The sequence below is a fragment of the Phyllostomus discolor genome, chromosome 6, assembly GCF_004126475.2.
Source record: "Phyllostomus discolor isolate MPI-MPIP mPhyDis1 chromosome 6, mPhyDis1.pri.v3, whole genome shotgun sequence".
In the NCBI taxonomy this organism is placed as follows: domain Eukaryota; kingdom Metazoa; phylum Chordata; class Mammalia; order Chiroptera; family Phyllostomidae; genus Phyllostomus; species Phyllostomus discolor.
The window spans coordinates 162,814,789-162,918,849 of record NC_040908.2 but is presented as its reverse complement, the minus strand read 5'-3'; the positions used below and the strand labels follow the sequence as shown (position 1 = coordinate 162,918,849).

The 104,061-nt window shown below is 57.8% G+C and overlaps 4 protein-coding genes and 1 pseudogene across 11 annotated transcripts; 3 read left to right on the top strand and 2 right to left on the bottom strand.

Moving 5' to 3' along the window:
* Positions 1 to 4,170: 4,170 nt before the first annotated feature.
* On the top strand, positions 4,171 to 5,654 carry LOC114499125 (annotated as a pseudogene).
* A 34,404-nt stretch (positions 5,655 to 40,058) lies between these two features.
* FADS1 (fatty acid desaturase 1) lies at positions 40,059 to 55,629 on the top strand. 3 transcript variants are annotated; one of them, XM_036029558.1, is made up of 12 exons: positions 40,059 to 40,106; positions 45,614 to 45,724; positions 46,239 to 46,436; positions 46,980 to 47,081; positions 47,173 to 47,301; positions 49,623 to 49,683; positions 51,098 to 51,174; positions 52,117 to 52,214; positions 52,415 to 52,511; positions 52,792 to 52,871; positions 52,978 to 53,103; positions 53,441 to 55,629. In XM_036029558.1, exons 1-12 carry the CDS (start codon positions 40,074 to 40,076, stop codon positions 53,694 to 53,696), a joined length of 1,368 nt encoding a protein of 455 aa, XP_035885451.1. In that variant the 5' UTR covers positions 40,059 to 40,073; the 3' UTR covers positions 53,697 to 55,629. The 3 variants fall into 3 exon arrangements, with proteins under 3 accessions (XP_035885451.1, XP_028371444.1, XP_035885452.1); XM_028515643.2 differs by lacking the exon at positions 40,059 to 40,106 and adding an exon at positions 43,239 to 43,605; XM_036029559.1 differs by lacking the exon at positions 40,059 to 40,106 and adding an exon at positions 43,795 to 43,816.
* A 1,805-nt stretch (positions 55,630 to 57,434) lies between these two features.
* FEN1 (flap structure-specific endonuclease 1) lies at positions 57,435 to 59,425 on the bottom strand. Its single transcript, XM_028515076.2, is given in 11 exon segments — positions 57,435 to 58,385; positions 58,388 to 58,430; positions 58,432 to 58,479; positions 58,482 to 58,832; positions 58,834 to 58,992; positions 58,994 to 59,085; positions 59,088 to 59,115; positions 59,117 to 59,175; positions 59,178 to 59,262; positions 59,264 to 59,320; positions 59,417 to 59,425. Coding segments are annotated over 11 exon segments (1,149 nt in total). The 3' UTR covers positions 57,435 to 58,167.
* Positions 59,426 to 62,244: 2,819 nt separating this feature from the next.
* Positions 62,245 to 65,348, top strand: TMEM258 (transmembrane protein 258). The gene is made up of 4 exons (XM_028517308.2): positions 62,245 to 62,370; positions 63,802 to 63,911; positions 64,480 to 64,616; positions 65,228 to 65,348. Exons 1-3 carry the CDS (start codon positions 62,260 to 62,262, stop codon positions 64,604 to 64,606), a joined length of 348 nt encoding a protein of 115 aa, XP_028373109.2. The 5' UTR covers positions 62,245 to 62,259; the 3' UTR covers positions 64,607 to 64,616; positions 65,228 to 65,348.
* A 563-nt stretch (positions 65,349 to 65,911) lies between these two features.
* On the bottom strand, positions 65,912 to 99,098 carry MYRF (myelin regulatory factor). Of its 6 annotated transcripts, none has more exons than XM_028515652.2 (27): positions 98,937 to 99,098; positions 86,637 to 86,724; positions 86,169 to 86,432; positions 83,863 to 83,924; positions 82,722 to 83,001; positions 81,491 to 81,741; positions 81,263 to 81,386; positions 79,375 to 79,570; positions 78,133 to 78,209; positions 77,844 to 77,954; positions 77,345 to 77,435; positions 76,744 to 76,944; positions 76,421 to 76,532; positions 75,818 to 75,927; positions 74,990 to 75,150; positions 74,843 to 74,915; positions 74,462 to 74,550; positions 74,119 to 74,187; positions 73,610 to 73,690; positions 73,323 to 73,411; positions 73,022 to 73,213; positions 72,516 to 72,758; positions 70,912 to 70,999; positions 70,605 to 70,679; positions 70,155 to 70,257; positions 68,525 to 68,599; positions 65,912 to 68,376 (listed from the first exon to the last, which is right to left on the bottom strand). In XM_028515652.2, exons 1-27 carry the CDS (start codon positions 98,980 to 98,982, stop codon positions 68,296 to 68,298), a joined length of 3,432 nt encoding a protein of 1,143 aa, XP_028371453.1. In that variant the 5' UTR covers positions 98,983 to 99,098; the 3' UTR covers positions 65,912 to 68,295. The 6 variants fall into 6 exon arrangements, with proteins under 6 accessions (XP_028371453.1, XP_035885446.1, XP_035885449.1 ...); XM_036029553.1 differs by having other exon boundaries at positions 73,323 to 73,408; XM_036029556.1 differs by lacking the exon at positions 72,516 to 72,758.
* Positions 99,099 to 104,061: the final 4,963 nt, after the last annotated feature.

Below are 104,061 nucleotides of genomic sequence, written 5' to 3'. Positions count from 1 at the left end.
ACCGTCAAGTCCGTGGGGCCCCGTTTGTGCATGACCAACCTTGCGAGGCTGGCGGGGAGGGTGCAGGAAGCACTGCCAGGAAAGGGGGCTGCCAGGGGTCAGAGGGGCAGAGCCGAACACACAGGAGGAATGTGGCCACCGGCCTGGAGCCAGAGCCCGGTTGACCTGCACCCCGGTTGACTCTGTGCCCTGTTGCACCCCGGGGTGCAGCCAAGGTGCAACAGGGCACAGAGGTGCTGTAAGCAGCGGTGGAGGAGGGCCTGCTGACTAACTGGCCTCACCTCCTTGAAGACAGGGAAACTGAGGCCCAGAGATTGGCTTGTCCAGAAATCACTCCGAGTTAGGAACCTGAGATTAACTAAACATCCTGCATAAAATACAGAAAGGATCCCTCCAAGGCAGCAGCCACCAATCGTGTCAGCTGTGCAAAGGCTGTTCAGACCTCGGATGACCTCGGGGCATCATCATCCCTCATCCCTCGCCTCTGGGTGCTGCCCCCCGGGGATGGTGACACCCTGCCCTGACATTGCCATTTAGTGTCCTCAGCCACCTCTGTCTGGAAGCTGTGCAAAGCAGGGGACAACCAGATAACCAGTGTGATGTAAGGACACCACACGGGGGTAAAGAGGCCCAAGTTCATTGTCCGAGCTTCGCACCTCTCTCCTTTCTTTCCTTTTTTTTTAACCTCACCCAAGAACTTTTCCCCACTGCTTTTAGAGAGAGAGAAAGGTGGCGGGGCAGGGAGGGGGGCGAGAGAGATGTGAGAGAGAATCACACCTGGACCCCAGGTACGCGCCCTGCCTGTGGATCAGACCTACAGCCTTTCCGTTCATGGCATGACACTCCAACCAACTGACCCACCCTGAGCTCTCCTTTCTTAGAGAGAAAATGGTTTTACATTCCGTTCTAACCTGTGATTCTGCTTTCTCCAAGAGCGACAGGTTACCTCCAGTGGAGGCAGCGCCTCCCCTGTTTGTAGGCGGCAGAGCGGAGGGGGCTGTCAGGGCCCTGGGAGCAGGGGCCAGCCCCTCCCAGGTGCTGGCAGCTGGCAATAATCACCCACCAGGTTTCAGCGTCACCTGGGTGCCCTGTCTGGACTGGAATCAGCAGACTGGCAACCACTCAGGGCCTCATTTGTGCCCATAGGAGAGGTCCGCCCTGAAGCAAAAGAGGCTTCCAGTCTGGCCTTACCTCCTCACGTCCTGCCTGTCCTTGGCCCTGACACCAGGCCTGACTCAGGAAGAAGCTTTTTCATCCTTGTCTGCCATTGCTCTGAGCCCCAGGTTCAAACCTAAACCCTCTCATGCCTGTGAAGAAGTCCCGTGGGTCTTCTAGCTGAGCCCTGCCTCTAACTGTCCCCAAAGTGTATTTCCTGCCCCTTCTCCGCCTCCTCCACAGGGCACTTACCGAGTCCAGCAGCTTTGTCTTTCTGCCAGGGCTCTAGCGTGTGAGATCCTGTGTGATCTGACACCGACCTGACTTTCCTGGCCCATTTCTCCCCTCCGGTTGGTCGTCCCACCCACAGCCATTGGGAAGTGCCCAGTGTTCCCCAGCATGGCCATGACACCCCAATCCTCCTGGCTTTTTAAAAAAAGATTTTATTTATTTATTTTTAGAGAGGGAAGGGAGGGGGATAGAGAGAGAGAGAAACATCAATGTGCGGTTGCTGGGGTCATGGTCTGCAACCCAGGCATGTGCCCTGACTGGGAATCGAACCTGGGACACTTTCGTTCGCAGCCCGAGCTCAATCCACTGAGCTACGCCAGCCAGGGCCCTCCTGGCTTTTGATCCAAGCTCATCTCCTGGCCAGAGGGCCCTTCCCCATCCTGTCTGCCTGCAACTCCTGCTCAACGTTAAGGTCTCATTTTGAAGTTGCTGCCACTGCAGCAAAGTCAGGCGTTCCCTGCTCCCTGCTCCCCAAGGACTTCACATGCATGAATACCTACACGGCATCAAGGTGCTTTAAACACCTGCCTCCATCACCAGACCTGTGGGCTTCTGTGGAAAGCGCCTGACTCAGAGTGATGTCCTCTGCGTGGGGCACACACAGGCCGTGTGCCCATTAGACACTGGTGAAAACCTCAGGGAGAGCTTTGAGGACAAGATTGGTCAGAGCAGGGGGCTCACCCCTGACCAGGGGGCCGTTCCTGCCTCGTGGCCCCACTGCTGAGCCGAGCAGCCGGTCTTCTCCAGAAGTGAGTGCAGGATAGTGGGAAGCAATGCCCTGGGGCTGGAAGACCTTCCAGGAGCCAGGCTTTGATGACTTTGAGGCTGTGTCCGTCCAGGCTAAGAGACCTTTGAGCTCCATCCACCTGTCCTCGCAACCAAACAACCGCGTTAGTGTTCTTTCTTTAATCCTGAGGTCACAGACCTTCTCTGCTGTGTGTGCAAGGGCACACAGCTTCCATATTGTGCTTCTCAAATATCAGTGACAAAGGACCAGCTTATAAACAAGAAACCCGACCCATCACAGATCAACACCTTTGTAAAATACAATGAAAATGAATCAGAAAACTGAAAGCCAAAAAAATCAAAAAATTAAAAAAAAAAACAGTATCCAAGACCAGAGTTTTTATTATTAGAGTGAGTAGGCATACAATTTCTCTATCAGTGTGTTATAAGCACTTCTAAAGGCTCACTCTCGATTCCTGTACTTACGTTAGTGTGGACAGGCACCAGACAATTCGTGTCCGGGTGCTGCTGTGAGGCCCGCACTTTGAGTAGGACCGGGCTGTGCTGCAGAGACCAGGGTGCGGTCCCACCTCCCGGAGGGGCAGGCCCTGCTGGGGAGGCTCCGGAGAAAACAAGCCATGGAACCCCTCACTCTGTGATCTGCTTCACTCCCGAACCTCTCGGCCCCAGGAGGTTGAGAACCGCCCTGCTTGGGATCAGAAGCTATAACCCCCGCCAAGGCTAAGGCTGAGGGAATGACCTTGAACCGTAAGCCACCAAGGAGACAGGCTTATCTCCCTGGCAGGAGCACCGCTTCTGCTCCTTTTACTTCATCTATAACCGACCCCCAATGCTTGGTCAGTTAGCCAATGACGGGTAAGATTCCCCAAGGGAGGAACGACCTAAGACAGGCATGATCACGTGAGAGGCCCCTAAGGAAGGACTTTGGGGGCTACAGAAAAAGGGGGTGATGGGCCCTCGCTCCTCGGCTTTGACAAAGCCTGAGTCCTCATTATGCCTGCAAGAAATCTCCTAATCTCTTGGCTGCCTTACTTCCCTTGCTCCACCTAAGCCTGAAACAATGACAGGGTGGTGTCACCCTGTGCTGGAAAGGGTGGGTTCCCCCCGTGATCAGACCTAAGAAAGAATATGTAAATTCCTGTGAAACCTGCTTTGTTTAGTTGAATGACAAGGGTCCAAGGAAGAAGTAAGTTTGTTCCTCAAAGTTATACAGCTCTTTGACCCTGACTCAAAATAGGCCCTCAAACTTCCTTGTTACCTATTGTTTGATCCTTACTTCCTCGCAATGAGTAATGAGCTTTACCTGAATTCTTATGCAAACGCCTCTGTGGGGGAATGGGACACTCTCTCCCCACCAGAGAGAGTGGCCATCTCGTTCCTACTTCCCCACAGAAATTGCTTGTCTCTGTGTATGTCTTTCTTGAGTTTTGACGAACCATCCGCCGCAGCGTTCCGTGCTCACTGCCGGCCAGTGAGCATGCATCCCCAGGACTCTCATCTGTGAAATGGACCATTATTAGAGCAATAAAGTGGCTTTACATCGGCCAGTGTAGACCAGCTGAGCCCGAGCTGGGATTCAGCTGTGGCTGTGATCTATGGTTGCTGAAAGGGCTCTTCAAGGCTCAGTGGATTAAGAACCAGTCTGCAAACCAAAAGGTCACTGGTTCAATTCCCAGCCAGGCCAGGTGCACAGTTGGGGGCGTACAAGAGGCCACTGATTGACATCTCTCACACCAACATTTCCCTCTCTCTCTTCCTCCCTCCCTCCCCTTCTCTCTAAAATGAATAAATAAAATCTTGAATTAAAAAATCTTTCTCAGTCTCAAAACACGGATGCACATAGAGTACATAAACAGCTATCTGGGGTATGAAAATTCTAAGCGGGGTTTCGACGGGGGGAAGAAATGTCCAAAATGGCTTCTTAGGGGTAGGGTAAAAAAAGAGAGGTTTGGGGGTCGGCCCCTGACCGAAGAAAAGATGTGGAGTGGGCTGCTACCTCCCGGCTCACGTGAAAGTGACGTGGAGTTGAATTCTGAGGAGGAAGACACAGAGAACTCTGGACTTAACTTACAGGAAGATTAAGAAGAGGGAACCATTACAAAAACTGAATTTCCCTACTGATGGACCAGAAACAGGAGCAAAGGCCAATGTAAATGCATAGTAAGAGTGCCCTGCTGGAGTTAAATTTCAAGAATTGCATAAAAAACACTCAACTTCAAGACTCAAAAGGAAAAGGAAAAAACACTCCAAAAACGATGAATTGAAAAATGAAGAAGAATGTCATAGTGGGCAGTCCTCCGATAAAGCCCAGTGGAAGGAACGTAGTATTTTGGAGTCAATGACAGCTTTGAACCCCCTGTTAAAAAGAGGGGGAAAAACCAACAACCTTGAGAAGTCCAGCTTTGAAAAGAGCATAGACCAAGCTGTGGAAAGAGTGGACTACAGTGCCCTGGCTGGTGTGGCTCAGCCTAGCCTATGAATCGAGTAGCCACCAGTTCGATTCCCAGTCTAGGGCCTGGGTTGCAGGCCAGATTCCCGGTGGGGTTCATGTGAGAGGCAACTACACATTGATGTTTCTCTTTCTCCTTCCCTTCCTCTCTTCTAGAAATGAACAAATAAACTCTTTTTTTTTTTTAAGAAAGAGTGGAATAAGGAGAAAGCTGAGGAACTCGGCAACCAGCTAGCTACCCCAGAGTGTAGTGTAATAATCGAATGCTTGCCATGACTTTGTAAAAGCTGAAAGGGAACAGCTTCCCTTTCACAGGTTGCTCAAAAAAAAAAAAAAAGAAGAGACTTGCATGGGGATCCAAGCCAAGAAGAGATGGGAAACCAAACGCAACATGGAATATACATGTATGTGCCAGAGTTCTTCAAGACATAGTGTCTTCTCTTGAGTTTTTACTGGAGTCTTCAATTGCTCTAGTGACTGAAAAGATATTCCTGTTTATGTTAAATATGTCAGGAAATTGATAGAAGTAGAAAAAAATAAGCATGAAATTTGGGTGTCGATTATCAAAACTTTAAAAAAAAAAAGATTGTATTTATTTATTTTTAGAGAGAGAAGAAGGGAAGGAGAAGGAGGGAAACGTCGATGTGAGAAACATCGATCAGTTGCCTCTCGCCCACCCCCAATCAGGGACCAGGCCCCACAAGCCAAAAGGTCACTGGTTTGATTCCTGGTCAGGGCACACGGCTGCATTGTGGGCTTTTACCCTGAATGATGATGAGGTGACGGCGACGGAGGATAAGATCGATGTTCTCATTAAAGCAGCTGGAATAAATGGTGAACCTTTCTGGCCGGGCTTGTTTGCAAAGGCTCTGGCCACGGTCAACATGGAGAGCCTCATCTGCCACGCAGGGGCTGGTGCACCCTGCCCGGGAGCTGGTGCTTCCCCCCCTCCACCAGTGCTGCCCTGGTGGAGGAGGGGGAAGTGGAAGGGATAGGGGAACTCCAGGGTTAAAGAGTTTAGCCTTAGCTGATGGGCATACGTGACTAATGCAGGTGGAGAGTTGTTATTCTAGGAACTGGAATGCATGAATACGTGACTCCAGGAGGTGGAATCAACCTTTGTGGTCCAGGGGGTCTGCAAGCCTTGGAGACAGTATTGGAGCCATTGTGCTGCAGGGAGGGAACGTCTGTGATGCAGGTAAAGAACTGTTGATCCGCACGTAAAGAAGTACTAGAAAAATTGCCCCGACTGCAACTCTTATACCCAACTAGCCTTTCCTTCTAAACCCCTTACCCACCCTTTCTTCTCCTTATATAAAAGGTCGGCTTGAGATGAGATGTTAAGGCAGTTTTTAGGGTACACAACCTTCCCTCCTCTCAAACCACCGGCCATCTGAATAAAGCGCCCGCCCGTAAAGATTTGATCCTTGTCTCTACTCATTGGTTCTGGTGGTGACAGGCAGCACGAATGCTGCCTTTTCTGGTGTCGGAAGAATCTGAGGAGCCTGGTGATGACATAGGCTTTGGTCTTTTGAACGACACCTGTTTTGTAACACATTCGATAAAAAGCTGAACTAAACAAACAATAGATAAAATAAATTAGGTGATGATTCCTACAAGAGAAAAATGGTATAATCATAGTAGATTGTTAAAACTCAAGACAATATAACTTTGAAATGTCTTTTTAAAAAAAAGCCTGGGCATGCTAACCCAGAGGGCCTAAAGCCCTCCCATTATGTGCATGGGAGGGATGTGATCCCCACATCCAGGTTGCATTACTAGTGACGGCAAACCCCAAACTTCTGAGCTCTGCCCACCCCACAGAGGCCTTCAGTCCCTCCCACACCCACCCAGGCCAGTCTTTCCGAAGTCCTGATCTGTCCACATGTTACTCCTTGGCTCACTGTCACCTTGAACCTATCTTCTTTTTCAAATATCTGAGTCACTTTTTTTTAGATTTTATTTATTTATTTATTTTTTAGAGAGGGAAGGGAGAGAGAAAGAGAGAGAGAGAGAGAGAGAGAGAAACATCAATGTGCAGTTGCTAGGGGCCGTGGCCTGCAACCCAGGTATGTGCCCCGACTGGGAATCGAACCTGCAACTCTTTGAACCTATCTTAAGAAGCTACCAGCTCACCCCAGGCACTGCAACAAGAGTTTATGAAGAGGTAACTGGTACAGGCTGTGGTTTGTCCCTGCCCTTGTACCAGCTCCCAGAATGTTGCTGCAACCCAGAGGCTGCTCTGACTGTTGGGGAATTCCTGAGCTGAGCGGGGAACTCCTCCTTTCTCACCCGGGATCCAGCCTCCCAGTGGGCCTGTCTGAAACAGCCGCAGCAGCATGCCCAAACTTCTTGTCCCTCCCCACAGGGGCCTCCGGCCTGTCTGGGCTCCCGTCTTGCCCAGCTGCCCTCAGCTTAAGTAGTCGAAACACAGACGTGGCATCCTGTCACTCCCTGCTGAAACTCTTTCCCACAGTCCAAACTTGAAGATTGCTTTCTGGTTTTGCAAAGTCAAGTCCTTTCCTGCTCCGTGGCCTTGGCCCAAACTGCTTGCTGGCTTTGCCGAAAACCTTCCTGCTCTCCCCCTGCCCAGGTCTGGCTCATAAGCCATAGCTCAGAGTTTTCCCTGACCTCCCTCCACCACCATGACCGCCCCTCATTCTCTGCCACTATTTCGCCTCCTTATCTCCTTCACAGCAGTTGTCACACTCTGTTTACCGGCTTATTGTCTTCCTCCCCACTAGACTCAAAACTTCCTCACGGCCGGGACCAGATCCATTTGCCCACTACTCTACCCCTAGCCGCGTGTGGGCAGTTATTTGTCCAGGGAGTGAATAATGTACATGTGCATGATCAGAACTGGTGACTGCCTCCCACGGGGCCTCCCACCCCACATTCAAGGCCCAGCACTGCTATTAAGGGTCCACATGGGCAGGTGACAAGGGGGGGCTGAAGCCACGGAGGGTGGTGCCCAATATCCTCCAGGGTATAGGCTCCGAGTGACCCTGGGGGACTTCCCATTCTTCATCTTCCATGAAATTATTGGTAATTAACCAGGAAGGTAAGTTTCAAATTCATCCCTCCCCCCTGGGAGACCTGCTCAGTGAGCTAGTAGGAAGGATGGCTCCTCTGCCTGCCCCCTGTGACTAGGTCCTGGCTGGGCGGGACGGAAGAGAAGGCTTGGTCAGCACTGCTACAGTCCCCGCAGCGTTCTTGACACCCACACGCTGCGAGTGACCTCTACGTGTCAAGATACTGTGCTGACTTCCACCCAGCTTCCATGAAAACAATCCCCCGACCTGACTCAGCCACGCTATATAGCTTTCTGTTATTAGCAACATCAGTGGTTTCCTGTTTTCAAGGAATTTTTTTATGTCTTTGATCTCCCTGATTCCGCCAACCTAATGCTATAATCAGCCCACCTACTCATCTCTGCTCTGCTCTGGGGGGAAGAAATAGAAAGCACATCAAATAGCTAGCCTTTAGGGTGATGCTGGGTGCTTTCCACATATTACCTCACGGATGAGACACTACCTGTGCGGGAGGTTCTGTCGTTTCCATTTGACAGCAGAGACAACAAGCAACGTGCCCCCCCCCCCCCAACCACAAAGGTGGGAACTTTGTGAAAGGTGAAAAGCATTGAGAGCTCTTTGTCAGGGCAGATTGCGTTCTTAAGTCCTAAGGGTATGTGATGAGAGATTTGTATCCTGTGTAATCTACGATCAGGTCAGATTCCGCTGGAGAGGACGCAATGTTAACAAAGCCAAACAAGGTCTGTCTGTCAGCCAGCAGATGCGCGTTGGGAGGTCCTGGCCAGGGGGAAGTGCGATCAGAGGAATGTCCGTGGCCTGGAACGAGAGCCGTGCTGGATGAAATGCCAGGTGGCTTGAGTTCAGGCCAGCCCCTTCACCTCTCTGGGCCTCAGTTTCCCCGATAATAAAACTAAGAGGTAGAATTAGGCATCACTTACAAAGTCCCTTCTAGCTCGGATGTCCTGCGACCGACGGGTATTACCAGACTTCCTGGCTCCAGGTCACAAAAACTGCAGGTCCCCATTGCCCCAGATTTCATTGCTCCCACCCACCCCCATTGCCCCTCCAGGTTACAGGTGCTCTCCAGCTGGTCTCTCCTCCCGTCTCCGCTAGACCTGGCTCAGCCTGTGGCTGCTACCAGACCGGTGTGAAGAGGCCATGAAGCTGGTCTCTCGGGTAGGGACCCCACCCAAAGCTTCAACCCCACCCTCCAAGCCTTCCAGGGGCTGGTGGCAACCCAGCCTCTTGCCTCACCCCGGCCCCCCGGTAGGAGTTGTTGGCTGAATATTTATTTATTTATCATTTTAAAAATATTTTCTTGTTTATGCTATTACAGTTGTCCCAATTTTCCCCCTTGGCCCCCTCCTACCCAGCCATACCCCTAGCCTCTTTGCTTTTTAACTAATCCCGCACACGTGTAACTTTTTGTGGCCTCTTTCCTGGACTAGAAAATGCAGAGGGTGGAGAAGGTCCTGCTGAGGACGCCCTAACTTTGGGACGGCCAGACCGATTTGTCTGCGGCCTCTGGTGTGCTGCAGCCCCCCGCTGCCTGCTCTCTGCTCTGCCCAGACGTCTCAGGAGCCGCTGAAGGTCTGGCGGGTGGAGAGAGTGGGAGGGTCCATGGCCGAGACCTGTCCCATCTCTGTGACACTGGGAATAGTGTCTCACTCCCTCAGGTCTTCACCTGCAAAAAAAAAAGGGAAAGTCCTTCTGTCCTGCCTCCATTACAGGTTTGTTGAGCAAATCGAGTGAAGGGATTCCTCTGAAAGGATCCCCCTCCCTCTGTCTCTCCCTTCCTTCCTTCCTTCCTCCCTCTCTTCCTTCCTCCCTCCCTCTCTCCATCCTTTCCTCCTTCCTTCCTTCCTTCCTTCCTTCCTTCCTCCTTCCTTCCTTCCTTCCTTCCTTCCTCTCTTCCTTCCTTCCTTCCTCTCTTCCTTCCTCCCTCCCCCTTTCCCTCCTTTCCTTCTTCCTTCCCCCCTTCCTCCCTCCCTTCCTTCCTAAAATAACAATCCTGTGTGCCAGGCGCTTTCCTGGGCATTGGCTGTATTGTAGTGAGTCAGGCAGATTTGGTTCTTGCCCTCAAGGAAGCTCTTACTTACAGTGTGGACCAACGCTAACCAAGTGTACTTTCTGGGATGACGGAAACATCGTAGCCGCCGATCACGCGTGGCTACTGAGCACTTGACACGTATGTGGAAGATAAAAAGGCTGCTGTCATAGATCGTCAATTCCTAGGTGGACAGGTCATGATGGGTAGTCACACCCCAGACCTATAACTTCTTCTTCTTTTTAAAACATTTTTATTTATTCCTTTTTAAAGAGAAAGGGAGAAAGAGGGAGGGAGAGAGAGAGAGAGACATCGATTTGTTGTTCCACTTACTTATGCATTCATTGGTTGATCCTTGTATGTGCCCTGACCCGGGATCGAGCCTGTGCTCTAACCAACCGAGCTACCCAGCCAGGGCTATAACTTCTTCAGTGGAGGGTTGTGAAGCCAGCTCTGTCCACTGTTCTTACGCATTCAGGTTCACACACCTCTGAAACTCCAGGAGTAATACCCCAGGAAGGCCTGCCCACCTTCACGAGAGCACAGACTCTTAACTGTCCTATAACTTGATCCCTGCCTCGTTCCTCCCACCTTCACGTGATCTTCCTCGAGTTCCCTCCATAATTTCAAGTGCGTAGAAGAAGCTGCAAAACTGTCTTTCTCCAGAGCATCTGAGATCTTACTTCCCAGCAATTGCCATCAGTTTGCTTCAGATCAAGGTTTTTAAAAATGTTTTTATTGATTGATCTGAGGGGGCGGGGAGAGAAACATGGATCTGTTCTACTCACTCATGCATTCGCCCATTGGTTCTGTGTGTGTCCTGCCCAGGGGTCGAGCCCACAGCCTTGGTGTATTGGGAGGAGGCACGGACCAACTGAGCCACCTGGCCGGGCCGGCTCGGGTAAACTCTTGTAAAAATTCTCTGCAGGTTTGGGTGCTTCTTATGTCAGCACATAACCCGTGTGACTGAGGCTCTGGGTCTTTAATTTTATTAGATTTTAACAAATTTAAATTCTTTTAAGATTTTATTAATTTATTTTTAGAGAGGGAAGGGAGGGAGAAAGAGAGACAGGGAGACATCAATGTGCGGCTGCTGGGGGCCGTGGCCTGCAACCCAGGCATGTGCCCTGACTGGGAATCAAACCTGCGATGCTTTGGTTCGTAGCCCGCTCTCAATCCACTGAGCTATGCCAGCCAGGGAACAAATTTAAATTTTAAAAAACCCCATGGAGGCTGTGGCTACTGTGTTAAATAGTGTAGGTCTAGACATCTAGGGATTAGGAAGACACGGAAAATAAATAAATGTATGAGTCCTCAAAAGGTTAGACATAGAACTACCACATAACTCAGCAGCTCACTCTAGGTATATGCCCCAAAGCAGTGGAGATAGGGATTCGAACAAACTCGAGGACATAAATGTTCATAGCGGCACAAGGTGCTACAACCCAGATGTCCATGCAGGGATAAGACAGTGCGGGATGCCTACCACGGGGCATTATTTGGCAAGGAAGGCCTGGTCGCTGGGGTGCCTTCCCCTGGTCGCACTTCAGCCTGGGGACTGCTCTGAAAACCAGCGACGCCCTGCTCAGCTCACTTCCCGCTGGCCCCGTGGAGGGGGAAGTAAGCCACGGTCTTGGAATCGGCTCCAGTGGATGTCCTGGCTGCTAGTCGTGTGGCTGCCTCGAGGGAGAGGCTGCTCCCAGGCAGAGGAGCCTCGAGAAGCAGCAGAGCTGGGGGAGAGCACCAGCTCAGTGTGACACGTTAGCATCGAGGGCCCTGTGCGCCCTCCCGACGACTGCAGCGTTGCCCCGAGCTCCGTGCGGATGGTCAGCAGGAGCTACGGCCCAGGAGGGGGGCGGAGGTGCCAGGCGGCGGTGACTGGCACCACGCCAGAGGTGGCAAGTGGTGACCCTGCCGTTTGGACGGTACGTCACACTTTGCAACACACTTTCACCAACTTCCCATTTCATTTTCACAACCGCCTGTGGTCAGCCAGGCCAGCTGGCTCCCTCCTCCTTTCACAAGATGAGCCCTAGAGATTGACTTGCTTCAAGGTCATCCAGCGAGAGTTAGGGCCCAGGTCTCCAGACCCCCTGGCTCTGAGATCTTTGTCCTGTGGCCTGGGGGCCTGTTTTCTCATTCATCCAGGAGACACCCCCCCCTCCCCCCGCCCCGGTCACCCCTGCCAAAGGATTCTCTCTCAAAGACGGTTTTCTGCTCGTGCTGGGGTGGTGATAGAGGGGCAGGGGGAAGGATCATCTTTAGTCACGGAGTTTCCTAGATGAACAAGGCTGTCCTTGGCCTTGGAAAGTCACGATGTCAAAGTCATCTGGGCACAGATGCTTCCTGAACTGCCCTTTCTGGGCCGACAGCCCGGACGCAGCCAGGCTTGCCCCCAGGTGACACGCATCCGCCACCAAGGGGCCCACCAAGGGCCCTGACACGGCCAGTAGCACTCGACCCTGCCAGGAGGCTGCAGGGCTGCCGCAGACATCTGGGCCGTGTCCTGCGGTTCCCAGCGCAGGGCTGCAGACAGAGCGAGCAGGTGGGTCTCCGAGGCGGCCGGGGTCCATGAGGGCAATGCAGGGGGCAGCAAAATGACCCCAGTCAAACTGACACAACCTTTGACCTGAGCTAGCCCAGGCTTACCCTGAGTCTTTCAGAGCAGACCCCACAACAGCCAGGCCTTTTGTCCCTGTCCTTACCGGCACAGAAAATGCCAGCCCAGAAAGAGCATCGCCCGCGGCCCCCCATCTCCACTGTTTGGCTCTCTGAATGCTCCCGAAATCTACCTTTGCGAAAGGGACCAGAGATGAGAGGCTGTAGGCTCACTTGGTGAGAGTCTACAGATGCTCAGATGCGGGCCCACCTCTCCCCGGCTGGGGCCCGTGGCCCCCAGGAAAGCATGTCTACCCTCTCCCCAACCGGGACTGTGCTGACCGTCAGCCACACAGGAGTTCAGTGAGGGGGAGGTTTCCCGCTGCCACAGGCTCTGACACCAGTTTGCCCAGTGGCCTCAGGTAGGAGCCCTTCCCTCTGCAAACCTCCAGGTCCTTATCAGGGCAACCAGGCTCCTAAGACCCTCTCTGCCTCTGGAATCCTCCGGCCCAGCGGCTCAGAACAGTCAGCCCCGGGGCATCCACCCTGCAGGAACACCGCACCCACTCCCAGGCCTTCACGCCTCTGCCTTTTTCTGGGCAGGGAGCACCGTGGTAGGGGAGCAGACATACTACCAGTGGCCTGGGGCACCCAAACCAGTCGGACTTTGTCACCGTCACCTGAGAGGGTGAGGTCATCTGGGCTCAAGGCCTGGGCCCCCACCCCACCTCCCACCCCACCTGCTCCCTACGAATCACAAAACACACAGATCTCCTCCTGAAGCTTAATGATTAGCACAGGCTGGTGGTGCAGAGCCCCTGGGTCCACGTGGCAGGGGTAGCGGGCCAACCACCACCTCCACCCACATGGCCTCCTTCAGTTGCCCAGCAGGGCTCCGTGGAGGGGCTGCTGTTTCTATTTTGACCACATGAAGGAGAGGCGAAGATCAGTGTGAACTAGGCGGTGCACACTCACTCATCCAACACTCGATTGGCCGGGGTCCACAGCTCAGCTCTCTCCCATCAGGGCTCCTGTCTGCACCCAAGGTGGACGGCACCTGTCCCTGGACTCAGGCCAGGCTGGCTGCACTGGGGGACCAAGGGCCTGCCTCCCGAGGGGCGGAGTCAAGAGCACCGGCGTCTGTGGCTTCCTCCACTCCTCTCATCCGGTGACTTGGATCCAGGATTCTAATACCCTCCTCAGCCCCAACATTGGCCATTATCAGTGGGAACCTGGTGCCTAGGCTGAAGTCCATCTCACGTGGTAGCAGCTTACATTGGTCCCTGCTGCCCCCCTGGACCGCACACCCCTGGTCTCTGGAATTGCCCGGGTCAGGGCCCTCCTCCCTGCACACACTGTCAGTCCTCACTGCTGGCCTTTGCCCGTACGGCCCGTGTTCTTCCCACGCCGAGCTCAGCAGGACCTCAGGCAGGTCGCTGAACCCTATTAATCAGGTTGGGTTTTTTAAAAAATATGACTCTCCATCTCTATTTTATCTATGGCTCTACAGAAGGAAAGGATGCAATCTCGTAACAAACACCACAAACTGAAAGCTCCCCGGTGGCTGGAGGCCTAGGTGGGTTTAGGAAACTGCTCCCGTCTGCCGTGCTCCACCGGCCTCCCTCTCCCGGCACCGCTCACTTATACTTACCACTTACCCACTTCCTCCCGGGTGTCTGTCCCCCCGCTCCAGGCCTCTCTGCTTCCTCCACTCCTGAAGCCTGGGACTCCTCCGGGGCAGGCAGCTTCATGCTCTCTGCTTTCTCACATGTCTGTTTGCACAGCACGGTCGTTCAGGCTGCAGTCCTGGGCTCCCCGGGCCCCGGGAGGAAGGAGGAGCCTGCACTGGGACTAAGGGCTCTTGAATGAGGGCCTTGATCCCTGTGTTAGCCCCTACGCGCCGTTCCACAGAGCTCCACCGGCAGCCCGGCTTCCTCTCAGCTCCTGGACCTGGCTGGCTGCCCCAGCCATCCACCCTGTGCATCCAGCAAGAGCAGCTGGATGCAGCAACCACATCCATGGGGCACAGCTGAGAAGGGGCTGCCGGAGGGCGATGGCCTTACCAGGAGACTAAGCCGAGGGGCCGTGGGGAGGTGGAGTTAATGCCACCCACTGCTACAGACACGGGGCCTGGTCTCTGTGTGGCCACACTGTGAGACCCGGCGTGACCAGAAGGGAAGGGAAGCAGACATCTGGACGGCCCATGGACACGAGGCTGCCTGGTGCCCAGCCCCACCGACTCCACTTCCTCCTGCCCACAGCTGGCAAGTGCACTGGAGTGTCGGCGACCAGGAGAAGGAGTTGACCGTGCCCCTCAGGAGTCCACAGTCTAGGGAAGAAGATAGCGTGCTGTTGGTTCTGGTACCGCGTGGTCCAGCCAGAGTGGGGGAGCACAGGGGCGGCGAGGAGGCGAGGAGCAGGAGGAGGGTCAGCTAGAGAGGTGGGGGGCACAGGCAGAGGTCATGGCATGAGCGAGGCACAGGAACGACCGTGGGGCCCCACAGCTACCCACCCAAGAATTACCTCCTGAGGACTCACTACACGGAAAGCTGAAGAGTGGGCTCGGGGCTGGTGACCAAAGAGTAAATTGCAGCAGTCCCCCCACCCACGGTTCCCCTGTTGGGGTTTCAGTTACTGGAGGTCAACTGTGGTTTGAGAATATTAGATGGAAAATTCCAGAAACAAACAATCCCTACGTTTGAATTGCACGTTGTTCTGATTAATGTGGTTAACCTTGTGCTGCCCCCCTCCGTCCCATCCAGGCCGTGAATCATCCCTCTCTCCAGTGTATCCACGCCGCAGACGCTCCCCGGCCGTTAACCACTTGTAGCACTTTGGGCTCTCAGATCGACTGTCCCAGTATCACCACGCCTGTGTTCAGGGAACCCTTATGTATTTATTTTTGTAGATTTTATGTATTTATTTTTAGAGAGAGGGGAAGGGAAGGAGAAAGAGAAGGAGAGAACTATTAATGTGTGGTTGCCTCTCACGTGCCCCCTACCGGGGACCTGGCCCACAACCCAGGCATGTCCCCTGACTGGGAATCGAACTGGCGACCCTTTGGTTCAGAGTCTGTGCTCAATCCACTGAGCTACACTAGCCAGGGCCCCTTTTTTTTTTAAAAAACATTGTTTCTCTTTTCTTTTCTTTTTTTAAGATGTAACCTTTATTGTATATTTTTTCCATTACTAATTAAACCCCTTATATCACTTCCCCCCCCTCAAGCAGTCACCACACTGTTGTCCATGTCAAGTCCTTTTTCCCTTTTGCCCAGCCCCTCCACCCCTAACCCCCCTCCCCCGCTAGCTGTCATCTGCTCTCCACCTATGAGTCTGTCTCTGTTTTGCTTGTTAGTTCAGTTTGTTCATTAGATTCCACATACGAGTGAAATCATATGGCATTTGTCTTTCTCTGACTGGCTTGTTTCACTCAGCATAATATTCTCCAGGTCCATCCATGCTGTTGCAAAGGGCAAAACTTTCTTCTCTTTTACGGCCAAGTAGAATTCCACGGTGCAAAGGTCCCATAGCTGTTTTATCCACTCATGTACTGATAGACACTTGGGCTGCTTCCATATCTTGGCGACTGTAAATAACACAACGATGAGCACAGAGGTGCTCGTGTTCTTTCGAATTAGTGTTTTGGGTTGCTTCGGATGTATTCCCAGAAGTCTGATCACTGCATAACCCTTATTTTACGTTATAATGTCCCCAAAGCCATTTACATAACTTTTTTTTTTACTATACTGTAACAATAGTGTATTATTACAATTGTTCTACTTTATTATTATTATTACTGGGCCTGGTTTATGAATTCGAGTTTATCAGAGGCACTGATGTGTAGGAAAAAGCACAGTGTACACAGGGCTCAGTGCCATCCGTGGCCTCGGGCATGCATTGGGGCCTCGGCACGTCGCAGTCTGGCAGGGAGACGAGGAGGGGAATACAAGTAACTGGGGATGACGGAGCTTTAGTCACAGATGGAAAGTTTCAGGTGCCCTGGCCCAATGTCCTTTCTCTAAACATGGAGAAAGAACAGGTGGAATGACTCTCCCCAGATAAAAAGCCAGAGTTGGTGAGAGAGGCTGGATCCAACTCAGACCTTCGGGTTTCTGTCCGCGCTCTTCCCCTACTCCGGGCACGACAGACAGCGCCACAGGACGCTGGAATGGGACGTGGGAACTGGGGGGAAATGGGAAGCCTTCTGGCTGGGAGCAGGGTGTGTGAGCGAGGCACCAGGGGCTGGGCCCTGAAAGCAAAGGAGGGTGCATGCGTGCTCAGGAAATGGGGAGTCCAGTGGCCCTGGCTGGGGGGAGGGGTGACCCTGAGGCCCAAGCAAAGGACTTGTCCCGGCTAGAAAGCCCTCGGTCACCGCCACTTTGCCGATCATCCCCTCCAACTGTGAGCGATGGCTGCAGATTTACAGAGCCATATTTACTCCTCTGGTACACAGCGAGCAAGGGATTCCAGAATACCTGTGGGTGCACACCGGAACCGGTACCATTAGGCCCTTGTGCCCGTGAGCAGACAGTGGTTCCGGGGGGAAAGTGACTTGGGGGCACCAAGAAGTCGCTGGCAGGTCTGGGGCTGGGGCTCCATGTCCTCTTCCTTCCGTATGACCGCAGGGGGGGCTGTGCTGGAGGCCCGGAGGAGGCAGCGCTGGGAGCCATCGGGCTGACGGCAACAAGTAGAAAGGTCCCTTAAACTGCTTCCGGTAGACTCCCACGATGCTACGTCTGCTTGTCAGACGTGCTCACTAGGTTTCAGGTTTTCTGTGGAGGTGTCCAGCAGGCCGGACCGAGCCCAGGCGCTGCGAGGTTTCCAGGGGACGACTGCCCTCTGCTTCCATGCTCTGGCTTGCTGACCCTGGTGCTGCCACCAGGGGAGCCCTGTGGGAGCCCCGGCCCTGCTGGGGACGGGGCTGCTCACTCATTCCCGGGCTCCCTGCTCATCCAAGTCCTCTTTCAGCTCAGCGTGGACGCTGGCCTGAGCGGAGCAAGCCCGGCTGCGGCTCTGAGGACATGAACTCACTCCCCATATCACTCACCGATCTGCAAGGCTGAGTCACAAAGCACAGATAAACAGCCAGGGAGGTCGTGACATTTGGGCCTTGGCTCCAGGCTGTGGAGATTGGGCACGATAACCGCCCCGCAGCCGGAGCACTGAAGTCAGGCTCTGGCGGCTGCCCCTTCCCCAGCGGGAGGACCTCGTCAGGCACAGGTGCTTCCATTACACAGCTGCCCGTGCAGCTCCTTCTGCGGCCTTGGCATTCAAGACCAGGGCAAATCCCTGCCCGTCCTTCTGGAGGTTTCCTTTAGAAACAAATCGGGAGCCAATAATTCCATCCCTAGGTAGCTTACAAGAGAAATGAGTGTGTGTACCCAACAAAACAAAACAAAACAAAACAAAACAAGACAGGGACAAGAAGGATCAGGGCAGCTTTATTCTTAATTGCCCCTGCCCTGGCTGGTGTGGCTCAGTGGATTGAGTACCAGCCAGTGAACCAAAAGGTCGCTAGTTCGATTCCCAGTCAGGGCACATGCCTGGGTTGTGGGCCAGGTTCCCAGCTGGAGGCATGCAAGAGGCAACTGGTTGATGTTTCTCTGTCACATGGATGTTTCTCTGCCTCTCTTCTTACCTCCCTTCTTCTGCCTCTAAAAATAGATAAAATCTTTTTTTGTAAAAAGTCCCTAACTGGAAGCATGCCCCGTGTCCAGCCACAGTAGAAAAATAAACAAATTGTGATAGTTTTACAACCAAATACCACTCAGCAATACGTAAGAGTGAGCTCCTGCCACATGCCACAGCCCGGAGGAATCTCACAGACGTAATGATGAGCAAAAGACGGCAAACCTGAGTACTAACTACCCGCTATGCGATTCCATTCCGGTGAAGGTCAAGACCAGACAAAACTAACAGATGGTGGTGGAGGGACTGCTTGGAAAGGGCAGAGGGAAATTCTGGGGTGTTGGAAAAGCTCCCTGTCTGGGTGTGTGTGTGTGTCAAATTGTTCAAGGTGTACGCTTAAGATATGTGTGCTTTACTATAGGTATGTTATGCCTTGCTCTTAAAAAAATAAATACAAATATTAAATGACTAAGCACATTCAAAACATGACCTTTACGGTGGCAGTCCCCAACCTTTTTGGCACCCGAGATCGGTTTCATGGAAGATACTTTTCCCATGGACCGGAGTTGGGGGATGGTTCCGGGATGATTCAAGTGCATTACATTCAAGCTCACCTCCTGCTGTGTGGCCCTGCTCTTTTTTTTTTTAAGATTTTATTTATTTATTTTTAGAGAGGGAAGGGAGGGAGATAGAGAGAGAGAAACATCAATGTGCAGTTGCTGGAGGTCATGGCCCGCAACCCAGGCATGTACCCTGACTGGGAATCGAACCTGCAACACTTTGGTTCACAGCCCGAGCTCAATCCACTGAGCTACGCCAGCCAGGGCGTGGCCCTGCTCCTAATGGGCCCAGACTGGTCCCGGTCCACGTCCCAGAGGCTGGGGACCCCTGCTTTATGGTATACTTGGCGACTCCCTTCTCCCACCAGTGGGAGCCTCCCAGCCGTCCCTGCTGGCTTTGCCCACTGGACGCTGGCTTGGACATGAGCGGCTCTTCGGGGGTTTCCTGCTCTGACGTGTGTGATGCTCTGTGCTGCTTCCCCCACGACCTGCTCCCAGAAGTGGCTCCTTCTCTCTGCCATCAGTCCCCTTAACCACTGTCATCCCATAGAACATGCCAGGGAAACAAGTAGGAGGGAAGGATGGGACCTGGGGCAGGAGGAGGCTTCACGAAAGGATAAGGAGAGGAGCAGGGCCATGGCCAAAAAAGCTCTGGGGAGGTCTCTGTTACCCTGGCAACTGTGGTTAACCCTGCAGAGAGAATGGCGTTCATATTTCACCCCAGGTATTTCTGCAACAGAGTTTTTAAATGAACGTGAATTACCTCTACATTCACAAATGATGGCAGTTGCACACACTCACAAGACTCATACAGTCCAGCCTTTTTGGTCAGCTGGGAACACGCGTGGGGGCCGAGAACAAAGTGCTTCCGCTGAGATCACGTGACTGCCCCGAGGCAGGGCACTCATCAGGCCCTTTGGCCACCTGAGTCTCCCTCTTTGGAATTTGTCTTGTACTTTGTGGGTCCCTAACTCCCGGGCTGGGGACTGGAACCAGGCCACAAGGAAAGCTTGCCTGAGCTCTGCCTCCTGACACCCACCCACATCTGAGCTCCGCCTTCTCTCCCCACCCCCTACCCACTATCCATGGAAAAAATCGGTCCCTAATGCCAAAAAGGTTGGGAACTGCTGTCATACTGGACCTGTCATACTGGACCATTGAATGCTCTTGGTTACTGATAATTTTGTTTTTCCAAGAGAGATTTCTTGGAGGAAGGCCAGTGCACCTTTCAGGATACATAACGTATTAGTTAGCTCAGGCTGCAAGGACAAAATGCCGTGACTGGGTGACTTCAACGGCAGAGATTCATTTTCTCCCAGTTCCGGAGGCTGGAAGTCCAAGATCAGGGTGTCGACCTGAGGGAATTCTGGTGAGGGCTCCCTTCCTGGCTTGCAGGCGGGGCTGCCTTCTCACCATGCGTTCACGGGGTGTTTCCTCCGGGCCTGCGCACAGAGAGTGGTATCGAGGAGCTCTCCCGTGTCTCATAAGAAGGGCACTAATCCCGTCAGACCAGGGCCCCATCCTCAGGACTTCATTACCACCCAAAGGCCCTATTCTTAGTACCATAACATAACTTTGGGGGTCAGCGTTTCAACAAGTGAACTGGGAGGATGTGGACACAAACATTCAGTCTATAACCAAATCCCTTTCCCGACTTGGGCTTTTTGTCCCCAGAACTTGATTTAACTTAATCAACAAATATTTATTAGCGCTTCTTACGGGCTAAGCTCTTGGGATACATCGGGGAGCAGAAACGACAGCAACCCCTACCCTTGTGGGTTCTCTCTTCACGCTGCGGGGGCTCCGGGGCTCAGCCCGTGGCTCTTCCTCTCCGGTTTCAATCTGCTTTCAGTCTCTCGATGATCTCATCCCGTCTCCCGGCTTTAGATAACATTTTTATAAGAGGCTTCCACTTTCTGCTTCCAGCCCTGGGCATCTCTGCCGGCTCCAGGCTCGCTGAATCACCTGCCTACTCAACACCTCCGTGTGGTTGACTGACACGTGCAGTGGGCGCGGTGGGACGCGGCCTAGATTTCCCCCTGCGTGCGTGTGTGCGGCACTCCTCCCCCCAGCTGTCAGTAGTGTTGGCTGCTCACAGCTGAGACCTTCCCCAGGAACTGCCCTTGGCTCAAGGGGGCTGCCCCTCCCAAAGGTTAGGACAAAATGCACCTTCCACCGCTACGAAGGAAGCATAATGGCCAGTAGGACCCTTCCGGTCCTGGAAGCTGCATATTCTCCACTTGGGAATATGGCTCTACCATTTCCTGTGGGACCTAGAGGGATGGCTGCTTTTGAGTGGGCTTCAGGAGAGGGAGGGTTTTCTGCAGCAGACTCAGGCTGAAGTGCAAGTGCAAGGAGTCCCTGTTGCTCGGGTCAGTCACAGGATCCGGCGGAGCTGCCGCTACCACGATATTAGAGGCACCTGGGCTGGGAAAAGATGTGTGGAGGCTGCATCACATCCCACGGAGTGGGGGTGGGGAGCGGAGGGACCACATCACAAACCCCCAGAGCCCCGGAACAAGGCTACGCCATCGGCAGCAAAGGATCTGGAAGCCGCATCCTGGCATGCTTTAGTTCCCGGTAGGGGTGGAGCGACTGACCAAGGGGACATCAGAGAGGCATGTGGCTAGAACTGCCCATCACGAGCCAGCTCCTGTCACAGCCACTGGGTCACGAAGTCACGTCGGGCCAGCAGCAAAGGCTCACAGGACAGGACCAGAGGGCACCAGTAAGCTGAATGAGCCAGTTAGCCGGGTTCCCATGTGACCCGGGACCGTGATGCTGGTATCTCCCCTCAGAGCACACTGTGGCTCCACGCTGAGTCCTTGATGGCCAGCGGGTGGCCTTTTGGGTGCTTTTAACACCGTTGCTCACCTTCTCCCTTTGCATGCTCACCCTTGCCCTGGCTGCCGTGACTCTGTGTCCCCTGGTTTTCAGGAGGAAAACCTCCTTCCGTCTGACTGTCTCTTCTCAGTCCCCCTCACGGGGTCCCCTTGCTCGGCCCCGCACCTCACTGCGGCCTTTCCTCGGCACTGTGTCCCAGGGTGTGCTTCTCACTCCCCAGCGCCCCAAAGGCGGCCCAGCTACTCCTCTTCTTGGTTGACCATCCAAGGGCCAAGGGTCTCCGACCAGAGTTCTCTCTGCTGCTTCTGACCGGACAGCCTGGCCTGGGTACCACACATTTCTCGGGTTCAGAATATCCAAACCTAAATGCATCATGCCCCCTGAGGTCCTACACCACCTCTTCCTTCTCTCAGCCAGCGGCGCCGCTGTTTGCCCTAGACAAAAAGTCACCGGTTTCTCTCTGCCTCGCTGGGTCCTGTCACCACGAAGGCCTGTCCATCCATTTCATTGTATTCCACCGCCATTACCCCACCCCGACACCATCCTGCAGCCAGAGGGCTCGCTCCTGCGGGGCCAGTCTGGTCGTGCCCCTTTGCTATTTAAAACTGTTCCAGGTTTCTCATTTCCATCAGAAAAAAAAGTCCAGATCCCTGACCAGGTGTTACTGACCTGGGCCCGCTGTACAATCAGCTTCTTTGTTATCACTGCCCGTCTCACCCGCAGCCCTCCCTCCTGGCCGCCCTGTCCCAGAGTGGGCAGGCATCCCTTCTCCCGCCCCCACAGTGCCCCGCTTTCCAGAAGACGGGGCTCATCACACACACCCGCAGGGGAAGTTACCAGAACAAACGCCAGGGCCAACGCACGGGTGGATGAACAAAAAAGCCCCATGTTTCTCTAGAAGTTCATTGACACGGAGAGAGAGAGAGAGAGAGAGAGAGAGAGAGAGAGAGAGGGAACGTCCTCCTCATTGTAGAAGCTGTAGGGCCATTTCCCCACACGGGTGGCACACTGAGGCCCACTGGTCACCAGGGCTCCTGGCTCCCCTTCCTCCTGATCTCCAGAGACCGGCCCAGGGCTTGGAGCCGGTCTCCTCAGTCGCTGAAGGCCTCCTCCCCACCCCGCCCCAGAGGCCCGCATTCATTCTGTAATGCAGAGAGCCACTGCCCCTCAGGAAGACGGATGAGTCATTCGTGGCCCGTGGCGTACCTGTCAGAAAAGAGTTAAGGGACTTCCGGCAAGATGGAGGAATAGGTGGACGCACCGTATCTCCTCGTACAACCAAGATTAGAAAACCAATAATTTACAACAATAATTTACTATCAGAATAACGCCCAGATCCGGCAGAGGATTTATCTGAATGGAAGTCGGGCAGCCAAGAAGTTGAAGTAGACGCGTTCATCCGGACTGGTAAGAGAAGACGAGCCGGCGGGCGCGGGGCTGGCTCGGGTCGGCGGCGCGCGGAGGTCGGGGGAAGGTTTGGCGAGAAATCGGCGCAAAAGCCATCCGGCGCGCAAGAAGGCAGCGGGGATCCCTGAGTACGCAAGCTGCGGCTGGCAGACCCAGAGGGGCAGCGATTGTGGACCAGGGCAGAGCTCGCGGCCCAGAAGCCCAGACAAGGGTCTGAGTCCAGGGGAACGGAACTACCGCCATTGTTTTCTCCGGTCCCGCTCCCACTCCCGCCCCACCCCCACATATAACATCACAATCTAGTGACCGGGGTGCCCAGCCCCAGTTAGCACCTAAGGCTCCGCCCCCCACCGTAACAAGAGCAACCAGACCGGAAAAAAAAAAAAGGAGGAGGGGAAAAAAAATATGTTTTCAACAGAGCAGATCAGTCCCCCAGGACTCATCCTTTTGAGCGACCAAGAATTAGCCAATCTATCAGATGTGCAGTTCAAAACACTGGTGATCAGAAAGCTCACGGAGTTGGTTGATTTTGGACGAAATTTAGATGAAAGAATGCAGATTACCATAAAACAGATGCAGGAAGACACGCGGAGGAGAGCCAATAGTGAAAGGAAGGACTATGAGTCTCAAAACAATACAGTGGACCAGAAGGAAGATAGAATCAACCAAGCAGGAAAGCATGATGAAATAAGAATTCAAAAAATTGAGGAAAAGATTAAGAGCATCCAAGACACCTTTAAACGTTCCAATATCCGAATTATAGGGGTACCAGAATCGGAAGGGGAAAAGCAACAGATTGAGCACGTATTTGAACAAATAATAAAGGAGAACTTCCCCAATCTGGCAAAGGGAACAGTCTTCCAAGAAATCCAAGAAGCTCAGAGAGCCCCAAAGAAGCTGGACCCAAGAAGAAACACACCAAGGCACATCATAATTACATTAGCCAAGGTAAAAACGAAGGAGAGAATCCTAGAAGCAGCAAGAGGTAAGGGGACAGTAACCTACAAAGGAGTTCCCATCAGACTGTCAGCTGATTTCTCCAAAGAGACCTTACAGGCAAGAAGGGGCTGGAAAGAAATATTCCAAGTCATGAAAGACAAGGACCTACATCCCAGATTGCTCTATCCAGCAAAGCTCTCATTTAGAATGGAAGAGAAGATAAAGTGCTTCTCAGATAAGGTCAAGTTCAAGGAGTTCATCATCACCAAGCCCTTATTTTATGAAATGCTAAAGGGGCTTATCTAAGAAAAGAAGATAAAGAAAAGACATGTATAGTAAAAGGACAGCAAACTCACAAATATTAACAACCACACCTAAAGCAAAACCAAAAGAAACTAAGTAAACAATTAGAACAGGAACAGAACCACAGAAATGGAGGGCACATGGAGGGTTAGCAGCAGGGGGTTGGGAGGAGGAGAGAGGGGGAAAAGGTATAGAGAATAAGTAGCATAGAATGTAGGTTGAAAATAGATAGGGGGAGGGCAAGAATAGTACGGGAAATGTAGAAACTAAAGAACTCATAAGTATGACACATGGACATGAACTAAAGGGGGAAATGTGGGTGGGAGGGGGGTACAGGGTGGAGGGGAGAGAAGGGGGGAAATGGGACAACTGTAATAGCATAATCAATAAAATATATTTAAAAAAAAAAGAAGATGGAATAAAAAAAAAAAAGAAAAAAAGAAAAGAGTTAAGGAGGGTATTGAATTTTGACAAGATTTGGGTGGGACTCTAATAGAAGGATAATGCTAAAACTCATGCTGAAAATGCCCTGGCCCTGGATCTGGCCAAGTTTGCCACCCTCCCTCCTCCCCCAGCCCTCAGAAACCCGGGCCTACTCTCCCAGAACTTCCCAAGTCCAGCAAACCATGTCTCCTGAAAAGGTCACAGCACTGCTGACCCCTGAGGCTTCCCCTCGCCCCAGAACTACGCTTTTGGGACTTCACCAACGTTACAAAACAGGCTCCCACTCTTCCTGATTCTTGGAACCTGTCCTCCCGTCAGAACTTGCTTCAGCAGGCTGCGCTGTGTCTGACCACTGCGGCCAGACACGATCGCCCTGACTGGCTGCAAGGGGTCAGATGCAGTTACCACTGGGCGTCCAGGAGACCCGGCCCCTTCACTTGAGTTGGCTGTGCCCAGAAAGGCCTAAAGCATGGGCCAGCTCCGCGTTCACCCCAGGACTCCAGAGCTTGCAAGACTAAGTTGTTCGGCCTCCTCCCAAGCTGCTTCCTTGTTCAAGACCCCCAAACCCCCCATCAGTCTGCGCCTCCAGCCACGGACACCAGATCAGATGGTTGCCGCCCTTCAGAATCCACTGATGGAACCCACGGACGACCACCCAGGAAGGCACGGGACCCACAGGGACGTGGGAACTTCACCAACATCACAGAAACAGGCTCCATGCATCCGGACCCCTGGAACTTCTCCTCTCATTTGGGCCTGCTTAGGCAGGTTGGGCTATGTCTGACCACTGGGGCTGGAAACAAGGATAACAATTGTGAGCCCTGGCTGGCGTAGCTCAGTGGATTGAGCTCGGGCTGCGAACCAAAGTGTTGCAGGTTCGATTCTCAGCCAGGGCACATGCCAGGGTTGCAGGCCATAACCCCCAGCAACCGCACATTGATGTTTCTCTCTCTCTGTCTTTCTCCCTCCCTTCCCTCTCTAAAAAGAAATAAATAAATCTTTAAAAAAAATATATATATATATATATAACAATTGTTGTGATTGACAAATGCCCAGCGGAGCGCCCTGAGAACACGGGAGGGAGCTTTCCTGGGCACCAGGGAAGGGTGGGGAACCCAGCGACTGTCCCCTGCGCCCGCTACACTGGGGAACCAGGACCTTCGACGCACACCAGGTCACAGGACACATCTGGCCCATGCCCAGGGCTCCCTCTGCCATCGGGATACTCCAGTGGAGGAGGACAAAAGGCAGAGAACTCCAGAGGGGTGATAGGGCTTGCTGACCCTAAAAAGGTCTTTTCACCTGCCCTTTTAGGGGGCTGTGGATCCCACAGAACTACAGTGATGACCCAGACTCAAGTAACACCCAGACTCAGCTCCCAGCACCGCTCCAGAATGGCCCGAGTAGGGGAAGGACGGCCCCTTGTATCCATTCACTGCTGAGTACTGACGAGCCAAACATGGCATGACGTATTCGAAGTAGAGGCTGATGTCCTGAAATAGTCTTTTTCTTAAAAAAGATTTTCTTTATTTATCTCTAGAGAGAGGAAGGGAGGGAGAGACAAAAGGAGAGAAATATCAATATGCGGTTGCCTCTCGTGTGTGTGCCTCCTACCCGGGACCTGGCCAGCAACCCAGGCCTGTGGCCTGACTGGGAATCGAACTGGCGATCCTCTGGTTCACAGGCCGGCACTCCATCCACTGAGCCACGCCAGCCAGGGCAAAACATTCTTGAACACAAGTCCCTAAGGCTTCCCTGCTGCTAGAGGCTAATAGGAAGACATCAGGACCAGGTTTAAGCTCCCTGGAGCCCTCCACGCGGGCCCTGGAGAGTGGGTTGGCTGCCCTTGCACATTCGCCCGAGAACTCCAAGCCATGACACCTGAGACTCAATTCTGACAAGCGACCTCCCCCCAGATATTTCAACACTAGATGCGATGCACATTTTACACCAAATTTGAGGTTTAGAGAGATTATGCAACTAGTTGAGGGCCAGAGAGATAAGTCTCAAAGCTGGTACAGAACTTGTCCCCGAGTGACCCCGAAAACCCGTGCATGCTCCTTCCTCCTCTGCGTCAAAGCCCTTGAGAGAGAAAAAAAAAAAAAAACCAAAAAACTCTTAGCGCCAACCCTGGCACTCAGAAAGCCCGAGCATGAAAGGGCTCCTGGCAGGCAGGGGCTCAGGGCGGGCAGAGAGTGCTCGCTGGGCATGGGGTTTCCTTTCCGGCTGACGGAAGTGTTTTGGAACTAGATACAGGAGATGGTGGCACAATGTTGTGATGTACTAAATGCTACCAAATCGACACTTTAAAGTGGTTAATTGTATGTTACGTCAATCTCACGCCAATTGAAAAAAAAAAAAGATATGAGGACAATCCAGGGGCTTCTCCTTTAAGAGACTGGGCACGCAGCTCCCGCCCCCAATCCAGCCCCACCTTCATTCAGTCCCTGGCATCCTTGCTAAGAAGGCTAGGAACTGAGCTTTCCTCAATTGGCTGTCTCTAGAAGTTTCCCCGCACATCAACCTGAAACCTGGGGCTCTAAGTCCCGGTGTCCCAGAGTGGCGGGGGTGGCCCCAGTCTGACCTCACTGGCCCTGTCATGGCTACAGGGAAAAAAAAAAGAAAACACGATTCCCCTGGAGAGGTCTGTTTTAAAATATGTGCATGTGTGTGCTCCCATGACCGGAGTCCAGGGAGCGTAGCTGGGACAGGGCAGAAGGGCAGAAGCCCATGTGTTATCACGGCCGCCCAGACCACAGCAGCTAATGGGTTTCAGCTCAGGAAACACCTCCAGGGCGGAACTCAGACAGGAGGGACTTCAAAGGCCATTTTCTGCTGTTTCACCCAAGCCAGCAATTTTCAACCTTTTTCATGGCATGGCACACATACACTAAAAGTACTAAAATTCTGTGGCGCACCCAAAAATATCTTTTTTGTCATTCTAACAACAACAACAAAAATAGGTACAATTTGCATTCATTCACATCAGACGGCTACTGCTGTGTTGACTGTTGTCATTTTTAAATCTGACAGTCTGAGGGGAAAGAGGTCGGTGCCCCTGACGACACAGCCAGGCATTGCATGTATTAAATATTCTTGCTGCATGCCGGGTGAAACCACTGGCCCAAGCAATACCATTCCAAGTAAAACTTTTCCATAAGCCACAGCCTCATCCCTGGAAACCTGCACCTTCTTGCTGAAAGGAGAAAGAAAGGGAGCAGAGGACCGTGAACAGCAAGAGCCATGTGCCAGGGCTCCAGGCCAAGGCCCCTGAGCAGGAAAGGGGAATCGCTACCGGCGTTTCCATCCTGAACTTGTCTTGATCGCGTCACTGTCTGTGCCCATCAGGAGGAGCTGCAAGGAGAATTGCAGCAGAATCCCCTCCAGCCTTTGGCTCTGTGGTGACTACCAGAACATGCATGAGGAGAAACCGCTTGAGTCCAGGGAAAGAACGTCCAGAAAGCTGTAAGGCAAAAAAATACCTGCAGAAGCATACCCAAGGCTGGGAATGGTTCCAGCAGCCAGAGCGACAAGACCTCACAGCACACAGGGCAGCCCCTTAGCGGTGGGAATGAATGAGCCCTAGATTAAAGGCTGCTGTGGACCCACCCTCACGAAGCTTAAAAGCAAGTCTCGAAAGGATCAGACTGATTCCGAGGGACTGACTGCATGCCGGAACAAAAGCCAACACTATTCAATGAATACAACACAATCTCCCATCCATCAGTATAAACTTGACAGTGTCTGGCAGCCCATCAGATAGTACCCTGCTTGCAAAGAAGCAGCTAATACGGCCCATATTCTGGAGGAAAACTGATGACTAGACACAGACCCAGTACTGACAGAGATAATGGAACTAGAAGTCAGAGACATAAGTAAGCGATCATAAACACGCCCCCAGATGTTCAAGGAGCCAGGGGAAGACAGAAACAAGATGAGAAGAGACACGAACACGCTAACAGAAAGACTCAGGTGGAACTTCTCGAGATGAGAACTGCAGCCTCTAAGATGAAAACTACCCTGGATGGGACCAACAGCCGAACAGACACTGTGGAAGAAAAGATCAGTGAATGTGAAGATGTAGCAATAGAATCTGGTCCAACAATTAAGAATGGAGAGAAAAAAAATGACAATGAACGAGCAGAGTGTCAGTGACCTCTAGAAGTACTGAGCTCTCACGTATGTGTCACTGGAGTTGCAGAAGGAGGGGAGAGGAGGGGGGAAGGGAAAAAAAAGTAGCTGAAGACTCATCAGACCACAGAACATGATTCCATAGTTTTTCATGTGCCTTAAAAAAGTGTCCATGCTCCTTATGTTGAACTGCAAGATCCTACCCACCTCACCTGCTTACCTCTCCAATTTCAACTCCGTCACTGTCTCCATCCCCCACTGCGGCCATGCTGGACTGCTCAGCTCTGCACACTTCCGAGCCTGGGCTGTTCCCCATGCTGTTCCCTCTACCTGGAAGGCTCTCCCCACGCCTCCCCTTCCAACTCCCACTTCCCCTTGGGATCTTAGCGGAATATCACTTCCTCAGAGAAACCTTCCCTGACCTCCCAACCAGGCATGGCCTTCTCCACACACTGAAGCCCCGGCACTTCTTCTCGGCAGTGTATGGCACGTTTGCGATCCATCAGTGACAGCTTTAAGGTCTTCCTCCTTGGAGTCTGGCTCATCACCACCCTCCCAGTGCTCAGCCTCGTCAGTGCCCGAGCCCCACAGCGGGACAGTGGAAGAGATGAGACTTCAGTGCTTGCAATCATTCGGCTTTCCAACCATGTCTGTTGTGACAAACAATTCCCCGGCTTGATTTCTGCCACCTCAGCTTAGAGTGACTCTCTCGACCCCATCCACCATTGCTTGTCCAATACTATTGGCAGACACCCTTCTTCCCCGTGAGTGCCCTTGGAGAGGACTAGAGGTGCCCATCCGTATTAGGCAGGGCTCTGCAGAGAAGCAGAATAGGAAGCATGTGTATGTGTGTGTGTACTTAGAGAGAGGGAGAGGGAGATTATTTTAAGGACTCGTCTCACATGACTATGAAGGCTGGCAACCCCGCAGTCTGCAAGGTGGGCCGGCGGGAGATCCACGGTCCCCCTCTGAAGGCCACCCTCCGGTGGAATTCCCTCCTGCCCTGGGAAGTCAGTCTGCTCTACTAAGGCCTTCAGCTGAATGGACGAGGCCCACCCACAGGAGGGAGGGCAGTCTGCTTTCCTGCCCTCAAAGTCCGCTAAGTTAAAGGTTAATGCATCCAGTGACACCCTCACAGAACCACCCAAGAATACCGCTTGACCAAGTATCTGGGCGGCACGGCACAGCCACGCTGACACTTGAAATTAAGCATCGAGTCAGCTAAGAACCCCCCAGACACACCCTCTCTGGGAAGTCCTCCCCTGGATATCAGTGAGGGGTCGATCGTACGCATTTCTGTGCCCCCCACCCCCCAGAGCCGATGTTCATGTTTAATAAATGTTTCCTCTTCCCGTGTTGAAGGTCTTCCTTCCTAAGAAGTCCGGCCTGGGTTTGAGTGAATGCCCAGTTTCGGGTCCCTGCGCGAGAGTGCTCTGTTCTCCTCTGTGCTGTTGGTCTCCGTCCTTGCCTGACATCGCACACTCACAAATGAGGGCAAGGTCGGTTATTCTAGCAACCAGTGGGCACTTCCTCTTTCCCCACAATGCTTCTCTCGTGACTGGTTTGCCTGTGTTGCTTTAGAGTAAACGGACAAGGAGCCTTCGGGTTGTGGGAAACCTTGAAGGGCAGAACGGAGAGGGTGCTCCTCTGGGGTGCCGGCACACACTTGAGCTGCAGTTCACTCAGTGTCTTTGGAAAATAATCCTTCGGGACTATTGCCTAGCGCTCCATGGCGGGCTCCCTGCTGGCACAGGCCTGGGGTGAAGGGGAGGGTACGGGAGTGTGAGCAGCCCATTAGTGTGGTTGTTCGACAGACGGACTGTCACTCATCTCTGACGCAGCCTTCCCGCCCGCCCCACCCTCTGTCAGAGGCACCCTCCTCTCCGGGTTTCTGCTCAGCAGGGTGACTGGGTCCTCCGGGGCTTATTCTTGCCTGCGGCCTCCTCCACCCCATTTCTTCCATCGTGACATTTTTATCTACTTGACATCTTCTGGAGAGTCACTGAAGCCTCTCATCTGTTTTTTTTTTTTATCCTCACTGAAGGATATGTTTTTATTGATTGTAGGGAGTGGGGAGAGAGAGAGAGAGAAGCATCGATGTGAGAGAGACATTGATTGGTTGCCTCCTGCACACGCCGTGACCGGGGATTGAACCCATAAAACCTTTTGTACTTTGGGACGATGCTCCAACCAACTGAGCCCCCCAGCCAGGGCAAAATCCCTCATCTTCTGATGGCCCATCTTCTTGTCTTCAGTGCTATGAGTTTAGTTGTTGGAGGCCGTCCAACAACCGACCCTTGACACAGTCGGGTCGGATGAGACGCATCTGCACAGCAGAAGCAGCTGTGGCCGGGTCTCCTGTCTATCTCTTCCCATATGCTTGTCCCTATTAGCATCAGGTGGTGGGATATTTGGACACCTGTGCTTTATAACAAAAAACTCTGCATGATGCCTCTGATTCTGCATGAAATGACTTACTGACCACAGAATAGAGACCCCTAGCAACCCTAGTGCTGCCTGCTTCCCTTACCTGGGAAGTTAACGACAAAAATTAAACTATGGGCAGACCAACTGCCAGAGCGCTGGAGGAAGCTGTTGCTAGGAATGGTCCTTAAGGAGTCACCACTTGAGAGCTTAAGATTTATTAGAGCCACTGCCCCTCCCATACCCAGGACAGGAGTGTATAGAAACAAGGAGTTTTAATTGAGAATAATAATCTCAATACATGGAAACGAACACAAAATATGCCCCCCCAAGATGTATAAATCAAAAAACCTAGGCAAAAATCCAGTTGTTTAATTGAGATAGATTTAATCTCAATGGATAATAGTTGATTTTTATATACCTACAAATCACCCTTTGCACCTTTTTAATTTAGGCCAATTCCTAGAATCTTAATAGACACCTAGTTACTAATTGGCACCTGAAAGTTTGTGCCTGTATAGCTTCATTGGCTAACTGATTAATGACCCTCTTGGTCAAAATAACCTTTGTTTAATACGGTTGATCTGTGGGACTTCCTGTACTTTTTGGTTATTTCTTTGTTTAATATGATTAATCTGTAAAATCTTCTTTGTTTTTAGAAATTATTTCTGTGGTAACCGTTTCTGTTTTAATAATCACACTATGCATTGAATGTTGTATAACCTCCCCTATAAAAATAAAGATTCATTCTTCTCGGTGAGTCAGTCAGGTCTAGAGAGCCTGGCTGTCCTCCGGCCCCCCACCGGGTGTCTTGTTTCGCCTGAGCCGTTCCTCCTTCGGGAACCCGGAGACCTGCGGAGGCTGGACCCTGGCATTTAGTTTTCTGTTTCTTTTTCTAATTTTAATTGAGACCAGGAGGCCAGGAAGACAAATGTATGTGTTCCATTTGCTATACTGCAAGGGAAGTCTAGAGTAACCTTAGAAAAAGCCGACTTTGTACTTTTCACAAGGTTTTGATCCACACCAGAGTTCAAGCGTCCCAAGAGAGGTGCTCCCTGGTTTAGGAGCATTTGTGCCCCGCTGTAAGTGAAGGCTGCAAGCACATCCGGTTGACAGAACACCACATGAGGTGCCGTGCTTACATAACTCACCGACTCAGCACGGGGACCTCATGAAGGAGGCACTAACAACTTCCGTCTTAAAGATGCAGCAATCGGGGCTCAGAAAGGCAATGTGTGGGAAGAGTCACTACTTTCACTTACTCAGCCAATGTCTAGTAAAGGCCTTCTCCCAGAACTGCACATAGGGGGGTGATAAACAAATAAACAAACAGATAAGTATACAGTGTGCCAGGTGGCCAGGGTGCCCCCAGAAGAGAACAAAGCGGGAAAGGGGGGAGAGGAAGGCCAGGAGTCCAAGCGGGGGACTCTCTACAACGAGGTGGGAAGGCCTTCCAGAAAAGGTGACATCTGAGACCCAAAGGAGGACGACACAAGCCTCCTCTTGGATAAGAGACGACTGAAAAATGAGTCTTCTTTCAGGAAGGGCATCGGCTCCAATTAAACGGAGACTAGGAAGGAAACCCTTGGTCCGAAGAGTCCTTTGATTATTTGCATGTTGCGTGGGTGCTTCTGTGAGCTGACATTCTGGCCTGAGAGGTCAACACCGAGACCCGGACTAGCTGGTGTTTCGGTCACCTTGGGCAATGTACCGGCTCGAACTAAAGCCAGCTCTGTTCTTTTCTGTCACGACAGCTCCCTCCGCCTGATCTTCCTGCTCTTTGACACAAAGAGATGACAGCTCTCTTGTCACACTGCTTGACTGCAATCTGTCTTCACCATCTAGAAACACAGACTTTTACGTCCTGATGGATGTCAAGGTTTGTAAAACAGGTTTTGAATATTTACAAGAAGCCACGATAATGATACTTCCACGTATGTAAAAATGGGAAAAAGTACGCACACACACTGATCTGTACGCTCACAGTCTCAAACACGTAGGGTGGTGAACGGCAGAGAACACCACGAATCCTCATCCTTGCACGTACGCCCGTGTGCCACGTGACTTCACGGCTCTTTCCGTCAAGACGTGAAGTCTGTTTCTCCAGCCTCCTTGAATCCGGACTTGGCCATTTGCTTTGATTTAATTTGCTTTGGCCAAAGGTTCTGTTAGCAAATGTGATGAAGGCAGAAAGTTGAAAAGTGTGCGTGCGTACTGGAGTGTCCCCTCTCTCCCTTCTGGGCAGCCCTGTTATCCCACGCACGAGGGAGGCTGGGCTGGCCCGCACGCAGCGGAAGGCGTGTGGCTGTCCCACCAGCTGACACAGAACCAAATTCCAGATACATGAAGACTCCTGAGGCCAAAGAGCCTGGAAATTTCCAGACGCGTGACTGAGGCCGTTCTCCACCATCCAGCCCACTGAACAAGCCTGGACAAAGACTGCCCGTGCAGCCCCTGGAATCTTGAGCAAATACAAACGCTTGTTGTTATGAGCCACTAAGTCTCGGAGTGACCTGTCAAGCAGCAAAAGCCAGTGTGGACATGCGGAGAGTGCCGCTGGGAAGACTTCTCTGCGGGCTGCCTAGGGGTCGGGGGACCTGGCTCGATGGCACGGAGGAGAGGAAGAATTCCTTCGGACCTTGTACATTTTGAACCGTGTGAAGGCTCGTAACACGCTCTTGAAAAGTAAACGCAATTGTAAAATGTCAAAATCTGAAACCACGACTGGCAGTGCAAAGAGTCTCCGTTCAGAAATTGTACTTTTTGTTATTACCGCAAAAGTGACTGAACTGAAAATAAACATGCAGGGTCTGTTGCTGGTTTTCCTTCCTCAAATAGGCTGAAGAGCCGTGTCCTCTGGCACAATAACAGCCCAACTGTCCTGTCTGGTGTCTGGGACAACAGCTCAGTCTCTTGTCCCCTTGGCAGTGGCTTCATAGAAGTGCTTCTGACAGTCTCTAAAGCTCTGACACCCTGAAGAGCTCTTTTGTCCACAGCTGGTTGTGAATCTCCCTCCGAAGTCCTCCTGCGCCCCACTGCAACACAGAGCTGGCTCCTTCCCGGCGAAAAGGGCGACGGTGTTGGGGCCTCAGCTGTGCTGGCTGCACGTGACAAAAACCTGCACTGGCCCAGCAGAAAGGAGGGATTTGCTGCCTCACTGAATTCCAGGACAAGTGTAACTGATCTAACCATGGGAAGGTGGGTGGGTATCAGGGGCCTCGGGAAGAGGTGGCTCTAGGGCCCGAAGGCTGCCAGGTTTTTCCCTCCCCGTTTCTCTCCCTTTGCAGACCAGTCTCAGCGGAAAGACGGCCCAGAGTCACACGGAAGTAGGCGTGAAGGCAGCACCAGGACGCAGGCCCAGGCCCGTCTGGGCTCCAAAGCCCCCGCAGTTTCTGTCCTCAGATTCTGGTTTTCGGCCCAGCACTCTCTCCCTCTGGCTCCTCCCCACACTCGTCAGGCAGGAGAATTACCTGAAATCCACCTTCGGGCCCTAACTGATTTCACGTGGGCCTGGGAACTTGCTCCGAGGACTACCTGTCAGAGGTCTTTTGCACACACTTGAGTTCACAGCTGGGGAGGAGAAGGCATTACATTCCAAACCAACGAGCTGCAGGCTGTGAGCTCAGTGGTTTTCAGCAGTTGGTCGCCTATAACACTCATCCCACAGGGCTGTTGTTAGTGTTAGGGGCAATAGTCCCAGCATCTACGGCACAGGTTTCTGCGCCGACACTTCCTCTTCACCGTTGTGCTCAGGACCAGCGCTAGGGAGCTCCACTACTGTGGAGCTTTCCACAACACAAAAACTACTTGTGCAGAACGTCTCAGAATATTAGGGTTGGAAAATGTTAGTTAGCCAGCACAGGTGCTGATCCATAAACCAGTACCAGATAGGATAGGGTTTTCTGCAGTTAATGGAACAAGTAGGAAAACAAAGGAAAAATGTAGAGTTTTTCATAAAACTAAGGGTACTCTCAGTTGAAAAAAATAAAAGCCTTTTATTGTAAAACGGTGGCCTAGTTTTAGCCCTGGCCTGGTAGCTCAGCTGGTTACAGCCCAGTCCCAATATGCCAAGATTGCAGGTTCGATTCCCGGTCAGGGCACATACAAGAATCAACCAATGAATGCATAAATAAGTGGAACAACAAATTAATGTCTCTCAAATTTTTTAAAATAACAAAATAAATATTGATACTATGGCCTAATGTTTTTGTGCTAGATGTTTTCCTTTTTAAGATTTTATTTATTTTTAGAGAGAGGAGAAGGGAGGGAGAAAAAGGGGGAGTGGAACATCAATGTGGGGTTGCCTCTAGGGCACTCCCACACTGGGGACCTGGCCTGCAACCCAGGCATGTGCCCTGACTGGGAGTCGAACCAGAGATGCTTTGGTTCACAGCCCACACTCAGTCCACTGAGCTACACCAGCCAGGGCTAAATGTTTTGTTTTGTTTTTTTCTTTTTTCTTTTTAATATAATGAAATAGTAACAATAGATAGTGGAGTTTTAAAAATATTTTTATTTGGCAAAATGAAAAGTTGACAACCCTATACTGATTTTCACGTTTAATTTACTTCTTCCTGAAAAAAACTCCAAAGGGCAAGAACCACTGATTGAGCATAACTCTTCATTTTTCTCCGAGAAAATCTGCCAAGTGCTGGAGTGGGCCCACGACTTGCTCAAAGTTCTAGAGTTGGAATGTGGATATTACAGCGATCATGTAGCATCTCCAGGTGGGATTACACCTCACAGAACAGACGGCTTTTGATTGCTAAGGTCTCTTTCATTGAGCAAAATTGAGCAGAAAGCCCCCACACACGCACAGCCTCCCCCAGCATCCATATCCCCCCAACAGTGGTCCATGTGTTACAACTGATGAACCCATACTGACCCATCGACGCTGCCTGAAGTCTACGGCACACATTGGGGCTTGCTCCATGGGTTCTGACAAACATACAACAACATGCACCTACCACTACAGGTTCATCCAGAATCGCCTCACTGCCCTAAAAGTGCCCTGTGCTGTGCCTCTTCGTCCCTCCTTCCCTCCCTCCCTACTAAGCCCCAACAACCACTGATCTTTTTACTGCCTTTCTACAATTTTGCCTTTTCCAGAATGCCACATAAGTGGAATCATACAGAAAATACTGGGTACTTAATATTTGCATCTCCCTCCCCCCCAAATTCATGTTGAGACCTAATGCCCAAGGCCATGGTGTGTAGAAATGGGCTCCGGGGTTGACAAAGTCATGAGGGTGGAGCCCTCATCAGCAGGATTAGTGTCCTTGCGAAAGAGACCAGACAGAGGTCCCTCAACCCCTCCCACATGGGAGGGTCAGGGGAAAAGAGCCGTGTGGGAAGTGGGCCGTCCCATCAGACACCCACTCGTCCAGTGCCTGGATGCGGGCTCCCCAGCCTCCAGAGCTGTGAGGAATGTGTTCTGGTTGTTGTGTAAGCCACCCAGTCCATGGTGCTCTGCGGCAGCAGCCCTGAATGGCTTCTTCCACTTCGCAATATGCCTTTAAGCTCCCCCCACGGGTTCTTGCGGTTTGACAGCTGCTTTCTTTTCAGCACTGAGACAACGGTCTGTGGTCTGGGTGTACCCATTTGCCCATTCACCTCTGAAGAACAGCTTGGTTGCTTCAAGCGTTGGGTGCTTACGAAGAATGCCCAACATTGGTTTGAACGGTGTAAACATTTGTGGCAGGTTTTGCGTGGACCTGCTATCTACTCAGTTGGGTAAATACACAGTTCGGTCGCTGGCTTGTACGGTGAGACCACGTTTCTCTTTGTAAGAAACTGTCACGTGGCAGTACCATTTTGCATTCCCTCCAGCCATGAGCAGGAACTCCCGTTGCTCCCTGTCCTTGCCAGCATTTAGAATCATCCGTGTTTTGGATTTCTACCGTCCTGACAGGTATGTAGAGATAGCTCATCGCTGTTTTAACGGGCAGTTCCCTAACACACGATGGCGAGCACCTTTTTCACATGCTTATTGCCATCTGTATATCTTCTTTGGGAAGTGTCTCTGGAAGTCTTTTGCCCATTTTTTAATCGACTTATTAATTTTCTTATTTTTTTCCAGCCTTGTTGACATATTTGATACATGCCATTGTATATGTTTAAGGTGTACAGTGTGATGACTTGGTATGTTTTTTTGACATGTGTGTGTGTGTGTGTGTGTGTACTTCTACATATTTACCCAATTGAATTTTGGTGTGTGTTTTGTATGTGTGTGTCTGTATAATCAAAATGACTATCACAGTAAGGTTAGTTAACGCATCCATCACCTCACAGCTACCTTTTTGTGTGTGTGTGACGAGAACATTTAAGATCTGCCCCCTTAGTTGGATCCCTCCCCTACTATGAAATGCATTAGAATAGAGATTGATTGCAGTTGGATAATGAAACAATCTGGATAGAACTCAGGGGCGTTGGGAGACTCCCGGGAGACACCCAGGGGGGGTTACTGCGGGTTTAGAGCTCACGGCGTCGGTGGGGAGACCGCGGGCCGGGGAGCGGCACAGAGACGTGCCTCTCCTGCTGGCGGCAGCAGCCGCAGGGAGACGGAAGAACACCGGGTAAGTGCTCAATACATAAACTTTGCTGACAAGCAATTTGGCAACAAATAACAAGAGCCCAGAACGTTCTTGTCATTTGATCTGCTAGTTCTGTACGTAGAACTTCGCCTTAGAAAATGTTCAACTACAAACCAGTATCCGTGGTTTTTTCAGAGTTCCTCACGGCAGCTCGCCTGCTGCTTGCCAGGGGCGCTGCCTCAGACCTCTTGAGGGGCCGGGCTTGCAAACCGGTCGACGTGCCTTTGGCGAGAGATTCACTGTATCCTTCCTTGCAAGAAGAAAAGAAAAAAATGTAAAAAGAAGTGGCTAGTTCAAAGTCAAAATTCTTCTTGCATGGCTGTGAAGGGTCCGGGTTGCTCCGAGGTTGCAGGTTTCAGCCGTGCGCTTAGCAGAGAGCGGCCCTGCTGATCCACACCACTCCCGGAATGTGTGACATGTGCTGTGTCCCAGAAAGCCCTGTCACTTCAGCAATTCCTGTTAATCCACCAAGGTAATGTAATTACACTGGATTTTGTAAGTGCACAACAGGGGTCTCCTATGTGGGTACCAGTTTTTCAATAAAACTTCAATTCTAGGCAAACAAAAAAGTTCATCACTATGATATGATACGAACAAAAACTTCTAAACAAATGTCCAACAACAGGAAAAGCGATATTGGGGTGTATTTATACGATGACCTGCGAGGTGAAGGAAACAGTCTCATGCTTCTTATGAGAATTTGAAGCTGAGTCTTTTTGTGTTGCTTTCAGCGGAGACCCTTTGCACTGAGAAGCTGCATGAAAAGACCAGTAAAGAGTGACCACGGGTGCTGGGGAACCCTGACGGTTGGGGGCCCGCTGTGAAGGCCCACCTCCCCTCATGTTCTCGAGGCAGGCGCAGCGGCTTGGGAGAAGGAAGGTGCTCCAGAGAACCTGCAACAGCAAAATGACGCCGCCACCTCTTCTTGGAGCGGGGGAGGCCTTAAGTCAAACCCACTTATTGGACCCACTGTGTGGCAGCTCCTGCCGAGGAGCTGGAGGTATGAATGAGGCCTGGCGTGAATGCCAGCCCCAGACCCCCTACTCGCTCGCTGCGTGTGGAGGGTGGCTCCAGGTGTCCGGATCCCAGCCACCTGGCAGGGGGCTGCACACACCCGTCCACAGTCCGCACAACAACGCGGACCCCTTGTGTCAAGGAAATCACAGGGGTTCATCCTCCATACTCGCCTCGCCTCCACCTGCTGTGTTATTAGAATACGGTAAAATGAAAAAAAAAGTTTCTAGTTCTTCCTTTGCCTTGAATACAAGGGTGATCTTGGGATCCTTTCTTTCATTTAAGCACCTTTTTTTAATAAATTATTTTGTGAAAATATATTACTTGACATTAACCTAGAGAAGGATTATAGATGATTTTTCTTAAAACGAAGAACGGAGTCAGTTACCTTTATTAGTGCCTACTGTGCGCCAAGCACTGTGCTCACCTTGTCCCCATAAAGCAATGGTTCCCAAAGTTTTTGGCACCAGGGACCAGTTTTTCCACTGACTCAGGTGGAGGAAGTTGGGGGTGGGGTGGGGCATCACTCACTTGCTTGCTGCTGCTCACGCCTTGCTGCACGTGGCCCCAGTGTGGGGAGGCAGGGGAGCAGGGGGCGGTGGCAGGGAGGCAGGACGCTTCTCTCTGGGCCCAGTTCCTAAGGGGCCATGGGCCGTGGGGGCTGGGGACCCCTGCCATGAAGCACCTAGTTTCACAGAAACACAGATACTAGGACAATGGCTTTGACCTTTAGTGGCCTCAGGGGGCGGCCCGTGGAGGGAGGGCTGCAGCAGGGCTGAGCACAGCTTCCATTCTCCCTCCTGTGCCTGTTGACTTTGTAAAGGATCCCGTCCTGTGACCATTCTGTCCTCGGTCAAAACAGATCCAAATGTGTGGACTCACGTCCCAGGCCATTCCAACGGTCTTTAGCAATGATGTGACTTAACTGTGGTTTGACTGCAACTGGCATAAAGGTCTTCAGCTGCTTTCTCATTAGGCCCCTCCACCCGGGGCTAGGAAAGGGTTTGTTTACAATTTGCATAACCATTGTGTAGGCGGATAGGGACATTGGTTAGTGACCTATATGCTTGCTTGCTTGCTTGCTAACCTGTATTTTTTTTTTTTTCAGGTTGCAACCATCAGTCCCACACATTTATTGATTTTATACAGAACCTCCAACTAGGTGACTCTGATCACGTATCAGGTAGAACTGAACGGAATCCAGAGTCCCTGCCTCGGGTTACAGTCGAGGGAGGGAGGCAGCCAATACCCACGACACCGGCACAGGAACGCTCGGAAATTCGTGTCTCAACCACCGCTTAACACACATTGCATAGTGGAAAGAGACGTCGTTTGCCTCTACCCCACTGACCTGCCGTCAGTGACTGGTCTTTCTCAGCGGCCTGACGCTAAGCACGGCCCGTACGGTGCTGGACTTTGCATCTGAAGCTCCTCACGAAATATCTGACAAAGAGCAGGTATTTGACACATGCTGAACGGAACGCTTCATGGTCTCAGGCAGGTGAGTTTAATCAAAGAATCCTCCGAGGGCCATGTTTTTCTAAAAATAAACTTTTTTTTTCCCGATTGTAAAGATGATACATGCTCATTCTATCCAATTCAAAAAGTGCTATGGAAAGTATAAATTAGCCCTAGCTGGCGTAGCTCAGTGAATTGAGTGCGGGCTGCGAACCAAAGCATCACAGGTTCAATTCCCAGTCAGGGCACATGCCTGGGTTGTAGGCCATGACCCCCAGCAACCACACATTGATGTTTCGCTCTCTCTTTCTCCCTCCCTTCCCTCTCTAAAAAATAAAAATAAAATCTTTTTTAAAAAAGTATAAATTACTTTGTTCCACCCATCCAGAAATAGTCACTATTACTATTTCTATCTAGTCTTTTTCTATGGAGTGACCGTCTCCTTAGCCATTAACATTTCATCACTTTACTTTTAGCGTCTGCATAATATTCCATGGGTGAGCAGGCTGTTGCCATTTTTTGGTTCTTATAAATATTGCTTCAATGAATATTTTGTTTATATTTTTCCAAAAGGATCTCAGACTACATCTCCAAACATAAAACTATTGGGTACATTTTTAAGGTTGTAAATAAAGTTGCCACACTATTTTTCCAGAAAGGTTAGTCCATTTCCATTCCCACTAGAAGGGAGATTCTTTCCCACAATACTACAGGAATAATGGCTTAAGCAAGGACTTTCTTTTTTCTTTATTGAGATCAGCAACTTCACAGAAAAGTAAGCTTAAGAATATGAAACTAAGCCCTGCCTGGCGTAGCTCAGTGGATTGAGCGAGGGCTGGGAACCAAAGTGTCCCAGGTTCGATTCCCAGCCAGGGTACATTCCTGGGTTGCAGGCCATAACCCCCAGCAACCGCACATTGATGTTTCTCTCTCTCTCCCTCTCTCTCTCTCTCTCTCTCTCTCTCTCTCTCTCTCTCTCTCCCTTCCTTCCCTCTCTAAAAATAAATAAATAAAGTCTTTTTTAAAAAAAATGTGAAACTAAGCCCTGGCTGGCATAGCTCAGTGGATTGAACACGGGCTGCGAACCAAAGTATCGCAGGTTTGATTCCCAGTCAGGGCACATGCCTGGGTTGCAGGCCATGGCCCCCAGCAACCTCACATTGATGTTTCTCTCTCTCTCTCTTTCTCTCTTCCTCCCTCCCTTCCCTCTCTAGAAAATAAATGAATAAAGTATTTTTAAAAAGATTTAAAAGTGAAACTATGAAACGTGCCCATCATGGTAGACTCTTCTGTTGGCACCTGATCACTGAGTCCGTGCTACTTTGGGTTCTGCTTTTTTCACCGCAAAGCTCGCCCCACCTGCCGAGCGAGTTCACACCCTGGTTACTTGCGATCTCCCTGCCCATCCTCCGCGTGCTGCTGTCTCCCAGGGAGCCTAACGGTTTTCTGTTGTCGGGACCTACAGCTGTTCCCAGTTTTTGCTGTTACATTTGCTATAAACATCTTTGCAGTCTCCCGCCCTCCACATTTCCAGTAGTGAAATTACTTGGCGAAAGAGTACACATAATTTTTTTGTTCGTTACACACTGCTGAGGTACTGGGCAAGGTTTTTCTTTGTTAGTTCATTGGTTGTTTTTTTTTTTTTTTTTTAAAGGAACGTTGGCTGTACAGAGGAGCAGCTGTGCATGAACCGTCTTTCCTGAGCAAGGTACAGCGGCCGGCACCTTCCCTGGAAGCCAGGCCACCTGTGCTTCCTCGTGTGGGGAAGTCCCTTCCCCATTGTGAACCTCAAGTTTCGTATCTATAAAACGAGGGATTTGGATTGACGGCATTCAGGTTATTTTCTACCAGAAGCCCGGCCCAATTTCTCCCGGTCTGCTCTGTATCACCCAGACTTAGTTCAGAGCAGGGGACCAAACTTTGCCTCCTTTCCCTTGTCTGCAGAGCCCCACCCAAGGGCCCCCACACTAGTGTCATCAGAGGAGATGCAGCAGGGTCTAGGAGTACAGAGCTCAGGCTGGGCTAACCAGCCTGCCACCTACTAGCTGTGTGACAAAATACCCTCCCAATGGCTCAGTGCCACCATCTCTAAGTGAGGTTAACAACAGTTCCTTCTCACAGGGTTGCTATGAGTATTCAATGAGTTAATGTTTGCAAAACACTAAAAACAGTTGCCTGCACTAGTAAGTGCCATACAAAATATCTGTTGAATAAATAAAAGAAAATGTAGCACATAAACTCGGGGTCTCTTCATACTGCAATGGCCTCTTGACTGGTACCCCCAGCCTCTTTCTTATTGTTTGCTAAAGCCCAGAACTCTGAGCCCCAAATCTCTCCCTTTAAAAGGCCTCATACAGCCCGGCACCCCCAGGATGGAGCAGATGCCTCAGCTTGAAGATCCAGGCTCTTCACACAGAGCTTTCTGAAAGTCTCCGCAACTTCCTTTTATTTAAGGATCTCGGTTAACCTAAAAACAGAACAAAGATAAAAACAGCAAAAAAGGCAAACAGGGTTACAAAAATTGAGAGGCATCTTTAATGTTATATTGAGCAAAGTAAAGCATTAACACTCCCCAAGCACCACCCAGTAAACTATCACCATGCTGTTCACAATTGCCAAGGGTTCTCAGAGTTATTCTGAGCCACACAAGTGCAACAGTGTGCCGAGGAGGTAGGAGTGTATCAGGGGCACGCGCGCACACTGGAGAGGGTCAGCGTCTGGACGCTAGAGAGTGCGATCATATAAAGATGATGCCCTGAAAGCGTCTCTGTCACCGGGACACTCTCGCTGGGATAACCTCGGCCGCAGAGACAGCTCCTTTCCATCCCCCTAACCAAGCTCCCTAACTCTACCAGACGGACCACCTCCCTCGCCACCCCGCCCTCCGCGGAGCCGACTCCTGCCCTAGAGCCCCAGGGCCGCCCTCGAACTCGGGGCCCGCCATCCCAGCAAGCTGGTCCAGCACCTACGCGAGTCTACCGGAACCGTTATCCCGCCCGCAGCGCCTGGGAGTGAAAAGCTGCGAGTCGGGAAGTTTGATCCAGCGTCGACCCCAAAACCGAACCCACGAGGGGGCGCGCGTCTGCGCCAGCCAATGGTCTGCTACCGCCCGCCCTTACAGCAAGGCGGGGGCTCCCTGCGCACAGAGTCTTGACCAATAGGAGCGCGCGCAGAGGGGCACGGAGCTCCCGGCCGCGGGTGCGGAAAACCGCACGCGCCGGTGGCTGGCTCCGGGCGCGCGCCCGCAGGCCGCCTATCCGAGCACGCGAGGCCGGCGCGCGCTATTCGCGGGCCCCGAGCCCGCGCCTGGTCGCTCCTACCCAGCCGGCGCATCACATCGCCAGGCCCCGATGGCCCCCGAGACCCCGGCCCAGGGGCAGACCCTGCGCTACTTCACCTGGGACGAGGTGGCGCAGCGCTCCGGGCGCGAAAAGGAGCGGTGGCTGGTGATCGAACGGAAGGTGTATAACATAAGCGAGTTCACCCGCCGGCACCCCGGAGGCTCCCGGGTTATCAGCCATTACGCTGGGCAGGATGCTACGGTGAGCCCTGCCGGACTGGGACACGGGAGGAGGCGGGCCCGTGGCTCAGTGCGCGAGACAGGAAGTTTGGCGTCCGCAGCCAAATACCAACGAATGGGGGAAAGTTGGAGGCGCCTGAGCATACCTGTTGCCCAGCCATTGGGTGTGCTGTGGCCAGGGATACACAGGCTGGAGCGCCTGTGAAAACGAGTCTGGGGAGTGGGGAATGGAGGTCGGCGACGCACACACACAAACAAAGGGCCGCGCGGCCCTGCGTGCGTTCCGTCTGCGGCCGCGAGTCTGCAGTCTTCAGGCGTGGGCCGGCCCTGAGCCGGGCTAGGAAGTAGAAAAGCGAGGATGCAGGGCGCCGGCATGGCACTGCTGCCGCGGCCGAGGGAGGCAGGGGTTGCCGAGGGTACTTGGGAGGGGAGCGCAGCCGCTTCTGGACCGAGCGTTCTAGGCTACACTCGCGAGCAGGAGCAGGAGAGGGAACCACTTTTGGGATACGGGATGAGGTGGGAAACCACCGGTGCCCACTGTCTTGGGAATCCCAGCATAGGGTGAAGGCAGGAGGGTGGGGAAGGGGCCACACCGGCCGGAGAGGACTAGCGCGGCTGTTCTTTCACTGGGGGTAATGGGAGTGGCGTGCTGAAGGTTGTGGGGGGAGCTGCATTAACATACTCTTGGCGAGGACCCCGGAAAGGTCCTCGAATCCTGCGGGGTGATCACTCAACCGCAGGCCAGCGGGGTCTCTAGCTATTCGCTGCAGCAGACAGCTTTTTTGCATTCCCGGGAGGTAGTCCCGGTGCGGGGTCCTAACCCTCCTCTCTCCCGCTGCCACAAGGAATCAGCGCGCGCCCCAGCCCAGGTCCTCCTGCTTCCCTTTCTGGACCATCTGGCTCTCTGAGCTAAGGTACCTGGCGCCTACCTGCTGGGTTGGAGAGCTGGGGATCACCCCTGGGACCCAAAGATGGGAGCGTTCGTTTAGCCCGGTCCCCTTCCCCTACGTCCTTCTCCCAACCCGCGCCCAGCGGCTTGACCTCTTTTGCTGGTCCCACCCTCCGCCCTTGCCATCCCGGAGCGCGCCTGGGCCCATCAAGGTTCCCGTTATGCGGAGCACGGATGCTTCAAAGTGAGGGCCCTTCCCTCTTATGCGGTGGACCTAGGGGACGAGGCCAGAGCCGGCGCTTGTCACCCGGGGTGACCACTGGGGGAGCCCAGACCGTGGCCGAAAGCCAAGGCATGGACCCGCGCATGCGCCAGAGAAATAGGCATTAAAGCCAGGGCTTTCTACAGTGGATTTGGGGCGAGGGCCATCCTGGGGCGGGGACCGCGATTGGTCCGGCTGAGTGGCGCCACCAGCCGCCGGCTCCGCCCCGGTTCCCGCCTTTCCTGTGGATTCCCCGCAGGGCCTGGGGCCTCCTAACCTGAGAATGTGAATCTTACCACCTAGGACCCCATCTCGAGTAACCAAAATTAGCAGCCCTGTGGCAGGGTGCGGTCAAAAGTGCCAGGGGAAATATGGGAAGCCCACCCAGCACAGCGCCCTAAGAGAAGGAGAAAGTTCCTGGGTTCTGATGTGGGAGTCTCATCAGGTATTACTGAGAACGCTGGCACAGAGAGGGACTTAAGTCCCACAGAAGAAGACAAGAGAAGTCTCATAGCCCCATGCATCCCTTCTGTTACTCACAGGATTACCTACATTCCTGTGTAACAGCTGCCCCTAGAACCCCCCAGGGGAAAGGCTAGGAAAGGCCTTTCTGTGCCCCACCCTGCCTGTTGCTTCCTATTGGCTGCTGTGGTTCCCTTCTTACTAGACTGTAGATGGTGGGTGATCCTGACCTGTGGGCCCCTAGAAAAGGTACAAGCCCCCTTAAAGGGCCGCTGGCTGGAGGGAGGTGGTGTCCGTTTGAGCTCTGGCACAGCCTCCTTGCCGCATCAGAAAGGTGGCCTTTGGTGGGAGCCCTCCAAGAGCACAGTGGGTCTAGGCCGGCTCCCTCACTACTTCGCCTTCTCCCCACCCTCACAGGACCCCTTCGTGGCGTTCCACATCAACAAGGGCCTCGTGAGGAAGTACATGAACTCTCTCCTGATTGGAGAACTGTCTCCGGAGCAGCCCAGCTTCGAGCCCACCAAGAATGTGAGACCCTGTGGGCTGTTCAGAGACCCCGTGGTTGCTGAGGGGCAGGGGGTAGAGGGAGGGCCTGGACGGGGTCATAGGTGACTACAGTCTGTAGTTCTTGGGAGTCTCGAGGTCCCCGATCCTTCTGCACGGTCCTCACAAGGCCACCACGATGAGCATCATCATCAAACGGGAGACCTGTCTTGAGCTCCTACTCAGTGCCAAGCGTACCCTCATTAACCCTCAAACACGTACAGATGAGAATACTGAGGCTCAGAGAAGCTAAGCCACGTGGCCAGGGATCGTAACTGTTGGTAAAGGGCAGAGCAGGCACTCGAGTCGAGGGTGACTTCCAAAGTCCACGTGCTCTTAGGCGAGATCCCCCAGCACCTCCTCCCGTCACCCTCAGTCTCGTGGTGTTTGTGCCTCGCAGTGGACTTCCCACTGCTGCCTCCGTGGGCGTCCTCACGCCCTCGTCACCAGCCGTGCGGCCTGGAGACGCAACAGCCTCCCCCTGTCCTCTCCTTTTCAGAAAGAGCTGACCGACGAGTTCCGGGAGCTGCGGGCCACGGTGGAGAGGATGGGGCTCATGAAGGCCAACCACGGGTTCTTCCTGCTGTACCTGCTGCACATCCTGCTGCTGGACGTGGCCGCCTGGCTCACTCTCTGGGTCTTCGGAACGTCCTTCGTGCCCTTCGTCCTGTGCGCGGTGCTGCTCAGCACAGTTCAGGTGCGACCCCCCGGCTGGTCGCAGGCACAGCTGTGCTCAGCGTCCCTAGGGAGAGCTCTGTGTACCCCTCAGGAGGCCGAGGCGCCCTCTCCAATGGGCAGAACCAAAGACTGGGGCGGGAGAGGGGGTCGGTGCAGAAAGAGAACACACATTCCGTCATCCGTGGCATTCGCCGCTGGCACACCTTCCTCTCTCTCGCTGCCTCTCCTCCAGCAGCTCCTCCTAGGGCTCCCTCCATCCTGTTCAGGCTCTGCCATCGCCCAAGCGTGCCAAGAGCCATCAGCAAAGCTGGGCTTCCTCCCCGCCACGAGACTGCCCAACGTGCTCATGATGCTTGGGCTCTGGTGCGTGGCTGTCTGAGTCCATCTGCCAAGCATCCGAGTTTGTCACTTTCTGTCCTTCTCTGTAGTTTGGATGTTCAGACCGTTGGCAGTCACAGGTGTCCAGAGCCAGGGACACTAATGCACGGGGAAGGGAAGGTGCTTTCACCCAACTCCCTCACCAGCCGGTGGGTTGCTCTCAGCTCTGACCTTCCTCCCCCAGGCCCAGGCCGGCTGGCTGCAGCATGACTTCGGGCACCTGTCTGTCTTCAGCACCTCTACATGGAACCACCTGCTGCATCATTTCGTGATCGGTCACCTGAAGGTCAGCGGGGATGGGCAAGGCTAATAATGAGGGACGGCTTAGGAGGAGGGGGCCGCTGGACTTGCATGCTCGTGCCTTGGCTTTTCTTCAGGGGGCCCCTGCCAGCTGGTGGAACCACATGCACTTCCAGCACCACGCCAAGCCCAACTGCTTCCGCAAAGACCCGGACATCAACATGCACCCCTTCTTCTTTGCCCTGGGGAAGATCCTGTCTGTGGAGGTGAGCAGCGATGTCGGTGCAGAGGTCTCGGAGGACGCCGACGTGCCGGCACAGAGGGCCGTGGCAGGAAGGCTCGCAGTGCTGTCCGTGGGGGGTGACCCTGGCGGGGGGCTGCCCAGCGGTTTGGAAGCTGTGGGAGGCAACGGGCCGTAAACCAGCTGCGGACGGAACCATCCGTCCTCCCCGGCGCGTTCCAATCGGGGAAGGAGTTACTGTACAGAGGCATCGCGTGCTGCTGTGGATCCAAAACACAGCGTAGCTGGGAGGTCGCTGTGCAAACGCCGGCTCCTCCCAGAAGGTGATGGATGGCCCTCCTCGGCTGCTTTGGTGACGCTCCTACCCCAGGCAGTCCTCCCTCCTGCCCCCTCCGTCTCCCGCTCTCAGACACTTCGATACGCTGCTGTGTCGCAGTCTTCCCGTCAAGGGCTCGACTCTCTTACCCTTGTTGACACCCGGTGCTTAGAACAGTCATTCACCAAATAATTCTTCCCACCTGGCTGGCCCCAGTCTCCTTCCCGGGGGGGGGGGGGGGGGGGGGGGTCAGTGTCGGGTTGGAGTTCTTATCTGGGTTGTAAAGCAGCTGCCTCACAGCTGCTGCAGCCGGAGGAGGAATGCCTGAGGGTGGAGATCTGGGGAGCTTTCGGTGAGCGCCATACAACAGCAGGCTTTGAGGCTTGAGTGGCCGGCAGGGTTCTCTGAAAATTAATGTAAAACCCTCTGTCCCCAGGCTCCAGGCTGCAGTCCCGAGTTCTGCCAGGTCCCCTTTCTCCGCTTTATGACATTTCAGCCTGCCAAGAATTAAACTGCCGTTAAGCGCGGCCAGTTCCAGGCATGAGTTCAAGGTGGCCTGGCTTTCCTCTCCCCTCTGGCCGCAAGGAGAGCTCTGGGGAAAGGCTTTGGCAGCACTGGCTGTCCTGGAACCAGGAGCCCCCTAGGTTGACGCTGTGTTCCACCTATCTTAGCGTCCTAGTTTTCCTCCCGCAGAGGGACTTACGTCCTGTAGTCAACAGCGGGGTCAACAGTGGGGATAGTGAACCCAGCCCTGGACCCTCTGGGCTCAGACGGCTGCTTTGAGGGTAGTATGGGTTTTGTGGGGTTTTTTTAAAGATTTTATTTACTTATTTTTAGAGAGGGGGGGGAAAGGAGAGAAAAAGAGGATGGAGAGAAACATCAATGTGTGGTTGCCTCTCGTGCACACCCCACACATACTGGGGACCTGGCCTCAACCCAGGCATGTGCCCTGACCGGGAATCGAACCAGTGACCCTTTGGCTCACAGCCAGCATTTGATCCACTGAGCCACACCAGCCAGGGCCATGTTTACAGATGTATCACCAGCTTACAAATTCCAGGTTACACATTCCACGTGTAGGGACTTTGTACTGTCCACCTCTGCATCCTCAGCACCTGGAATAGTGCCTGGCACATAGTAAGTGCTCAGTAAATACGTGTTGGCTAACTCAGTTAACAGAGAAAAAAATGCTTCATTTAGCAGAAGTGCCTTGCACAGATAAACTCTTCATGAATGAATGACCTGTTGAAGCAGTGGGTAGACATATGAAAGAAGGAGCAGGCATTTCGCTCTGGGTGGAGCTCCTCTTTGCCCTGTGGTCGTCTGGTTGCCAGACTAAGCAGGGCAAGAGGAGCAGCAGCAGCCACGCAGTCAGACCCAGGGTGCTGCTGTCGCGTGTCCGCGTGTCCACGTGCCCGTGTGGGGCTGCCCGCGGGCAGTGGGCCCCAGCGGCCCTGCCTGTTCACCAGCTAGGCTTACAGCATAACCCACCACCTGCTGGGAAGAATCTCACCATCTTCAAACTGGCAACTTGGCCTAACGTTTCAAGGGGGTTTTATAAAGCTCCTGCTGAAGTCAAGAGACCAAAATATTCTGATGGGGTTATCAGGGCCGGCGAAGAGGGAATACTGACGTGTGCAGGAGTGAACGTGATTTTCCGCGGAGACTCTGGTGTCAGAAAAGCACCAGCTGGGAGGAAGGAAGGGGAGAAGGTGGAGGGGCTGGGAAACCGTATTGATGAAAACGTCTTCTGATAAATGTGAGGGGTCCTAAGGACGTGACTCTGTTGTGTCCGACTGGGACTGCACGCCATGGCGTGGCTGGCACGTGCAGCGGGTCAAAGCGCAGGGCCTCACGGGCCAGGGGCTAGAGGTAAGACCGGGCCGGCTGGCGCCTTCCGATACCCCCAGAAGCTGGCGGCCCCTGGAGCAGGCCCGGACCCCCTGCGCAGAGAACAGCCAGGGTCCCCGGGGGCGGGCAGTGGGTGACAGGTGTGTGGGGGGCTGATTTGCATTTGCTTTTCTTCACAGCTCGGGAAGCAGAAGAAAAAGTACATGCCGTACAACCACCAGCACAAGTACTTCTTCCTGAGTGAGTGTCCCTGTCCAGGACAGGGAGACTCCCTGGGGAGGGGCCCTGAGGGGACGCGAGGAGGAAATGGCTCTCCAAGGGGTGACCGCAGTTTAGGTAAAGGCTGGAGGAAGTCCCCCAGCCCAAAAGGTGACCCTGTGCTCGGGGCGATCCACCATCTCAGCTAAGCCAAGTCAACAGTCCGGTTAATGTTTAGTCAAAGGGCGTTGGTGCTGGGGGCAGACTGGTTCCTCCAGTCCCACCCCGGCTTCCACAGGAGAGCCGGTGGTCAGGCGGAGCCTCCCTCACCTTGAACCCTGTTCAACAGAGACCTGGGTCAGGGTGACCCGGGGGGGTGCAGTCTGCGCCCCCCCCCCCCCCCCCCGTCCCCCAAGGACTTGTAGATGTGGCGATGGAGGTTTGGACCGAAGAGGGGTTCGAGGAGCTGTGGGAGAAAGGAGAAAACACTTCTGTAGTTGTCCTAAGCTCTTTCTGAAGACTGCTCTCTGTTCCCTCCTTTAAAAACCTGCTCTACCGTGTTTAAACTCGGAGTCTTAAAACTTGAAAAGTTCGAGTTTTTAAAGGAAGGGAGAGGGTGATCCCATTGGATTTATCCTCACTGCCTGTTACCAGCCATCCTGTGGGAGAAGAGGGGATGAGGCAGAGGGTGGGGCAGACGAGTCCGGAAGGCAGAGTGCTGGAATGCAGGACGCCTGAGGACGGAGGAGCCGCGGGTGGACACGGCAACGTGGGGGCTACGCAGAGAAGACACACAGAGAAGGAAGTGGGGCGGCACGCTGGTGGGATCCACTTCTTCAGTTCCCAGTGTCCACAGAAGCCCTTCTGCCCCTTCCCACAGCCACACTCGGGGGCTTCGGGGCGGGTGGCACAAACTCATTTCCCACCTGCGAAGGATCAGCAGGGCGTCCTGTCCCCTGATGCACACACACGCACACGCGTGCACACACACGCTTTCCTGCCCCCCCGCTGCGTGGTGAGGCAGCCAGGAGCACAGGGCGGATGGCTGCAAGGAGAGGCGTAGGGTCAGGAGGCAGACCCCTGGCAGGGGCAGGGCTGTGGCCATGACGACTCGGGGAGCATTAGCCACGCCCTTCTAAAGGCAGGGGAGCGGAGCAAGTCCCACGTGTGGGGCTTGGATGTCCTCAGCTGCCGTCGTCCACGAGAAAAGATTGCCACCCCTCCCCTCGCTGCCCTGGCATCCCCTTGGGAGACTGCCTTCTTCAGACGTGCATGCATGCCCACCTTCAGTGCCCACTGGCTCCAGTGGGTGTTCCAGCGAGGGGCAGCTGCAGGGGCACCAGGAGGCGATGGCAGAGACGCTGGGGCTGTCCGGCCAGCATCCGGCCAGCATCCGGCCAGCCCTTCAGCGACCCTCGCTGCTCACGCCTCCCCCCCGTCTCCACTGCCTCCCCAGTTGGGCCCCCAGCCTTGCTGCCCCTCTACTTCCAGTGGTACATCTTCTATTTCGTTGTCCAGCGGAAGAAGTGGGTGGTGAGTACCCGGGGCCCAGCAGTCGCATGCCCTTTGTCCCCAGTGTCCTGAGGGAGGGGAAGGGGGTCTCCAGGGGAAATCCACTGAGGTTTGCTCCAGGCCCCCTTTAGAGCAAACAGGACCAGACCGAGACCTTCCTTCTAGGTGGGATGATTTTGGCTCCACGGGCAACCTGACTCCCAATGTCCTAGTTCACGCGGCAGTATCTCCTGGGGTTCTTGTGCTGGCAGTGATGCCAGGGGCGGGCTGGGGAGTGGGGGGAAGGAGTAGGAGACGGCGCCTGCTCTCAGGAAGCTTCTGATGAAGCAGAACGGGGTCGGCACCGGCGAAGAGGTGCAGGCAGAGGGGGCACGACTGCCTTGGCTGGGTGGGGGGCCTCAGACAAGGCTTTGCTAAGTCCCTCTTCTAACTGGCTGTGGAGGACAGCCGGAGGTAGGGCGGAGGGTCGATGGACCCTGAGCAGAGAAGCTGGGAGGTGAGGGGCGAGTTTCCACTGGACCTTCTGTGGAGGACTCCAGCATCAGGGCAGGGATCCGGTGCAGAGAAGTGGCTGGAGGTTTGATCTGGGTGCTGGCATGGACTGAGCCGTGGTCCTGGAAGATGCACTCGCATCGTGAGGAAGAGATGAAGGGCTTAGCTGGGTTGGGAGGAGCTGGAGGCAGGGAGGTTCTGGAGGCCGTGGCAGCCTGAGGGAAACGGGCAAGGAGGGCCGGGCTACCTCCAGGAACGGAAGGGAGGAGCAGGAGCACTGGGTGCTGCGGGATGGACGACGAGGGACTGGACAACAGGGCTGACGGTGACTCAGCGTCCCAGTCTGGATCCCCGGGAGAACAGCACACCACCCCCACCCCCACCCCCCACCCCCAGGCAGAGACAGGGGAAGGGAGAGCCGAATCCGCGCCAATCCGCGCCACACGTGACGCTCGCTGCCTCTCTCTGCAGGACCTGGCCTGGATGATCACCTTCTACGTCCGCATCTTCCTCACCTACGTGCCGCTGTTAGGAGTGAAAGGCTTCCTGGGCCTCTTCTTCATGGTCAGGTGGTACCAGATGGGGAGCAGCAGGGTGTGGCAAAGAACGAGGTCCGGTCTGGGGCTGCGCTGCGGCTTTGAGGGGGCGCGGGGGTGTTTGTTTCTGGTCTCGGCTCAGGAAGGGGGCCAGGCTGGCGCAGTTGTCTGAGGGAGAGGGAGCACTCGGGGCGCTGCCTGTCCTGTTTCCATTTGTGTGCTCCGCCCACCAGGTTCCTGGAGAGCAACTGGTTTGTGTGGGTGACGCAGATGAACCATATTCCCATGCACATTGATCGTGACCAGAACAGGGACTGGGTATCCACCCAGGTGAGGATGGTCTCTTGGAAGACCTGGGCATGACACAGCTGAGAAAGGGGGTGTGTGGGCAGAGACGCTGGGCAGGGGGTTCTGGGGGAGCGGAGATAACAGAAGTTCCCAGCAGCCCTGCCTCATTAACTGGAAGCTCCTCCTACTACCCTGTGGCGAAGGGGGTGACCAGGGACAGCCCCACAGCCCCTCCCCTCTGACAGCTTTAACTAGAGGGGGCTGGGCTGGCCTGTGCGTCTGGTGTTCATAGCCACGCTCTCCCCCTCCCCTTCTCCTCCAGCTCCAGGCCACCTGCAACGTTCACAAGTCTGCCTTCAACGACTGGTTCAGCGGACATCTCAACTTCCAGATTGAGCACCAGTAAGAAGGGAGGGCTGGGAGGCAGGCTCTGGGCGGGGCCCAGGTGGGAGGGGCGGAGCGGAGCAGGAGAGGAGGGGCCGCTGACCGCTCCCTGTTCTGCCTGAAGTCTTTTCCCCACGATGCCTCGCCACAACTACCACAAAGTGGCTCCCCTGGTGCAGTCCCTGTGTGCCAAGCACGGCATCGAGTACCAGTCCAAGCCCCTGCTCTCGGCCTTCGCCGACATTGTTCAGTGAGTATCTGGACCCGGGAAGACGGCTGGTAGGGCAGGAAGGGACAGGGAGGTGGGGCTGGCGCTGAGGGAGGTTTCCCCGGTGGAATGGAAGTCACCGGTGCAAAAGCAGCGCACTCGTGGTCTTGGGGCCTGGTCGGTCCTTTGCTCCCAGTGCCGTGGCCCCAGCTCTTTCTCAAAGGGGAGGAAAGGGTTCACACGGAAGGGGCCTTCCCATCGTGGAGATGGGCCTCCAGACCTCTTGCAGGAGCTTCCCCACTGCACTTCTGGGGGGTGGTTTGGCTTTGGGGCTCGGCGCTCCCCTTCCTCACTGCCGGTTCCCATCTTACTTCTGCAGCTCCCTGAAGGAGTCCGGGCAACTCTGGCTCGATGCTACCTTCACCAATAACCAGCAGCCCCTGCCTGGAAGAGAAGCCCCTGGACCAGGCAGAGGGGAACCTGAGGGACAATGCCACTACATTCTACTATCCGGAGGGGGGTGGTTTGAGATAAAAGGCTCTGGCTCAGACTCCTCCCCTTTATCTCCATCAGGTCTACCATGCAAACAGGGAGGGGACACGCAACGTTCCCTGGAAAAAGGATTCAGCTGTTAGGGGAGGGGTGTGAGTTTTGTTTCTCTTTTTTGTATGTGTGTCAGATGCAGGTGGTTGATGAGCAAAGAGGACGTCAGGAAGGTGTTAGAAGAATAAGGAGACCAGCTGAGCCCAGAAATCAAGAGATTTAGCAGTAAAATTCCACCCCCCCAGTGCCTGGGAGCTCAGCTCACTTTAGGGCTCTGACCGGTTTCCCTGAGGCTACTGGAGAAGCAAGCGCTCCCTTTTTAGAATTGGGCAGGGCAGAGGCCAGGACTGTGGTGTTGAAGACACCTGCCCCCCCCCCACCCCCCAAGGATACTGCCACTACTGATTCTGGTTCCGTGTTCCGTCCAAAGTACCGAGGGAGCATTAGGTCCTGAGTCTTGCCAAAACAGCCAGCAGGGCGTTCCTGGCCATCAAAACTCCCCTCAGCTTTTGATCCACCTCTCCTAACCAGCACGCAAAGCGGCAAAAAACTCCTAGGACAGGAGGGAGTCCGCTTCTTGCTCCGGAAACGAACGAGCAGATAGGCAACTTCGTTTTCTCCTCCTCAGAAACCAATAAGGGCTCCTAATGGTTCTCTGAGCTTCCCTGCCTCTAACTCCAAGTTCCACGCAGCCGCAGTCCGTGAGCGCAGTGGCCAAGCTGTGGAGGACCACCGCGTCACCAGGCACGAGGGAGGCGCAGGTTCGCTCACGAGGGACGTAAGGGCTGTGATGAGTTTTCTTAACGCTGTAAATGATGTACAGCGCTACTGTAGGGCAGGCGTGGTGGAGTCGAATGTGAACCAGTTCATGGTTCTAAAGCCGAAACGGGGAGGAGACAGACACACAAGCTTGTGATCATCCATGGCTTGTGTTAGGCACTTACTCTGTCCGCTCTTGTTCAGGTATCTTTCTCCGGCTGGAAACCAGGTAGGAATTTAGGATAATCCCTTACCAGTGTCATGCTGAATGCAACTTTTAAAAGATCTTGTTTTTAAAAGGTAGAGAAAACAGTCTGACCCATCCCCAGAGAGCTAACACCAGATTGTGCCCCAGGAGTCCCCCCTTAACTCCAGGGCTTGCCATCAGCACTCCCCCCTCTACGACCTGCCCCCCACCCCCACCATGGCCATTCAGTCCAGCGGAGGGTTATTCGCCTGCTCAGTGACATCCGCCACAAGCACATCAGGCATGTGGGACACCTCGGGGAGGGGACCTCAAACTGGAAGGGCACACAGAGCCCTGGAAAATTTGTGTTCAGTGCTGGGAAAGGCCACCAGGGCGATCAAGGGCCCTGGGGCGTGTTGGGATGGGACTCGAGGCACCGCCTATGGAGCGGTGATCACGCAGAGGTTTGTCAGAACACCAGCAGAACAAAGAGACAGGAGAACGGGTTGCAGGGGAGTTCAGATGTTTTCATTTCAGCAGCACCTCGTTTAAATCAGAAGAACTGAGGAGTTCTCTCTCACTGGCTTCCTCACTGCAGAACAGGTGCTGATCCTTCCCCACCCCTCCACTCCCTGCTACCTAAGGTCTGGGTGTGGTATCACGAGCCTGCCATGCTCCCTGGCTCTGGGCCAGGCAGAGCAAACCCAGTGGGACTGACTAGGCCGGGTCCAGATCCTCAGAGCACCTCTACCATGTGGCCTTCTTTCCTGGGCCTAGACCAGTGTGGTCACCCGTGACCAAAAAGTGACACACCAGTGGCAGAAGGCTGAGACTTTATGAGTGATACCAAATCCAATGACCGGAAAGCAGGCTTAGGACAAGTCACAGATCATGGCAAAAACTAGTATTTGAATTCACTTTTGAAAGAACTCCAACTTCCGTGTTTATTGTCCTTGTTTTGTCTTACCCCTTGGCCAGAGACATTTTCTTAAGCCCAATATCATTGTCTTTTTGGTATGTGCTAATTTTGTTAACAGATTTTGATGAAGTACAGCTGAAAAATAAAGTTAACTTTGACCAGATGCAGGCCACTCGCTTGTCTTCCACAGTACTGCTCTGTGCATGTCAACGGGACTCCCCGTTCCTGTGCCGTGACTGCCCACCTCCACAGCCCTGGCTCCTCTGGACACGAGTCCCCACACAGCCTCCCTTAGCATACGCCCCTCCCTCAGGCAGAGGGAGGTGCATCAGGGCCTCCAGAGAACACCAGGACACAGGTGGGCTGTGCCAAGGACAAGGAAAGCCGACCCCTCCCCATGATACCCATATTCAAGTGCTAGATCCGCCTGCCAGGTTTGATGTGCATTCCCTCCCATCAGGAGGCAGTGGCCTCAGCCTTGAACTCATTTCTAGTCTCGGTATGGGTAGTCCCTGTGAGTAGTCCTTTTCACCTAAGTCTGTCTCTGCAGGCACAACGCCCACTACACAGACTACATCCTACTAGAATAGCATTCTTTGGGCAAGACTATTAGAACATGGCTTAAAAATCTGTGACAGAATAGACTTTTCCCTGTATGTGTCGTGGTTAATAAACATGCGGGAAAAAACTAGGCAACTCCGCTTCAAAAAAGCAAGAGGAAAGCAAACCACTTGACGTGTGTCCACCACAGGGTACAAGTCCTCACTTAACTAGAGCTCTTGCTCTGAGGCAGCAATTCCCATGGAGCGGGGGGGGGGGGAAAAAACTTGGCCCTCAGGGTTGTCCTGGCTGGACTAATCAAACAGATGTGAGATTAGCAAGAGAAAATAGCCCAACTTAACAAGAATGCAGGAGAACTCTGCGTACAGGAGACTCCACATGCACTGGAGGTTCGGAGATGAAAAGGGAACGTGGGTATACAAGACACTCTGACTAGGAATTGGGTAAGGTGCCCTGGGGTTCAAGGGCCACTGCAGAGGAGCAGGAGGAACTAAGAAGTCTGGCCGGTCCCGCAGAGAGGTTACATGAGGTCATCTCAGACAACCTCTTACCACTTCCGGGACCATCACCACTACCACAGCTTAGAATCAAATTATGTGAATCAGGAAAAGGAGCTCAGATTTTTAAGGGTTGTGGGTTGGCTTGACCTGGGAAAAAACTGGCTTTTATTCATCAACTGGAAATGGAAATGAACAAAACCAACCCCTGCCCTCAGGACAGAACTTTCTGTCCACACCATGGTTTCCAGAGTCCCCTAGTCACAGCTATCCTGTCCATACTTCAACCAGAGGAGCTCTTGTGTCCTGAGATTCCATGTAAGATTTTTCATTGGAAAAAGTAGGTTGCTCCATTAAAAACTGTGAAAACCACTATCTTTTTGTCTTCTACAGGCTTACTCAGTCAAAACATCAACTTTAATTTCAGACCACTTAATGTCCTTGTTAACACTTTCAAATGGCAGTGATAGGAACGCTAATTAGAAACTCAGGCAGGACAGCTCCCCACCAAGTTTTATCAAGATTTGCAGAGTACAAAAAACATCCCAACACTACTGAGAAATAACCAACTAAATGTGATGTCAAAAAAAAAACAGGTGAGTTTGAACGGCAGCTTTCACAATTTACAAACAATGGCAAATGCCGTTGGGTGCTATATAAGTAGTTGGTCTAAATTGTGCAGGTTTCCTCACAGGAGCTTCCTTTATTCACACCAGGTGGAAAAGCTGGGAACTTCCATTCCTCAGCAAGGGAAACCGCTAGCCTCCTACAAAGGGCTGAAGCACCACCTGCGTGGCTTAAGGCCATTCCGTGGGGCATGGCGCCAACCATTGTGGCCACACTCAAACCACCAGTTCACAGGTACAATCCCAGCATGTTCTTTTAGAATGAAAATACATTCTGCCTGCTTTTATAATTTTATTGACTCTTCTCACACGTTTAAAACAAAAAACAGCACACGACAACAGCATCAAATCCCAACTCAGGTGATTGCCTCAGAGAGGCCATGAGAACTAAGCCACACTTATACCCTCTGAAATAACTGAAGATTCAAGTTACATTAGCAAGTTCAAGTTTCTGCCCACCCCAGGGACACACAGCCGGTTATCAGACCCGTTCCCACCACGGGGACTCCAGCTCTCCATCTGCTGCCTAGCTTCTCAGCAGCCCTTCCCGTGGACGAAACGACGGGCTCTCCCTGCGGGCTGCCCTGCAGGGCGGGTGGAGGCTGCACCAGGGAGAGGGGCGCGGTGGAGGTCCCAGCGTCGCCGGCCAACCAGTCCACCAGCCGGGAGATCACCCCACAGTCTTCTGTCTTGCGCCATTTATCTTCCTCTCCCCTCCCTCAGACGTATTGCTATCACTCTTATGTAACAACGGACTCAGTGTCTATTAAATTGACCGAGATGTGGTTCGACCTGACGCATTTTCCTGAGCTAAAAAAGGAGGAAAGGAAGCACCTCTGCGGCCTTCCTGCAGCAAGTACATCAAGTAAAAGGGGGAAAAGCCCTACCGAGAACAGGGCCGTGCCGGAGAAGCAATGTGACCCCTCCCCGCCCCCGCGGAGGTTTCTCTAGTGCTAGCTCTCGAGGGTACAAGGTAGACAGACTGGGGTCAGGAGGTACAACGAAGGGAAACATTTATTTCCCCCTTTTAAATTTCCCTGCTGCTCCAGCCTTCGCCTTCTTCTTCGCAGGCCCCTTGGGTTCTGGCTCCTTGCGCTTAGCCGAAGAGAGCGAGCCGGTCACCTTGAAGAAATCTTCCAGGCGGCCCTGGGTGCTGCCCTGGCGGCTCTTGCTCAGCCGCTTGACCCCACTGCGAATCCGCTCCTCGGAGAACTGCTTTTTCGCCACACATGAAATCTGACCAGCTCCTCTTCCTGTGGCTCGCTCCACTTCAGCTCCAACAGACTCCGGGTCCAGCACCTCGGGCTCTAGGAAGAGCTGCTGGGCCCCTCCTTGTGCAGCCAGTTTTCCGGCACGGGTACTTGGTGGGAATCGAGTCGGCGCACGATCTCCTCGATGCTCTTGTGCTTCTGGATGAGGTCCACAGCCCGCTTGGGCCCGATGCCCCGGATGCTCTCACAGTAGTCACTGGCCCCAGCAGGATGCACAGGTCCAACAAACTGCTCCTGGTTCAGGCCCAGCTCCTGCAGAATCCGGCTCAGGTGAAATTCCTGGATGGGCAGCTTCTTGGCCTCGCTGGCAGTCAGGTGCCCGCATCAGCACGGGGCTAGCCGAAGGTCAGGCAATCCAATGTCCTCCGTGGCTGCCGCATAGACCTTGCCAGCCTTCACCAGGGCTGCAACAGCTGGCCTCTGCCTCGCTGGGCGCGTCAAGGTATGGGACGCCCATGAGGCTCAGCAGACGCTTGCACTCATCGTTGTGTTGCTTGGTGACCTTCACCAGCCGCTTAGTATACTTCTCTACGTCCTCCTCGGCCCCGACGTCCTGAGCCTGCTGCAAGCTGCTTCTCGGCCTCCGCCCGCCGCTCACTGCGTTTGGCCAGCTCGCCTGACTTGAGCTGTGGAGGCTTGCCGTCAAAGACGTACACGGGCTGATGCCATTCTCTATCATGCGGATGGTGCGGGTAGAACATGCCCATCAGGTGGCTGGTGGTCTCGCCCCTCTCATTTTGCAGCACGTCCCGCCGTGGCGAACGGCAATCAGGAACTGATAGATGCTCATGGAGGCGTCGATAGCCACCTTACGGCCAAAGTAGCTCTTGATGTCATGCCTCCCGGATGGCACTGGGGGCCACGTCAGCAATCAGTTTGGCCAGGCCTTGAATACCCTAGCGATACGGAAGAGGGACAGCTAAAAAAGGCAAGTGAAACAAGGAGGAATGTTAGAATGCAAAAAAAAAAAGTTATAATTGGTGGTATCTCACCAACGTCATACCTTCAGCTAAACAACCTAGCACAACGAAAAGCACATTGAGTCAGCAGTGCGAAGATGAAAAGGTGAACAAGACGAGGTTTCTGCTGCCGAGAAACTTCCAGTACAGCAAGGAACCCCATTCAATTAATACCAAGGCTTCCTGAGTGTAACTGAAACTGAGTCCTGAGAGGAGTAAGACACTGGTGGCTGTCCCTAAGGCGGCAACAGGCTGGCAGACAGTAAGGGCTACATCTCCATCAAGGACAATGTGAGTCCAGTGTGCCTGTCCCAACCCGAGGAGCCCCGGATCACAAAGGCAAAACTGAGCCCCAGAGGGCAGGCAAATACTCGTTAGACAAAGGTGAGATTGTGACAGATACCAAAGCAACCACAGTACAACGACTGGATGTGTGAAGCAGTAAAATTAACACGGACACTCCCCTTCTAGCCAATACCTGAAAAACCACATTCACGCCATCCCCAGTGCACCCTTCTGCCTGCACTCCCCCCGGGCGGTTGGGCTCCTCTTCTGTGCCAACTTGGCTTGGCCATGACACCCGAGGTTATTTACCTAAACACTCATCCAGGTGTGGCTGGGATGCGTTTATGTAGATGTGAGTAACATCTTATAATCAGCTGACCTTATACAAGAGAGACTGCTTTCTCCATGACGGGGGGCGGGCCTCACACAAATGATCTGAGCAACCTTGACCGCAAAAGCAGGTTTCCTGGAGAAGGAAGTCTGCCTCAAGACTGCAGCAAGAAAACCAAAACCAAAACCAAACCGAAAAAACCTGCAGCGCCAACTCCTGCCAGAGATCTTGGCCTGCCAACTTGCCCTGTAATTTTCAATCTCCAGCTCCGACAATCACCCGAGCCTAATTCCTTGAAAGTAAGTCTCTCTTCGGATCAATAGCCAACATATCTGTGTGTTCTTTCTCGGAGGAGCGCTGGCTGGTGCAGCGGTCGTGATGCATGGGAGGGACACGGCCTTCTCACGCACGGCGCTCCGTCTCCCTCCCGCACCCCCTCGGCATTCCTGGGTTCCTACCTCCACCACACAGTGTCGCCGGTGCCGAGTCCTTCCCCTGCACGTCCTCTCCACCGGGAAGTCTCAAGTGTGGAACCCGGGCTCCTACCCCACCCCCAGGCTGCTCTCGTCCCTCGGGCCAGCACTGCATTTCTGGGGTTCAGGCCCCCAGACAAGTGTTTCCTAGGGCAGTGTTCCCCAAACTTCAGCCAGGCCCAAACCGCACTCATGTTTCGAAACTGCAGCAGAAACCTGTACTTTTCTTTATTCACTTGCAATTTCATGACATGGACACCACTGAAAAACCAAGACAGCTTGCCCCTGGCCGGTGTGGCTCAGCTGGTTGGAGCCCTTGTCCTGTATCTGAAGGACCTCGGGTTCGATTCCCAGCCCCCGGTGTGTACGATCCCTGGTCTGGGTTCGCTCGGCAGGCAATGCCTCTCTCTCACATTGATGCCCCTCTGTCCCTACCTCTCTCATCATTGTCTCTCTCTAAAAAGCAATGGGAAAATGTCCTTGGGTGAGGATAAAAAAACAAAAACAAAATAAAAACTAAGATAACTTGAAAAAGAGAACTCATCTTAAGCGGTCTGTTGTATCAGTTATATTTTAATATGCGTTACATGTATAACTATTAAACTGGACTTTTCGTGTGTGTGTCACTCCAAGTCACCATGTACCCACTGCGTGGTGCGTGCCCAACACTAGGAAACATTGTACCAGACCTTCTCTTCGTCCCCATTCTCCCTTCACGGGGTTCTTTCTAAGTAACTCGAGGTGATCCTGGTACCGTCCTCCTCCTAGCCAGGTTCAGTCATGGCATCGAGACCTTCAGTGCCCTGGTTCCCCAGCCACCTGCAGCCTGGGTGGGACCCAGTGCAAAGAGCCTGGCACAAGGTCCGCCGTTTCTCGCTTTTGCTCAGCTGTGCTCACCACCCGCCATCCTCTATGAGGCTCTTCTTCAAGGTCCACCTCCCATTCCTTCCTCAGTGAATGGCAATGGCCTTGAATCGAGGAGCCAGCATTCACCGTCTGTGCGGCATCACTAAGCCATACACGTTTGCTTTTCCTCATCTATCCAATAAGATGAACACCATGCCCATCTTGCAGAAGTACCGCCAGGGTCAGCCGAGATAATAACCGAAAGGCTCCCGGCACGCACCAAGGTGCTCTGCAAACGTTCCCCCTCCAGCACCCACGCAGATGAACTCCTTTGCTGGCTGCTCTGCTGGAACGCGTGCTGGGAGGCCACTGCCTTGTACCCGGTTTATCTCGGCCACAGCATCCAACAGCGGGCTCTCAACAAGTGAAGCTTGAAACTGTGTCTCATCAGGATCCTGGTCAAAATACACCACGATCCCTTGAGGTGGAGCTATTATCCCCTTTCTACAAACGAATAAAGAAGCTCGGAGGTGACGGGGACTAAGCCCGAGTCCCGCAGCGGCAAAGTGGCGGCAGAGTATTCGCGCCTCCTCCCCGCGCCGCAGCCGGCCCCCGACTCCCAGCGCAAAGCAGGCCGGGCCGCTCTCGGAGACGCTTCCCATGGGGTCTCACCTGGCCTTAGGAGCGCGGGGCCTCGGCAGCCAACGCTAGGTCCACTGTCGCCCAGGGACAGTCCTCAGTCCAGCTCCGGCCTGAAATCGCCGGAGGGTCTTCTCTCGCTCCGCCGCCTTCCAAAGCCCGCGCTCCCGTCACGTGACGCGCTGCTGTGCACAGCCTCCTGGGAAGTGTAGTGCAGGCCCGCCCCCGGCGGCGGGCGCCTCTCAAGGCATACAGTCCCAGCAAGGCGAACGCACTCTCTCGGCGAGCTACAAGGTCCCACAATGCCGCGTGCGCGGGTGCCACATCCTCTTCCGGCTGAAACGGCGGGCAGGCTCCTGCCGACGTGTTTTTCCGGTGGCGGAGCAGCGGTTCACCCTGTCCCTGGCAACATGGTGAGATGGTGGAGGGAAGCTTGCAACAGGGTGGAGAGGACCCTTCAGGACCTGTCCCACACCCCTTTTCTCTCGCAAAGGCCTCGGGCGCCCGTGGTCCAGACCGCGGGAGGCTCCAATATCCTCCGACCTGGGCTGGGGGGGCGGAGAAGAGAAGCCCCTTGCCCTGGACACCTTAGGCTGTTTTTATCTCGCCAGTTTTAAGGGTGGGGGGCGTGAGGTGCATTTTTATTGTCTTGGAGCTTTTATCTCTCTTACTTGTGATCAAGCTGTCCTCTCCGTCTTGACATTTTCTTCCTCCTGCGGAACTGGTACTTAATCTGCGAGGCCTTGGGCAAATGTCATCTTCCTGGTGAAGCATTTCTAACTCCCTCTGGCAGTTGGCCTCTTCCGGGAGCTCCCACAGCCCCTGGACAGACCGCTCTCTTGCCACGTGTCCCGGACTTCATTGTTACCTGCCACGCCTCCCAGTGACCACCATCTGACGTGCCCCTAGCCCTGAAATGATGTCTATTCATCTTTGTATTCCCAGTGCCAAACACAGGGCCTGCCATTGGAGGCTCAGTCAAGGACAGTGATTGTCTGTCGTGTGGGGGATGGGGGGATAAATGTTTACCGAATTGAATTCCAGTGTCTCTTAGAACAATGGGGTCGATTTACTCCTCTAGAGTTGTTGTGTTCAGGATTTTCGGAGCCTTGGCTGGTGGGTGACAATGGAAGTTAACATTTGTCCAGAACTGTGTGTTTACAGCCCTCTGTCACGGGCATTACCTCACAATCTTCCCTAAACTTTGGGGAGGAAACAAACACCTATTGAGCGACTCTTGCCAGGCAGCAGCCAGATGCTTTGACCTTCGTCATCTTTCTGAAATCATACATCAGCCCCGTTGAGATGTTATAACTCAACCGAGACTCACGTTGTTCACTAGAACCAGAATCTGCCCTGGTGCCGTTTGCCTGTAAGTTCTGAGATTCGGTGATAGCGTAGTGAGAAAACACAGAATTACAAGTTGAGATCTAGGTGTGGGCCCATAAAGCTCCTAAAATTCTAGGCAGACTTTTTCTTGGGCAGAAAGCACCCATACCTTTCACTACCTTTTTTTTTTCTTCATAGTGGCCAGTAGCCTCAGAAAATATTAAGAGCCATTGATCTATAGCTAGTGAGTCGCCCTTTGTGTTCCAGCCTCTGACTCGCAGCTGCCCTTCGTGCCTCATACTGAGAAGACGGAGTGCCACCTTCGTTTCAGATGTTAACTTGTGGCCGTTCCCAAACCGCATCACTTGATGTGGGCTCTGAAGGACTTCCACATTGCCTAGGCTGAGACGGGCCTTAAGCAGTCACAGCAGCACGAGGTTCCTTCATGACCCCTTCATCCACCGGGTCGACGTGTTGGGATTCTTTCATGGCTCTGATCTCATGCCTTCTCCTAGGAGCTGGAGGCCATGAGCAGATACACCAGCCCGGTGAACCCAGCTGTCTTCCCCCATCTGACCGTGGTGCTGTTGGCCATCGGCATGTTCTTCACCGCCTGGTTCTTCGTGTATCCTTCCGCTGAGCAGCACGTGGACCCAAGTTCCCGATGTGGGAAGCTGAGGCAGAAACCGGGCTGGGCACACGCACCCTGCCCATTTGTCCTCCTGTGGGATTGGAGGAAGGTAAAGAGGTTGAGGGAAGGCTGTCGATGTTCCAGGTCAGGTTGTGGCCTCATTTTTCTAGTTCAGTTTGCTGTTCCAATTTCTAGAACAGTGAGCTGAGGGCCTGGCCGGACTGGAGGCTGGGGGTAGATCTGAAGTTGAGAAAGTGGTTTCCGGAGGGAGGCCCTCTGGTGTCAGGAGATCCGAGGACTAGTCTAGCTCCACTATTCACTAGCTGTGTGACCTGGGGCAAGTGACCTAACCCCTCTGGGCCTCGTTTTCTTTCTGGGTGGTAGAGGGGTAGTATGGAGCAACAGAGTCTGGGTCATCTCTGGGGCCTCTCTGCCTGGCTGCACCAAGCCAGACAAACCTCCCAGAAGGCCCGTAGCCCGTATCTTTCTCCTGGAGTCACAGTGGCCGTGCTTCCTGCTCTGTGCGGCCCATCCCTTTGCTTCTCCTTAACCGTCTTGCCAGTTACGAGGTCACCTCCACCAAGTACACGCGAGACATCTACAAAGAGCTCCTCATCTCCTTGGTGGCCTCACTCTTCATGGGATTTGGGGTCCTCTTCCTGCTGCTCTGGGTCGGCATCTACGTGTGAGCTCCCAAGGGTAAGAGCTGTGACGGGGCGGGACACTGCGAAACCTCCCACACCTGCACCAGTGTGGGCCTCAGGCCTGCGCGACCCCTTGATTACGGGAGACACTCAGCAGAGTGGATAGGGACACCAGACACGTGTGCCTCCCTCCCTGTTCCTCACGGGGGTTTGAGCCAAGTGTGGCCTCCTTTGTCAGCTCTAAGTTCTGTGCGCTGCCCAGGGCCCTAGTCCGGCTCTGGGATGTACGACACGGGGCTGTGGACGCAGGCTTCTCATGGTTACGCGTTTGGGTTCTCACATGTCGTACACCAGGCACTTGGAGAGGCTGCTGGGAGGTGGGCCAGAAGCGGGTCAGGGACTGGCACTTAAAATTTGCTGCAGGGAGTACGATTTTGATTAGTTGGAATGTTTTCGGCCACTGAAGTAATTGTTGACCAAGCGATAAAAGAAGAACAAAAAACTGCAGCAGATAATCCACCCAACAGATCAGGAGAACGGGCTCGGGTGGCTCAGTGGCAAAGGAGCACGCCCGGCGGCCCTCGCCCCGGGGCACCGGGGCTCAGCGAGAAAAGGGGGTGGGAAGGAGGACCTTGGTCTCATTCCGATACCCCTCTCCCCTTCCAGGTTCCACCGGGCAGCTGTGCCGAGTCCCCGCTTTTGTAAATTAATTTTTTTACTGTTGCCGGAAGTGCCCCGCCTGCTGCTCACAATAAAGGCAGATGTGTGACCGACTTGCCGGGTGCCCGGTCTCGGCTCTTCCTACTTTCCTTCTGCCTTGCCCCCGGTCTCGGCTCTTCCTGCTTTCCTTCTGCCTTGCCGATGGTCCCTGCTGCTGGGATACCTGCTCTGTACCTTTGAGGGCGACGGGGCTGTGGGAGGGGTGCCTTGTCCTTGTCGTGGGAGGCCTACCACCTGTGGACAGGAAGGGCAGGCCTCCCCCCTTCTGTGTCTGGAGCAGACTTCTCTGGAGTCCCGCATCAATCAAGTCTTCCCTGGGCCAGGCCTCTGCTCCACGTGTAGCCACCCTTCTGTGGACTGGGAACCCCGGCAAGGTTCAGCTTGTCCTTGACAGAGGCTTTTTGCTGGGGTGGCTACTTCTAACCCGGGTGGGGCAGCCATGGGTCCCTGGGGTGAGGCTAGGGGAGGGGCTGTGGAGTCCAGTTCCCAAGCCCAGTATCAAGCTAAGAGGGAGAATGGGGTATAAAACACCCATCTGGCTCAGGTACCCCCCGATTCCCAGAGGTCCTTACCCCATAGGCGACTCCATCTCCCACCAGAACAACCTCAGGAAGAGACAGGGAGGCAAGCTCAGATACAAAGCCGCATTTATACATTTATTTATATACGTGTATTTACTTCAGAAGAAAAGAACAGTTCGGGGGACAGGGGGCAGACAGGCCCAGGGCTGCTTCCCTCCGCCCGCTCCTGGGTCCGAGTTGGTGCACGGTGAACAGGAGCCGGAGCTCAGGGACGGGGGCCGGGAGTTAGCGGGGAGGGAGGGCGCTCTATGCACACGCAGGCTCGTGCAGGAGATGCAGTGAGGGCAGGGGTCTTGTGCACTGCGAAGCCCTATGTACAGCTTGAAGCTTGGGGGAGATGAGCCCAGTGGCTACGGGAGTAAATGCCAAAGGGAGAGAGAAAGGAAGAGATGGCTGCTGGACCCTGGGTACGGCATGGAGCCGAGACATGCACTTTCCAGCCCCAGCCGGGCAGCTGGAGCCTCCAGCAGGTGGCCCATTCGCCTTCCCTGAGGCCCTTTTACCTTTCTGGGCTTAACGCAACTTTGGTCCAAGGTTGACCCCCCTCGAGCAGCTTGGAGCCCCTGTTTGGCCCCAGCCCCTGCACCAAGATCCCTACCCCAGGCATGGAAACAGCCAGCTGCTAACCAGATTGGGGCTCTGCTGTGTCCAGATGGGCTCCAGGGGGCAGTGGAGGGTCACTTTCCAGTTAAGGGCAGAGGGGCTGTAGTCCAAGGACAAATACCCCACTGAGGCAGTCCCAGAATCCTATTATAAGGAGGGGGGCTCAGCAGTTTTAAGGCATTTAGGGAGGTTCCCCCCACGCTGCCACGCTGTGGGAGGAGAGAGCAGAGTAGTCCTAAGTGAGGCTGGGCCCCTGCGTGGTACGGGAGCCATGTCATCCCCGAGTCAGAGCGAGGGAGTGGAGCCACACCGGGGTGGGGGCTGAGCGGCCAGGTCTCCCCATCCTGAGGACAAGTGCTTTGAGATCCACAGCCGAAGGCCCCGCAGTTCCTAGGCTTTCTCAAGCTTCAGCACCCCCTGCAGAACGGCCTCCCACGCTCAGAGCTGAGAATGGGACATGAGAGGGGCGAGGCCTGGTTCCCACGGAGGTGGCAGACCACCGCAGAGCAAGGACACGTGGGAAGTCCTGCCCCCACGTCTGAGCCCATGGTGGACAGGGCCCAGTGACGGCACGCTCCTTCCACGAGCCCCATGGGTTGTCAGAAGGCTGCGGGCACCCACTAAGGACAAGCTACCGTTGGCACTTGAGATAAGGCTTCTGCCCTAACTCAAGGCCACTCCACTGCGGGGAGGGGTGAGCAGAGGTGGGGCCTCCAGCAGATAGGAATGGAGGGAGAGGCCGGAGTCTTCATGGTCGGGAGTGGGATGGGTGTCTCGGGGCCCCCTGGGACAGATCAGAACCGGGGCCCTGTCTTTGCAAGCGTCATCCCAGGGCTCCGGCCCGCCCTGGGTTTTCTGCCGCCACCCTTCCACCCTTGTCTTGGTTTAAGTGCATTTTAGTTATTCATTAATAACAGCAAAAGCTATCTGCATCCACCCATCAGCCAAGATGGCCTGCTGCCTTGCAAGGATTCCTGCTCCTCTGCTCAAAGAGTGATGGGTCACTGGCACCGCCGCGAGCTCTAGCAGCTCCCCGGGGCCCAGGCCCTGGAGCTGCACCACTGGGAAGCTCATGGGGAACTCCCCTTCCAGGATACTCCAGGTTCAAGGGTCCCAGGCATACTGGGCCCACTGGCCCCACTGGTTCAGCCAGGTACTAAGCGTACATAAGGCACGTGGTCAGTCCCGCCCACCCATCCAGGGACGGCTTCGGTTGCCCCCGGAGCTTTTGGAGCCAAGCTCTCCCAGGGAGAGGAGACCTCCTGGGCCACACTTAAAGCTTTGAAGTGCAAGTCCAGTGTAACAGTCAAACCCTAAAAGTCCACCACCTTGCCACCCCTCGGGGAGCAGCTTCGAGGCTGAGGGCCGTCTGCCCTCCGCTGATGCATGGTTCCAGCCAAGTCTCAGGGCTCCCTCCATGCCCCCGCTGGTCCATCTCAAAGGCAGGCAGGTCCTCTCTGAGGGCCAAAAAGGTAGCTCTCACTCTTAAAAGGGGAGGCAGGGAGGGTGGGCTCTGGAGAGAGTCCCAGGCTTCCCCTTGCCTCCAGGGCATCTGAAGCCAGCCCTCCGGCCACCATAGCTGGACAGATGTGAACTGGCCCCTGGAGGTCCCTGGTTCCCTTCGGGGCGTGGGAGGAGTGACCAGCAGGAACAGCAGCTCCAGTGTGAGGACCTCGGTTTCACCCGGCGGGGAGGGCCGGGCCCAGCTCAGCCCCTGGGGGAGTGCCAGTGCGCGGGGGAGAGCGGGCAGGCTCCAGTGTACACCACTGCGTCCAGTGTGGGAAGGGCGCCGGGCAGGCCCCGGCGCGGCGCTGCCCCGGGGAGGGCCGCTCAGTCACACAGGCGGTAGAAGCGGAAGTAGTAGTCTGTGGCCGGCCGGACCGGGGCCTCCGCGCTGCAGTTGGCCTGACCCTGAGCGGAAGCGCAGTGGGACTGGGTGGGGTGGCTGGGGGGTTGCAGGGCGGGAGGTCCTCCCCCGGTGACCTTTCCTGACACTGCCCCAACTCCTCCCCACACCCCCACCCCCGAAGACCCACACAGACGCGGGTGCTGTGCTCACCAGTAAGGCCACCTGGAAGTGGTAGGTGAATTCACGGGAGGACAGGATGCTTACTGGCCACTGGTGGGAAGTGCCCTGGAGAAAGAGTGGAGAGGGGTCAGCACAGCCCCCTGCCCCATCCCAGTCAGAATTCCTCTCCACCGCAGCCCCAGGCTCTGCCTGTGCGAGTGTGAGGGAGAGGGATGGGAGGGAGCGGGGTCTGCTGTGGGCAGCAGCGGCAGCCCCCTCAGTGCAGACTGTGCCAGGTCCGCAGTGGCCCCCGCCTGGTGCCTGCCTCCCCTCTCACCCACTACGCCCTGGGCGCGTGGAGGCATTGCATCAACACCGTCTTCCCTGCAACCCGATGAGGTGGCACTGCTTGCGGACAAGGAGACTGAGTTCCTTTCCTACAGCCCCACGGTGGCGCATGGCGGAGCCGGACTCCAAACCCAGGTCTGGCGTGCTCTCCCCAACAGGGCAGCGTGAGGCCCTGCCCGGGCAGCCTGCCCACCTCCTGCCCGTGGCTCCAGCTTTGCCCCCGGAGTACAAGGGCTCAGGCCTGAGCCCCACGGCTAGTGAGCGCCTTGCCAGGCTCCCCCTGCCCCCTGTCTCTGTGGGGCCACAGGGCCTGGGCCTCTCGGGCTCTCCCTGGGCTCTCCCTCACACCACCCCCTGCTCAGGCTCCGTCCTGCACGTCTTCCTCCCTGGCCAGGGCACTGCCGGGAGGCAAGGCCTGTGCATGCCACACTCGTCTCCCCGCAGCCGGGCCCAGCACAGGGCCTGCGACAGGAGGTCCCGGTGAAGGTTTTTTAAAATTATTATTGATTTTAGAGACAGGAAGGGGGAGAGAGAAACATCACTTTGTTTTCCCACCTATTTTCACGCTCGTTGCTCGTCCCTTGCACGGGCCCGACCAGAGATCAGACCTGCAACCTTGGCACATCAGGACAGCGCCCCAGCCGAGCAGCGGGCTGGGCCCCTGAGCACTCATCAGCTAAACACACGCAGGGTGAACAGAAATTTCCTTAACTTGTGCCGAGAGTCACAACTGCAGGTCACTGCCAGTGAGGAGCTAGACGGCGACAGAATCCCAGCCACCTGGCTCCCAGAGCAGCAGGGAGCCCTCTGCACGCACGCGGCCAGAAGCTACCTCCAGAAATGCCCACGGAACTGCGTGGCCTCCCCAGCCCGCGCCTGAGGTCCAGGCTCCCTGCCCGCTGGCTTCCCGACCCACCCCCGCCAGCACGCCACGCTCTCCCTGGCCTCCAGACCTCTGCGCATGCTCATCCCCGGCTCCTGGGACACAGTCCCCAAATTGTCCTTCAGGCCTCATCTTAACTGCACATGGCTTTTGCCAGTGGCCATCCTGACCCTGAGACCAGACAGGGTTCACTGTCCCTGCTGTGGGCTCCCAGGACTCCCTGTCCCCTCCACCGCACTCACGTTAGTCCCTGTGGGATTGTGTTCTTCCCCAGGGCCCTGTCAGGGCAGGGACAAGCACATGGCACCCACGTGCCCCGCCCCCCCACCCCCCACCCCGGGACACAGAGGCCCAGGCCCCAAAGCCCCAGCTCCCTCTCCTCATCATTCACTGGGGGCCCAGCTGTGCTCTGGGGCCCGGCTGGTTCTCGGCTTCCCCACTGCCGTTTACCTGGGTGTCCTGGTGGGTGTGGAGGCTCCGTGGAAGGCCCCCTTCCTCACACGGCTCCTCCGACGTCAGGCTGCACAGCACCACGGACACGGGGAACGAGGAGCTGGGGAAGGCCCAGTGAGCAGGGAGGTGGGGTTCCGAGTTCCTCCACCCTGGCCCCCTCCCAGCCGGCGCCCCACACCACCGCCCCTGCTCCGCTGACACGTGCCACTGAACTCGCACATTGCTCGGAACAGTCCCTAACAGTCCAGGCCCTCGATGGCTACACACCCGTTCCCACCCACCACCCCACACGGCTGAGGCCCCTGGGGGCAGCAGCCCATTCTAGACAGGCACTGAAACCCAGAGACTGCCAGGCCCACGCTGCCAGAGAAGCCCAGAGCAGGCGGTTAGCGTCCCTCCTTGGCCCCGGGACCACCACGCCCCTCCCCTGCCCCCCGCTGCACTCACTTCATCTGCAGGGTCAGGCCGAGGTGCAGAGGGGTGCCGCCGCTGACGGGGATGTGGTAGGTGACATTCCCAGGCCTGAAAGGGCAAAGCTGGTTCCTCAGCTCAAGGCCACCGCCCCAGGCCCCCACCCCAACCGACTCCTCAGCCCTCGGTCTGCACTGGAACCCTTAAGGGGCCTAGAAACGGACTGCCCCGTCTTGTGGGAGAAGTCCCTCTGAGGGGGCCGAGGTCTGGACATCTGCACTGCCTGGGCTCATGTCGTCTGAGGGAACCTGTCCCCGGAGTGAATTGAGGGAGCCAAGCCCACCTGCAGGCGGCCCCCGGGACGCAGTACTGGGAAGTGATGGGCATCGAGGTCTCCAGCACCTGGATGGAGGTCAGGGAGGGGGCTGCGTCTGCAAGGAGAGAGGCTGTTGGGGTGAGGAGGAGGAGGAGGGTGACAAGGCAGGACACAAATGAGGGGCAGACAAACCTTTCCTTGCCAGATGTGGATCAGTCATTCACACCTTAGTACGAGTAAGTTCCATGTTACTCTTTCCAGAGTCAGACAGTGGCTGGAGACACACCGCCCTCTTTCCCCAACAACCCCAGGACTAGCCAGTCTCCACGAGCCTGAGGACTGATCCCTGGCAGAACCAGAACACCCAGGAGCCAGCGGGGATGGACGGTCTTCCCCAGCCCTTGCGAGGCAGCGGTGGAAGGGGAAACGGGGGCCTGTTCATCAGGCCTCTGCTCCAGACTACACACATCTCTGAGGCTCCCCTCCACCCCGAAAGCCACTTGTGAGCCGCGCCCCAGCCCACCACTGCCTGTGGGCCTCTCTGAAACGGACAGGCTGGCTGGCTGGGGTGGGGGGAACAAGGCTTTCTCATTCATCTGAGTTCATCCCCAGGCTTGCTGCTGCCTGACCGTCCGCCCAGGCAGGGGAAGCTGGGGCCACTAGCCACTGACCACTTGCTGGGCCTGTGACATTTTCAGCCCCCTGAGGCAGCCAAGGGACCCAGCAGGACCCAGAATGCCCTGCAGGGTCATGGATAGGCATCAGGTAAGGACACTATGGAGTGTGCCCTTGAACTTCTTTTCTGGGCAAACTGCTACTGTCCTTCAGAGACCCAATTCCAATGTTCCCCTGGCTGCTCCTTCCCTGATCACCTCCCCACCTTGGCCTGCCCTGAGAGCCCTCCTCGGCCACCCAGCCACCTCTCAGAGCCTCATCACACTGCCGTGTCTGCGTGTCTGTGAGCTCCGTGGGGGCAGAGCGGGTCTCCCCCCAGTGCCCTGGACAGAGCCAGCCACAGAGCAGGGCCCAGGAAACGGCCGTCTGGTGACCACATCCCCCACGGGGCTTCCCCGTCACGGTGAACCTCAGTCTCAGCGAGCCACTGCTCAGCTTGGTTTCTTCTCTGAGCCACGACACCCATCAAACGGAAGTTGACAAGGAGGCCCAACACCTAGAGCAGAGCTACCTGGTTGAAGCCAGGAAGGCTCCTGGCCTCTCCTTCAACCCCCAGGGCAGCCCCCAGGGCACCATGGAGGAACCCAGCTTGAAAACCTCTGCGAGAAAGGATTTCTTTGCGACACTAAGGGTCTGAGGTTTGGGAAAACCCAGAAGGAGCCGGACCCTGGAGTCAGGCAGACTCGGTATCAAACACTCCAGCCCTGACTAGTCACTTCCCTGGTCTACGTCTCTGCTTCCTCACTGGAAAAATGGGGACCATTCCTTTCGGCAGGGATGCCGTGGAGATTAAATGAGGTGCTCGCTCTCTATAAAGCTCTCGGCCTGATTTCCGGTTACCGCTGATGGACAGTTCCCCCTACCCAGGCAATTGGATGGGTGACTGGGCTGAAACGGTCCCTGGCCAGTGAGCTTTGCTGGGCCAGGCAGAGAGGTGAAGGGGGCGGGGCAAGTACCTGGTGGGCCCCGGGTCTGAGTGGGGCCCAGGCCAGGCTGGGGGGCCCCTCGGCGGGCCCGGCCATGGATTCGGAGGCTGGGGCTGTTCTTGGTTTTGCCCTGCACCCCAGGGAAGGGGACTGCAGGACTGGCCACGGGCTCCAAGCTCTTTGGATGCTTGAAGTGGCCAATGCCATTGGCCGACAGGCCCCAGGACTTGGCTCTGATGTTGGTGACTGGCAGCAGGGCCATCTGGCTAGGGTCTGTGGATAGAAGCAGGGACAGGCTGAGTAGAGGGGGCCAGCTGCCCCCTACCCAGCTGCCTCTTGGGCTCCACTGGACTCTGGGTGACCCCCATTTCTCTTGCCCCCCCAAGGAGGCCCCAGTTCCTTCCAGAGCCTCACTGTGGGCTCTAGGAGACCCTCCCACCAATGAGTCTTTGGGAGGGGGGTCGTCTTCCTCTGGGCTCAGGTGAAAAAAAAATCGTAAAAGCCCAACCCCAGCCCTAGCCCCCAAATAGGCACACCTGAGCGGTTCGTGGAGGGGCCAGGACTGGGGCTGAGACCACGGCTGGGGTTGATGCTGGAGCGAAGACTAGAGTCCATGGAAGGGCTTGGAGTGGGTGAGGGGCAGCAGACGACAGGGCAGGGGCGGCTGGAGCACAGGTCCAAGGCGCGGAGGGCCGGTCGGGGGGCTGAGCTGGTCAGGCCGGTGGGGACTGAGGAAGCCAGAGGCCGCGTGAGCTGGAGGCGGGCAGCCGAACGCCCACCCGGCACGCAGCCGCCTCTCTCTGACCCCATCGCTCGAGACCCACCCCAGGCACGCACCCAGCAGCAAAGAGGGCCGTGTGCCTGGCAGCCCAGTGGTCACAGGGGACTGTCGGAGCTGAGTGGTCCCGAAGTTCTGGCTGGACCTGCTGGGGAAGGGTGGGCTAAGCTCAGAGGGGCTGGGACGGCCTGGGCAGTGGGGCCTGGGAGTCCCCGAGGAGCAGGAGGGGCAGGAGGGGCAGGAGGACAGGAGGACAGGAGGACAGGGACAGGGAAGGTGGAAAGGAGGCCGGAAAAGGGCGGCAGGAGCCAGAGGGAGGAGGGAGGAGCTTGACCCAGACACGTACCACGGGTGCATGGCCTCACCCACCCCAGGGTGCTGGGGCCGGAGCAGGGCCAGGAGACAGGAAGTGGACACGGCAAAAGAGCTAAGGGGCAGCAGAGAGGAAAAGGGGGAGACAGGCGCAGGGAAGGAGAGAGAGAAGACACAGTCAGAGGTGGCCCCAGAGGCTGAGGGCGGCAGTGGGCAGGCGGAGCCCAGGGTCCCACCCCGGTCCTCCCTCCCTCCACCCCAGTCCGGCCTGGGCCCCTCCGGTGCCTCCAACTCTCGGAGGCCCAGACACCTGGAGGAGCACCAAGCAGCCAGAGAGACATCGGCTCCTGCAGGGACTAGAAAACAGCTGCCCCCTCCAAGGAGACCCTCCCACCCACCGTCACAAGCCCCCAGCAGGCTGAAAGCCTAGGGTAGAAGCCCGTTAGAGGGGACAGCCTCCATGGCCCCTCAGTCCCTGGGCTGCCCGCCAAAGCCCCACCCGACCTGGCAGCTCAGAGGGCAGCCGGGCCTCCGGAGACATACCCATCCGTCTCCACCAGGTCCTCCTCGGTGCGCAGGCTCAGCACGTACAGGGTGGACATGGACACCACGCTGCGGACCACAGGGAGGGGCCTCGGTCAGAGTGGGAGCCACGGTCTGGTGGTGCCCTGTCTCCAGGGCAGGGCCAGGGCTCCCAGCTGATGCCTATGATGGGTCTCCCAGCCCCCGAGGCGGGGGGGTGGGAACGACAGAGCGAGGCAGCCCACCTCCCTCCCCAGGACCTCCGGGGCTCTGTCAGGCCACAGCTTCCTCCTCCCCCAGGCCTAGCCCTGTGGGCAGCTCAGCTCCCCCAGCCAGCCGCCCCAGAGCCTGCGGAACAAGTCACCTGAAAGCCATGACCACCACCAGGGCAATGATGGTTCCCTGCAGGAAGCGCTGGCTGATGCAGGCCTGGTCTGGGACCACGGACGACGGCTGAGGACCGAGAGGACAAGGGAAGAAGCAGGAAAGGCCCAGACTTAGGGAGCCCGTGGTCTTAACCCCTGTGGGCTTCGCTGGAGGTCGGGGCACCAAGGCTGGCTCATTCCCAGGAGGGCAGAGGGAGAGGAAGGACAAACAGGGCGGGGCGGCGGGGTGGCTAGAGGGTCAGGACCAGAAGGGAAGCGCTTGGGGTCAGTGAGCTTGGAGAGGGGCACGCTGGAAAGGAGAACCATGGGGGGTGGGGAGGCCCCCGGTCAACCTACCTCCCACCCCTGCCCACCCTCACCTTGCTGGCCACCTTGGGGGGCCTCTTCTTGTGGGGGACGCTGCCCACCCGGCTGAACTGGCTCCCTGTGTGGCTGCAGCAAGAGGGCTGGGGTCAGAGGTGCCTCTGGGAGGCGGGCCTTGCCCTCCCCCCGCCCAGTGCCCCCACCTGAAGGCGCCCGAGCTGCCGGTGGACTTGAAGCTGTCCAGCCGCCGCAGCTTGGCCAGCTTGTGGCTCCAGCGCTCCAGCTCGTCGATGCGCGTCTCCAGGTTGTCGGTGAGCTTGCACAGCTCCTTCACGGCACCCACGTTCTCCATGAAGATGCGCTCCTGACACGGTCCACAGGCTGACGCTGAGGGCGCCGGCTGTGCCCCGGGAGCCCCAGGCTACAGGCTCCCTGGGGAGCAGGAGGGGAGCCCTCGGGGCTTCCCTACCTGAGCCAGCCTTCCCTCCAGTCCAGACTGGGCTCCCTCAGCCTCCCACCTCGCCTGCCTCCAAACAGCACCCCCAGGCCTGCACCCCGCCAGCCAGCCAGCAGGAGGAGCCCTCCCCGCCCCGTCAGAAGGCCGTCTGCCCTCTCGTGAACACGGTGTCACACGCTAAAGCGCTCAACTCCTCAGCCTCCGCCCAAACGTGTTACAGCCCAGCCTCACGGCGGGTGAGCGGCAAACACCGTCCTCCCAGTAAACCGCGTGTGTCGGCTTTGCAAGAGCCACGTGAGGACGTCTTAGCCGTTACTGTTGTTACCCTCCTTTGGTGGGGGAGGGACGTGACCGTGGGCCAGGCTCCTCCTGCCCTTATCACACAGCCATGCAGTGGCCAAGTCCCCGCCTCTGCCCTGAAGCTCACCCCCTTCCCTGTGCGGTGGCAAGGGCACTCTGGAGGCAGCATCCCCCCCCCCCCCGTCCCGCCCCATCTCTTTGAAGGAGGGAGTGCCCTCCAGCAGGCTCGCCCCTCTGCCCCTTGGGCCCCCTCCAGGTCCCCCTGGGCACAAACCTTATTCACCACCAGAAAGTTCTCTATGGTGTTCCCGTTGGCAAAGACCACGTCTCCAGTGTCCTTCACAGCCTCAGGCAGGATCTCCTTCACCTCCTGGGCAATGACACCTGGGGACAGGCCCAGCGTGTGTGGAGGGAGGGGGTGGGCACCCTCAGCACCTCATGCAAGGGGAGGGGGCAGGGGCTGGAGAGGGCCAGGTTCTGGGGGCCAGAGATCTGGGTTCCAGGGAGCCCTGAAGTGGGGAGCTCCACCTGCAAGTGTGCACAGGGTCACAGTCCCAGGGGTCAAGGTGTGGGGTCCCCCTGGCTGGGGGAAGGGACGGACTCCTGGGAGTAAAAACCCCGGAAGCAGAGGGCGAGGATCCAGGAGGACACACGCAGGATCCATGCAAGGGAAGAGGGGCAAGGGTCCCTGGGCGCGACTCTCGGACTTCCAGGGTCAGGGCATGATTTCCCAGGGGCTGAGCAGTGGGCCTGGGAGAGGGCAGGGCTCCTGGGGGCGGAGCTCCCGGAGTCACGGGGAGGGGTTCCCAGAAGAGGAGGGTTTCCAGAGGACGGTAGCGGGGTTACTGGATTCCCAGACTTCAGCCCCCAGCCTTACCTGTCTCGGGTGCCGAGGCCTCAATGCCGGCGGTGGCCGCAAACTCTGGCTTGTATCTGTAGTGCACCAGCCGCATGCGCGAGATCCTCTTCAGCTGCTCCGTGGTGTCCACCTGCGTGGGGGCCACGCCTAAGACCCAACCCCTCCCCTCCTGGCTGGTCCGGAGCGGGACTCGAGCCCAAGAAGGCGGCCGCCCAGGGGCTGGAATAGGGAGGGGAGACCCTGCTCTGGGGACCCCAGGCTCCAGGAATCCAGGCCCGGCCTCCCCCCTCTTTCTCCCCCTGCCCTCAGCCCCCCCTTGCTGGTAGCTCAGTTGTCCCCACCTCTTGCACGTGCTCCTTGGCCCGAAGGTCCGACGGGTGCATGAGCGAGCCCATGACCTTGACGTTGCCGTGCACGACCAGCGCCTCGTCAGGCCGGTCCGTGTTGATGCCCACGCGGCCGTGGTGGAAGACGGTGTCGGGCACCTGTGCCCGCTGCCACAGCACGTCGCTGTCGCTCTCAAACTGGCCTGGGTTGGAGGCCTGGCGCAAGTTGGGGGTGGAGGGGTCAGGCCCGGGGGATGGGAGACCTGCAGCACCCTGGGAAAGGGGGAGGCCCCGCCCACAGCCACCCCCTCCCCAGCTCCACCCAGGGCTCCTCACCCCACCGGGAGTAACTTAAACTGCCCCTCCCACTGTGGCCATTGCCAGTCACTTGTGGGATTTCAGAAAGCTACCAGGCCCTGTGCACCTCAACGCTACACTGAGAAGCAGACACTGAGGCCCAGAGAGGGTGGAGCCTTCCCCAGGCCACACAGCTCTGCCCAGCAGGATCAGCACTCCAGCCCCCGCCTCCCCAGCACCCTGGCATTTCTCCCAGGTGCTGTCCTCCCAGCTCTGTCTGGGGAGGACTCGCCGGGCCCTGGGCGGAGGTGGCCCTCACCCGCACGATGATGCGCTCTGAGATCTGGGCCGCCAGCGTGTAGTTCTGATTTTGTGCGTGGGCCTGGAGGGCCACCACCAGCATGAAGTACCTGGGGCACACAGGGGTCTTAGAGGCACCTGGGGATCCCACCCCCCACCACCCTTCCCAGGTCAGAGGCCTGGTGCACCAAACTGCCTGCCCAGTCCTCTCCCACCAGTAACCAGGACCCGGAGAAGTGGGCGTGGGCATCCACCCTACAGAGGAGGAACCGGAGCCTCCACTAGGGGGCGGAAGTTCCCCAGGGCCCACAGCTCAGCCTCAGAGGAGTTTATTAATACAGAAGCTGGGCTTCTGCTCTCCCACCCCTAAATCGACTAAGGGTCTGAGTTTCAGACTCCTCATCTGTGAAGTGGGTCAGTCTGTGGGGCTCTGCCTGGTGCGCTACACCGGGTGGCACCTTCCTGACCCCCCTCCCCAGAAATGGTGCAACCCCAGCGCAGGGGTCCAGCCCACGCACCTCTGGTCAGGGTTGGGCTTGCCCTTCTTGCGCATGTTGTTGGCGGTGGTCTCGCTGAAGTGCAGCCGCCCCACGGTCACCTTCGTGACCTGCTCAGGGGGCAGACTGACCCTGCGGGGGCGGGAGAAGAGGCAGGATACTCAGGGGGCAGGCCCTGGGAGCCACAGGGGGCACCCAGGTGTGGGAAGTGAACCTTGTGGGCGCCTGCCTAGCCCCCCTCCGCTCCCAAGCCAGCCCCAGGGTCAGCCCTCCCAGGGCCCCCCCACCCCATGAGGGGCCGGGCACTCACGTGACGGGGTTGAAGGGCCGCTTGCTGCGGTCCGACTGAGACTGCTCGATGTTGATGCACTGGTTCAGGGCTTCCAGCTGGGGGAGGAGCAGAGCCCACGGGCACTCAGGGCCTGGTGCCCCCGGGTCCCGGCACCCTGCAGCCTCTCAGCCCAGGCCTGGCCCAGCTGGAGCTCGTGAGGGATGAAGGCACCACCGTCCCCTCAGCAGCACTCCCCCAGACTCTTGGGTGCCGTCTCCTATGCAGCCGCACACCCCAGACCCACACCGGCCCCCGTTCCCCCACCTCTGTGTGCACGCGCGAGCATACACATACTCCACGGTCACCCTCGTGGTCCCTAGTCCACACCCACACTCCCCCAGCCCGAGCACACGCCCCAAGCCAGCCTCCACAAACACCCACCCACCCACACCCACACCAGATCGCTCCCAGTTCCCCCTCCCGTGTCCCCTCCACCTCTCCCCAGGACCCTGCCACAGCCCCGGCTCAAAATCAAGGTCCACTGACGTTGTGCTGGGGAGGGAGGGGTCATGGGGCGGGGCCTCTCAGTCAGGGTGGGCCTTAGGGCAGGTGTCCCCAGAGACTACGGCAGTGTGGACAGTGAAGGTCAAGGAGCAGTCAGCCAGGAGAGGAGGGATGGAGTGGGGCGTTTGGAGTACGCCCCAGGAAAAGGAGGCTGCTGAGGAAAGGCGGGGGCTGTGGACGGGCACGGCAGTCTGGGGCACAAGCAGTGGCGGGGCTGGACCCCGAAGGCCGTGGTGGGCTAAGGTCGGAAGTCAGGGCTTTGCCAGGAGGGCACGGGGTGGGGGGGGTGTGGAAAAACAGGGAGTGTCATGCCCACCTGGGTCTCAGGTGGGGCCTGAGGTGGGAGCCAGAGTGGAAGCTGCTCTGGGTGTTCAGACAAGGAGAGGAGTGGCCTTGTCCGGGGAGAGGGGTCAGCAGGACCCGGTGCGTGATGGCGTGAGGGCCAGTGGGCCCCGGATTTACAGCCTGAGTGGCCAGGGCCCTGGAGCCCAGCTCCCCGGGGAGGGGCAGTTCGCAGGAAGTTCATTTCGGGACGTGAAGCTGAGAGAGCGGTCAGGAAAGGGGGGTCTTGGCTGGGGATACAGACTTGGGGTCTGGAGGGGGAAGGACGCGAGGAGCCCCACGGTTAAGGGGCATCCCAGGGAGAAAAGACGGGAGGTTGGGTGGCAGGGGGCACTCAGCCGTGAGGAGTTCCCGCCCGGAGCCCCCCCAACCTGCCTTCACTCCGTGCAGCTTCAGGTAGAAGCAGTCGAGGGGCTTGAGGCCTTCGGGCGTCTTGACGTACTTGGGCTCGCCCAGCATGCCGATGTACACCGTCACCTGGAAGTGGTTCTTCTTCTGGCACACGAAGGCGTCGTCTCCCACCGAGAAGTTGAAGCCCTTGTCGGCGTCCACGCGGTAGGTGAGCATGGGCCTGGGGGGCGGGCGGGGGGGGGGGGGCACACGCTGGAGCCTCCTTCACCTGCCCCGCCCCAGCCGGGCCTGAGTGCCAGTTCCCTACCCTGCACCCCTGGCCCCGGGGCTGCCCCCGCTTCTCAGAAATGGAAACTGAGTCCCCGGAGGACGTGGGCCCAGGTCGGCCATCTCCTCGGTCACTGTTCTTTCCTCCGCACGCCTGGGGCCGACCACCCTGCCCTGGGGATGGGGGAAACGGGGCAACACACCTGAGGCCCACCAGGTGGGGGGAAGTCCTGGGGGGGGGTGTGATGGCCCCTCCCCACACTTGGCTCCTTCCCAGAACACTGCCTGGAGCCCACCCCCTCCGTGGGCGATGGGGTTAGAGGGGATGGTCTGCAGAGCCTCACTTCGCCTGACAGCTGGTTGCCATGGAAACGGTGGAACCAGGCGCCGGCTCGGAGCTGGCCCAGCCCTGGCCCATAGGCTCCCCCCAAGCCCCCGCACATCCTCATTCCCACTCCTCCGTGTGCCCGGATGAGGACGGGGTGCTCTGGGCGGCTGGACTCAGCCTCAGTCCCCCCGCCTATTGCTGGGAGACTGGCCCACGTCTCTACCCCTCTGCGGCTTGGCCTGCCCCCACCCAGGTCCCCCCCGCACAAGCAGGGCTGCCGATGTCCCATGCCCGGTGCCTGCCTGGAGGAAGCTGGGCACGGACAGTACTTCCAACCTCGTGAGGAGAGGACTCGGCCTGGCCCATGTCCACAGGAAGGCCAGGGCCTACCACCTCTCCCTCCCGGGACTCCACCCACCGGCCTGCGCCGGAGGAACACCCAGGAAGTGCCTGGGCCACACCGGGGGCCTCAGCTGCCAGCTGCCTGGCCTTGGGGCCTGGGGTGGCAGGGCTGGCCCAAGAAGTAGGAGTGGTGGGACCCCCCAAAGACCCCTCCCCAACCCTGGCAGGGCCTCAAGGGACCCTTCAGCCACTGAGGCAGCTGGAATCCCCCCTGCCTCACTGCACCCTGAGGGCTTCTCATCAGGAATCCCACAGAGCCCGGGGTGCCCAACTCCAGGGGGCTGGTCTCAGCTGTGGGAGGGCCCAAGGGCAGCCACCCTGCTCAGGCCTGGCAACGTCCAAGGTGAGCCGAAAGGAACCACACTCTCCCCCCCTCACCGGCCTTCTGTGGCCGTGAGGGGAATGGTCCCGCAGTGCTCCTGGCCGGGCCGGGAAGCTGAAACCAGGTGGGTGTTGAGGAAGGGCTAGGAATGCCAGGCGGCCTCTGACCCAGTCCTCCCCCACCCTCTGGGCCCCCTCCTCCAGGGAGGGGGCCGCTGCAAGGGCCTTGCTAACACTCAGCTTCCTGCTACCTTCCTGGAATGCAGGAGGAGGAGGAGGAGGGCAGGAGGCAACAGGGAAGGAGAAGCCAGAACACACCTACCCACACACTTCTCCCTGACCTAGCCCCCACGGGCCCCTCCCTGGCACACACCACCTTCTTCAGGCGGCTGCGGGCGGGCCCGGGAGTCAGACACCCTGAGCCCCAGTCCAGGCTCTGCCCTGAGCCGGTCTGCTCCTCTGTCCAACAGGCCGTCTGGCACCCAGGGAGGGTGCTCCCAGGCCCCTGCTGTAGGTCCTTGACGCCAGGGCTGGGGGGCCCTGGCGGGGTGGGGGGGGGGGCCAGGAGGGCGGGGAGCGGCACCGGCCACTCACAGCTCCTTGTAGTTCGCGTCGTACAGCGTTGCCCACTTGTTCTGCTGGTGTGGCTGCCACTTGATGGACTGGTAGTTGGGGTCCAGGTAGGAGCCACTGAGGCTGTCACTGTCCTGCAGGAGACCTGGAGGGAGGGAATGCCCACGTGGACCCTGGGCCCCACCCCCCAACGCGGAGAAGGGTAGCCCCCCGCCCCCACCGGCGGGGTCCAGCAGGCCAGTCACGTACCTGGTGACGGCGCACCTGGTGGGTGCCAGGGCGGCGTCTGCACCCGGGCGATGCTGAGGGGCAAGGAGCCGGGGCCGGGCGAGAGTGGGCCCTGGGGAGGCCAGGGCGGGGACGGGGCTCGAGGGGGGTGTGGCGGCAGGGCTGTCCCGGTCCCGGGCTCCTGTTTGATCATCCCGTTCAGCATCTGGGCGTTGAGGGTGTTGGGGGGTGATTCCGAGTGCTTCCTCTTCTTCGAGGGGTGCGTGGGGAGCCTGGGTGGGCAGAGAAGTGCACCGTGGGGGGCTGGCCTCCCCTGAGCCCCCCTCGCCTGAGCAGGAACCCCTTCCCTGTTTCTGCAGGATGTGCCCAGCCCGGAGGACACCTCCTACAGGAAGCCCCCGGGCTTCGAGTCCTGAGAGTGCTCCCGTCACTGTTTCTGTCGCTCAGTGGCCCCCCAAACTGTGGAATCTGGGAGGGCAGGGGCCACACCTGACTCGTCTGTGTGTCCCCATCGCGGCCGACAGTGGGCCCGGCACGCAGGGTGCCCACAGCTGCTGCCACAGGGAGCGAGTCTGCCCCGTCCCCGGGAGGTCACTCTCAGCCTCCCCCTGCCAGTGGAGGCTCTGGGGAGAGGCGCCTCCTGGGCCATGGAGACAGGAGGGGAGTTTCTTGGGAAAGGGGCTGAAGGTTTGGGGGGCTGCAGAGCACCCCTTCTCCTTCCGGTTGACCAGCAGTTTAGGCCGTGGGATCTTTCCCTGAACCAAACCTTTCGTGAAATCTCCGCGCGGGAGACATGGAAGGACAGTTCTGCGGGCTGCAGTCAGACCCGAGAATCCAGGTCCACACCCGGGACCTCCTCGGAAACCCGGGGACTCCACGAGACGGCTGGGAAGCCACTCATGTCTGACGACAGCACAGCCCGGGTTCAGGTCTTGACTCCGTCCCTCCTAGTTCCACAAGCCGGGCACGCATTTCCTCTCTTAGATGGAGCCCCCGTTGACCCACGCGGGCCACGGGAACGGCCATGCCACCAAACGGGCAGGCAGGAGCACTCGGCCGATGGCTGGAAATCCCCGCCGCCTTGCTGGGCACGTGCAAACACGTACGCTGACCCTGTGTCCTGGGGTCAGCGCCTTGCGCCCTTCCTGGGTTCATGTCTACCTGCCCCCACCTGCACTCTGTCCCGCCTGCCTGCTGCTCCCTGACCGCCCACCTGGCTTTCCCACCCCAGACGGTGGCGGCCCAGTCTTACTCGGCTCCATGTTGCTGCAGCAGCTGGTGCAGCATCTGGGACTGCTGGGCGTGGTGCAGCTCGGCGGGCACCAGCCCCTGCCCCATGGCCGCGTAGGGGGGCATCGGGGGCTCCGCCTTCATGTACAGGTCCCGCTGCAGGACGGGGTAGTGAGGTGGGGGTGGCGGGGGCGGCGGGGGGCCTGGCAGGTGGGCTGGCGGTGGGGGCAGGTGCTCCAGGCGAGAGGGCCCCCCCGCATGGCACAGGGTCTCAGGGGTTAGGGTGCGCAGGAGGTGGGGGTCTGCGGGAGAGAAAGGGGTGGGCGTCAGAGACCGGCCCTGGGCACCAGCTCTCCCCTGACCCGCCTCTCAAGGGTCTCCTGGGTCCCACCCCTCCGGGGCCAAGCCTGGGGGCTGTCCCCCCATCAACTCCATGCGGGAGGACAGTGGGACAGCCTTTCCCCCCATTTCCGCCAGCTCCTGGTCCTGGGCCGGGCTGGGAAGGTGCTCCCTGGGGGAGGTCGCACAGCCCCAGGTTCTCTGAAGCACCTCTCAGGGCTGATCCTTCCCTGGGCCTCGACCCCCCAGCGAGGTCCTGTGGCAGCATCCTCCCTCCGGCAGCCCCTCGCTGAGGCCCCCAGGGGCCAGCCCCCCAGCCTGAAGGGGGAGGCCCCGCTCCCTTTGTTCCCCAGGAGGCATTCCAGAGATGTTTTTGGTAAGATAAACAGAACTCTTGACCCCTCTCTGTGCTGTGGGGAGACTGCTGCCCCGTGATCCTCCTGCTCCTGGCCACCTGGCGGCCGCAGCTCCCCTGAGCACCCCGCAAGGTGAGGGGGGCCTCGGCGGCCGGTGAGGCCCGTGCCCAGGCTGCGGCCACGGCCTCCCCAGTCGTCCACTTACCCCTGAAGGGCGCCTCCATGATGGCGCGGGCGGGCAGGCGGGTGGCATCGCCGGCAGGGACACCAGCTCGGAGGCAGGGCCAGGCTCCCCACCCGCCCATGGGGGAACAATAGCCAGCGCCAGGGAGTATTTGACCAGCGATAATCGGGGCCTGCTGGGCAGCCACCGGCCCCCTCCCTCCCTTGCTCCCTCCCTCCCTGATAAGGCCGCCCCAACCACTTGCCCAAACCCCGGAGGGGGAGGGCGGTGCCCGCCGGACTCACCGTTCACCTGCTGCGGGGAATAGGCCTCGGAGCCTGAGTCTGGAGGGGAGTCGGGCAGCGTGCTGCAGGGGAGGGGGGAGGGGCCACTGAGACCCGGCCTCCAGTGGGGCGGCGGCTGGGTGATGCAGGGCCCAGAGCCCCCAGAGGCTGGGAGCATCGACGTCTCCTCCTCACTTCTACCCTTGGGGCCTTTCTCTGCACCCAGTCACCTTGGGGCGCCTAGCAGTTGTTGGGGGGGAGCCTTGGGCTCCGGCCCAGCATCCTCGCAGACCCACTGGGCACTTGGGGGCCAGGGACCGGTGCCCTCGGTGATGACCGCGCAGACCTGCACAGGCTCTCTGCCCAGTCCGAGGGCCGAGGCCTGCTCCCCCCTCCCTGCACCCACCGAAGCCCCCACTTCCTGGAAACTCGGGGTCCAGGGGGCTGGGCGGGCCCTCGGGGGCCTGCCCCACCAGGGGCAGGTGTGGACCGGGCCCAGAGCCAGCTCGGCTGGGCCTGGGTTTATTTTCTTCTCGCAGGTTTTGTTTTTATCAGTGGTTCCAGCAAAAGAACAGATTGAACCTGAGAGGTCAGCATGCCCGGCAGGCACCCAGCACGGGGTCCAGCGAGGGGACGGTGCGGCCGCACGGGGACCCCCGCATCTGGGGAGACAGCTGTGCCGACCACCACGGACACGGCCTGGGGTCCCAGAGCGCCGGTGTACTCCCCGGGCCAAGCCTGCACCCAGCCCCACAGGCGGTGGGAGGGCGACAGAGGGAGGGTCGAGTGACACAGGGACTGAACCCGGCCGCCGACCTGGCCTCCCTAGCTCCACGTCCGTCACCTCCTGTCTGCTCCCCACACCTCCCGACAGTGGCCTTGGGCTGCCCTAGTGCGCCTTTCACACCCTCGGACCAGCCCTGCCATCCAGTGCCCCAAGTCCACGGGCCGCTGTTCCCTCCTCCCGCCCCCGCCCCCCCCCAGGGCACTCGTCAGTCAGGCCCGAGGCGAGCTACTGAGCTCCTGACTGGTAACTCCCTCCCCAGCCAAGCCACAGGTCCCCCGGCAGCAGCCCTGTCCCGTTTACCACACGGAACAGGGCCTGGCTGGGGTGGGGCGGGGCGAGGCCCAGGCCACAGAGTCCCTGTGTGGTGTGGGCAAGCGAGCCCTTCCCCTCTCTGCGCGGTGACCTGTGGGCCATCAGAACACCCCCGGGAGGACCGGCAGAGCCTCCCTCTGGGGACGGCTGACGAGCTCACCCAGAGGTGCCCAGCAGGCGCTTGCCGCAGTCAGTTCTCTTCCCTCCTGCCTTCCCTCCGAGGGCTGTGGCTTCGGGATGGCCTCCCAGCCTCGAGCCCTCAAGCAGATGTCTGCCTTGCCTCCCCCCCCCCCCCGTGACAGCCCCCCTCGCCTCCGCTGCCCAAGCCCTGTAAGTCAGGAGACAGCTATGCCCCCCAGCCCCCAGCACCCTGGCACCCCCGCCCTTTATTTCCGCAACACCTGCAGGGGAAGCATTTGGGGCTCCCTTCACAGGGAAGACGCTGAGGCCCTGACTGAGGTGGTGGTCACGATGCCGGGGGCCTGGCTGCGGCAGGGCTATGGATGAAGCCAGGCTGTGTGCACAGTGTCCTGCTCCCAGCCCTGGGCTGTCCTTCCACCCACAGACAGCGCCCCTGTCCCCGCCGGGGACCCAGGACATCCCTGCGAGCCCCTGTGCGGAGCCCGGTGTCCCTGGCTCTCCCCACTGGTGCACGCCTGTGGGCTGCCCTGGGGTCTGGCTGGCTGGGCCGGCATCCACCCAGAACCCCTGGTCATGGCCCGACGCAGGCTGAGCCCGGAGGCAGGCCGTTGGCGTGGGCTCCTCAAATGCGGGGGAGGGCCTGGGAGGCCGGCTGGGGCGTGGGGCTACAACACCGGGTGCCACGCCTGCGCCGTCGGCCGCTCCCCGTGACGCAGTCAAGACTGGCTGCGAGCTGGACTGCGTGGACGGAGCTGGCGCGACGAAGGGGGTCTGTGTGCCCGCGGACGTGCACACCTGTGTTGGTGGTCCCGTGCGTGGTAACAGTTGTGACTTCCAGGGCCCCCCCATCCGGCCCACTCCCCACACGGCTCTCGGAGATTCCCAGCACCGCGGTCAGCCCTCCTCGCTGCCCCTGCCTCGGCGGAGCTCGGCCACGAGGCCCTCCGCCGCCCGGCCCCTGGGCAGCCCGGTCACCACCGCCTGGCCTTGGCCAGCTCCTCCCAGGCCCAGGGTCACTGGCCCCACACCGCACCTGCTGCTGGGCCCTGCGTCTAACCTGCCCCCCATGGCCCCTGCCCTCACTCACCCTGGGGCATAGGGAGCCTTGGGCTCTGCCTTGATGGGGGGCCCAGAGCCCCCCAGGAAGGGCTTGGGAGCGGCACCCATGCCATTGTTGTTGTTGCAGTTGAGCGGGGCGCTGTAGCTCGGGGGTGGGTGGGGGCCGTGGCGCCCCGGGGAGGGTCCGCCCCCAGGGGGGCTCAGGTGGTGGACCCCGCTCGAGCCGGGGATCGCTGGTTGCCCGTGGGCGTAGGCGGCGGCGCCGGCTGGAGCGGAGATGTCAGGGAAGCAGCTGTGGAGAAAAGCGAAGCTCAGCGCCAGCCAGGCCCCCCGCTGCTCCCGGGGGCCCCACCCAAAGGGCAGGCGGCAAGGCATAGGGGTCCGTTGCTGGGAAAGGACCGATAGCTGCTTTCAGAGGTGGGGCCCTCACACCTCCCGCGTGACAGGTGGAGGCCGGGCCTGGGGGTGGGGCCGAGGCTGTGCTGGGGCCACTCACAGGTCGGAGGCATCCTCTTTACTGATGTACTCCTCCAGGATGCTGGTGTCGATGTTGGAGGGCTCCAGGGCGCCATTGATGTCATGGCCTGCAGGAGAGGGAGACAGGGGTGTGAGCCCAGGCAGGGGAGGGTCACAGCCCCAGGAGGCACCACGGTCTCCGGGCCACCACTCCACCTGTCCCCAGGCAGGGCCGCCCAACACAGTGCCCTGGGCTCCCCCCCACGTGCATCTCTGTCCACCGTCCACCGTCCACCACCTGACCTGACACCTGACCCACAAGCAAGCACGGACTCCCCACCCTCCGCCCATAAGGCCACCTGCAGTCTCCAAGGAGGGGAGGGGACCAGAGCGCGGATCTGGGGCAGACACAGGCCCCTTCTTGCCCTCCGTACCCCATTCTAGCTTCCTCGCATGAGCAGGCCCCTTCCTCCCATCTGTAAAATGGGTAAGCGCCCCCTGTCTTGTGGGGCCCTATGAGGTGCTTTACTGGGTCGAATGCCCAGTGGATGCCCGCCACCCTCGACGACTCTGTCCCACCCTGTTCAGTAGTCAGTTCCAGACGGCCCAGCGGGTGGGCACCCAAGGGCACAAGGCCTGGGTGGGCTGGACAACACATCCTGGGTGGGCAAGCCATGGGCTGTGAGAGGCTCCTGCACCCCAGGCCCCAGAGGGAGAGGACGTGGGGACCAGGCCCGGGCGTGCCCAGCCCGTCCACTCTCACTGCACGTGGTCGTAGCAGGGCTGGCCACCTGCAGAGGTGAGAGACCCCAAGAGGTAAGCAAGGGCTTGCCCTGGCTTCAGAGCAGGCATGGCGGGCCCAGGCTCTGCTCCTCTGCCCGCCCTCTCCTGGGCCCTCCTCATTGGCCCCAGCCCCACGGGAGGGAGGGACTCATGGAAAAGGCGGCCCAGCGCGCTTGGGCATCAGCAGGGAGGAGAGGGGGAGGCGCTGGCCTTTCCCCTCCCAGGGTCACCTTGCGGGGGGAGCTGGAGGGCGGGGTGATAAGGGGGCTGACGTAGGAGATGCGTCAACCCCGATAGTGGAGGGCGGCCCCACCCACACTGCTGACCTGGACCAGCCAGCCCCACTGAGGCAGACGGCACCCTCCCCAGGCCCCCGGGGGGCCCGAGTCTGGGGTCTGCCCCTGCCCTGCTGCGCTCTGGGAACAGCTCAGGCAGGTCCAGGAACTAATCCTGACTCACCCACTCCCCGCCCTGTGGCGCTGGGCAGGTCACCGCCCTCTCTGAGCCTCAGTCTCCCCGTAAGTGAAATGGGGATATAAACAACTCACAATGTGCAGGCTCGTTTTGAGTGCAAAGCACGTGAAGGTGTGTTGGGTGCCTGGCACAGAGTGTGCGCTCACAGCTGACCTCACTTCCCCGTCCTCAGAGCCCTGGGGTCCCCGGGAGCCCCCCGCCCAGGCCCCGCCCCAGCCCCGGCCGGCATCTCAGGAATGCTGAGCCCCGCTTAGGTGATTAATGAGGGCTAAGCCCTCCTAGGAGTCACGCGCTGCCTGGGACAGGCCCTCCTGCGGCCCCCCGCCCCTGGCTCACCCAGCCGGGAGCGAGAGACACCCACCGAGCATGGCCAATGGCCGTCTGGGGCCCCGTGTGGCCCGGGCCAGGGGAGCTTCTTGAGCCGGGAACGGCCAGTCTGCACGCCGAGGCTCTAAGACTCCTGTCTACGTCCCGGCCCCCACCCCTGTTGACCACAGGTCCCGTTTACTGAGCACCTACTATGCGCCAGGCACTTTAGGAGCCGAGCACATAAATAAGCACAGGACCGTATTAGATGCCAGGCATTCCACAGGCACCTCACGTACAGGGTGACAATAATGGCGCCTATAAGATGGTGACAGCAGCATCTCATCCTGACGGCCTGCCTGCCAGGCCCACGCTATTTTAAGTGCTTTATGGGTTTACCCCTCCCAATCGCCCCTGGACACTTGGTGTTGTTATGAGCATCATTCCCTTTGTCCAAAGAGGTCAAGTCTCTTGCCCGAGGCAACCCAGGAGCAGGGGCCTGATTACAAGGGGGAAGATGTGGTTACAGAGACCTCTGGGCCATCCAGGGCTGGCCCGGGGGGGGGGGGGGGGGGACGGGGGGGGGGTGCCCCTGAGGGAGGATCAGCACTGGAGATGCAGAGCGAGGGGTGCCGGAGGAGCCGCCCAGCCCTGGCTGCTGAAGCTGCAGGTTTCAGAGACTGAACTTGGAATCCACCGTGAATGATGGGGTGACGGAGTCATGGTGTTGCTATTTATAACAGGCCAGGGCCTTCTTTCCCTCCTCCTCCTCCCCTGGCCAGGAGTGTTCCTAATCACCCCTAATCCTCCTGCCCACCTCCCCCAGGATAGGGGGGCCTCCGGCGGAGGCATCCCGGGAGACCCTAACAAGAACCAGATGTGGTTGGGGGGAGGACAGACCCTCCCGTGCCAGGGGCCGGGTGACTGAGGAGGGAGGAGGGAGCCACTGGGGCAGGATGGGGGTGGGCCAAGGGGTGGGTGGGAGAGGAGCTGGAGGTGTGGGGGCTGGCGGGCCTCCTGAAGGACACTGACCCCACACCGGCTCCTTCCCTGGGAGCCCTGGAGGCCAGCCTGAGGGGCCCCGCCACCAGGCAGACACCCCGGCCTGCCCCGTGAACCGCACTGCAGGTCTCTCACCGAACGTTCCAGGAAGACGGGGTGGGGGTCGGGGCTGGTGGGAGCCCAGGGATTCCTGAGGCTGGGGCCCGGCCCCCAGGAACCCAGGAGGAAGGCAGGGCCCCCGGGCATACTCTCGGGGAGGGGGGGCCCCGGCCCCCACAGCTCCCGAGAGAGATCCCTGGAACATCCTTGCGCCAACAACAGCAGATACCTGTCAGCAGGAAATGCATCTCCGGCTGACCTCCCAGACCTCCCTGGGAGGTGGGTGGGGGGGGGCTGCCCGAGGTCCCGCACCAGAAGGTGGTACCGCCAGGTCACAGACCAGCATCACCACCCTCCCCCTCCTCAAACCCTCCAGCACCTTCCCATGGCCCGGGAGGACCGGAGCCCTCGGTGGTCCTGGGCCTGGCAAGGTCAGCAGCCCCCTGCCCGCCCCTTCAGCCTCTTCTCCTGCGCCCCAGGCCTCCTTCCCGTAACTCTCCACGGTCCAGCCCCGGCCTCATTCCGCCCATCCGAGACAAACATCCCCGCCCCGCCCCGCCCTGCCGGGAACCTCAGGGCCTTCTCAGGGCCCTGCCGGACAAAGCCCATGCCCGGGCGTTCTTTAGGTTTTGTCTTAAATGTAAGTTCCTCTAGGAGGCCGTCTCTGACTTTCCCGTCATCCCGAGTGATGGCCCCCTGCCTGCTTCCTCACTGGGCTCTCGGCTCTCCTGCCCCCCTGCCCCGCAGGGAGCTCGCAGGCGGGAGGAGGGCCTGTCCACGGCCCACCGCTCCCACTCCCTGCGTGGTCGTCCTGGGCCTGACGCCACAGCACGCCCTGTATGGGGCTCATCCGTGACTCTCAGAACAACCCTGGGGGGTGGGCGGTTTTCTCGTTCTCCATTTCACACACGTGAGGAAGCGGGCTCAGAGGGGTCGACACCTGCCTGCCCACGGCTGGCAGAGGCGGGAGCTGGGCGGAGCCCCGCCCTGCCCTGTCCCCCTGGGATCTCAGCACCTGAGCCCGAGGAAGGCACGCAGTCAACGCTCCTGGAATGAGCGAGCGAAGTGGCCAGGGGGGCACCCGAACCAGGCCTCACTGTGGTCCGGGGCCACCGATAGGCCCCAGGACCCCTCCAGGGACCGTCCCTGCCCTGCTGAGCTGTGCAACCCAGCTGCTTCTCATTAATTAGGTCCTTTATTACCTGCTTCTAACAGGATCCAGACACTGCCCTTCCCAGGCGGGCTGGGGTCCCAGCTGCAGGAAGGAAGACCCCTCCCCTCCTCTCTCTTCCATCCTTCAAGGCCACTCAGCTGGGCAGAAGGGAACCGAGGGGACGTGAGCCAGGTGCAGGACGAGGGCGGGTGGGGGGGACCCAGGTGGTCATCCACCCTGGACCCTCCCTTTCCCCCTCCTCGTGCTCATGCCCACTCCCTCCCCACCAGCTGTGGCCACTGGCTGAGTCTCGGCCATTGTCCTGGGGGACGGGGGAGGGTGGGGGCCCGGCACAGTGGGTGGCTTGTGCCCTGCCCACACCCTCCCCCCTGCCCGTCAATGGGGCACTTGTCAATTCATGCGCCAAACATGGCGGAAATCCCGTCAGCCACGTGGCCGTGGGCAGGGCAGGGCAGGCCAGGGCCTGAGAATGCTGACCGGGCCTGGCTGATCTGAACGTGGGGCTGACCGGGCCCGAGGCCCACGCCTGTCCCCCTGCTGTGCTGAGTGTCCACCCCAGGTGTTGCAATCTGATGGGCATCCTGACTCTGAGCCATGGCAGGGGCCAGGGTGGTAGCGGTCGGGGGATGGCCCACCTTGGCACCCCCACGATGCCCTGACTGACCCCTGGGGTCAGAGAGGCCCAGCTGCTCATGTAGTAGCATCCCCACCCCCGCCCCTGCTTCATTGCTATGTGACCCTCAGCAGGTGAGCTGCCCTCCCCAGGCCTGGCTTCCTCCTCCACCAGTGGAGCAGGGATGCCAGCGCTTCAGTGAGACGGCGGGAGAGCCCCTCACCCCCAGGGCCCCGTTCCCCAATCTGCAGGAACTGCTCTGGTCCCATCTCTCCTGGGTCCCCATCCCTCCGCCTGCCCAGCTGCCCCACTGCCCCCACACCTGCCCACCTCACTGTGAGTTGGCTCCAGAGAGCCCCCACAGGGGCCTCGCACCTTCTCCCGAGCTGCTCTGAGGCTTGACCGCGCTGTCCTTCCAGCCTCCGGGCCTGGGCTCCAGCCATGCCCCCGGGGCTCAGCCTTCCGTGCCCGCCCGCCCACCCCAGCAGCCCCTGCTGTATCACCCGGTCACGGAGCACCCCCAGTGCTGCGGCTCCCAGGGTCAGCTGAACCCATCCACGTGCCCCAGACGAGTTCACACCCAGACGGGGCACAGTGGTCCCTCACCTTCTTTGGCCTGGACTTCCTACCTCTGGTAACAGGACCTGTGGTTAAACGGTAACTGCTAGCTGTCCCTGCTGCCGGCTTCCACTCTCGACCCGTCTTCTCACTTGCAAGGCCTTCGTGTCAGGCCCCTGACTGTGTAGCCACCCCTTGCACCTCCGCCACAAACCCCGTTAGCCTAGACCTGAGTGACGGGGACGTGGCTCTCGAGTCTTGGCCGTCGGGTGCGTGAACCTGAGCCGCAGGTATCTTTCTTCCCTTTCAACGTTTTGCTAAAAAAGCAGAAGATGCCTGTGTTCTGCCTGCACAGACCCGCCTCCTGCCTGGAGGAGGGGGCCTGGAACCTTTGCTGCCTTGGGGTCATAGCTCTGTCCTCCTCCCATCCCCACGCGGCTGCCGCCACCCTGCCGTCCGGTCCACGCAAGGGTGAGTGCACAGGTGCCCCCATGCCAGGTCCGACAGAACTGAGCCCAGCAGCTGCGACCTGTTCTCAGGGACCCACATTAGCCCCCCAGGGGCATCAGCTCTGGCCGGGGGGACCCCAGCCCTGACTCCACGGGGACCAGGGTAGGTGGAAGGCCGGGGGAAGGCCCCCCTCACGCAGGCGTAATAGAGACTTTGCAGCACGGGGCAGGGGCAGCCTCCTCCAGGGTCACCGTGCCCATCTGCGCCTGCACACCAGCACGGCCCACATGCATGTGTACCCACAGGGGGTACTCCGGGCACGTATCCACCTGCATGCACATGACTGTGAACACACACACACATATACACGCAGTGGCACATCCCTGCCATGCTGGCACACGCATGCACACATACCGGCGTGCCCCACATGTGCTCATCCGTCCCACTGTTTACTGAGCATCTACCGTGGGTCGGGGGCAACGCTAGGCTCCGGTGACACGGCAGGAAACAAGACCAGACCTCCTGCGCACGCGGAGCTGACATCCCAGGGGCAGAGTCAGACGACCAGACAGATCCTGAGCATTTTAGAAGGTGGCGAATGCTACGGAGAACACGAAGCAGGGAGAGGGGGTGGGGCGCCAGGAGAGCGGGGAGGAACTACAGCTCCAAGCAGCGTGGGCAGGGCAGGCCTCGAGGAGCAAAGACACACAAGGGAGGCGAGCCCCGGTGCCGTCGGGGAGGAGCATCCCAGGGCGTGGGGAGCCAGTGCAAAGGCCCTGAGGCACGAGCGTGCTTCTGTGAGTTCACACCCCAGCACACGCCACAGACGCGGACACTCGAGCACACAGATGCTAACTGGCCCAAAGGCCGGCCCAGGCGAATGCAACTCCCCACCAGCTCTAGCTGGAGCCCGCTCTCACTGAGCAAACTCAGTGTCGAGACCCCCAAGTGCCCTGACAAAGGTAGCCCCCTCTGAGCTAGAAGGGCAGGGGGTGGGGATCCCCTCCCCCCACTCCAGGCCCCAGGAGGGAGAACCTTGGAGGGAGAAGGGAGCGCAGGGGACTGAGAAAGGAAGAGGGGAGCACAGGAGGCCCCCGGGGGGAGGGCACTAAGATGAAAGCTGTGGTTCTGCATGATGGCGGCAGGAGGGGCCCCCGTCAGATGGAGGGAGAACTCCCCACTGGGGGCAGCCTGCAGGCACCGGGAGGATGGGACGCCCTGGCACCCCCGGTCCACAGTCCAGGCCAGTGAGGGCTCCAGACCTAACCACCCCGACCATGGGGGCTTTTCCTTCCCTTCCCTTCCCACCCCAGGCCTTGGCACCCTCGGGGTCTCACTGCTTCTGTCACACAACCTCGACCACCTGAGTGAAGGTCCTGAGGCCCCGGGGTCAAGGGCTGGATGGAAGTCACCGACCACAGCCATCGGTGGTGACAGGACCCTCAGCATCCGGGACACAGCGGCCCCCTCCCTGCTTCCCTGCGGGCTGGCACCCCGCTGGGAGCGGCTGCCGGCCAGGAGTCCCAGGACCCTGGCCCAGCTCTGCCGTGGCCGCCCCGAGTGAGCCTGACATGCCACCCTCGTCTCCTGCCTCAGCACCCCACCTCGGAAACGGGGGAGACACCGCCTGCCCCTCTGCTGAGCCCCGGGGTTCCTGAGAGGCGTCACGGGCACCGAAGCCGCAGGCCAAGCGCAGCAGGTGGAAACCGGGGACAGTTGAGCCCCCTCCCCCAGCCTGCCTGCCTACCACCACAAACCAGACCTCCCAGAGGCAGGGTCCTGTGGGCTTAGCCGGAGGCACCAGGAGCCGGCATCTGGACCGAGCTGGGCCAGACCTTCCAGGGGCTCTGCAAGGCTGAGTTTCCACTCATCGTTAGAGTAAGTAGCCCAGAGAGGGTGATGGGCTTTCCTAAGGCACACAGCGCCAGCCGAAGGCCCCAGCCCAAGCCTGGGGACGCCAGTCCACCCTGTGCACCAATAAGTCCTCCGAGCAAGGACATGCACCTGCCGTGAGCCCGCCCTGTGGGCTCACACTCGCGGTCCCACCTGGCTGTGTGCCGTGTTACTGTGCCAGGCACTGCACTGCCCCCCCCCCCCCCCCCGCAGATACCCTGAGAGGTAGGCACTGTGACCGCACCTGTATTCCCATTTCACAGAGGAGACCGTGGAGGCACAAAGAGGTGTGGCGGTGGACCCAGGGAGGGACTGTGGGTGAGCAGCGGAGCTGGGAGTGGACCCCATGGCACACCGGGGAGGGCGTCCCGCCCCTGCCCCACACCGAGGGGCTACCCGCACCCACCAGCAGCGGGGGCTAGAGACTTTGGGGTGAGCGAGGAGGCCACACACACACACGCAGGCTGGGAGGGAAACTGAGGCCCAGAGGAGGGAGTAGCGAGGAGGAAGAAGGTGGAAAGGAAGGGCAGGCGGCCCGGGTGGGGCGGGGCCACCCCGTTAATGATTCAGTTAATGATTTCTGCTCCCCGTTCTTATCAGGAGGGCAAAGTCCAAGGCCAGCAGCCAATCAGGGGCCCCGTTGGGCTGTTACCCGGCAGCCTCTGCTGCCAGGGCCCCCCAAGTCCTGTAAGCCCCTGGGAGTGGCGGCCAGTCCCCAGGACAAGGCCATTTGGCCCAGAGTGGCCTGTCTTCCTCCCAAAGACCCTGCTCAGCCCTGCCTGAGACCCAAAGGGGCCCCCTGCCCAGGCCCCCAGACTCAGGAGAGGCCCAGCAACCAGCAGGTGGGGAATAGCCTGCTCCTCTCCCCCCCTGGACTGAGCCCAGCCCCCCTGGGGAGCCAGCCTTCTGGGGTGTCCCTGACCCCCCCTGTTTCCATAGCCTCCATTGACCCAGAGAACATTTCCTGCCCCTCCCGCCCCCCATGTCGTGCCGAGTGTTGGGGACAAGAGGATGAGTCAGCCACCCCCCCCATTCCTCTCCCAGCTAGACTCCAGGTCCTGGGGAGGTGGGGCTGGGACAGGAGTCCTCCCAGGGACTCTGGGGAGACCCTGGGTCAAGCAGACAGGTCGGCATGGGGTGCAGGGCCAGCCGCCACACACCGGAGCTCGGCCTCAGCCTCTTCCCGTCCACACGGGGCCCTCCTCCAGGTGTCAGGGAACTCCCCTGGAGGCGTCCTCCTGCCCTGCTGGTCCCCACAAGAAGGCCACCCTCCCTCCCCCGAGGCCCCGGCGGCAGGGGAGAGAGCAGGCGGCTAGGTGTCAGCTCTGGCTAACACCAGTGAACTCCCTTCTCAGCACAGGGAGCCCAGGTCTTGGTCCTTGGGAAAAGGGGGGCAAGGTACCCCTATTCCAGAGGTGGGTGAGGAAGGGTGGCTTTCCAACAGGAGCCTGGTGCTCTGGGGAATGGGGGGGTGGGGCCCAGGCCCCTGTGTCCCGTGTATGTATCTCCCCAAGAGGCCAAAGACAATAGAGCTCGCCTTTGTTTGGTGGCTGAAAAGAATCCCACAGGAAGCCCCATCTCTGGTGCAGCCCACCTGCCTGCCCCAGGGGGGCACATGAGGCAGGAGAAGAGAAGTAGCCAGCCCAAGCCAGCCATCGGGTCTGGAAGGAGTGAGAACCCGGCCTCCCACCTGCAGCCCTGGTGGGGCTCTAGAGGCTGCGTGGGGGACCCCCAACCTCTCAGCACCCCTTCTAGTACCCGTTGGAGGCCCCATTCCCCTCAGTCTGTAAGGTTCCTCCACACCCGCCCGCTTTCTGGGGGTGCTGGGTGCTCACCCAAGGCCCACGGGCCCCGGGACTCAGGGCCCAGCACCCTGCCCCTCCCATGGCCCTTCCCGGCGCTGAGACGAGGCTCATCGAAGCTGAAGGCACCGTTGGGACCCTCTGTGCCACTCTCTGCTCAGAGAAGGGGCCCGGGGGTGGGGGGGAATGAGACCTCCGCACAGGGTCACACACGGCCCTCGGTGGCCGAGCCTCTGGGTCCTGCTGGGGTCCTCCACGCCGCTTGGCCCCTGACCCCAACCAGGCTCCAAGAGTTCGAGGCCCCAGCTGGTTAAAGTGACAACAAGCGCACCTGCCGCCGCAGCCCTGTTACCTGCCAGGAGCCAGTGCATCCTGCCCGAGGGTCCCCTGTCTGTAGACCCTGTGCCCGCTGGGCTGGGCGACCGACCGGAGCCTCCCTCCAGGGCATTAGCAGGGCCGTCACGGGGGCCGGGCTGTACCAGCCTCCCACCTGAGGCCCAAAGCGCCTTAGCCCTCGGCCCGCCACCCTGGGCTGGGCACAGCTTGGCTCGCCCACACAGGGCAGGACCAGGGCATGTATCTGGTGTGCCTACAGAGTGGGCCACATCACACGAGGGACCTCGATGCTCCCCAGAGCAGGAAGCGCAGCCCCTGCCTCTTACGCCCACTGTCCAGAGGGTGCGGCCAAGGAGAAGTCGGGTGTCCTCGGCCTCAGGTGAGAGGACACACACAGCCCTCACACACTCAGCAACGCATCCACCTGCACCAAAACAGCACAGCCTCCCACCCCCACGCACTTCCGTGGTGCCCTCGTGAGCACACTCAGACCCCGCCACTCCCAGCGGCTCCCTAGCACCCACACTGGCTCACACGCCACCGCCCACCCGGTTCCCTGCCAGGCTGTCCCCTCCCACGTGGCCCCAAAGACCCCCGCCCCCAGCGCCCACCCCACCTTCGCCCCATTCCAGGCTCTGGGAACACCTCTCCGGCCCTGGGCCCCCTCTGGGCCCTCGTCAGTGCGCAGCCCCACACCGCCCCTGCTCCCCACAGACATTCTTGAGCCTCCTCTTATCTCCCTGGAGGAGCAGCTCAGCCTCCCCGCCAGGCCAGCCGCATGGCTGAGCCGTGGCGTCAGCCCCCACCCCCCACCCTCGGCCAAGAGGGAAAGTTTGGCTCAGGAGACAGGGAGCCCGGGCCAGCCGGGCCCATCCCTCTGCCAGGGCCCAGGGTTCAGGGGAGGAGGCATGGGGTTACATGCAGGAAGTGAGGGGGCCTGGCCCACAGGTCAACCGGGGTACTAGCAGGGCACCCCCAAAAGCCAGGACTAGTCTCCTCTTCCCACCTCCCCAGGGCTCCCCAACCCCTATAAAGCCCCTCAAAGGCTCCTAAAGGCTGAATAGTGCCTGGGGAATGAGAACCCCTGGGACTGATGGGGGCTGCCCGGGACGCTCCAATAGCCCAGCATGCCCACTGAGTCTGGTTCAGCCCTGGTCGCTCGGGGTCCAGGCCTGTCGGAATGCCCAGAATTCTGGCATGGGGAGGCCCAAGGCCTGGGGATGCCCTTCCCTGGGCTGCTCAGCAAGCAGGAGCAGACAGAGGCACCCACCCCCAAGTCACGGGGAGAAACTGAGGCACAGAAGGGCCTTCTTCTCTCCGTCCTGGGACCCGGGATGTGGGCACTGGGCTGGAAACTGGGACCTGACTCCAGGCCCTATGGTCCGACCGCCCCAGCCCAGTGCCCCTAGGGTCGCCCCCAGCCTCCGAGGAGCAGGCTCACCAATATGGAAGTTTCTGGATCACTGCATTCTGGGTTCTGAATGCACTGAGGAGCAGGATGTGGGCTTAGGGACTGGGGAGAGGATAGGGCAGAGGCTGGGCTCCCCGAGTTGGCGGAGAGGGGCACAAATAGAGCCAGAGGGTCTGGCTAGATGCTCCCCCACCGAGGGTCTGAGCCGCCGCGCAGGCTGGGACGCGTCAGCCTGCACCTCTGCCTCCCCCTCCCACACTGTCCCATCCCTCTTGAGTCCAGCACCCGGGAGGAGGAGGAGGAGGACAGCCCTGGAGGAGGGGCAGTGGCTACTCTGGAAAGGAAAGGGGAGTGGGTCAGATGTGGGAGACCTCCAAAACCGTTGTGTGTGTGAGGAAGGGGAGGGAGTAGAAGAAAATACCGTAAGGTGTGTGTAGATCCCAGACCCGGGGAGGGTCCTCACAGGGCCAAGGTGAGGGACTGAGGCCACTCAGTGGGGGTGGGGGTGGGAGAGCACAGCCAGGGGAGATGAAGCTCCAGGGACAGGTGTGAGCAGCAGAGCCCTGAGGAGCCTCCAGGGGGCTGGTGGATGCTCTTTGTAGCGTTGAGAGGGTCTCCATTTGGAGGTGGCTGGGATGCCAACTTCAAGGAGGTTCCCACCCAAGGAGGGCTTTCGTGGGTAGGGGGTGGCGGTGGAGGAATCCAGCCCACTGAGCGGAGGGGTGACTGCTTCAAGGGGAATTGCAGCCTTGGGGGAGGGGGCATCCTTGCAGAAGGTGGGGTAACAGTCCTGAGCGGGGTCCCTGTCTCAAGGAAGCCCAGTGGGAAGTTCCTGGCTCCCATGTCAGGCTGGGCAGGGGGAGGGTACGAACCAGAAAGGCACACCAGGGGCCTGGGTCTCTAGGCTGTGATCCCTGCCTCTGGGGAGACCACTAGGGGCGGGGTGCCAGCCAAAGAGACAGGGAAGATTCTAGCAAGCGTGCTGGGGGTCGCGGCCTGAGTAGGATTCCAGAGAATCACAGTGGAGGGTCCCCAGACTCTGGAAGTGGGAAATGTGCTGGGTGTGGGAGGTGTCAGAATTTAGAGGAATGAGTTTTGGGGGAGTGGGGGGGGGGGCGTGCTGCAGGTCCTGGAAGGTGTGAAGGAGGACTGCGCATGGAAAGGGACGCAGCTTCAAATAAGTTGTGTGTTGGGGGACCCGGAGCCAGGAGCCCAACTTTAAAGGAGGTGGGCAGTGACCCGCGGGAGACTCCCAGCCCTGGGAACCAGCACGGCGGGCTGGCTCGTGCCAGCCTGAAGAGAGCCCCAGCCTAGAGGAGGCGTCCCGGGCGTTCCCAGCGTGGTGAAAGCACAGTCGGGAGTCCCAGTCCCCGCCAAGGGCAGAGGTGGATCCCCAGCGCGAGAGGTTGGCCGCCCCCGCCGGCCCCGCGGTTACTCACCTTCGAAGAAGCGCTGCAGCGCCTCCGTCTCGTCCACCACCTCCATGTCCCGCTTGCCCGGCGCGCACTCCGTCCCGGCCCCGCTACAGCCCGGCCCGGGGGCGCGGCATCGCCGGCGCGGCCCGCGCGACAGTCCCGGCTCGGCTCCCGCTGCCGTCCAGCCCGCCGGCTGCCTCGCTCGCCCCAGCGCCGCCCTGGCCCGGCCCCTGTCCGCCCCACGCGCCCCGCCCGCCGCGCTCTGCGCCCCCTGCCGGCCGGCCGGCGCCGCAGCCCCACCGCGGGCGGGACGCGCGGCTCCTCGAGGGGCGGGGGCTAGGGGTCCTTCCCAGGTTGGGGAGTCGCGGGACCACCTGGCCCTATGCGGGGAGGAAAGGGCGTGCAGGTTAGGCCGGGGTCACTGGGGCTGGAGTCAGCGCCTATGCCCCAACGCTCAGTACTCGCCCTCCCCTCGGACAGGGGGAAGATCGCAGGATTCTGAATCTGACATTTTCAGAGCCCGACTTCAGAGACAGCCTCCACTTCCTCTCTTTACCCACTGCCCTCTCAGCAGTAACAATCATAACCAGCATTCAGTGAACATTGGTTACGGGCTGGCCCACGCAGCACTTCACAGGGGTTACCCCATTTAGTCCTCAGGGCACCCTACCAAGGAGACGCTGTTCCGTGAGTTTCAGAGATGAGGAAACTGAGGCTCAGGGACAGCGTGTCCTCTGTGAGGAAGTGCTGTGGGGTGTAATTTCCCGCGGTGATGGGAATGTTCCCTGTGCTGTCCACATATGGCTGCTGAGCCCTTGAAATGGAGCTGTTGGAATGACTGGGGAACAGACGTTTCCATGTTAATTTGAATTGGTTCGGATTTAAGTAGTCGTGTGTGGCTATGGTATCTGACAGCAACAGGCCTAAGGGTTTCGGGGTAATCTGGGTCAAAGCCGGCATTCGCAGCCAGATCCTGGCTGGCCCGGGAAGCTGCCCTCTCGGTCACGGCTTCCCCGGGTGGTAGGCTGAGCCCTGAGGTTTTACCTCCGCCTGAGTCACCCCCTCGTCCCTCTGCCTCCACTCCCGGAGCGCCTCCTCGCCTCTGTCCTGCCCAGCGGCACAGGCTCCCACCGCCACTGATCCCTACAATCCTTCCAAAGCACTTTTTGAAGCACGTAAATCACCTCATGTCGTTACTTTGCTAAAACCTGTGGTTTCTGCTTTGCACTCCGTGGAAACCACAGGTTTTAGCAAAGGAGTCACATGTAAACCCCTGGTCCTGGTTCCCCAAGGCCTTGTATGATCTGCCCCTGTCTGGCCCACTGACCTTAGCTGCTTTTCCCTCCGCTGCTCACTAAGTCACAGGCACCAAGCACGCTGGGTGCCAACACTCCAACATGCTGGGCACATGCTGGTCCATCTGTCTCTCATGCTTGTCCCCACATGGCTGGTTCCTTCTCAGCAGTCCAGTCTCAGCTCACACGTCACCTCTCTGACACCCTCCCTAAATCGGGTGTCCCTACCTAGGCCTTTTTCCCCCTAAAAGAGTTTCCTTTAGTGCTTGTCATTGTCCCTCTCACTCTAGAAAGGAAGCCCTATGAAGGTAAGAGATTTTTTTAAAAGGTTTTATTTATTCATTTTTAGAGAGGGAAGGGAGGGAGATAGAGAGAGAGAGAGAGAAACATCAATGTGCGGTTGCTGGGGGTCATGGCCTGCAACCCAGGCATGTACCCTGGCTGGGAATCGAACCTGCGACACTTTGGTTCACAGCCCGTGCTCAATCCACTGAGCTACGCCAGCCAGGGCTTGGTAAGAGATTTTTCTGGCTTGGCCATTGCTGTAGCTTCAGCACCAAGCATACTACCTGGCGTGTAATAGGTGCTCGATAAATATGTGTTGAATGAATAGACAATGGCATTTCCTTTCTTTTTTTAAAAAAAGATTTTATTTATTTTTAGAGAGAAGGGAAGGGAGGATGAAAGAGAGGGAGAGAAATATCAATCGGTTGCCTCTTTGTAGGCACCCAGGAATGGAACTGGTGACCTCTCGTTTTGAGGGATGACACCCAATCCACTGAGCCACACCATCAGGGCAAGGACAATGGCATTTTCAAACTGTGAAACCCTCAACCTCTGAAATCTCGGAAGCAGGGAATTCTGGAATCCCAGAGCCAGTGAATCAGCTCACTACGGAACGGCTCAACTCACAGCTTCTCGGGACCCAGCCAGCCAGAGCTAGAAAAACCCACCCCACCTCACCGCGGTTTGACACGCAACCAACAGAGGGGTGGGAGGACCCGCGAGTAGCCGATCCGGATGCCAGCCTCGAGCTCCCAGCTCTGCCAGCCAGTGGCCCCCAAGAGGAGGAGAGTGGGGACAAGCTGGGCTGCCCAGTGGGGCTGGGGCGAGAACCTGCAAAGCTTGCTCCCACCCAGGCCACCCTCCCCCTCCTCAGTGGCCAGCCATGGGGGAGGGGTGGCCGGTGCCTGAGCCCCAGATGTGGCCCAGTCAGCAGGCCCGTGGGGGCCCTCGGAGGAGGGTCAATGCCATGACAGTTCTGGGGCTGGGGGAGGGGGTGCCGGGCTGGCGGGTGCCTCACAATGAGGTTTTGTGCCCCGGGGGCCTTGAGCTGTTGCTCTTAGATATATAGAATGGGATGCTGCTGGAGGCCCCAGCTGTGTGCACGCTCCCCGCTCAGGGCCAGGGCTGCGAGGGGGGAGAGGGCCGCACTGAGGCGCCTATTCTTTTCCAGCTGATACACCCCAGAGGTTTCTCTCCCTCCGCAGCCTCCCTGAAGACCATTGTTATTCTCTGCTCTGCCTCTCCCCCACCCGGGGTCAGGCTTGCCTGCAAGCCTCACAAAGTAGACACCCACCTACGCCATGTGATTTTTAAAAATGAGTTTGTTTTAGGAGTTGCCTGGGACCAACCGGAAAACCAGCGTTTTTAGAAGCCTCCCCAGCCCACAGGTCTTTCTGTCCGGCCCTGCACAGTGCCAGACGGCCCATCACTCGGGGGACATCCCCACGAGCTATGCCTGCCCCCTTCCTCAGGGTGTACATGCCTTTTATCCCCAACACCCCAGCTCCTCAGGCTGCACTGTTAAGTCTCTGGGTAGCCTTGAAGAAGTTAGAGGGGGCAGGAGGGAGCCCCCCGGTAATCTTGTGGGGCCTGGCCAGGTTAGGGGTTCCGGCCCTGCCATCTCCCCTGACTCCAGAGGGCCACTGAGCAACCGTCCCCAGGGGGTTTTGTCTCTGGGCTAAGGGAAAGGGGAGTCTGACAAGGCCCAGACTCTCGGCCCAGCCAAGAGTGGAGGCTGCCGTTCTCCAATTTCCCCGGCTGGGGGCAGAGCCTGGGGGGTGCAAGGCAGCAGCTAGGGCTGGGGAGGGAACCCCAGGGAGCCTTGCATCGCCGGGACCTTGAGGGACCCATGCATGGAGAGGAGTCCCCATGGGCACCCCCTCCCCACCAAGCCACAAGGAGCGGGGACCAAGCATGGCTGTCCCCTGCAGCTGGCCAAGCCTTCCTCCGAGGCCTGCCCTCTGGTCCTCAGAAGCCTCACCTGTGGACCAGCCCATCATTCTCGCCTCACAGTGGAGGCCAAGTGCCAGGGAAGTGATGGGTAGGTGCTGCTCTCTGTGACTCCAGGTGGGGTCCCCGGCATCCAGCGCTGGCCTGTAAGTAGCAGCAGGGCCAGGAGGCAGCGGCAGGACAGAAGGTACCTCTGGGGAAAGGGAGACAGACACTTAAGGGTTAATGATTAACCGGCTGGAGAGAAGCCCAGGGGAGGGTGGGGCTCAGCTGAGTGGCCAGTCCTCCCTAGCGAGGGGGGACTCCTGGCCTCCCGTGGGCCCCCACAGCCTTGGCACCCACCCATTTTACTGAGGAAGCCTAATAAAGGGTGGTGGCTGGGAACCCAGGGAGACACTCAGGCCCAGGGCACAGCCACCCTTGACTACGGCGAGGGCACCCCTAGGTCTGGCGGTCCTTGATCTCTCTCCCACCTCCCTCCCAGCTGAGATGGAGGCACCACCCAAGCATCCTGCGTGGGCGCTGGGAGGCAGAGTGCGCTCCAGCCTCCCCGACACGGGCCCTCATGAGAGCCCCTCCTCACCGCGTACCCCGGCCTCGGGGCCTCAGGCACATCACAGACCCTCCCAGCCATCAGCTGCTTCTGCCCCTGCTCCACGAATCACCCTGTCTTATTAGTCTCCAGGTGGGAAGAACCTCTGAAAACCATCAGGTGAGGGCGACGGCCAGAGCCCTAGGCTGGGGTTCTGGATCCTGGTTCTAGGTCGGTCAATCCCACCTGAGTGACCTTCAGCAGGTCTTCCCCCTGGTCCAGCCTCAGTTTCCTCCTCTGTCCAGAGAGGCCTGGAGTGAAGGCAGGCAGCCCCGTCCTATCACCCTCCAAAATCCTTCACCAAGTAGGGTCACTCTGGACCCACGTCTGGGAGGCGGGAGGGTGGGTGGTGTAGGGGAATGGGGAAGGTCAGGTTTAGGACAGAGCCTGGCTGGGTCAGTGCCTGGGCCAGACTGCCCATCGGGGTGGGGCCGGCTGGAGGAACAGCACCACCTGGTGGGTGGAGAGGGCAGGCCCGGACGTGGGGCTGGTGGGAGGCCCAGGTGCCTACCCGCCCCAGCCCCACAGCTGCTCCCCAGGTCCTACTATCCTGGAGCCGGTTGGCTGGGGTCCCCCGGGCCTGGCCAGGCATTTTGCACACTCCTAGGAAAGCCCTCCGAGACTCCCCATGGCCCCTGCACCCCCGATGGGAGGGTTTAGCGGAGCCCTCCTCTCCTGCCCCAGCTCTCGTTGTGGGGGTGGGTGGGCACTGTCAGACTAGCCTGGTCTTTCCTTAAAGGATTTTTTAATTTTATTTATTTATTTTTAGAGAGATGAGAAGGAAGGGAGAAAGAGAGGGAGAGACATTGACCAGTTGCCTCTCTCATGCCCCCAACTGGGGACCTGGCCTGCAACCCAGGCACGCGCCCTGACTGGGAATAGAACCAGCGACCTTTCAGTGCGCAGGATGGCATGCAATCCACTGGGCCAGACCAACCTGGTCTTGAGCAGCTGACTTAGTTGAGCTCCAGGTCCCTCGGGGAGGAGACCAGGGCTAACAAGACCCCTCTTCCCCGGCCCCAAAGCG

Coding starts and splice junctions, on each gene's coding strand:
- MYRF (XM_028515652.2), bottom strand. CDS start 98,982: ATGGAGGTGGTGGACGAGACGGAGGCGCTGCAGCGCTTCTTCGAAG. Junction 79,571..81,262: donor GACGCGAACTACAAGGAGCT/GTGAGTGGCCGG, acceptor CCCGCCCCCCAG/GCCCATGCTCACCTACCGCG. Junction 73,412..73,609: donor GGTGAGGCCATGCACCCGTG/GTACGTGTCTGG, acceptor ACCCTTCCCCAG/CAGGTCCAGCCAGAACTTCG.
- FADS1 (XM_028515643.2), top strand. CDS start 43,414: ATGGCCCCCGAGACCCCGGCCCAGGGGCAGACCCTGCGCTACTTCACC. Junction 47,302..49,622: donor GGAAGATCCTGTCTGTGGAG/GTGAGCAGCGAT, acceptor TTTTCTTCACAG/CTCGGGAAGCAGAAGAAAAA. Junction 51,175..52,116: donor TCCAGCGGAAGAAGTGGGTG/GTGAGTACCCGG, acceptor CTCTCTCTGCAG/GACCTGGCCTGGATGATCAC.
- TMEM258 (XM_028517308.2), top strand. CDS start 62,260: ATGCCGCGTGCGCGGGTGCCACATCCTCTTCCGGCTGAAACGGCGGGC. Junction 62,371..63,801: donor ACCCTGTCCCTGGCAACATG/GTGAGATGGTGG, acceptor GCCTTCTCCTAG/GAGCTGGAGGCCATGAGCAG. Junction 63,912..64,479: donor TTCACCGCCTGGTTCTTCGT/GTATCCTTCCGC, acceptor CCGTCTTGCCAG/TTACGAGGTCACCTCCACCA.